The 141,991-nt window shown below is 51.8% G+C and overlaps 2 protein-coding genes and 1 long non-coding RNA gene across 28 annotated transcripts; 1 reads left to right on the top strand and 2 right to left on the bottom strand.

Annotated features, from left to right (window-relative positions):
• The first annotated feature begins 7,414 nt into the window (after nucleotides 1-7,414).
• Nucleotides 7,415-12,117, top strand: LOC122160885. 2 transcript variants are annotated; one of them, XR_006168977.1, is made up of 3 exons: nucleotides 7,415-7,626; nucleotides 10,098-10,194; nucleotides 11,436-12,117. It is a non-coding gene; the product is annotated as an uncharacterized LOC122160885 (long non-coding RNA). The 2 variants fall into 2 exon arrangements; XR_006168976.1 differs by having other exon boundaries at nucleotides 9,968-10,194.
• Nucleotides 12,118-13,903: 1,786 nt separating this feature from the next.
• On the bottom strand, nucleotides 13,904-38,775 carry ZNF648 (zinc finger protein 648). 23 transcript variants are annotated; one of them, XR_006168889.1, is made up of 12 exons: nucleotides 38,713-38,775; nucleotides 37,228-37,303; nucleotides 35,684-37,097; nucleotides 32,492-33,718; nucleotides 29,042-31,473; nucleotides 28,541-28,697; nucleotides 27,043-27,156; nucleotides 25,970-26,117; nucleotides 18,774-18,915; nucleotides 16,764-16,968; nucleotides 16,163-16,285; nucleotides 13,904-14,934 (listed from the first exon to the last, which is right to left on the bottom strand). XR_006168889.1 is itself a non-coding variant. In XM_042819332.1 (5 exons), the coding sequence occupies exons 4-5, from the start codon at nucleotides 33,603-33,605 to the stop codon at nucleotides 32,445-32,447; spliced, it is 1,041 nt and encodes a 346-aa protein (XP_042675266.1). In that variant the 5' UTR covers nucleotides 33,606-33,718; nucleotides 35,684-37,097; nucleotides 37,228-37,303; nucleotides 38,713-38,775; the 3' UTR covers nucleotides 31,865-32,444. The 23 variants fall into 23 exon arrangements, 6 of the variants coding, with proteins under 6 accessions (XP_042675266.1, XP_042675261.1, XP_042675260.1 ...); XR_006168891.1 differs by having other exon boundaries at nucleotides 29,058-31,473; XR_006168892.1 differs by having other exon boundaries at nucleotides 28,541-29,219; nucleotides 29,588-31,473.
• Nucleotides 38,776-60,129: 21,354 nt separating this feature from the next.
• On the bottom strand, nucleotides 60,130-126,100 carry CACNA1E (calcium voltage-gated channel subunit alpha1 E). Of its 3 annotated transcripts, XM_042819737.1 has the most exons (48): nucleotides 125,835-126,100; nucleotides 120,305-120,410; nucleotides 119,833-119,972; nucleotides 113,695-113,798; nucleotides 112,959-113,111; nucleotides 112,566-112,747; nucleotides 104,671-104,774; nucleotides 95,693-95,808; nucleotides 95,104-95,157; nucleotides 94,702-94,791; nucleotides 94,265-94,468; nucleotides 93,150-93,262; nucleotides 92,823-92,935; nucleotides 92,576-92,707; nucleotides 92,169-92,241; nucleotides 91,713-91,830; nucleotides 91,319-91,386; nucleotides 90,338-90,435; nucleotides 87,639-87,695; nucleotides 85,657-86,303; nucleotides 85,350-85,568; nucleotides 84,971-85,130; nucleotides 84,558-84,687; nucleotides 84,373-84,432; nucleotides 83,991-84,097; nucleotides 82,737-82,748; nucleotides 82,056-82,152; nucleotides 80,876-81,036; nucleotides 80,348-80,485; nucleotides 79,579-79,780; nucleotides 79,269-79,433; nucleotides 78,667-78,777; nucleotides 78,174-78,257; nucleotides 77,957-78,082; nucleotides 77,746-77,811; nucleotides 76,382-76,473; nucleotides 76,127-76,292; nucleotides 75,703-75,830; nucleotides 69,194-69,290; nucleotides 67,557-67,662; nucleotides 66,377-66,484; nucleotides 65,712-65,812; nucleotides 65,267-65,373; nucleotides 64,949-65,057; nucleotides 63,941-64,069; nucleotides 62,061-62,241; nucleotides 61,765-61,958; nucleotides 60,130-60,759 (listed from the first exon to the last, which is right to left on the bottom strand). In XM_042819737.1, the coding sequence occupies exons 1-48, from the start codon at nucleotides 126,098-126,100 to the stop codon at nucleotides 60,223-60,225; spliced, it is 6,831 nt and encodes a 2,276-aa protein (XP_042675671.1). In that variant the 3' UTR covers nucleotides 60,130-60,222. The 3 variants fall into 3 exon arrangements, with proteins under 3 accessions (XP_042675671.1, XP_042675672.1, XP_042675673.1); XM_042819738.1 differs by lacking the exon at nucleotides 63,941-64,069; XM_042819739.1 differs by lacking the exons at nucleotides 63,941-64,069; nucleotides 87,639-87,695.
• Nucleotides 126,101-141,991: the final 15,891 nt, after the last annotated feature.

Below are 141,991 nucleotides of genomic sequence, written 5' to 3'. Positions count from 1 at the left end.
TTATGGTGCAAAGACTCAAGGGATCTCAGCTCTACTCCCCACAAACATTCTGAGCAACCAGAATCTTTTCTTAAGGAACAGATGGGTATTTCAGGAGCAACAACAGAGCTGATTTAATTACAGCTGAACTCTGTTCCTGAGATCTTCATGATCAATCAAAGCTTCAGCAAAGCAATTAAGTTTGATTATGCCCATGTTAAAAATCCTCCTTGTGTAGTAGGCAGCATCTTCCCTAAGTGCTTGTTCCTTGACGAGCCATGCATTTAGCAGAGCATGGGCTTCAGCAACTCAGCAAACCCAATTAATTCTCCCATCATGAAGAGCTCCCCAAAGCTACATTCCTACTCTCTGCTTGTGCATGGCCATGCGTGCTCACGGACTCCATCCTAGAGAGGAGCATGTCATTCCAACACCATCATTCATTTATCTTCAGGTCAGATCTGCTGTTCAAGAAGAGGACTGATATACTCCAGAGAAAGCTACCTTTGTGTTTCCTCAAGACTTGCTGTGCCCAAAGGCTTTCTGTGCATCCTCATATATCTGAAGAGGTATACAGAGCAGTGGAACCCAGCTCACCTCTCAGGAGACGCATGCTGAGAGGATCGTTTCCCTCAGATCTTAACTAGCCACAGACCTGGATATTAGGCTGTCTGTACTCTAATTTGGGGAGCATAAAGGAGTTTGATGCTTTTAGTCCATTTGTCTTGTATCCACCAATTGCAGTATTTCTATGTGTCCTTCAGTGCAAGGTTCTCAGCAAACAGACTATTCTGGCACTTACCTGGCAACAGCCACATGCATCAGACACAAGACAAACTGGATTTGGAGGCAGATAGCTCCTTAGGAAGGCAGCAGCAGGAGAGCTGCTGTAAGACATGACCTAGTGCCATATTGGATAGGAGCAGTTTCCCACCATTTCCCTGTTTCTTCACCTCATTTACAGGCTATGCACTACAAGGTTTGTGCAAAAGTCCTTGAGTTGGGAGTCTCTCTCTTGGCAGGAGCCTGAAAGCATAGAGCAAACAGGAGTCAGACTGCTTGCAAGCAGCTTTCTTTTCTTAAGGAATCATTGGAATACGAGTAGGATCCTTATCACACTAGATTCATCCAAAGGACAAGGCCGTATTAATTGCAGAACTCCAGCAAATAAACAGCATTGCTCCTGATTCCTTTTTGCCTGCCACTGTCACCGCAATGGTCAAACCAAGCAGGAGCTTGGTGACAGCCTTTGGTAAGGAGTGGACCATACCCAGCACCCCAGGTGGTACGGGCAGGCACAATGGAAACTTCTGCCTGTAGCCTCTAAATCACATACGTGGGAAGAAAACAATCCATTTTAAGGATATAAAGGCAGAGGAGAGTCAAGGAGAGCAGAGATTTTCCCTTGAAACCACTTACAGTGCTCTGAAGTAAGGTGGGGGAAATCAGAAGATGGTAATGCAAGACTAAGGAAATACAGTGATGGTGTAATGCGATGGAAAGCACAGCAACAATGACAGAGTAGCAAGGCATGCAAGTAAGAATTCACTCAAATACAACAGCTGTAGGCACAGAAACAATGAAAAGAAAAGCTACTTACCTTCAGAAGGCCACAGATGGACAGGAATCTCCAGCATGACATACCCTCACTTCAACTACCAACCCTTAAATGAGGGCTGGGAAGGGGTGGATCCTGGCTTCAGCCCTTCCATCACTCAGATTCACTGCATACACCTGAGCTACCCAGGGTTGGCCCTGCCTTCCCACCAGGTGCTCAATCACTGCTTCAGGCTGTGACTCAGTATTTCCACTACAGATGGCAATAAGGTATGAGTGCAGGGCTTGGCTCCCTTCCCAAGGGATGGTCAGCCTGGAGAACTGAAGTGTGAGAGACCAAAAGCCACCAAGCCCTCCTGTGCCCCAAAATAAAAGCAAGGTGACATGAGGAATTGCTGGTGTCCTCCTGACCTCTTCGCTGCCTGTTGAGAGCCCTCTGTGATCTCCTAAAAAGGAGAGAGAAAATTGCAAGCACCATTCTTTGTCTCCCTGTAGACTAAATATCCCCCCAAAATACATTATTCCAACTGGAGCGCTTTGCCCAGCCATTGTGGATCCCTGGAGAGTTGTCTGGGTGGTTTCTGCGCTCATGGACTCGCAGGGCTCTGCCTGGGGCTGGGGAGGGAAGGGTGCTTGCTGGGCACAGCGCGTGGCAAAAGCTCGTGTTGACGCTGGCCACAATGCTGGCTAACCAGAAGGGCTCATGTCTGCAACATTTCAATCTCGGGCTAAATTTAAACACTGAAAGAAGCCCAGAAAACAGCCCAACCCTCATCTGCTGTGGCCGCTTCTCGCCAGCCCTCCCTTTGGCAAGGAAGGAGCTTTTGTTTCGCCTGCTCTCGGGGCCAGCTCGGAATAATACCACCAGCGAGACCCTCCCTGTCCCATACAATGCAAAAGCGTGCTCAATTCCCAGCTGTGTGCCATGAGGAAGTGCCCGGCGTGCTGCTGCCCTTCCAGATGCGCGGCCATGTGGAGCTCTGGCTCTGAGGCAGAGCTGGAACAGGAGCACAAGGTGTGGGACCTGCAGTGGGATGGGGTCCCTGCGGTGCTGGGAAGTGCAAGCTCTCTCTGCTCTGGAGGTCCATGGGGTCCATTTTTGGGCATCCAGGCATGACAGGAACGTGTTGCCCAGATGCACCTCATGACGCTTCTCATGCTTCCCATCACCCACCACCTTTGCTTCCTGCCCACTCCTGGAAAAGGCCTGCAGATCAGCAGGATCCTCCTGCTGTTATTTTTACGCAGTTTGCTGAGGACACAGAGATAGTGGGTGCTGACAGGAACCTGGCTGCAGGCTGGGACTGCGCCGAGCTTTCATGTGTGTTTATAAGTAAAGGGAGGTGGGAGGGGACAAGAGCACACAGATGTGATGGGAGACCTCGTGCTAAAAGTGAGCATGGGGAGAACTCGCATTCTGGCACTCTGTTGACTCCCCCCCAGCCATCACTGTGCTGGGCAGCCCAGGGCAGTGGTGGGGTCACCATCCATGGAGTTGCTACAGAACTGTGGAGATGTGGTACTGAGGGACATAGGCAGTAGTAGGGATGGGCTGGGGTTGGACTTGGTGATCTTGTAGGTCTTTCCCAATCTTACGATGCTCTGACGTACAGAGCACAGACCTGCTGTCTGGATCTGTCAGAGCTGCTCAGGGCTTACTCTGACTCACATCCCTTATTCATTCCAGGGCAGGGCTGCCCCAGCAGTGTGGGCTGTGCTCCCACAGCTTCCTCTCCTGTGGCTTTTCTGTCAGTGTCACTCCTTCTGCTTTAAATTAAAAGTCAGGGCTAAGAGAAGACATGGGCAAAAAAAAGATAATAATTAGGAGATGGGGGCAGCCCTGTGCTGGAAGCAGGCAGCAGGAGGAGGAGGAGGGTGGGAGGGACTGAGGTCAGCCACGGTCACGTGCAGGCTTTGGTTTCGGCACAGCCGGCGTGTTTGTATGGCAGGAGGGTGCGACATGGTCTCCCGCTTCCAGGAATCCTCCGAGCACAGGATACGTGTGGGGAGAGGGTAAACATGATACAATAGCTGGCCTGTAACTTGATCAGCTCCCTGCATTAGCTGCTCCCTGCGCTGGGACCTCGGTGCCTTCTCATGGCGGCAGGGCATGAGGTGGCACGTCCCTCGTATGCATACAGCAATGAGAGCATCAATAGTTACGTTCATTAGTTCAATCTCCAGCTATATTCTTCAGTTCACACTCCGGAAAAATACGGTCTGGTTGATTTTATGAGCTTGATTGCTTTGCTGCAGGAGCAGCAGGAAGTTGCTGGACAGACTCTATGGGGAGCAGGGTGGGTTTCTCCCCTGCCCGCTTTGTTTGTATTTTTAGAGTGCGCCGCAGGCATGAAGTCCCTGTGGCAAGTGGAATTCCAGCCTGCAGCCCTGCTCCATGCGTCCATCCTGCTCCTCCAACAGCCAACAGCTGAGCCGGGGCTCAAGTGTCCCAGATGCCAGGGTTTGGGGCTGAGCGATGGCAACGGCAATGGGCTGTGAGTGAGTCCCATAGTGCGCAATGAGCTCTCAGCGTCAGCGGGGTGTGATGCAAGAAGGATGCTTCACCGTGGAGTGACATCACCAACTGGCTGCAGACATCACTCTTACTGACATGTCCCACAGGGGCAGTGAGTCAGGCAGGCACCCATCCCACTGCCTGAATCAGCGCTGAGAGCATCCCAGAGCTGGCAGCTCTGCCTGGTGTTCTTCCTGCTTGGGGTCATAAATAGGGCTGCTGCATGCATGCGCATGCATACCTATATACACACACAGAGCTTGCTTGGGGCTTCTTGAACAAGAGGCACCAGTCAGCAGTTCAGCTCTGCAGCACCCAAAACTCCTTCAAAGCAGGCTGTTTCCCCTAATAGCAAGTGCAAGCCTCAGCTGCTGAAGGCTCAGTTGCTTTGCCTCCTGCACAACTTTCCACTTGTGCTTTCATTGGGCCTCTCCCTGGAGCAGGAGCACACAGGAGGTGGCTGCCCTCCTGTGTCCAAAGTCCCCTGCACGGAGAGGCAAAGAGAGCACTGACCTCATGGAGCAAATATTTTCCATCCAATCTCCTTCCTAGGTCTCCTTGCAGTCTACAGTGCAGTCTACTACGATGCAGTGCTGCATTTGCAGCTGGCGGTGTTGCAGAGGGCCACAGGGCTGCCTCCATGCACTGTCCTTGCAGGTTAACACCCTGCAAGCTTCCGAGACCCCTCAACACCCCTCCAAAGGAATGTATTACAAAGCATGTACAGGACAGAGGGTGTTTGGAATGGGAGCACAAGAGGACAGCAAAGTGGGGAACATGGTGGCTCAGTCCCCTTGGTGGTCACCCAGTGGAATGATGAAGATCAGATCCATACCATCCCCATCTCATGGAGCAAGGTGAAAACGGTGCACTGCCAACAGCAGTGACAAGCATGTGGCACATGCCAGGAGGTGTCAAAAGATGTAGGCTTCACCTGAAGCCCCGTGCCTCTGCACTAGCTGTGCAAGGGAAATCACTTGAGCAGTTTGCATTTCTCATTTCTGCACAGGAGAGGTACTGTGCTTACCTACACGGGAGAGGTTTGCACTGAGCTACATGGATAGATTTTGCCTTTCCTGTAGGCAAGGGTCTTCCCTGGGGCTGCTGTTCTCTCTTTGTGTATTTCTGGGGTGAGGAAGCTGTGTCTAACCTTACCACAAGCACAGATTTGCTGAACGGCGCTGCTTTTATTTTTTTTGGGGGGGTTGCTTTTTGTTTTGTGCTCAATTGGAACAATAAAACATCTGTTCCCGAGTCTGGCAGCTGGACCGAGCTGAAATGACGTTAGCATCAATTATCCTCTGGGATGGGGAGGATGACAGAGAATGGAGCAGATTTCCTTCGCGCTGAATGACAAATGGGAACAACAGCTTGGCGAGGTGTTCCCGGACAGGGGCCAAATATCAGCCCTCGTGTTGGGATGCCCAAAGTTGTACACTGCTTCCCTGCATGCCCAAATCATCATTTGGCTGCCAAAGGGGAGAATAAGTGAAGATTGAAGGATAATGCTCATTTTGGTGGAAGCCAAATGCAGAGGGTTTATATGGCAGCTGCAGAGATTCTTCTGAGTGCACCAACCCAAAATACCCCAAAGTTGGCTCTGCTGCCAATCTCAGGGCTCGGATCAGGCTGTGCATGCACCCAGCAGAGCTGGATCCTGCAGCAGGATGGGGTGATGCAGGATCACGTTCCTTGGGTGCAGAAAGGGGCTATTAAGGGCATGCACGGGGGGGGGTGACCCAGCACAAAGGCTGCAATTTGTTGGCACTGGCTGTCAGCCGTGGTGATGCTGGGGCGCGTGATGCAGCCGCCTGACCCTGACATAGGGCAGAAGGGCATGGAGCCATCCTCTGTGCAGGTGTGCAGGAAGCTGGGGTTGTTCCTTTGGTTGTTCCCAAGGCAAACCCATTTGTCCCAGTGGCCAGACACCGACATCTCCTCTTGCAGGGCTTTCTGCCCAAAGTTGGGTGCACACAATGCTGTGGGTGAGGAGACACCATGAGCGTAACACACACACACACATCCCCCCCGTCCCATCCTGCACAGGAAGAAAATCATTTCCCCTCATCCCAGCAGCACAGGGAAGAAATGGAAATGTGGGAAAACTCAGCAAAATGATAATCACTAAGCAGCGTTTCCAAGCGAGCTGCTCCGTACCTGCATGGCCAGATGCCTGCATAGCTTAATGCCAGCTGCCGGAAATAATGTGGGCTGATGCAAGCTCCAAAATAGCTCTCCTGCTCCCTGGGGAGCTGTGCATTTTCAGCCTGACAGCTCTTAGTGCCCAAGGGGTGGGTACAGCTGGAAAACCCAGCAGCATCGACCACCCCTTGCATCTGACTGCTAGGGACTCAGGTGGCGCTGGGGCAGAGGGTTTGGGTGCTGTCGGCTCTGTCTGCTTCACCTGGCTGTTTCCCTGCCTGTGCTGTGGCTCTCTGATCCCCCATTGCCTCCTGGTTGACAGCGTCAGAGTGTCATCAGATTGTCCTTGGTGTCACCCTGATGTGCGTCACCTCTGCTCTGCCTGGGAGCTCCTGCACTGCTTTCATCCACCAGAAAATGGAGTCAAAGTGGGACAGTTCCCCAAATCCTCCCCCTGGAGAGGCCCAGCAGAATCAGGAGCTGGCAGCCCAGCAGCTGGGCTGAAACAAAAGCTAGGTGGTTCCCCAGAGATAGGCCCACAGTCTCTCCTTTTCTCCTTTTGACCCATTTTGCCAGCTTTTCCCTACTTGCTCAGTAATCCTAAGAGGAGGCAGTAGTCTGGACATCCTTTGAAGACCTTAATCCCCACCTATGGTGATCCAGCTCCTGGTGCTGTCACGTCGGGGCCAGCAGAGCTTCCTATGCGTGGCACCGGGTGCTCTGCAAAACATGCTCTGCAGAGCATGGGTGCTAGGAACAGGCACTGGGATCACCATCTTCTATGGCACGGCATATCAATGGTCGCCCTGAGAAAGAGCAGAAGACAGGGGTGGAAGCTGCAGGTGGAGCACAAGGCACACAGGGCTGCCTGCACACCAGCCCAGGCTCTGCATCACAGCACAGTGCCCCCGCTCCCCATCACCCTTTCGTTTCAACACACCCCTCCACTCCTGGTTGTTTGCACAGCATGAAATATTCTAGCCTTTATCAGTGTTTGCACTTTTGCCTCTGTTTGTGCTAGTTGCATTTTAAAGGCAATAAAGTCCAGCTCTGTTTACTCGTAAGGAATCCATATTTTTCCTCCAGTGCACACACCAGCACTCCAAGCGCCCATGCTGTGCATCACCTCACAGCTCAGCTCCCCCACCATGAGCCCCCCAGGAGCTCCAAGCCCCAGAGCTGGTCCCCTGGTGCAGTGGATCCCGCAGCCTCAGCCTCATATCTGTCTGTCCCTGCATGACCCCACAAAGCTGCTTCACCCCAGCTGAGGGAGCCAGGTGCTGATGCCAGTGGACATGCACATCCCACCATCCATGGGTGTCCCCTCGTGGTGACAACGCCTCCGAGTGACACCATGCTTGTACCAGCACCAGTGTGCCATCCTGCCTGGCGGGGTTAAACATTAACAGGGACTGCTGCCAGGGCAAGGCCAGGTGAGTCTCAGGAGGGGTAAGGATATTGTTTTGGGAGAAAGCATTGCTCAGAAAGTGCTCAGCTCTCTGGTTGTTCTGGTCATCTCCTCCCACCCAGCTCCTCCTCAGTTTCCTTCAGGGCCAGGCTTGATGGGGCCCTGGGCAGCCCTGAGCTGGTGGGGAGCAGCCAGCCCATGGCAGGAGTTGGAGCTCTATGGTTATTAACTTCCCTTCCAACCTAAGCTATTCTGTGGCTCCATCCTTCCCAGCTGCTGCCTCCACTTCTGCTGGCCAAGCTTGGCACTTCACCCTGTGGGGAGGGGATTTCTGACATCTGCTAACATGCCTTTGGCTAGGGGATAGCTGCTGGAGGTGCTCTAAGCTGGGGATACACCAGTCCTGTTTCTGCCCCTGCTGCCCCCAGTGCTTGGTATGGCTGCAGCACCCTCACCCACTGCAATGTGTTCACAGCTGTTAACATCAGCTGTGTTCTCCAGGGCACATGGTGCCTCTCAACAGAGGATGGCTCAGCACCAGGAACACGGTGTGAGTGGGGACAGCCTGGGGATAGCAAAGGAACAAGCTGTGCTGCTGCAAGGCCCTGCAAGCGGGGTTTCAGCTCCCAAAGCAAGGAGGAAAAGGGCATCTCAGATTGACCTTGGCTGGAAATCACGGCTCCTGAAATGCTGGTTGTCCTGAGTGCTCACGGCCAGCCCTGCCCTCTCCTGGACACAGCTTGCTGGGAAGCATCCCAGATTATGAGAAGTGCAGCATTGGCTGTTTGAGGGGCTCAGCTCACGTGAGTCCATTCATGGAACCTGAGTGCTGATTTACCGCGTGAGCCACGCTCCTTGGAAAACAGGCTCACGGGGCAGGGAAATGCACATTGCTCTGCGTCCCGGCACCTTCTTGGCAAGCAGGCACTGGCTATAAATAGTGCCCAGCAGCCTGGGATGTGTCCATCCCTGCAGCATGGGTAGAGCTGTGCAGGTGGGCTGCAGCTCTGCTCCTCTGTAAAAGCCCACATTGGGATCCTCTCCCCAGCTGCTCCCGGCAAAGCATGGGCAGAGCAGAGCTGGCACGGATGGAGCAGCACATCTATCAAAATGAAGGCAGCTCCTTGGGCACAGCCATACCTCATCCCAGCGTCCAGGGCTGCTTATGAAATTATTGGGACCATACAAATGGCAAGTTTTGTTTCAGCAGACACAGTGTCCTGCGGGAGATAAATCTCTGACCCAGTAATTGTATTTCTCCCTCCTTGGCTTCGCTTAAATGGGTTTGAAGCTCAGTGGTGTGGTGGGGATGGCTGGGAAGGAAGAATTGGGTGAGGGATGTAAAGGGCTCCACAGCCCACGGAGAGAGGTGGGTAGAGGTGCCCCCACGTTTCTCCAGGTATTTTGTGTGAAGAGATGCATCTGGTAGTGCTTTCCCATAGCACTCAATGGTCATGAGCTTTAGGCCAATGGTGCAAGCCCACCCCTTCCTGAGCGTGCCAAAAATTATTGAAATTCTTCTCATCAAAAAGCCAGATAGTGAGTGGTCTTGTGCTCTGTATTCTGTGGAGCAGATGCAGCTCTGGCAGGCAGCCAGAAAAAGTCTATGTGAGCATTTATATGTGTATTTCTATATAAATGAGGAGGGTTTCTTCCTGCTTTTCGCATCCACGCTGCTCCTCCATGCTTGCAAGGGCATGGCACAATCCCTTTCCTTTTGGTTTTACTGCTTCAGCTACAGCAAGGTGATGGATGGGGGCAGAAGCAAAAGTAAAGTCTGCCCCTGGGGCTGCGTAAATAATGGGACAGAATGGGGTGCAGTTGCTCCTCTGTCCCTGTGGGCTTTGATAAGTACCCAGCCATTGAGGTTCCTGCACAATGAGGTAGATACAGGTCTGTGCTGTGATGTCAGCATCCTCACTGATGTCCTCAGTTGCCTCCCCATTGCTGTCCCACCAGGATGGTGCTCGGAGCTCAAAACACACTGTCTGTGAGTGCAGCCAACTTCCTCATCTCCAGGAAATTTATAGTCTGGGCCCAGCCTTGCTGACCCGCTCTCTATCCATTGGGTTTCCCAGCCAGGGCCTTGAGGAACTCAAGCAGTGCAGCCAAGGTCAGCTCACAGGTCAGGGCAGAGCAGGCGGAGCCTCCAGCTGTGATTTATGTCCCACCTGCTGCTTCCTCATTTTCAGCACCTCATTACATCCTTGGATCCCTGCATGCAGTGTTGCTGGGGGATGCCTGGCCATCCCCAGGTGCTGAGGCTTTGGTGAGAAGGGAGATGATGACCAGCACTTTGCCTATACCATAGCACATCTTGAGCATTCAGGCAATTCATTTTTGCCTCTGGGTGGGTTTCTTTGCAGAGGCACATATATGGGACGGGTTGCCCAGCACTGAGACATTCCTGGCTTCACACCCAACTCTGCTCCGAGCACAGCTCCTCCAGAGGCTTGCATGGAATCGCTATTTATTTTAGCTCATCTCAACCTGCAGTGTGGCTGCATGGCCGAAATCAGCTGTAGCAGCCGAGATCCTGGAAGAGGTGCTACATTTCAGAATGCTCTTCTATATCCAGCATCATTAACCCAAGGTAATGAGGACCTTTGTGCATATACACTCTGGACCTAACAAAGTTGTCCTAATGGTGATCCCAGCTTTTGAGCAAGGTAAAGCTTGGCTGCCCTGGGACAAAGTGCTGTGCTTGCAATGGGGCTGGAGCATGCATGGGACAATGCTGCTGGTGCAAAGCTTGCCCATAAGCCAGGGACTGAGGAGGCTGAGTTTCCTGGGCTGGTGGGATCTGCCAGGTGTCCCTGGCTTACTTTCAGTGTAAAACACCCTCGCTGCTGCAGAAGGGTCACACTGATGATGCTGGAGGGCTGGGTGTTTGCTTTCAGTGCAACAAATGTGGGTGTGAGGTGTTCGCAGCCAGCAGCAAGGCAGCACTGGTGCAGAACAGCATGGGTGGTGCTGGTGGCACAGCTACACTCCCAGATCAGTGACAGCATCACACATCAGCCCATGCCACCTCCTGAAGGCTGCTTTCTTCCTGATGTGGCTCAGCACCGCCCAGCGTTGACATTGCCCAATATTGCCATTGCTGGATGCAGACTGGGCTGTGACAAACAGCATCCCCGGCTCCCTGCTGCTGCAAGGCTCCGGCTCCAAAGGCAGCAGAGATGCAAGAAGTTGCTTTAAGGATTTTTTCCCCCAGTTCCTATGCTGGTGGGAGCGATGGCTGTGAGAACTGCCCCCTCTTCAGGCAGAAGGGCTGAAGGGTCCCCAGCTCGCTTCCCAGATCAGCAGTTAGCCCCAGTTAGCACACACCTATCCGACGCAATTCGGGTTTTCTGTAAGCAGTGCCAAAACACTGCCCATCACTGAGGAGCTGCTCTACAGCTCTGCTGCCCTGGAGATGCAATTGGATGCTGCTGCCATATAAACATATGCAAAACTGTAACAGTCTGGGTCCTAGCAAGGTTCAAGGGGAATTTGTTTTTCATCTCGTTGTGCACTGAGTCAGGTCCCACGTGGGCAGAGCCCCAGTGCTGCAAAGCAGGATTTGCAATCAGATGGCACAAGAAAGATACAAAGGGGGTCTGAATGTTTGGCATTTTGGGGGCTTCCCTTGGGAGTGTGAGAGTGGGCATGTGTCCACGAGGCTTGGAGCAGGCTGTCATGTGTGCAAGAGATCTGGGTGCATAGGGTGCCTGGGATGAATGGGGCTCTAGGGCTTTGCCATACCCAACTGTGTGCACAGTGTAGAGCTGCAGAGCACAGACAATCCTTGGCTGCAACACAAACCGTGCTTTCCCTTTTTTACTACTGCAGGAAATGTCATTGGAAAGAGACTTCGGATAGCACAGTACACAGGGATGAGGGTGGTGGGGAGAAGCAGCAGCTCAAAGGGAAGCCTCACCCCATGCACAGCAGCATAAGGGCTGTGGAGACACTGCCATTCGCCAGTCATCTCTGCAGCCCTGGAAAGAAGCACAGGATCCTGGAAGTGCTGTGGAAGAATCTGCACTGTAAATTTTAAATGGAAGGCAGCCCTGAAGTGGCAATATATGTGTTTGCATGCACAGCCCCATGCCAGCATTCTCACCTTTGCATTTTGGCATCTAGAAATTGTATTTGAATTCTGGGTGTGGAAGGTGTGTCCATTTGCCCATTCGTCCACCATCTGGTCCCAGGGCCATCCTGTGGGTCCATTGCGGTCCCCTCCATGGGATGGAAATGAAGAGCTGGTGCAAGAAAGCTCTAGCAGATGAATGTGTGAGTTTCTTCGTCCCAGCAGTGCTGCTCCTCACCCTACACTGTGGGTTTGAAAGGGTTTGTAAGCTCCTGGCACCACCTCTGAAGAAAAACAAAGACCCAGCCCCGGAACGGAGCTGTGGGTAGAAAAGCAGATGCTTCATCACTCCTCTTTGCTGGAGGATGGCTGGGAAGAGGAGGCCCAGCAAATGAGAGTATATTTCATGTTGACTTTGCTATTTGGTGCAAAGCCAGAAAGCCAGAGTATTCAGAGGGGTAGGGGGGGGAGGAGGAGGGGAGGGGAGAGGAAGATTAGCTTTGCTGCAAAAGAAAACCAGTCATTCTGCCAGGGAAATCTCCTCTGAGGTCTGAAAAGCAGTGGGAAGGTCACTTCTGTTGCTCTGGGTGTCCTCTGGGCTGAGCTCAATCTCTTCTTTACTTTAGACTTGAGCAAAACCAACACATTTCCTCACACTGCAGCCACATCCTGTATGCAGTTCAGCTCTTAGCTGCTGGTTTGCCTGATGTTTCCTACAGTTAGTTGTAGACTGTGCCTATATCCTATATTGTCACTGGATGTGCTCAAGAACCATGGAGATCTGGCACTGAGGGTCATGGTAAGTGGGCATGGTGGGGAAGAGCTGATGGTTGAACTAGGTGATCTTAGTTGTCTTTCCCACTTTAATGATTCTGTGATTCTACACCATCCAATAGAATACCCCGTACTCCATGCCTTTGTATTATTTCCCAGCGAAGCCTGAGTGAGCCAGTGCTGAGGCTTTCCCTATTAACACCATAGTCAGCCCTGTGGTACCCAGCAACTGTACCTATGGGCAAGTGGAGCAGTGGCCTTGCTGCATGCATCTTTATTCCACCTATGTTCAAGTCAATCTCAAGACTGTGTCTCCTTCTGGATCCATGCTGCAGGTGTGCAGAGCTAGGAAGTGATGGGCTGTACTGGTTATCCACACACCACATGTGCTCTGTAGCTTCTACGTGTCCTGATATGACTGTAGGCCCAAGGAAAGGGGATGAGAAACAGAGAGAAGATTACAGGAGCAAAAAAAGCTACAGGAACTAAGGACCCAGCACAGCAAGCTGTTCAATGCCCTGGGCCATGGCTCTCCTCACCCTGCACAAACAGTTTATGCAAGCAGCCTGGGTGCAGCCTCTCCCTGGGTGGAGCACAGCAGCGCACACAGGGACATCGTGCCCTCACCAGGCTCTTGCAGCCATCACCCAAAGCTTGGCACAGCCCTGAGCAAACAATTTGTTCCCTGCAGTTTCCTTCACCCAACAGATAACCCAGGCTTTGGCAGGATGCATCCCTGCAGCTGAATACAGAGCTCCTATAGTGGTGTGCAAGCTGGCATCCTGCACCCATCAGACATTGCTGCATCAAGATAAAGCTGTGCATAGAAGCAGGCAGCAAGGAGAAGTTATCCCACGAGGCTAGAGGGTCCCAGAGCCAAACACCCTGCCCTTATAGCAGACACAGGCTCTGGGATTGTAATCTAATGCTCACTACCCCAACACCTCAGCACTCCGTGTACATCTCACACTTTAGCCACCAACAATTCTCTGTGGCAAGCCCATCTACAGGCAAGCCCCAACAGTGTTTCATTACTATTTGACACCCTGCAATCGACAGCTGGGTCTGAGGGACCTGCGGAAAGACACAGGGGTGGGCTGTGGTGGGAGCATGGGGATGGGCTGGAGCCTCTCTCCCCACACTAACACCGGCTGTTCCCAGGCAGTCTGGAAGGGCAGCGGGCTGGAGCAGAGCCGGCAGCCACCATAAACCATCCCGCAGTGATTTACAGCCGCCCAGCCTCCCGCAAGCACAGCAGCTGCTGTGAGCTAGGAGCTGGAGAGGAGGAAAAACAGCAAAGCCGACAGGAGGGGGAGAAAAGCAATGAGGAACGGGCAAGAATACTGGTCTAGTTGGATGTGGGGAGGATGAAAGCCTGCTTTCCTTGCTCTCCTTCCCTCCTTTATTCCACCCCCCAAAAAATCTCTTATCTGCCTGCAGTGAAAAACAAGGCTTCCTTTGAACCTTTTTTATTATTATTATTATCATTTTTTTATGGGGAAAGGACACGTGTGCTAAAGCGGGGGCAGCCCATGAGCTCAGCCCAGCACCTCCCCTCCATCCCCGAAGAAAAACAAGCGGCTCGGAAGGAAGAAAGGGAGAAGGAAAACATGCCGTTCCCTGCACCGCCGCCTTGGCAGCGCGCAGATTGGCCGAAGCCTGGGAAAGGGAGCCTGCTTCGGTGTTACCGGGCAGATTTGGAGATTTTGGGGGGATGGAGGCAGGGAGGGGGGAGCAGGACACCCGCGCGCCTGCGTCGTGAATGGAGCATGCACAGGGCTGGTTTTGTGATGCTGGATTCCAGTTCGCCTCCGCCGGCGCACTGGGACACGGCCTCAGCCGCTTTGTTTCTTGCACTGCTATTTGGGGGAGGCAATGAGGGGTCAGGGGGGGTCCCATGCTCTTGCCTGGTTTGTTCCTCGCTGCGCGGTGCCCGGCTGAATGTGCTCATTGTGCCAGGAGCTGCCATCGGCACACGGCCAGGGCTCCCTGGGCAGGGGCCCGGTCCCAGGGGGCTCAGAGGGAGGGAGGGGAAATAGGAGGGGAAAAGAAAGGAATAAGAAATCGAGAGCAGGGTTTGGAAATGGGAAATGTCACCGTGCAGAAAGGGGTTTGAAAGGGAGGGGGAAATTGTGGCCAGCATCTTTGTCTGCTGTATTTGGCATCCAAAATGCCATTTTTCTAAGGGAACAGTAAAATAAGTCCCCCCATCACCGTCCTAAAATGTTGATTTCATCTCCAAAAAGGGCTTGTGGAGAGATCTGCCTTGATGCCCACATGGGATGCCTCTGCTGCTCTCCTGCACGCCACATCCCGCACATGGGGAATGGTCCTGGCTCTGAGGGATGGGCTCATGCTGTGCCATGTAGCAATCCATCCCAAATCCATCCACCAAGCTCTCAGTTTGCCTTGATGCCATCTCCTTCACCAGCATGGGCTGAGGATCTCCCGTGGTGCTCAGACTGTACAGCGCAAAATCACAGCCTAAGGCAAGAGAGAAGCATTTAAACAGCAGCAGAAAAGGATATATTTTTGTTTTTAAACTTGTAAAAGACCATTGATTTCTCTAGGCCGGAGACCAAATGAAAAGTAAAACCCTTTCCCATGCCACAATGGCACAAGGGACATAGCTTAGAGGGCATGGTGGGTATGGGTTGGAGTTGGACTAGATGGTCTCAGTAGTCCTTTCCAACCTTAGTGATAATATGATTAATCTTTCTTACTCATTGGCATGCAAACCAGAAAATCCATCATTTTGTCCTGAGCAGAGGGAACAGAAAAAGGTCCAGAGAGCTGGCTACCACGTAAACAAACAGGATGACACGGAGACCCTCCCTGCTTCCTGGGGCTTATTTGGTGATTCTTCCATGAATTTCCTTGGCTTTCCCCAGCAGAGCAAACTGTAGCATCTGTAGATACAGCAGTTGGGGAACCACACATATTACAGGTCTACCAGGTCATCTTTCTGCTGGCCATGGGAGATGGGGAAGGTGACAGCAGTCACCCTGTCAGGAGACAGGGCCCCAGGCACCTCTACAAGCCCAGCAAAGCCCATAACAAAAGCATTTTAAGAGTGACACTCATTAGGGATAATGGTGAGGTGTTTTCATTTGTGTGTGATGTGAACTCCTATTCATGGTTCCTCATTAAGACACAAAGGACCTGTGGACCTGTCCCAACTTTGGGTTGGCAGCATCCTATGTGATTGTGACCATCCCTTGGACAGGTCACCCAAGGGCAAAGAGAAAAAAAAAAAAAGCAATTAAAAACCAGGCCCTGCCTTGTGCTCAGCCCCAGCTCAGGGATGCTCTGCTGAGGTGACCCAAGACATGACCTTGGTCTTCTGCCCTCCTCCTGTTCACTCTATAGTCCAGTCAAGGCCAACACCAAAGGATTTTAATTAAAACCTTTTTCCAGCCACAGTGGTGGGCATTTTGTCTCTTAATTGCCGAACAGACAGGCTCTCAGAGGAACGAATGGTTGTCCAGTTGGCTGGCATACCCTGCCCAAGCCAAGGGCTGGGAACACTAGCACCAAGCACAAGAAGGGTCTTTCAGCATTAAGGACACACAGTGTGCACAGTAATGCAAGAGGAGCACTGTCATCATCATTAGGAGGCAAAAAGGAGAAGAACACTTTCTTCTGCCTGGCAGGGGTGGAAACTGAGCTCAGCGCCTGCCGCTGCCAAGCTGGAAAACTGAGGGACAATCACCTCCAGTCCTCATGCCTCCTTCACCTTCATTTGCAACGTGCTTGCCCCCAGCTGACATTTTCTGGAATAAGGATGGTCAGATCTGCACCCTCTGATCCAGCAGACATCTTGGTGGCTCCTGACCTGGAGGTTTTAATGTCAACGGAGAGACACTGCCATGAGAATCGCCAAGAAATACATAGATGTGGCACTGAAAGCCGTGGTGGTGATGGGTTGGCAGCTGGACTTGATTTTAGTGGCCCTTTCCAACCTTAATAACCCTGATATTCTAAACATGCACCTGCCTTTTGAATGACAGCATTCAGGTGGCGACTTTCTCTGCCACCTCCAGACATCAAAGTCCTACTTTAACATATGCTATTGCTCCTCTGGCCCAAGGACCTTGTGTTCTATATCAATGAGCTTTGTATCACTACTGTCGCTCCCATCTCTCAGCTCACAGAATTCTCTCTCTAAAACCACCACAGATCATGCAGCACTCCCCGAAGGATTACTCAATATTAAACACTGCTAGCACCACTCACTTGGTAGATGCAGGAAAACCCCAGCTATTGCCTGAGTGCCCTGTAAGGGCGATAGTTTGGATGTTGCACAATCTCACCTGTTAGCTCTTTGGTTTGCTTGCTTGCAGTTAAAACCTGATTTTGCCTACAGGGAGTAGCACAGAAAACCAACATGTTCTTCAGTTACACCACAACGATTTCTTCTTGTAGATGAGAAGATCCCTCCTTTCCATTTATGAGCATAGCATAAGCTTCAGGATGCACTTAGCCTTTTTTTGCCCTGGAATCCTTGCCAGCTTTCACCTGGAAAACAACACGAGCATACTTGTGATTGAAGAATGTTGACCCAAGGGTGAAAACACGTTGGTAAGGAAACAATTTTCACTTTCAAACACTATGGCTTCGCTATTTGGAAACTCTCTATTTCATGTTCCCGTTCCCAGCCAATTCACATTTTTGCTTTCAATCTTTGCAGCCTCAGCCAGGCTCTGCTATGCGGGCTTGTTGTTAGTGTGTCATGGAGAGCAACACATACCTAAGGGAAGGAGTCAATGCATGTTGAAGATGGGCCTGGCCAAGTTCCCTTTCCCTCTCCCGCTCCAAATGTCCCCCAGCTTCGGAAAAGTTTGCCTCCAACTCTGAACTCGCTTGGCCCCACCGCTATAAATAGATGGAACAAAACCTCCCAAGCCAAATGCCCTGAGTGTTTAGAAAGCTTTGATCCCGCGCTGCTTTTGAGTGCTTGATCCCTTCCTGCTAATGCAGCTTGTGACCATATTGCAGCTCAAAGTGGGGTGAAGAAGGGGGAGGGGGAAGGTCTGTGCCATGAGACCCCTGGTGTTGTCCCGTACGGTGCCAAGACACATCCCTGGGGCTTTGCATCCTGGTGGTCACCGTGTCACTCCCCATGTCTGGACAGAACAGACCATGGGTTAAGCCTCCTTGGTGCCAGCTATGGGTTTTCCCTTCTGTTTCCCTTTTCCTGTGGGTTAAGGGCACTTGCTCTCCCCCCCACAAACCCTGCTGGGTGTGCCTGCCTCTTATGTCTTGGCATTGCTTGCCTTGGCCAGGGATGGAAATGGAAAGAGACAAACATCAGGAGAATAAAAACAAAAATAACAAAAAAAGGGCTGCTCTTGCAGTATTTCCAACCCATCAAGCCCAGGGTGGGAATCTCACAAGAAAGCTGGCTCTCACCAAACCCCAGGCTGAGAGGGTTGGGTAGCGGCCCCAAGACTTGACAAGTCCTGCTGAGATCCCAATGGGTACAGAGGAGATCAGCACTGTGGCTGTGCCACTCCTCAGCCCCCCATATCCCTCCCCTACTCCAAGCCAGTGCAGCCAGAGCCCTGTGCGCACCCCAGCACTCACACGGCTCCATGGACAACCAGGACAGACAACACAGGACAGATGTGCAGCATCAAAACAACCTTCCCACCATGCTGCTTTAACATTTCCCAGCAGCTTTGTGGCAGCCCTACAGCAAACCAAGCTGCATCAAGCTAGATACAGGCTTCTTTGCAAATCCCATTTGAAAGGAAACTCTCTAGTGTTTCAAACTTCCTGCCTTCTCACCTTGCCCTGCGCAAGGCTGCAGTGCTGCAGTCACAGTTCTGTGGAAATGCAGGAAAGCTGGTATGAGCTGGGGCTGGCATGGGACCAGCCCCACAGCTGCGTCCCTGGAGAGCTGGATTAGCTAATACCACATTGGGAAAGGGCTGAGGTCAGCCCCATCACCCTCTGTCACTGACAGGGACAAGAGAGCTTGGATATTGCTCCAGAGGGAAACTGCAACTAAAGAAGAACAGTTTTTTGAGTAAAATGATACAGAGCTCATTGCGGAGAAGAGCAGTGCTCACCTCTCCTCGCTCCCTGTACCTCATGGTACCTATGATAGGGCTCAGCACTGCTGGGACACGTACAACCCTCACAGGGAACACTCAATCTGATCAGCATCTGCACAGCCCCCAGCCTGGGCTCACCATAGGAACACCCATCCTCAGCTCACCAAGGATGCAGGGCTGGGCTGTTGATCCCCATCCATCCATACTTGCTGGGGTGCTTTGCCCCATTTGTCCTGCTCACTCCTCACCAGGAACAACACTCACCTACCCAGGAAAATAGCATCCAAAAATCACCCTGGAGAGGCTCAAAGTGGCCCCATCACCTCCACGCATCCCACGGTGGCTGGCAGGAGGCTACTTTGGAGGCGGGCGCTGGCGTGGGGCTTTGTTTTTTGTCCTGTTTACCCTGCAGAGAGGAACAGAGGAGTTCAGTGTGCAGGAATCTCGTGCCCTCGCCCTGCTCCCCCGCCACACGAAAGCTGCTGAGCAAACAGGAGGATGCAGAGCCCCGCTGGCACCCGCTGCCTTTCAGTGGAGGCAGCCCCACTGCCAGCTCTTGCATAAGTGGCTGTCTCAGCTCGGTGCTGTTCTCGAGGCTTTTTTCTTCTTTCGTCCCACGGGAGGCATGGCCTTGGGCTTGGGACCACAAGAGCATTGAGCATTCCCTCCTGCTTGTTGGATGCATGGTCCATGTCCCATGGTTGCCTCCTGCAAGTCTCCAAAGCCAAACACAAGAGCATCTTTGCAAGGGCATCTCGATGCCATTACCTTCAAGGAGCATTCATCATCCTCCACGTTGCATAAGGGTTCTTGCATCCTATTTTTTATTTCTTTAAGTCCTATGTAACAATTCCTGATTAGAAGCAATAAAAATAATAATCCAAATGCCAGTCTCATGGATTTCATTATTATAGAAACCTGTGTGCCAACAGCCCTGCTTACCTGCACACTTCTGCAGTGGGGATCTCCTCACCTCACAGCACAGGGATTAGATCAAATTAACTCACGCTTGGAGCTGTGGCAGGATCAGGCAAATCCTGGCTTGGCTAGCTCTCTTTAAACTACATCTTGCAAACAGAAGGCCTGGAAACAGTTTTGCTTTAATTGCTTTTTAAAATGCAGCCAGCAGATGGTTTGGTAACCCGAATTCATGACTCTTTCCACAGCTCCAGGCTGCTGGCTTTGAAACCAAACCCAAGCACAACCCAGGTAGCGAGGGCCCCATCCTGCCTGCTTCACCAAAGCACCCACTTGTTGCACGGCACAGGAAAGCACAAACATAAGTTACACGACACTGGGGCAGCCCAGATGGGCAGGGATGTTCAAGCATACCTGCTTCTGGTCCCAAGTGTTATTTTTGGTTGAAGGCAATGGTCTGGCTGCTCCTGAAGAGCACTTACTGAGTGTAGAACGGCCAGAAATGAGGGGCAATTTGCACAGGTACCACAGTCTGTGGCCAGGGCCACTGTGTTCAGAAATGCTTCAACGAGCCTGGAAAGCCTGTGTGTTCATAACATAGTCTGCACCACAGGGAACGTCCCTGGCCACACATCCTTTCAACACCTGGTCCTTGGGGCTGCTCCTGTGCACCCATACCCAAGGGCATCCCAGCTGCTCCCAAAAGGCTACGGGTTAGGGAAGCAGGATCCTCTGCTCACCCTCACATGCAATGTGATTGCCAGCAGTCCCTTCACCTCTCCCGTTAGCCACATTGATGGGCCAGTGTACGGTGTGTCCCCACACCCATCAAGCTGGGAATGGGGACCAACAGGGCTGCAGCTTGACCTTCATGCTGCAGCAAAGTTTTAATAGGTTCCATACGTCTCTGCTGACCTAAGTGTTGTCCTCACCTCACTAGAACACCTCCGTACTCAACATCCCACACCCAGATGCACAGCCGTGCCCCAAAACCAGCCACATCCCAGTGCAGATGAATTAAGGCTGTCCCGAGAACCTCGCACGCGTCTGGTGAAGCAGACTTGTTTTTCTGTTACAAAGTAATTTGAAATTCTTGGAAGGCAATCAGGAAAGTACAAAGTATTCCAGCTCAGGACAGCCTGGGACTCATTCCTTAGAGGCACAATGGTTGTTTACTCAATCCCTCATACATTAATATCTAAAAATTCATGAGTTCAATTGTAAACAAGAAGCACTGACTTCAGTGGGTTGTCTACTTAACAACAGTTGTCCTAGCCTGAATGCTGATTTTGTTATCTTTCTTCTAATCTTACTATCAGAGGGTCAAGATTTCGCAAAAAAAAATTATGGGAAATATTTCAAGCCCATTTATTTCTGGTTTTGAAACGCATCCCTCTGAAACCCAAGGCCAAAGAAAGACTATTTCGAATCAACATCGAGGAGTGCAGGCAGGGAGAAGAGCTGTTTGTGCCAGCACTGTCCTCTGGCTCAAGAACAAATGAGCAAGAAGCCGGCCACAGATGCGCTTGTGCTGAAAGTCAGAAGATTCCTAACCACCACAAGGGACTGTCCCAAGGCAGGGGACAAATGGACACTAAATAATCCAAACTCAAACTGCTGCCAAGACAAAGCACAACTGCTTGCTGGAAGCAAAACAGCAGGCTGCCTGCGGTGAGCAGAGGTCTCACCTGCATTTATCAGACTCAAGGAACAACACGAGAGGAGGAGGGAGCTTCCTGAGCAGGATGTTCATGTATCTTTATCTCTGCTGCTGTCAAAGGGCAATATAGCTGAGATTGCAGGCTGTCAGAAAGCCTCCCTGCAGGCTATCTCCTGAGGACATCAACAAGCCCGGACAATCACCTTCACTCTCTTGATAAAGGTTTCCAAGCAAGTGAACGCCCAGGGAGCTGTCACCTTCACAAGTTATAAATCATAGAGCCACAGAATCACAGAATGGTTGGTTTGGAAGGGACTTCAAAGCCCATCCAGTCCCATCCCCTGCCATGGGCTGGCTGCCCCCCACCAGATCAGACTGTCCAGGGCCCATTTGTGGCCTTGGGCATCCCCAGGGATGGGCAATCCACAGCTTCTTTGGGCATCAGCTTGCCTGGGGCTGGCTCAAGCCCCAGGTACAGCCTGAAGATGAAAAGCCTGCAGCCCCTGTTGGAGTTAATTACATTTTAGCTGTAACCTACTGTCCCAGCCTGCAGAAACAAGGCAGACAAGTAGGGGTGACGGGACAGTTACACACTTACTGCCAAATCACTGTCCAAAGACAAGAGCACTTGGGCAAGTCCAAGTTTCATCCAACAAAGAAAACACCCCTCATTTCAATCTCTGTCCCTTCCTGCCCTATGGAAGCCAGTAGAACATGCCATCAAGAGCACTCACCAGTCTTCAATCTCTACTTCTTTGATCTCCACTTTGGAAAAGCCACTGCACAACAACGCTGGCAGTGCCACAGCAATGCAAGAGGCACCATTCAACTCGCTGTTCGTTTTGGCGAGCAGTTGCTTCTATGAGCACCATGTCCCTGCAGGACATTTAGGTCTAAGTTTGCATCCATACAAACATTCCACTGGAACAGAACAAAGCCAGGCTGTGTTTGGAGTCAGCCTCCCTGAGGACACACAGAACCATTGGGGGTTGGAGCTCAGTGATCTTTAAGGTCCCCTCCAACTTGAGCCATTCTACGCTTCTGCACTGATGCTACTCAGGCTGATAAACTCATTCTGAGGAAAGAATCCAGCAGATCACTTCAGGCGGTGGTGAAAAGGGATCCTTCTCCCTATCATGAGCTGGGATATCTCCTCCCTGACCGTCTGCAGGGATGGTAGTGAGGCAGAATGCCTGCCCATCCTGCCCGCCAGCTGGGCTGCCCCGCAAAGCAGTTCCATGTTTGTCTTGGACGACCTCCTGCTGGACCAGTGCTTTCCACTGCGTGGCTCTCCTGCGCTGTCAGAGAGCGGATTTCCTGCTGTTTGATCTATTTTTGCTGCTCGTTGTGCCGAGTGCCTCCTCGTTTCCTCCATCAGGACCAATCTTTCTGCCGCCTCAGTCTGGGTCTTGCTGTGGGAAGAGGGCTAGAGGTCAGGGAGCTGCTCCATCCCTCAATGACCCTGGAGAGGCCACATCCTAGCCCACAGGGATGGCACGTGGACACAGAGTGCCCTCTGCTGCTGCAGCGTCCGATGAAGACGTGGGACAAAGCAACATGCAGCTTTGTAAACCTCAGGACAGGCTGCCAAGTGAGCCTGCTGGCACACTGCTGCTAACCACAGCTCCTGGGGAGCGGGCTGGCAGGGGAAGCCCTAGTGGACATGTCACACCTGGAGGGACACCTCCGTGGTCCCTTAGCAGCCCACACCACAGGAAGGAGCACAGAGCATGGCAGAAATGGGCTGTTTTTCCTGAAACAGTGCAGGGAAGCAGCTGCACAGGGAGGCCTGGTTGCAGGCCAGTATTCCTCACAAGCAGATGGGGTGCAAAATGGACGCCTCGCCCTTCCCAGGCCACGAGCCAGCAGCTGTTCTTGCTGCAGAGGGCCCACTAGGAGCACAGAGACAGACATTAGTTAACTAAAGGCACAAACAGGTTCTGCACAACACTTTGCAGGCTTGGATGCAGCCTCTAGAGGTTGGTGGGTGCTCATCTTGCTCCCAGAGCACTGCCTGCTCGGTTTTCCTCACAAACCCTCCCATTTCATTTAGGCATAAAGAACCTCAAGGCAGGTTTCAACAGCACACCACAGGCGTCAAAGTTCATTCCCTGCTAACGAGACTCTCTCTTTCAGAGATAAGGCCTATTGACACCAGAGACCAATGGGGATTTATAGCATTAGCAGCACTCCGTCCCCCAGCAGGGTTACGTGGCACAGGCAACGTCCAGGAGATAGTCATCACCTGCTGTGAGCTGACACTGGCCTCTTCCTGGCTGCACAGCCTGCACGTTCCCTACCTCTGCTACAAGGGAAGGGCTCTGCCAGCCTGAAGTCCAGCTCCTGGCTTCACAAGGGACCACCCAAAATTCAGACTGTATGTCTGAGAGCACTGTCCAGGTGTTTCTTTGCCATACTTTTATCTCTAGATCTCTCAGCAGGCCCCCACCATTCCCAGTGACCACATCCCTCAGTGTCACATCTCCACGGTTCTGTAACACCTCCAGAGATGGTGACTCCTCCACCACCCTGGGCAGCCTGTGCCAATGCCTCACCACTCTTTCTGAGGAGAAATTTTTCCTCCTCCACCCAAATTTCCCCCTTGAGAGAGACCCCTTTCCAACTTCTCAGACATTCCTGCTGCAAAGCCTTCCCTGCTGGGACGTTCCCCCTGGGTGCAAAGCACAGCATTTGGGGCTGGACCCCTTCCCACCTCCATGACCCACACATCCTTTTGCTGACCCTACTTCTATCCCCAGCGTGCTGAGAGTGCACAGCCACTATCTCTGTGTTGTGCTGATCAGGAGATGCCTGGCCAAGAGGAGTGCCCCACTGTGTCTTGTAGTTATCTCACTGTGCTATAAAGTGCTGGCAACTGAAACGCTGAATCAGGAGTGCACAGCTGGAAGAAACACCTTTGGGTTTCAGCACCAGCGTGGACTTGTGCCAATTTGAAGCCTTTGATCAAGGGAGCAGAGGACAACCCAGGTAAACGTGACTCAGTGTCCATCTCCTCAGGAATACCTTGACCCCAAACATGCTGCAGTCAGCCAATGGGGAGGCCAAGGGGACCAGCAGCACAGCAGCCAGCAACCCAAAAATAATTTTCTAACACTACCTGGCTTCTTCATCACAATGCCCATGGTGAGATATAGCAGCCAACAGCACTGGCACCCAAAATCTCCCACACTACCGATGTTGTTGTTATCCTAAGGAGTCAGCAGAACTCCTCAGGAGCCTGCCCCAACCACAAGCAGCTCCTGTTTCCCTGAGCTCAGCAGCCCTGCCTGATAAAAGATGCAGTAGAGCAGCTTGGAGAGAAGGAGGAAAAGCAGCTCCAGCATTGGCTCACATCCCATCAGATAGGGCACACAGCCGCACAAAGTCCTGGGGTACAGCCCATGGTGCCCTGTGGCCCCTCTGGGGGACGTGAGGTGGGGACAGCAGCTTCATGGTTCCCATTCCCAGGCACATTCCCTGTTTCAGTTTCCCCAGCTGTCCCTATCCACCTGACAGGATGGATTTTTGGGGCATGGCAGGTGAGATGCTGGCAGAAACAGGGTACTCCTGCTCACCCCCACACTCACCGTGCCGGCTGCAAGAAGGAGCCAGAGCCACGGAACATCCCTACAGGCCAGCATCCAGCACTGCCTGAGGCTCTGTGCCGCCTACCGAGGGGGTGACATTGACCCTGTCCCCAGCACTACCAGCAGCACTCGCTAGGCGACAATGCCACCTGCTGCCCGCTGCCGGCCAGGACACCCCGCCACGCAGCCCCGCAGGGGACTGTCTCCATCCCGCATCAGACTCTGTCCCATCCAATCCCCTTCAAGCTGATTTTGAGCCAAATCGATGCCCTGAACTGCCTTAGGGCAAGCCCGTGGCAATCCCAGTGATTCACCCACCGAGTGCCACCAGCCACCTCCAAATCCCTGCCTGGATTTAATCATCTGGAAACACAACGATGCTATTTTTTTTTTAACTAGGAGCCATACCATGAGACACTGACGTATTTTAACCTTTCAAGCACTTACACATTGTTTCTACAGCTTAAGATAAAAGATGTTACCAAAGGGAGAAGAACAGCGATAATTATCTGCAGTTCATAAGTTTAACCTTTAGAGAAGGAATTGGGTTTCCAGCCCTGTTTGTTAAATGCTTTTAAGCTGCACTTTTCTAAGTGGCTGTACACATAATTATAAGCATATTATACTGATAGCTGGCATCCACAAGCACAGCCTGAGGCTGATGGTACCCCCAAAACTCAGGAGTAACAATACCACAGAAGGTCACATGGGAACAGATTGATGAGGTCCCTACAGCCAGACACCAGAGGGATGTGGGTTCTTATTCCCAGCTGCTTTCCTGGGGGCAGAGACCATTCCCAAAGTCAGGCCGAAAGTCAGGGTGACAGGCTTCTGCATGGATCTAGATGGCTTCTTTCCCATCCTGGTAGACTATTTCTGAAGGAAACAGCATGGTGATGTTACATCTAGCATTAATTGCTGGAGAATGGTGGGGAGAATGAGTACCAGCCTGATGATGCAAGAGGGGAAGGTGCACAGCAGGAAAGGAAGAACCCCACCATTCAGGGTCATTCAGGGACCACATAAAGAGCAGCCATCACAAAGAACCAAATGTCTTATCCACGTGCTGCAGGGATGAGGATTTCAGCCCACATTCAGTTCCCTTCGAAGCTCCCTGGGGCTCTGTGTCCTGGCTGCTTGCCCTATTCCCTGCCTTACAGCAGAGCATTGCCTCTTCGTCACACTGACAGGCAAAGTCAGTCTCGTTGGCTGTCTGTAATACATCAGGCTGCTGCACCCTGAAGGCATCGCTAGGTGCTGATCCTCCCCTGACAGCCATTCAAATTCGTATTTACCCATACGGAGTTGCCACTTGGCATCACAGCCTCCTGAACTGATGAATACGGGTGGGGAGAAGGGGGGGAAGCATCTGATGTGCTGGTTCTGGATGTGATTCTTTTTGTGTTAATTTCAGAAAATACTGTAGTTTGCAGCCAGCAATACCTGCAAGGGAAGCATATTTTAAGTGAGCATTGCAGGAGAGCCATGCAAAACAGATTTCAGCTTCACCCTTGCACACAACTGAGTTAGGTTCCCTTGGGGAGAGAACAGAAAAATGCTGCGAGGCCATGCATCGCCTTCACCACCCCACAAACCACAAGCTGGCAAGAGCAACCCAGTCCACAACTGGGACTGGGATTGACCTCAGGACAGCTGCAATTGGTCAAGAAAAAGGAAGAGGCATAGAAGCAAAAAAAACCAAACAACCCAGCATTGTCGCACCAGCAGAACAACAGCCATGCACAGAGATACCTGGCTGGTATTCTATAGATTATGTCAGATGGTTTTGCTGCAAGGTTGTAAACTGTAAGATACAGCCCTGAGATTTTGTGGCATCTTCTTAAATCACTGTTTTCTTGCCCAGGATGCAGGGCTTTGAGGTTGTTTTTTGTTGTTTATAATGTAGATGGCACATTACAAGGCTTTTTTTTCCCTTGGCTGCATCTTCAGCATAGATCTCTGCTGCAGTTAGAAATCACTCCACAGCATGTTGTTCACAGATCCGAGCAGGGAGGGCAGGTTGCTGCATTTTTCCTTAATTACAAGTTTATCCCTTATTTCAAAGGCACTAAAGGGAAGGAACCCTCATAAAAATTACCTTTTACAATGCCTAGAGCTCTCCCCAGCCTGACACCCTTCCCGGTGCTGGCAGGACCCAGCTCCCAGCTGGGTGACAGCACTGCCAGGGGACACATTTTGAGGTCCCCTGCCTCGATGGCACCAACTACAGCCTGGAGATGGCAAAGGAGATGGGCTCCAATCCAGCCCTACATGGGACTTTCTGATGCGCATGGAGAGGGCCAACCGCTGTCCATAGAGATGAAAAAGGGAAAAGCAGTGTTGCTGCACACTGAGAAGTGGTGCTCACCTGCCCTCCTCCCACATCTCCTGCCTTGCAGCAGCGTAGGAGCTTTCCTCCAGCACGAGCTCCCAGAGCTGCTTCACATGGCGCAGGGCAGAGCCTGCGGAGCTGCTGGCAAAGCTGCAAAGAGAATGAGTGAAAATATAAGCAAAGCATCAGTCCTGATTCGTTCTGCTGGTGGCACGCTGGGCACTTTCCTGCTGAGCCTGTGGGGCAACTTTCCCACCAGTGCTGTCACAGCTCCCACAAGTCCTCGCTGCTTTCTCATCCTCCTGCTATTTTTATTTCTCTGGAAATGCTCTGGGCAGCCAGGTGACCTTTATTAAGATTGGGGCTTTTTATACTGCATGATTCTGCAATAATACAAAGCTTTTTTTCCTTTGCTAAGCCATCCTGGAGAGGCTTCTGCTGCTCACCTGGCATTGCAACATGTGAGTCAAGATGAGAAACAACCACTGGACCTGAAACCCGGCAGAGCATCAGGGCCTCTGGAATTAACGACAGTGGCTCTTGCCACCATGTGCTTTGCATGGGGCGGGGAGAACCCTGACTACTAGGTTTAAATCCCACACTGGAATAGGTGTGGAAAACCACACTGAAACCTCCTCTCTCTCTGCTGCCACTGAGCAGTGCTTTGAACAGCTCTCTCACCTACAGCACACCAGGTCCAGTAATTACAAGCAAAATATTTGCACTCTTCACTCTCCTCCTGGGACAGCCCCTTCCCAAAGCACTGAGTGTTTTCACATCAATAAGCTCCTCTCTCAGGCCAAGAACAGGGAGCAGAGGGTTGGAGAAAATGGCTTTTCTCAAGTACCTGGTAGCTGAGGCAATTAAAAGAAAATTAAACTGACATTTCTAACTTGCAGCATAAAAGAGATGTGCAATGGTGAAATAATTAAAAGTTACTGCTGGGAACATCCTGTTCTCACCAGCTTGCTGAGAAGAACAAAAGGGCAAGAAGCAATTTTGGTGCTTCTTCTTTTGATTTATTTATTCCTTCTGTTTTGATAATTAATTATTAGTTATTGCTGTCTCCTCAAAAGCTGGAACCCAAGGGTTTTCCACAGGATAGCAAAGAGACATACTGGTCAATATCTGGTTTACCCAGTTTCACTAGTGACAAAAGCAGCTTTTTGCCAGCTAGGTCCCCTGCCCACAAAGGGCTTCAGAGCCCCATTTTCAGGTTTGCAGCACCTGCCTGCAAGATCTTTCCAGCAACCTGGGAGCAGATCCACAATGGAACTGCAGCCCATCCCATGCTGTCTCTCACCATCCAGCATCACTTACTTCCCAAGTCAGCTGCACCTGGGTATCTTGGGCACAGAAAGAGAACCTCTGGTTGGAAACCAGCTTTGGAGCATCCATACTTGCTCCTCCACAGAGCTCAGCTGGCCACATACAACAGCGTAAGAAAATTCTTGATGTTTTTCAAGCCAGAACATCCCAGGATTTTAGTCTCATGCACTTCCAAGACTGACTATACCCAGGGTTTAACACTGACCTTCTGGAAGTAAAGTATTCACTGTGGTTTTAGGATGAGCATCTCCTTGCCCTACACATAAGCAAGATGAAGATACTTCTGCAGTGTCTGCATGACTCTGCTTCAGCCTGTCCAACCCCCTGCATACAACTGCTTCTGGGAGGAACCTGGGAACAGTCTGGAAGAATAAGGAAAGCAAATGCTCAAATCACTGCTGGGGGTTGTGGTCATGTTTTATACGTCTGTACCCACTCATCCAGCAACAACACATGACAGAGAAGACACTATAAACTCTTCCTCAGTGGTGTTTTGTGGTGAGAGAAGCAAAAATGCAATTATAGCAATCTGTGTATTTAAAAGAAAGTCAGGTGAAAAGACAGGCGAGCGCACAATGCACCCCAAATTTGCTTCTCCTTCTCTAAGTGTGAGCAAAACAAATCAGGGCAGGCTTCTCCTTGATCAGAGCTGGCTGACTTCTGTCTCAACAGGGGCAAGAAAGCACATCAGTTTGTGGAGGCATACCCAAAGTGAGAGATACCCTTGTTTCCAGTTTGCTTTCACTTGATGTAGCAGGTTGGGCCTCAACAACATTGCTGCCAGCATCACGCACCCTCTGAGGCCACATCCCAGATTTTTTGCTCTTCTTTGGAGTGGTAAGAAAACCTGCTGCAGAGGTTAGCCGTGGTCCCACCTGGCTGTGCTACAACATTGCAGACACATAAATATATCTGTAAACAACATACAAATGTGCTTGTATTGTGATATTATCATAGCTGCTAAGGACTGGCCAGGCAGGGGGAAGCCTAGCTTTATTTTTCACTCTTGCAGTAATTACTGTGCAACCATTACAAAGTGGATGCCGTGTAACACTTGCAGAACTGAGAAGAAAATGATGTACTTAAAATTGAGGATATTATTTGTGTTTACACAGACTCCTCAATCCCCGAGCTATTTTAAAACTGTTGTTGTATCTCAAGTGAATACACTGGGAATAAATACTCTGTCTACAGACCTACTCATGTATGCCATGAGCAGTTTAAAAGAAAGTCTCTTGTGCTTTTAACTCACATGCACTGCAGTGGTGTTGAGCAAGCATTTGTACAGACACACAGCATACAACAGGTGTGCACCTGCATGCATCCAGAAGTGAGAAGGACCTGAGGTCTTGCATCTGTGCTGGCAGCTTGAACAGAAGCAGGCCTGCTTGGGAAGAATCACAATAAAAACAGTTCTCCAGCGTGTCATGCTCCACTCTGTATTTCTACATTCCACTGCTCACCAACACCATCAGGTGATGAGAAGAGCCTGCAATTCACACTGAGAGAGGGTCAGATGACTTCCAAACCCTTGTATTAAAGCTTGGAAGAAATGATGATCTCCAGGCTGAATTAAGTTGCAATGGATTTCCTGCAGCTTGTGCAGGAGTTTATGGAAGTTTCTTTGCAGAGGGTTCAACAGGTTTTTCCCAGAAATCATCACGCATTTTAATTACTCCCTTCACACATCCGAGCACTCGATATCCAAGTCAACCTTCCAGGCAAGTATCTTTTTAATAAGCTTTCAGTTAAGCCTAGCAGTTTCCATTTCACCAGCCATTTACTTTCCCCATTAAAAGGGCCTTTGTTCAAAACACTTTCACCATTATGCTTTTACAGGTACAAATTGCACCGGCTGCTAACCCCAACGAGCAGAATAACTGGATGTTCCTAATTACCACAACTGCCTAAGCAGAACAGTCAAACAGCATAAAGCTGTGCATACTGGTGCAGTTTAATTAGATACCAAACCCCCCTACAGCAAGAGCACAGCATACCAAGGGAAAGCAAGATGCTGAAAAAGGGGAGACTGTGGCTGACAACTCAATATGGGTTTAGAGGAGGGTGTATACTTAATGTGTGACAGCTCCCAGGATGGCTTTGCTCCTTGCTGTCCTCCCCCTCTCTGGGTCACTTCAGACTACAACGCAGTCCCTACACAACAGCACCTCTCTCAGCAGGTTATTTACCCACCGTTTCCTTCTAGCCAGAACTCTTTCCATTTGAAGATCTTTCCTTACAGAGATGAAGCAGCCCTCAGATGAGGCCTGTCTCTGAAAAGCCTTTCAGTATTGGCACTCCCTGCAGGGGTAGAAGTCTCATTCACCGCTTTAGTAAATGTACATGGTATGGAGGGCCTTGGCACAGGTATCTGCATTACATCATTTCAGAGACAGCACAACACATTCCTAAGAACAGGAATGCAGATCTGATCCCTGATCCAGAAACTCCTTTGATGAATCAAATCAAAGCAATCCACTAGTGAGACTGAGAGAATTAGTCTCTTTTCTGCAGTCAAGCTGAAGTGCTGCTGAGGACAGTGGTTCAGCTTGATCTGAGCCAAGGACCTCACATCAAACGCTGTACCAAGCATGAGTGCAGCACGCCTGCTGAGCAGCCATCACCCCAGGAACAGCATCACATTCAGCCCAAGCTCTTACACACAGAGTCTCAGGACTTCACATCTGCACAGAAACACAGGAGAATACAAGCTATTTTTACCTGCAAAAGAAGCAGGCAAATGGCACAACCACTACTTTACATTAAATAGTCTGGTAGTAAATGCAAAGGTACATTACCCTGAAGTTTTACTTTCACTCTGCTGCACAGCCTCCTGCTGAAAAGGCAGAATGCATTAGACAGAAACTAGTGAAATCACAGCAGCTGGCAGGGAAAGGAAGCAAAGCTTTCTGACAGAAAGGAAATCTGAGCTGGCACTTAAGGGCAAACTGGATGCTTCTACCACAGTAGTTAACAAGAGGCTATTGTAAGCATCATGATTATGCTTCAAAGTTAAAACCCCATTACCATAACAGTGGCAATACATACCTCTTCCAAAGTCACACTCCCGTAGAATTTGGCAACATCTACCTGAACCTGCAGTCACAGTAGATATTTTTCTTCACTGACCATCTGCACCTAGATGAAAGTGAAGAGTCTAGCAGCCACTCTGAGTAGCACACAGACATGTCACAGAGCGAAAAACTTGGTTTAGTTTGGAGAAGCTTCCTTAATTCCCAAAAGGTTTAAATGAAGGAGGCTCCCATGCAACAAGCAGCAAAGGTGGCTTAAGCTGGGTGTTTCTCCTGCCCTCTGCATTTTGTATTCTCCAACATTTGCTACCGCAGTACTCAGTTGGACAGATTTTGAGTGCACGGTTCCATCATAAACATGAATGTATTTAAATGCCTCACCTCAGGAATGTGCAACCTCATAGCAAAAACAAAGCTCTTACTAACAGTCCATTAACAAATAACATAATGATGTGTAAGGAACTGGTGCTCCTTTAAATAGAAACATTTATGCAATACAGCTGACAACTGTTGCGTTTATTAAGGAATTGTTTTGTGGGTGGGTTGTTTTTTGTTTTGTTTTTAAATAACAAACGTGATACTTCTCTTCCAAATAAAAATGCATAATGGAACGAAAACCTCAGCAGAATGTAAGAACAGATACACGGATGACTATGGACTGTTCTGACTTAAAGACCTGCAACAACAGATCTCCAAAGCCACTGCCAACCAGTCATCACACTCCAGAGGGCAGAGCCAATTTGTCCAGTGACCAGGACTGCAGAGAAAATTCCCACAGCCCATGCATCCCTGCAAAAAGCTCAAGCAGATGCACCTCCCATTCACACTAGTGACACAATGCTAACACATGTGAGCTATTTCAGTCTTCACAAGTCTCACATTTCATTACTCAGTGGTAATTCAGTAAATTATTCACACAAAGGCAGTTTAAAACCAGCAAAGTGCAAGCTCTACCAGCACAAGTTCCTGTGCTTCCCGCTGCTGGGATGTGAATCTGGACTGGCTGTAGTGCATGCAGTGGAGTGCTTTTCTCAAGCTTCTTCAGGTAAGAACCTGAGAGCCTACAATCACAAAGAGTTAAGATTTGTCCAACTTGTGTGTGCGCTCGTGCCTCCGTAGGGTACCTGACTCGGTGAAGGAATGCCCACAGTAATCACAAGAGTAGGGCTTCTCTCCGGTGTGGATGCGCTGGTGGCGCTGGAGCGAGGCCAGCCTTGTGAACGTCCCTCCACACTCCTCACAATAGAAGGGACGCACCCCAGAGTGAGTCTGCTGGTGTCTTTTCAGCCTGAGCAGCTGGACAAACGCCATGCCACATTCCTGACACTTATAGGGCTTCTCCTGCCGGTGGATCACTTTGTGTTTGGAAAGCAGGTTTGGCTTATCGAAACCTTTGCCACACGTTGGGCAGGCGTAAGGCTTACAGTCTTCTTCCTCAGCCTTGTGGTTGTCTGCACAAGGCTGATCGGTGTACTCAACAGTGTGCTGGTTACGGTGCACTATCGACCACGGGTTCCTAGCCATGCCGTTGCCTAAGATCACCATGGAGCGCTCTATCTTGTGCACATTGCGGAGGTGCCTCCAGACATCAGCCGTGCGAATGAAACCCTTGTCACACTCTGGACACTTGTGTGGCCTGTCACTGTTATGAATGAGCTTGTGCATGCGTAAGTTTGCTGCACGGAAGAACTCTTTGGCACAGACAGGACAGCGGTACGAGTTTTCCACGAGGTGAGTCCTCTTATGCTGCTGCAGCTCACTCGGCCCCTGGAAAGAGGCACCGCACTTCTTGCACCGACAGGACAAGGCCTTCCCAGATGCAGGCTCTGCATCAAACACACCACCAAGAAGGGCATTTTCATTATCACCACGTGCTCTTCTCCGTGATCTCTTGGAGTGCTCAGAGGAACCACGCTGCGAGGTTTTATCTTCGTGCCGCAGGTCCAAGTTGGTACTGGAGGGGACAAATATGCCAGCTGTACTCTCACCTTGTTTCTGGTAATAGGTCTGATAGATTTCTTTGTCTTCACGCTGCAACTCTGTAGAAAGTTCCTGTTTATCTGATGGTCCTGCAGAGTTGCGACAAGGACTGAGCGTCTGTGAGTAATTCATGCCCACCTCCTCCTGGAGGCAAGACTTGTAGCCCACCTCCTTAGTGCTCTTTCTGGAATCATTTGACAGCTCCTCACCTGTATCACAAGTGCTATTTTCAGAGTCCCAGTCCACCTCCGCATCCATCCTCTGATGTGTGTGCTGTGTTTATCTGCAGCTCACTGATGATGTAGATACCGAGAGCGCCAAGACTTTTGTGGTAAACCCATCTCATCCTCAGCTCACTTTACAAGCCCTTCCTACAAAATAAAACACATATTTCATCAGTGATTTTCTGATATTTACAGAAGATAAAATTAACACAGTGAAGTTGTTTTAATTATTATTAAAATAAAGGGACAGGCCATTATTCATGCAGAAGGAGAAAAAAAATCATCTACGTCGTAGATGCAGATTATATATTCAACATTTAGAATACACACAAACTATGTTGAAAAAGGTTAAATCTTCTGTCATAATTCAGCCTCCTAACTGTAAACTGTTTAATAACATACACTTTAAACTCACTTAAAGACAAGAAACCTTCAGAGCTCCAAGGTGCAAACAAACACGTTAGACAACATCCTGCATGTATCTCCCCACAAGTCTTCATCCAAAGACTCACAATCATTTTTACCTTGCTAAATCAGAACCAGTTACAAGGTACTGCCTTTCAGTAAGTGGTTAAGAAATGCAACAAGATCAAGGGATGGTGTCAAACTGCCAAACTTGGCAGCAATAGAAGGAAGTACTGAAGGCCTATGGAAGGAACACAGCTGTGCGAAAGGTGGGTTTGGGAAGTTCTGGAACACTTTTGGTCTACCATCCTATCACAGCATTCTCACAATCATCCTGAGGATGTCTGGGATACTATCAGCTGGTATCATGCAGAAAAGACAGCATATGAAGCAGCAGCACAGAGAGAAAGGCCTAACAGAGCTGTCCAGAAAGCTTCCTAATCATCTTCCTGGCCTTCAGAGCATAAGAATCCTCCAGAACTGCAATCTGCAGCAGCTTCAAATTCTCTGGGTAAACAGCCCTTGCTGGTAGAAAACACGAGCAATGGTAACTGGACTGAAACACTTGTTTGAGTCACAGATTTTCTTCTGAGGAAGCTGCTTTCATTTATGCCATACCAAGGTGTGGATTTGCAAAGGATTTCTAGGTTTGTCCCAGTGGCCTCTGCTGACAGCTCCACAGGGAGCTTTCAATCACCTTGTTTAAAAACACACTGAATTGCTAATCTAACCTCAGAAAGCACATTTTCCCCCATCTCTTGTGTGCTCCTCATACCCCTACTTTCTCCTTAACATCCATTTTTCATATTCCCTTTACTCCCCCTGTTTCTTCAGCTCCTCACGGCTGCTTTTGTCTGGGTAAGACTTCTCTGAATATAAGCACATGTATATCCACTCAAATGCATGTAAGCATGTAAATACAGAATTATTTATGCGCATACATGTAAATATAATGCTCATCTATTTGGTTTATGTTTAAGTAGTTATAAAGGCAGTATAGCTACACGCTCTAAATGAAAGGCCCCATTCACATCTCTGAAAGGCCGGTTTCATTTGAAACACAAACTGTGCTTTCTTCTGCTACAAACACAGAAAACAAGCCTGAATTGATCTTTAATCACTGCCTGGAACAGAATGGCTCATGTCACCCATCAGCATCAACTGTTCTTGCTAGCTTAGTAATGCCTGCATGAAAACAAGACTTACTCCTCACCTCCTGCAAGGCATGAGCACCACCAGCAGCACACCTGCAGCAAATCTGAAATCAGGAGTGAGTGGGGCATTTCACAAGAGCACTATTTCCATCACTGTAATGGCACCCCTTTGGTACATTGTAAAATTCCATTTGTCTTCTTAAAAACCACAGGAGGATAGCAGTCTGCAGGCATTTCCAGGCTCCTTTCCTCCATCCCTTACAGCCCATTCACAAGCCACCAATGTGAAGCAAGAACTTTCACCACTTGCCTATCATCATGTTTTAATTTTTTGGAGGCTCTGCAGCCCTCCCTCCTGTCTGTATTCCATGTCAGCACATTTTACTCCCAATGGCCCATTCTTACGATCAGCATCATTACTATCCAACACGAGGAATCCAAACTCCAGACCCCACGAAGCCCCGCCACAAACCTCCCAAAAGCTTCTCTTCCACAGCCAGCAGCAGCTCCTGACCCAGCTCCCCTAGCTATTATGCATTCATCCCCTACTTACTGTACTGACCAGCACCGTGCTCCCTGCAGTCATAATCACTCTCCAGCATCACCAGGTAATCTTGCAGAGATCACTGCTGCTTTCAATGTTATTCTGCACTCTGGTCAGCCATCTCGGTGTATTTTCTTAACTGAGCTCACACGTTTCCAAAATGGGTATATACAATTAACAACAGATACAGAACTCAAATTAAAAACAACCAAGAATGTACATTACATGCCATATTTGCATGCTAGTAAGTTTTGCCATCTAGAAAAATCTCATGAAACCAGAAACTATTCTTCTAGGATGCAGAGCCAAGGAAAAGAAATCTAACCACTTCCCTCACAAAAAAGTCATCTACTTTTGTACACGCAAGTGACAGTTTTATTTCTTTAGGCTAGGCACTTAAAAAAAAAAAAAAAAATAGGCAACTTCCCCTTAATAATGGTTCTTGAATCTATGACAAACTCACATGCTGCATAACATGGAGAACCTTGCAGAGAAACTGCTGCCATTCCAACTCCTGCAACTAGGAAGACACTCGTTTTTTCTGAATTTGAAGTCTTAAATATTTCTTACTGTAATGCAGTAGTTGGGCAGCAAAGGCTTTCTTCTACCTAGGCCCAGGAACACAAACTCCCACACCTCCTCCCCATCTCCAAGACAAGCACACAACCCTCCTCTCTGCTCATCAGCGCTCATTTCAACTGGACAAAGGACTTCCCAACTGACATTCATGAGGTTTCTCTAGTCAGTGGATCGTCTTGTGTTGGGAAAACAGGTTAATAGGCTTACAAAAACCTTTGCCACATGTTGGACAGATGTATGGCTTACACCTTTTTTAGGTTTATGGTCATCTCAGCACTGCTGATAAACGTTGTTCTCACTGTACTGTGTGCTTGAGACTATGGATTCCTAGCCTAAAATCTTTAACACTCTACCTTGTGCATATTTCACAAGTGCCTCCAGGTATCAGCCGTGTAAATGAAACCCATGTAACACTCTGGATGGCTGCATGGCCTGACACTAGAATTAATTCACAGATTTGCCACATGAAAGAACTCTTTGACTCAGGCAAGACATCAACGTGGGTTTTCCACAAGGTGAGTTTGCTTGTGTTTCTGCAAACGACTTGCATCCTGCAAACAGACATCACACCTATTGGTTCTGTAAGTCAAAGCATCTCCACCTTCCAGGCCCTACTACAAAGAAGTAGAATGCTTTGATTAAGAAGAATGACCACCCTCGCTTACCCCTCCTTGAGGTTCTTCAGAGTAACAGCACTCCAAATGTTCATATTCACAACGCAGGTTTGAAGGTGACAAAAACCCCAGCAGTGGTTGAATCACACTTCCAGTTGCAGGTTTCTAAGGTCAACTCCATCAGTTCTATGAGAATTTCTTCTCAATCTGAAGGTGCAGCAGGAAAGCACCTAGGAGCAGATAGCAGTCCATAATCTCTGATATTTGTTTGGAATTATTCAAGTATTCCTCACCTGTCTGAGAACTGTCATTAATAGAAACCAAGTCCATCTCCAACTTATGGTATCATGTAGCACTTACTTGTTAGTAATTGTGGAAACAGGCAGTACGAATTCTCCTCAGATCCTTCATAGTTGGTTTCTTTCACATCAGCTTCCTTAGAAAAGAAACAAGAATTCCATTAAGATGCTAATTTAATTAAAAATACTTTTGAAGTGTTACGACCTAGGTATTACTACTAATCATAACGAATAGGTTAGGCTGAAGACCCAGAATAACACTATAAAGTAGACTCTTTTTCCTGCTATTAGTCCGAGATAAGACAGAAGAGAACTTCTGTGTCAGGTAATACAACCAGCACATACACACCTCAACACTTACACCCACAGAAATATCAATATGCTCAAACAATTTATGAGCACAATCTTCATACTAGCCTCTTGTTTTCAGTAATGAAGAACAGGCCTATCTGCTAATGTTTCCCTTTAAATCTAAAGCAAAAAGAACAACATGAAAAATGAAATTCAGAGGTCTTATCACATGCATACTGGTCTTCAGACTAATATGCTTGGCTCTACCAAGTTCTTATTTTTATATTTTACTCCTAATAATGAGGTATTTTAAAACACAGCTTGCCTCCTACTTCATATGCGCTATTTATGAGCACACAATTTCATTAAATTCTACATTCCAAGCATTTTCCATCAGCCTTGATATTATTCCAGCACAAATAAATAAGCCCTAATCAAGGGGAAGGAGGCAGATCTCCTACCAAAGCTGATTATAACACATGCAACACGCTCCAACCACAGAAAGGGACAGAGGGCAGTACAAAGTTCTGCAGCACAGTTCAAAGAAGGCTCATGAGGTGATGCTGTCCTCTCTCAAATCCCAGGCACCACTCCACTACCTAAAGCCTGCTATTACAAGATGCTTTTCCACAAAGCCCTCTCTTTAGGATCTTCCAGGTCTTTGGGTCCCACTCAGATGGCATCTCACAAACAAGACATCCAGATGAGAAGAGCACACGGAGAAAACAAGCCCTAAGCACAGCCAGTGTGAGGTACTGTTATCAGACCATAGAACAGCTTAGGTTGGAAGGACCTTAATGATCCCCCCACGGGCTGGGGACCAGCTCAGGCTGCCCAGGGCCAACCCACGGCCTGGGGCACCTCCAGGGATGTAACTCTCGCATTATTAGGGCGACTCAGGAACGCCTTTGATAACAGACTCAGACCTACACTGAGCACGAAGGCTCTTCTCTGCGCAGTCCCATAAACCACACGCAGGACGCTTCGAGCCGTGCCCAAGGAAAGTACGCACTCTGCAACTTTGGTGGGTTTGTCGGTCTATTTTTAATATACATACATATTTTGCTTTAAAAGAGACCTGCAGGCGCATCCCTGCCCTCAGCTGCTCCACCCGAGCCCAGCTCCCAGGCAGCCCGCAGCCCTTTGTTCCCCGCTGCCCGCCCTCTCCCCCGGCCAGCATGGCCAAGCACAGCCGGAGTGCTCTCCCCGCCCTCTGCTCGGCTCGCACACCCCTCCGCCCTCAGCATCCCCTCACCGTGCGCGGACGGCCGGGCCGGGCGCTGTCCCCGGCGGCCTCGGCCCCGCGGGCGGAACGAGGGTAGCGGCACTCAATGTCCGGCCCGGCCGGCGGCCGCCATGTTCTGCCGGGACCATCGGCGGCGAGTGGGCAACGGCCCGCCGTCGCTGGGTGAGCGCCGATGTCCCGCCCTTTTTCTGACGGACCAATCGCCGGGCGCAGATCGCTTGACTGGCAGCGATAGCCACCAATCGCTGCGTAAAGGGGTGGGGGCCGGTCGCTCCTCTTACCACTGTGACTGACACAGCGCTATCACGCCTCCGGAGTGACTGATACTGCCAAAAACAGCCCCCTCACACCTCCTGCGTTACCGACACAACCACAGACCGCCCCGTGACACCCTCATGGGACGGGCACTGACAGGGACCAGCCTCTGTCCCAACCCCAGTGTGAATGACACAGTCACAGACCAGCCCGTCATCTCCAAAGCGTGACTGAAATCCTGAGATCGATCTCTGTTATTCCCCCAGAGCCGCTGATACAGCCCCAACGTGACGGACACTGGAGGGACCGCCCCTCAGTGTGATTGATCCAGGCATGGACCACCCCCATCACACCCTTCAGTGTGACTGACACAGGCAGAGACCACCCCCAGTGTCACTGAGGCAGGCAGGACCCACCCCATCACCCCCAGTGTGACAGACACAGGCAGAGCCCACCCCCATCACACCCCCAGTGTGACAGACACAGGCAGAGCCCACCCCCATCAAACCCCAGTGTGACTGACACAGGCGGGGACCAGCCTTGTTCCTCTCTGAGCATCACTGAGCCCTTTAGACAGGTGCCCATCACACACACCTGCCAGGTGCAACAGCCAGAGACCAGCCTCTGCTCCAGTCCGCAGCGTGACTGACACAGCGACCACCCTTGCGCCCAGACCCATCTCACTGCCATGTATCTGACAGAGACGAGCCCTGTACAACCCCTCCAGGCTCACTGACAGTGCTCCTTATCACTCCTGCAAGGCCAGAGAGACCAGCTCTGCATGCAGCCCTTCAGAGCGAATGACACGCAGCTGCAGCTAGACTGCCACCCAGGACAACCATCCCACTGGCACACCAGCCCAAACCTGATGGCAGAAGTACCCCACCTCTGCCCAACAGGGATCAGGCAACTGTCACAGCCTTTTATAGCCACAATGTCCCCTTCTGAAACAGTTGGTGGCACAGTTGCTCGGTCAGCCCATGGCCCTCATCACAGCCAAGAAAGCTAGAGAACAGCTGGGGTCACACCAGGCAGAAAGAGCAGAGTGTTCTTTAACACACATGTAATAACCCAGGATGGCTGGATGCACCATGGACACTCACCACCAGCAACCCCAGAAGCAGTTTTCCCCAGCAGGGTCAGCCACGTGCCACGATTTGTGCACAACCACCTGCACTACCCACAGAACGGAGAAATGACGCTGTGAGAGCACTGTGTGTATATGAGCAATCCCTTAAATATACTGGCTGAATGGGAGAAGCCTCCAGATCCAGGACTTTTTGCTAAATCAAATCAGGGGTATGATGCCTGTGCTATGCAGATGAGCTGTCATATTGTCTCCCACACAAGACCGTCTCCAAAGGAACCTACACCTACTGCAAATATCCTGCAGCATATGGACATTTATAGGTCAACCTGGAAAAAGTGAGAATAATGGCTGTCCAAAAAAAGCAGGAGCCCAAATAATTTTCCAGTGTTATTTTGGAAAATGCAGACGAGGAACAGGGTGAATTATGCATACCTGAGAGCCATTAGAAAATGTCAGATTGCCTCTAAAACACATTAGAAGGAAAAATGACTCCAGCTTTCTTGTGTAATAAAGGAATGCAGTAAGTAAATAAGATTCCCTAAGAAAAATCAGTACTGGAGTGGCTGTGAAAATATACTTTAACCGTCTGTTGTGGTGCGGATGGAGTCTGAGGCCTCACCCTAGAAGCCAGGAGCACCACAGGGCTGAAACTCAGACACCTTCACTGCAGGAACAACCATGATGTATAACCCAGGATCTCCTTTCATAACAATTTCCGAGCAAACCCAGAATGTTTGTTACCCTTCTCTATATGGAGCTAGAAAAAAAGAATAACTTCTGGTGCCAACTCTGTGAAAACAACACATGTGTCTTGACAGCATAGTGTTAGATGATTTAAAAATGAAGACTGATCAACAATGCAATATTCTGGGATATTCTGCAATATTGTGGGAGAAAGGGAGCTGGCAGCCCCCCCAGGTCTGTTTGCATTTCCAAATTCCCCTCTAGTGCATACCTGCTACACGCCCCAGTTGTATGCACCATCCTCAGCCTATTTTTCCCCAGCTTCAGCCTCTGAAAAGAGCTGAACTTCCCGTTGACTAATGTGTCTGCTGGAAAGCCGAGATTTCTATAATTAGCAGCAGAGAGAATTCGGGGAGGAAGGTGGATTTTCTGGGGGGGTAAATTTGGATGTCGCACATTTAAAAACAAAACGCTTTACTTAAACATCAGCACATCGGTTCATAATTGCGGAGCAGGGAAGAAGAGCACGTCAGCAGTTGGAGAAACATTGAATTTGCGGGGAAGCAACTGAAGCGTTTGCACAGAAGGGGGCAAATGGAGATAAGACAGGCTGTCTTCTGCTTGCATTCCGCTGTCAGGAAATTTGCACAGCAGAGATTTATCCTTTTTAAAGGAGCATGGAGGAGAAAAGGAAAGCTGTAGAAACACCTGCTTTCCCTTCTCTCCTGTCTGTAGGATCACAGGTTCATTGGGCCTGATGGTTTACACCAGGATAATCCCACTGGAATCTGCACATCCACTTGCAGGAGTGTGCTGAGATCCATTCTTACAAAGGTTGCAGTGTTCAAGGGGGAGAATCCCTCTGCCTTACGCTGTGAGGATGACCAAGGTGCCCATGTTTGCAAATTTTTATGAATGTCCTTCCCTAGAACAGTAGAATCATTAAGGCTGGAAAGACTGAAATCATCTAGTCCAACCACCAGCTCGCCACCTTGCCACTAAATCATGTCACTCGATGTGACACCTACTATTCTATGAACACCTCCAGCAGTGGTGACTACACCACCACCCTGTGCAGCCTGTTCCAATGCCTCACCAAAAGTGAGTCAAGACATACCAACTCCTCGGCCAGCTGTTGAGCCAAAAGTGGATGTTTTTTAAATTCCTGCTGTCTGCCATCTTCCATATAAGAGAAATTTGAAGTTGTAAGGGTCTAGGCACACTTGGGGCAGTAGAGAATCTTCTTCACAATACATTGCCTCCACTGAGCGAGAGGTGAATCTGTGCTGTCTCGTGTACAGGATGGGCATGGAAGTACTGGCAAGCTTTGTGCAGCATCACAGCTTTCCAGGCTGGATTGCTCCAGCGTAATGCCCTCATACTGCCCACAGCATGCTATCAACAGGACAAAGAGGACACCCAGCTATGTGTGAAATGCACAAGTGCCACAGCAAAACCCTTCTTACCCGTGAGGGGCTGAAGGTCTGGTTTGGTTTGTACTTGGCTGCCATCCCAACTTCAGGTAGAACAAACTCAGCACATCTCCTTATACCTGGGAGACAGCACAAAACACCCGAAATAAAGGCATCAATTCTCCATGTGGTGGGGAAGCAAGCCTAGCTTTTAAAACTGTCTGCAAGATGGGAGCAAATGAAGTCCTGAATGAGTGCACAAGGGAACAGAACATAATAAAAACGAGACAGGTAATCGCTGACAGATTATCTGGAGACACAGCCTAATACAAAACAAACCAGGAGAGATTGCTTAAAAATATCTGATAAGTGAAGCACTGCTCTGGTGCTGAGTGCAACAGTGTTCTTGACATCTTCATATTTGCTAACTGGAAACTTGCAATTATTCAGATTAAAAAAGCATCACTTACATGAATCCAAGTAGCATTCTTTGCATTATTTTATGCATCTGTCCTATACAGATGCCTCTGTGACTTTGCATGGAAAGAAAACCTTACTTGATGTAAAATAATCCACTTGCTGAGTAAAATTCAAGTTATCCAACATACTTTAGAGCTTTTTTCCATTTCAGGGAACTGAAACACAAGGTAATGAATCAGAAAACATCTAGAAAAGAGGTCAAAATGGTCAATCTTGCTCAGATGAAGAATCCACTGGTTATCTGCCCTAGATTTAATTAGTGAAAACCACAAGGACTGCCTAGCTCAGCGCAAAGTTTCTGACCTGAGCCAATTTCGTATTTGACAGGATGAAATACCACTTACTTAGAAGAACAAGCTACATAACATCTACTAAGCATTCATGAGCCATCGGAGGTGCAATGGCTGTGCAAAATCAGCCCCATTTGGACGAAATATATTTGAGAGATCCGACCAGCAGGGCACAGCCTGCAGGCACATTGCTTTCAGATACCAGGGCTTCCCCAGAGCACAGTTCTGCCTGCTGCGTCCTTTGGGGTGACTTCGAAACCAAAGGATCACGGGTAACGCAAAGCAGCCAACATAATCAAAGCCACTGTCATATGTAATAAGTTCCAGATTCCCAAACTGCTTATAAATACATGGTAGCCACATAAAAATTAATGACCCATTGATTGCAAACAGCAAACTACAAGGCAGAAACAGCTTTGTTGATGTATCTATTTGCCATTCTCTGCCCATCTTCACACTAAAAATGTTTCTGGTTACGGTTACTGTTAATTGCTTTTTATCTCAGCAGCAGAGCTAAGAGGTTTCAGCTGAGATGGAGTTTCACTCTCTTAGGCAATTACACAACCATCCAGATGCACAGAAAATCCCTGCTTTGTAATCCTGGCAAGGCAGAGTGCAGCAAGGTGTCTCAGGCCTGAAGAGAGGCTTCTGATGTAGAAAAAACACATCTGGTTGACCAAGGAAGCATCCGGGGAGGAAAAAACTGAATTACTCCTCCTCATGCTTCATCTGCCACAGCTCGCGGGTTAAGAACCCAGCCACGGTTGCCTGAATTTTAGCTCATCAACAGCAAGACACATGGTATTTTCAGACACACCACGTCTTCCAAAGACATTCCTCCTAAGGAGGGCTTCCTCGTGTGGTGTCATTATCTCCGACAGATTTGCTTTGGAAATTTCCTCTCGAGGCTCCTCCAAGCTGACAAGTGAATTCTCTGCATCGGAAATATTTGTTCAGAGGCTGCCAGGCTCATCAGTCACTTCCCGGAGGAGGAGGCGGTCCGGGGGGGATTCTGCTCTTCCCGCTCCTATTGCCCCTGTAAAATGGCTTCGTTGAGTCAACCATGTGCCTGGGCCACTTGTCTCCCCTGCCAGCAGCCACCCACTGACACAAGGAAGGTTATTTTAGTCCTATTTGGGCAGAAGGGAAGAACAAAGGACCTCCCAGCATAGGACAGCTCGACACACACCTTTGGCCTGATGGTAATTCTTCATGAACTGTAGACGTGATTTATGACATCTCCGTAGAGCATCACAGGTGGACAAGGAGAGGATGACCCAATCTCAGGAGGGTGGGTGGCCAAAGGCCTCTGACAGCTCCTGATCTACTTAACGAAAAGCTCCTTCTTACAGTTCTGATTGCTTCTTCATCAGTCATTGTTAACGAAGCACTCAGGTACCTTATCTCTGAATGGCAAGATTCCTCGTGTACCCATAAATCAGCCTCTCTCCAGCAAGAAAGCTCCATTTTCACCTCGCTAGCTCTTTCTGAAAGCAAAGGCTCCTCCACATGAAAGAAAAAAAACCCTTCCCATTTTCCTTCTCAGACATGCCATGCTACTCTCTTCCCTTTCATATGTTATTTGTTATTTTTCATACTGCGTTCGCCAATTATTGAAGTGATTTTGCTTAGACAGAGACAAGCAGAGCACAGTGTAGCTTCTTCCTCTTGCTTTTTCATCTCTTGTGATTTTGTCATACGAGTGGAAATTTCATTTGTTCTCTTTGAAAGATGGCTGAGGACCCATTTGTCATGATTATTCCACTTTTAAGCTTGTGCTGCTCTGCTACACAGCTGAAACCAGGCAAACCAGTGGTGAACATAACAGGTTATGAGAAAAACTGTTGTCAGCTCTTCCTGCTACCAAAGGTACCGTGCTGGATTTTCAGCCTTTCCACTGCTGCTGCGTCTATGGTTTCTAAAGCCAAAAAGATGAAGATTCATTAATTAACAAAAGAAGCTGGCAGATAATTTCATGATTAAGGCACTGGAGTGGGACCTGGGAAAAGTGGGTTGATTTCCCAGTCCTGGGTTGGTTGCTATGTGATCTTATTCAAGTCAGCGCGTGGAGATAAATGCTCAACGTTGGCATTGCCTGCTCCCCATCGGCTCCAAGTGCTGTGGGTAGGGGCTGCTGCACATGATTTTTCTCATTATTAACAGCTGAAGTCTCTCCGTTCCGCTGGGAGGCAAAGGGAGATAACCCCCAAACTCTCCTTGCATTTCTTGTTACTCAACCGGCCTTCCTTCGAGGTTGTCATTTTTTCCAGAATCTCCCGTGATTGACTAAATAACTGCTTTTAATGTGTTGGGTTTTTTTTTTTTCTTTTTTTCCCCTTTCTTCTGTTTCCTAGTGAATGCCTTTACCTTCTGTCTGTTGCAAATGTGAACGGTTTTAATTAGGTGCTGTTGAAATGTCTTTTGCAGCTTGGCATCCTGTTCAATTTCGCTCCTCTCGTTCTCTTTGCAGTTCTGTTCCTTCCCACATTGCTTATGTTTTCTTGTTTGTGGACTCTTCTTTATATGCATAACTCAATCGTGCTGCACTTCAATTTCATCTCTAATAAGCATAAATAGGGAAGAGGACAGATAAAGCCAATCTCTCCAGATGCTCCTCAAATATTCCTCTTTTCCTATGGCATATCCTTCTAATGTTTGAGGGCTTCCAGCGGGACTCAAGCACAAAACACCTCAGCCACTCAGCTCAATGGATTTGTTGTGCTTTCAATTATCTTCTTAAATGACATCATTTTTTTTTCCCTACAACTTCACAGAACGTACTAAGCCTTTGAGTAAGGTCCTTAAAAACAGGGAATTTCTCAACTAACTTGTCAAAGAACCATTAAAGCCATTCCTTCATCCCTTCCCATTGCTGTTCTGGAGTTGATGAGCCCTGGAATTCTGGTTTTGCCAACCCTTAAATGAGGTCTGGGAGGGTGGATCCTGGCTCCATACCTTCTGGTCACTCAGATGCATTGCACACACCTGAGCTCCCCACGTTGGCCCTGCCTTCCCACCAGGTGCTCAATCACTGCTTCAGGCCATGAGTGTTTCTGCTACATCTACTTACATTCAGATTGTCTGGGGAAGTCAGTAATTTCTACTAAGCTGTACTCTGCATTCACTTCCAGGTTTATAAGAGCAGACAGAGTTTCACTTTTTTACTTCCTGACCTCCAGCAGCAATACTGCAAAAAACATAAGAAGCAGGGATGGAGTGAAGTGTGACAGTCTGGCAGCTCACCTCTCCAGCACTAGGACACAGTCAACTCCACGCCAACCCACCCCAGATGGAGGTGCTCCACACAAAAAACTTTTGGAGCCTCTCACACAAGCTGTTCTAGCATGTATGCTAAACCTTTCGTGACCACGTTTCCTTTCCTCACCCCATTGTGTTCCTACTGCATATGCTCTGCTATCATGCAAGCCTACAGCATCTTCTCCCACCCAAAGCATGTGCAGCGGATGTGAATTTAAAAGCATGCAGTCTGCTACCAGATCTCCCTGCTTACAGTCTTTTATTCTCCTCTATGATTGCTGGCTTCAGCCAATCCTTTTAGCAGAGAAGCAGCAGGAAACATGCCCTCTGAGCAGCCTATGTTGGGGCTGAAGTCAGCTCCCCCAAGAAAAAGACATCTGAAGAGCCAGGATTAGCATGCTCCGGACTGTAAGAAAGGGCATGGTAAGATGAATTTTATGATAAGTGATAAACACAGAGCCAATCTTGAACACACTTTGTCCTAATGTTGGCACTGGTCAAAAGACAAAGAACACTGCTTGGCTTTAGAGTGTCCACACCACCCTTGGAGGTGCTCTGAGGAGGGTTTATCCTGTCCTTGGGAAGCACGCATATCTTCATGGAAGCCCCAGCATAGCTGGTCAGTGAGAGCTTCTGTTCTAATGCTTCCCAGCACAGGCGAGTCTGTCTTTTCTACTTTGTCTCATCAAAGGAAATGAGGACACACAGCATCCCCAGTGAACAGCACCTCATTCCTCCAGTGCTCCCAGCTCCCTCCCCAGGGGATGCCTGTTGGATTTCATTCCCTTCAGCTCTTAAGCACTTTTTGGAAAAGCAGCAGCCAAGCACTGCAAGCTTAGAGATCCATCCTAGGCTGACTGTAAAAAGGAAATGGGGTAACAAGTGATATTTTAGCTGCAGCAATGAAATCCATGTCCTAAAATTCAATTCTTTTGGCTGTATTTCTTAGGAGGATAAGAAAGCCTTAATCTGACCTGTGGCTTGGGTCCTTATTTCACATGTCCTTTCTGCTGCAGGTGCCAAGACACCAGATGTGGCTCGGGGGATGTGGTAGTTGAGGCAGGAGCAGAAGGCTTTGTGAAACACCTCTCTGCACAGCTTCCTGCTCAACTTTTCAAGCACAGCGTTGAGGTGACTTCCAGCATCACCAGGCACATTGTTTACCTGGAGCCACCTCTGACACACTGCAGGTTGCTCATGCTTAAATGAAATAAGAGAAGCCCTGGATAACTTGGTTCTGACAGGTGCCATGACATTTTCTTTCTACTAGAGGAAACCTCAAAGACATTCATGCTTGATGAGGTCTGACTGTTTCCATGGTTCACGTTTACAAAGGAAATAGGTAAAAATACCCACAACTGGAGGGGAAGAAAAGGAAGCCTTTGTTCTGCAAGTAGTGAAAACCCTTGCTTTAAGAATTAAGGCAGTTAGAATTAGTGGTTGCTTTTCCGAGTCCTGGCCAAACAGCTGCTGTTTGACGTTTGTGAGCAAAGTCACCGTACAAAGAGGATGTGTTTGGAAGCAGAGTAGAGCTGCATGCAGGAGGAGAAAACACATGGCTCCTTCCAGCCTGGATTGTGTCACGTACTGCATGTCTGGGTGGTAGAGCTGAAAGCATCACATCTGACATGCTCGCTGGCTGTGGGAAGGCAGCTGGGGCAAGGCAGGTCATAGAGTCAGAATAAGGTTGAACGAGATCACTGAGATCATCAAGTCCAACCATCAGCCCATCCCCACCACACCTACCTAGCATGCCTCTCAGCGCCTCAACCACACAGTTCTTAAACACCTCCAGGGATGGTGTTGCAGAGAGCTGCCAGAAAAATTGGTTGTGTTAATGCCAGTGGCAGGCTCAGCCTGAGCAATTTTGTGGTCAACTCCTGCAAAGGAAAGCTCGAAAGAGGATGCTGGGCAATGTGCACTTAGTTTTCCCTGATCCTAGGTCAAATCAAAAGCTTGTGGTAGATCTGCACAGCATCACTGTTCCGTTTGCATCAGTGGAGATGCAAAGAGCAAGTTCTAATCTGTTGAAATGACAGGCTGCCTAGAGAAGTTGTGGGTGCCCCATCTCTGGATGTATTCAAGGCCAGGTCAGATGGTGCTCTGGACAGTGTCATCTGGTGGGTGATCTAGTGGGTGGCAACCCTGTCCAACACAGGAGGTTGGAACTGGGTGATCTTTGAGGTCCCTTCCAACCCAAGCTGTTCTATGATTCTAAGGAAGTCAGCCCCAACAGGAGAAGGCAGTTAGCTGTGCCAACATAATGGCAAGGAATCCTTATGGGTGAAGATGACTTGGAGAGATGAATCCAGGGTGGTGCTGGAGATTAAGTGCATGCCACTCAGCTAATGAAAGCTCAGCCTGTGTTTCCAGAGGGGCTTTCAGCAGCATCAGCAATCAGTGCCCCTGCTAAGATGGTGAGAATAATGGGGCAGCTGGAAAATAAGATGCCAGCAAGCAAGAAATGCTCAGCAATGAAGACAGATGACTGCAGGAGAGTCTTAAAATAACGTTGACATGCTGGAGAAGAAAGAGATGGAGACGAAGGCAGAAAACCAACCCGTTGGATCAGGTCCCTTCCCCATCACAGGGTAATGCCCCAAGTTGTCTAGCTACAATGAAATGAGCTTGATAGCAGCTTAATTAGAGTAAAAAGTTGGGAAAAATAAATAAAAGATGTAACTTTTTATGCAAATGGAGAGCAAGTAGGTCCTCAAAAATCTTCCCTGGTGAGCAAACAGTGCCTGCTGATCCAGCAAGAAGGAAAGCAAGGAGGAAGGAGTGCCAGGAGCTCCCAGCACAACACAGGTTGGACTCCTCTTGGACCACCCACAGTCCATGCATGGTAGCCTCACGCTCCTTCCCCACGCAGCATGCCCAGCTGGCAGTGAGGAACCAGACACCGCCAGCTCCTCGGCTTCATCAATATTTCAATGGATATTGGTTTTTACTGTAAGAGACATCACTTCTTGTTAATTTGAGTGCTAGAATGGCACTGGCAGGCAGAATACTTTGGCTCCAAACAAACCCCGAGGGAAAAAGGGAAATATATTCCTAAGAACAACAATTGGAAAGAATCTAATTCAATAATAGATTTGGTTTGGTATCGTTCTGGCACCAGCAGTCGTCTTCCTGTTATTTTTAGGTTCTGATGACGACAACAGGTTTGATTTTTTAATTTTTTTAAAAATTGTTGCTGTTAAGCAAAAAAAAAATAAAAAAAAATTCCATAGTTTAATCACATTGAATGAAACTGTAATTATTTTTAGAATTTAAGGCTTTGTACATCTAGATCTTCAGCAAAACATGCAGAGGTTTGCCTGAGCCCAGAGAGGATAAGGCTGCTTCTTTGGCTTTTGGAGACGAGGACAGAAAACAAATATGTTTTTCTAGCAAGAGACTAACAGGGTTTTAGATGAAGCATATTACACAGCCCAAGAGGCAGAATTTATGTTTATAAACACAAAACAAACATCAAAATCATCTCTTTTCATGTGACAGCTCCTTTCATTGTGTTTTATCCTTCCAAGGAATTAGTCACAGAGGTATTTATTTGGGATATTAGCTGCAATAGCTACACAAATAGGCACCAAACATTACGAATGCTTGGCCCCATGTTGTTTGTGACTTCCACTAGGTCGTGAAATACTTGATCTGTGAAAAAAAAAAAAGCCTGTTCTGAAGAGAGTTTCCCCATGACTTCCTTTGCTTTGTGCATCACGAAGGCATTGTTTGTGCACTGTGCAGCAGAGCAGGGGCTGCAAATCCAAACTAAGTCAGGAGGGCTCCCAGGAGAGACAGGGTAAGGGAAGTACATCAGCATCAGCCCCACTCTTGGAGTGCAGCAGTGGAGAAGAGCTGTTCCTCTTGTACCCCAAACCAACCTCAAGCGCAGCCAATAGATGAGGCCTGATGAAGGGTTGCTCACCAAAGGGATACTCACCTCGCTCCAGGTCCAACCCAGCTGAATGTCTACGGTTCCCAGAAAGAGGACAGAGATTTCTTATTCATCAATGGAAATGCCTTCTCTTGTGTTCCGTTTCACTCCTGTTTTGGGAAAGGGATGGGAACAATCCCATTATTGGTCTTAATGATAAACTTGAGAGGAAGATCGACCGAAAAAACAATGCCAAAATAGAGTGAAGAGCAAACGAGCAAAAGAGCAAAGGGAGGGATCTCTTTGAATGCACCCATCTCTCCCAGGATATGTTGGCCAAGGGAAGAACAGGGAAGAAACAAACCCATCAACTCCTGGGAGCTCCGTGCCCTCATTCAGTGATGACAGCCTCCAGACCAAAAAAGGACTATCATCCAGAGCCACCCAAATTGACAGTGAAACTCTCCCAAAAACCATTTGTGTTGCTGTAGGCTTGGCCATACCCATCATCCTGCGCAGGCTCATGGATACAACGACAGAGGCACACCAAACCCCCACAAATAAAGTAATTTGTACTTTGGGTCAGCACGCTCTGAATCTGCTTGTGGGATTTACTGCCAGGCTTGAGGCATTTTCTGTTCTCGCTCGAGCACTTGGTATGAAGAGACATTGGTTACAAATCTGCTTGCCTATGAGGAATGAGATGCAAACCATAAACTCCTGTTTTGAAGAGTTTGTTCAGCTAAGATGTCACTTCTAGGCTCTGAGTTATACAAGATCTCATTTTTCAAAGGTTAAAAAGAAAGGACTCCTGAACTCTTTCCAGTTTCTGCTTTTTTCCCCCTGTTTTTCTCTCTTTAAAAACAAAAAAAATTACAATTACAAAAGGTATTTGCAAAACATTTTTTTTTTTCCGGATAGCTTCTGGCTGCTTTCATGCTGAAATTTGGCAGTCAGCATGCATTTCTTATTCAAGAACAGACATAGATTCTGCACTTTAAAACTTGAGGTGGGTACAGACCCAAGAGATTTTTCTCCCTTTTCAAACCTGCATTAAAAATTGTGCACAACCCTTTTTTTTTTTTTCCCTCCTCGTTGTTGTTTTTAAAGAAAAAGCTACAAGGACGTGTATTAGCAACAGCCAATTAGCCCCACATTGCCTGGGCAGCTCCTGCAGAAAGTGTTTTTTAATCAATAATAAAATCCTGGGAGATGATGAATTTCTACAGCGGGACATTTTAATAGCGAGGAATGAAATGGCTTCAGATGTAGGATGGGCTTTGTACATCTGTTGGGCACCTGATCAAGGACAGCCCTATCTGGGGCTGCACTGTGTGCTTAGGGGCTGGTGATGGTGCTGTAGGGTGAAGGACCTGGGAGAGGGAACAGAGAGCTCCTGGTCTGATCCTGCTTTCACATCTATCCATCACCTTTCTCCCTGGAGCTACAGGGAGGCACACGCATCTAATTTTACACTTGAAGTGGTAGAAATGGTGGCTGCTCTTTCCGCTTCCCCACAACAAACACCTCTGCAGATTGTAAATCCTACACCCCCCAGTAGCTGGTTTGATATGCACAGCTTCTTCGTGCTTGCTCGGACCAGTGCCTTTGGGTAGCTTTGAAAAATATGAGAAATTAACATTTGAAAAGGTATTCCCACACGCTCTTTGAGCAGGAAACGTGGCTTCCTTCTCCACCCACTTTATCGCTAAGCAGCTTGGAGATGCATAATGGAGACTTTCACGGCTGCTGTGGTTTAAAACCATCAGCCAGGCTGCGATAATCTCTTGAGCGTGTCTTTGCTGAGGGAGAAAACTGGATGGGGAACAGCACCTAGATACCCATGGATTGTCTCTGCCACTGCTGAGGGCTTTCTATAGACCTGTGCTTCACACATCCTCGAGTCCATGCGTGTAACCAAGCTATGGGCAGCTTGAAGCTGCCTCCTGAACAGGCCAGTTTGCTTTCCATTGCTTCCCCTTAGGGCATTATCACATGAACATGCCTGGTTTGGGTCTAGAACCCATGTTAACCCTCCTCCTTGTGCTGACAGGCAGCTTGATTGGAGCTAAGCTGGGGTAGCACAGGGAAGGAACCAGCGAGATCTTGAGACAAAAAGTCCAGGAAAGGGCTGTTATAGAATCATAGGAACGTTAAGGTTGGAAAAGATCACTAAAATCATTACATACAACCATCAATCCATCACCATCAAAGCTTTATGGGCAAAAAGCCAGCAAGTGTTTTAGATGTTCTACCACGCTGAACACAGATGCAAAATTTCAACTATTAGAGCACAAAATCTGTGAGCCAAACCTCTACTGAAGGACACATTTCAATGCAGATATAACCTGGTACCTTCCTGGGAGAAAAAAAAAACAAGAAAAACAGCCCCAGTTTGCCATCCAGGCCTCAGTGTTTCCTTGCCCATTTTCTCATGTGCACCAATCTGCCAAGCCAGATGTACAAATGTTTTGTGTGGGCAAACAGGCACTTGTATGGGCAAACATTGCCCTGATGCGTGCGTTCTCATGGGCATGAAATCAGGCAGTGCACAGAGGCAACAAGCAGCAATGGGGCTGGGGGGGACACGTCACAACCTTGTGTTCCCAGCAAGTTGAACCTTGCTGGCATTGCCACACAGTTGATTAGGAGAAATGCCTTCTCTGAAAGAGCAGAGGTGCACTGGCACAGGCTGCCCAGGGAGGTGATGGGGTCACTATCCCTGGAGGTGTTACATGGGGATGTGGCACTGAGGGATGTTGTTACTGGGCACGGTGGGGGTGGGTTGGGGTAGGACTTGAGGATCCGAGATGTCCTCTCCAACCTTAGTCATTCTATGCTCTCCATAAAAGCCATGCATCGCATCCATGTGGCCTGCTGGTGGAAAAGATGCTCTGCTCATCTAGGTCATGAATTCCTGCCCTCCCCAGCCTATGGAAGGGCACAGCCAAGCACCAAAGTGCTATAGCACCCTAATATGACACACATAACGGCTTATCTTCCACCATCTATGAATAACCTTGTACAAGCCATTAAAAGCAGGTGTGAAGTAATGCATTTGCTATGCTTTCACAAGCTAATTGGGAGTATTACAACAAATGACTAGGTAATTAACCAGTGTTTCAACTCCAGTAATCACATATTGTAATTCTAGCAGAGCCACAAAGGCTCTAATATCAACTTGGTTTGGGAAGAAAGCAACATTAAGTTACATTCTGAATGCCTGTTCTTAAGACAAATACCATTGCCCCAGGAAGAGCAGCGGGAAGGAAGTGCTTTCCACGCTTGGAAGGACCTAGCAATCCCCACATTTCAGCCCTGCCACCTACACTGGAGCAGCCCAAGTGTGAGCAGCGTTCAGCTTGGGCTCATCTCAGCCTCCTTTCCCACCAGTAGGGCAGGACTGAGGGATGCCAGCACAGGGATACCTCTGCCAAGGCAGCTGAAGCAGCTCCCCGTGCCCAATCCAAATCTCATCCATCCTTCACTGATCTCTGTTCTCTCCTTCCTTCCCAAGCAGCGAAGCAAAAGGGAAAACAGGGGCTCGGCTACAAGCAGCACCTGTTTCCATAGAGATTTGCTTAGAAAACATGCGAGGCAGAGATGGAGGTTAGAGAGGAAAGCACCATGGCTTGTCCTTGTGTATCACAGACTCTCGCTCGCTGGCTATCCCGCTGCTCCAGTGTCTAAAGATGGAGATAAAGAGTTTCCTTGGCCCTGCAGAAAGCAGGGTTTTCTGATTCTCCCGGCAAACCTCGGTGCCTCTGGAGGAGATAAAAGCATGGATGCAATTAGAGTCTCTCCCATTTGCCTTTAATCAGCTCTCCAAAGAAACAGAGGTTTCTTAGAAAATCATTGCAAACTCTTGATTGCTTCCACAGCCTTCCAGAAGAAGGAAAGAATAACCAAGACAAGCAGGGCAGAAAGAAGAGATGGTGGGAAAGGGCAGAGGATGCTGGCCTGGTTTCCATCACCAGTGTGCCACACTGGCTTGAAGTAACCATCCTCAGGGGAGTACATCAGGAGGTGCCGTCAAGACACAAAACAGAAAAGAGGGTTTGTTAAACTATGGGATGGCACCTTGAGAGAAGACAAGGCAGGTCAGGCTGGGAGCTCCTGGACATGAGCAAAATGGCCACATTGCCACTGACACCACATCTGGGGAGAGAAGTGTCACCCGGGAACCATGGCCATTGGGCTCCTTGTTTGATGGAGCTATTCCTGCCTCTGTGAAATAGGATTTGCTTTCCCCACGCCAAGCTGACTTGCTTTGAGAAACAATTGCCCAGCTGCCCCCCGACAGCCGTGTATTTGCAGTCTGGTTGCAGGCTGCTTGGTGCGAAGGAGCAGCTGCCAGGCAGTCATTCCCTCTGACTTTCTCTAGGAGCTGCTCAGCCTTGCTCCCCATTTCTTAGGACAATCTGCACAGGCATTTGCAGCCCCGCTGCTCTCCCCACTCCATGAATTTAACGCAAGGTGAAATCTAAGCCTGCAACGCAGCCTATTGAACCAAAGAAACCAAGCCAGGCTGAGCTTCAAATTAATGGAACAAAACCCACTACAAAAATGCAGCCAGCTGGTCCAGCCCCCAGCTCCCCAAGCCACTGGTTGGAGCCAGGACAGCTATCATGCTGCCAACCAACAGATTGCCCCAGTGGGTCGGCGGCTCACGGCCATTTAGCGCATCCACTGCTGAGCACACTGCAAGGCATGAGTTCCTGCCAGAGCCCTGGAAATGCAAATTAAAGCATGGCACTTCCAGGGAGGTTTCACCATTCCCTGGCTATGGTCCGAGCTGTTTCTCACATCTGTCCCCATGCACTGCAGGAGCGTGGTCAAAGGGTTCTTGTGATCAACAGAGGCAAAAGCACAGAGAAACAGGAGCTTGTGGAAAAACACAAACGCCAAACAAGCTCCCCAAACCCCTGCTTTATATTCAGGCTTTATATATATCCAGCCATCCATTTGTCAGGAATGAAGGGTGCAGCGTTCTCTATCTGCAACGTCTCCTTATGGCAGCACTGGCAAAAATCAAACGCTCGTTCTGTTCACAGCTGTGCACATCAACCTGAGAAGTCTGTCCAGCCCTCCCTGCCTCTCATTTCCCAGGTGAAGTCAGACTGTGCTGCTAAGAGAAGGGCCAGAGCCCCCTGATCACTCCTGCTTGCAGGGTGGCCTCCTCCCAACCACAGCACTCACTGTGCCTCTGCCCTCATTGCAGTTAAGAGGAATGATTGCAGACCATCACTTCTCCGCTTCCTTCCCAGGCTGAAACCTGACCCACTCCTACAGCCAGTAATAACATCTCAAAGTTAATTCACTGGAGTTGTACTCATTTGCAGCCAAAAATAGTGCTTAATACTCTTCCCTCAGCACAGAGGCTGGTCAGAGTGGTCAGCCCCACAGGCACAGCACCAACAGCCAGCTAAGCAAGGCAGTGAATTGCTTTGTGCAAGGGAAAGCATTAGGGAGCACAGCAACAGCTGACACACCACCCACCCACCCCCAGGAAATGCAGCTTCATTCCCATAACCCCCATGCCTCAGTTTTCCCACCTGTGAGCAGGAACAGCAATGCCACACATCCATCCAGACAAAGAAACAACCCCATACCTACTCCTTCTCCAGGAAAAAACAGGGAGAGCTGCTCAGGGCTGTTTAAGAGGCTCATGCCACACACCTGCAGTGCACTTATCCTGTGCAGCTGGGAGCAGGCCCCAAGCTGGGGGCCAGCACTGAGAACCTCTGTATGGGTGGCAGCTCCTTCTCCAGCACAAAAAGGAGACAAAATGCAGAAAGCCTGAGAGCAGCATGCTGTTTTCTCCTGGAAATGCTCTTCTTCTGCAATATCAACGCTTTGCAACCCAACCAGCTCCAGGTCTGTGCCCTTTGCATGGCACCCCATTGCACCCCTCTGCTCTCACTCCTGCTGTGAGGTGCAAGACGCTGCTCCCCAAGGGTGAAGAAGGGGGGATTGCTGATTGGCATTGCCTCTGCACAGCTCCTGCTGACTTCCAGACGTGCTGCAAGCTGTGAAAGGAGGTGAGATGTGCTGCTGGGGTGTAACATCACATGCCAGAGGAGCTCAAGCTGGGACAGGCTCTCCAAAAATTACATCTGTGTCCATGAAACTCATCCTCTGAAAAAGTATTTTAAACAGTGTGATGGCGCTGTGTTTTAAGCTTCTTTTATACCTGAAGTAAATTATCAGGCCGTGTGCAAGGCCACTCTGATACTTCTGCAGCCCAGGCACCAGGCTCTGCCTGCAGCGCTGAGCAGAGGGCTGAACTCCACCAGGAGGTAAAGCCCTTGGATTATTTCCTTCCTCTACTCCTCCCATTTTGGAAAGGCAAAAAAAACACATCATTCACTATGCTCGTGAAGCAGATCTGTGAAAATCAATCTGCAAATCGCATCATCTATGGCAGATTGCTCCATAAATTGACTGACTGGGTCCCGGGGGGGGGGAGGAAGAAACGTGGGAGGGAGCGCTCATACAAAGCATCTGGATCAGGTCTGGCTCCAGCAAATTGCTGCACATCCACCACTCTTCTGCTATCCCAGTGGTACCAGTACCTCTGCTGGCAGCATTGTGTCCAAGCCCTCAGTGCAGCTCAGCCAGGAGGATGCCAGCTGGGAAGGGGAGCAATTAATGTGTTATGCATTCATTTATAAGGATTTTGTCACTTCACTGAGGCAATGCAAGCCCATAGGAGAGGTGGCTCCCATCCTCCCTCTCTCCCACTGCCACCTATAACGCCCAAGCTGACCCAAAAAGGGGCTCCCAAAGTGTTTCCTGCAGGCACTGTGTACCAGAGACCAATTCCCAGGTAGCCTGTCGTATTTTGCCTGCTCACGTGGGATCTGGCATAAATACATCAAATGAATGAAAAAAGAGAGGCGCTGAACCAGGTTGGGCAATTCAAAGGAGGAGCAGCAGTTGCATGTGCTCGTTGTGGAGGATGCTAACACCTGGGTGGGACGCTCACCCACGGAGGGGGGTGCCTGCCCATGAAGGGGGATGCTCACCCACGGAAGAATGCTCACCCAAGGAGCAACCAGCACTGCCATCCTGCTATGCCACGTGGCTCTCAGCATGAGTAAGCGCAGCCCCACTTCAAATCCCACACACATCCTCAACACCCGAAGAGCACACTTGTAAGTGCCATCGGAGGAACAAAAAGGGAAGGGGGGGACGAGAACCACCCCCGGCATCTCCCCTCCAAGCTGCTTGGGAAAAGCTCGCTGCAGCTCACAAAGCACCAGCAACCAGGGCAGTCAGGGACAGGCATGCCATGATTCTGAGACATCCCTGCCAGCAGGACAGGGTTTTGGTGCACTGAGAGATGCACCCTGCTCTTTCCTTTGGCTTTGCAGGGTGGAGGACAGCACCCAGAGGTCACATTTCATTTCCAGTAGTGTCTGTGTCCCCACATCCCTGCAAGCAGGAGCACCCCCCAGTTCCCCCACCAGTTCCCAATTTATCCCGTCTCCTGAAGCTATTCTCAGCAGGTACAATCTGCATTGCCATTGTTATTCAGATGATGTACAGATAATTTTAACCTTTCTGTTCCATTTGTCAAGGTTTTTTTTTAGCCTCCATGCCTGCCAGGCAGAGCATTGCCTCCCTAGCAGCAGAGGCTCCTGCTTTGCAGCACCAGGTTCCCTTGCTAGGGCTGAGCTCCTCTTCCCCTCATTGCTTTGGTTGGGGTAGGCTCACGTTGAGGTGGCCCAGGTGAGCACAGCAGTTGCCCCAATCCTTCCCTGAGCCCTTCTTGGTGCAGCACCCACAATAAAACAAGAGCCCTGCTGCAAAGCCACGCAGCACAGCCATCACCCACAACTAGCCTGCAGCCTGCCGCAGGCTGCTGGCAGCCTGGAAACTTGCTGCGCTCCCAACAGCTCTGTGCAGGAGAAGCACAAGCCCTGACTTCAGCTTCTTCCCTTGACAACTCACCCGGAGGCTTTGGACCAGGCAACAGCACCTGCACGAGAAAGAGCCAAAGCAGGGGGGGTTCTTTACAACAAGGTTTTATTTTTCTTTCTTTTTGACAAAAAACATGGAAGTTGTACACGGCCGCCCGTCGGCTCGGCTCCACGGTGGGTCTGAGCGAGCACACTGCAGTACAGCATCCCGCCCCCTCCCCCTGCCTCAGCCTGCCCAACACCTTTTTGGGGGGAACCTCCTGTCTCCCCTCCTATGCTCACAACAAACGCTGATGGCAGATCTTGAGTCTTGGAGGAGAAAGGAACGTCCAAAAAGCCAGGGAAGAGAGATATTGTGCAGCAGCAACATGAGTCCAGTGACTTCAGAAGAGGGATGCTGCAGTGGTGCATGGGGGCTGTTCCTCACCCCCTTGGTGCAGTCCTTCCCGCAGCCCTGCCAGAGTTGGTTTTGATTTCGCAGCCTCTATGGCCCTGCAGTCCCTGTCTGCTGTGGGAGCTGCTATGGGAAAGGCCAGATAGGAGCACTTTTGTGCTGCCCCCTAAAAAAGAAAACCAGGCTGCTTTGCTCATACAAATGTATCCCACGTGTCAGTAAAACAGGGGTCCTAGGCAGCAAAGCTTGAGTTCAGACCATCAACGTCTCAGCACCCATTGGTGTGATGCCATGTCCTCGTCCTCTTCTTCTTGGCTCTGCCACCAGCAGTCACAGCAGCACGCACCCCCACCCCCGACCCCAAAAGCTCTGGGTTGCAAAAGCCTGCCTTGTTTAACATGGTTTGCTAGGAAACTCTGCAAAGCATCACTATGCATCGACCCCATTCTGGGTCCGAGAAATGCAAATGCCCAAATCCCCAAATCCATCCTTTCACCCAATGAAGACACAAGGAGCTGCCAACTCCCCAGCCCTGGGGCTGCTCCGTGGGACACCCTGCTGCATGTGGGAGGAGACAATGCCGGCGCCTAAATTTAGAGGACATACAGCAGCTGCAGCTGTCTGCTCAGAAGGCAAGAAGCTTGCATGGGGCCAGCAGGACTGGTTGGAGGTTTGGTTCCATCAGTGGAACCTATTTCTAGGGGCAAGCATTAGCCATTAGAAAAAGGGTTTTGGTTCACAATAGAGCCTGACCTTTTGGAACTGGCAGGATTTGCTCTGGGGGAGCTCTATGAGCAGTCGGGCAGGGGCTGATCTGCACATGCAGGAGCGGGGCTGCGTGTGCCCAAAGCATCTGTCAGTGGGGAGCAGTAGGTTACCGGGTTGCCAGGCCACCACTAAGGCAGAAAATGCGATTCCCACTGCTGTGAATGCCTTGGGGGCATGGGGACGTCCCTGCTTCTCTATTGCATCCAGTGAACCCCGCCGGGGCTTGGTCAGATGACTAAAACAAATCCATGTATGTGTATATCTTTATATATACAGCATATAAATATATATACACACACATACCGTATATACACACACAGGCACACCTAGAGTTCTCCTTATAGAAATACAGCTATATCAATGCGAGGTGGGGTACATTGGCAGCACTGAGCCCCCCCTTCCCCCGCTGCTTCCACCCACCCCAGTACAAACCAGTTGGCTTTGGCTTGGCCCCCTGGGAAGGCAGAGCTGCTGCTATCTGCGCTGTGCCCCCAGACCCCACACCTCACCCCTTCCCTGGGCCAGCATGAGACCCTTACAGAGGGAAACTCAAAGCCAGGGCAGCACAAACCCAAGCACAGAACCCCCGTGCTGGGATGCTCTGGCCATGGGGAGCACAAAAGCAGCATCAAGAGCGCTGCCAGGTCCTGCTCGGGCATCCCCGAGTGCCTCTCACTGCAGCTGGGTGCTCTCATTGCCCCCAGCCAGGCCTCTCCACCTCTGGCCAAATACTTCTCTGTGCAGAAAAAAAAAGTGATCGTAATAAATGAAAGTCGACAGGTTTTAATTTTTTTTTTTTTTTTTTTTTTTTTTTTTTTTTTTCACAAAGACTTTTTTGTTGTTGTTTCCCCATTCTGGTCAGTTGGGTTTTCTTCTTCTTCTTCTTCTTCTTTTTTTTTTTTGTCGTGTTTTTTGTGTTCATGGTTTTTTGTTTGTTTGTTTGTTTCGTTTTTGTTGTGTTTGTTTTTTTTTTTTTTAACTTCCCCCTTTGCGTTTGGTTTTGGTTTCATTTCATTCCCAGGCGTGGCGAAGAGCATGCATTGGAGAGGGCAGGGCGGCGGGGCGGCAGCGATGGGGACACAGCCTCTAGCACTTGTCATCTTCCTCGGTGTCGCTGAGCACATCTATGCTGGCCCCGCACATCACACCCTGCCCAGCCCCTCGCCTCCGCCTCCGGTAGTGCCCGTTGGGCATCTGCCAGCTGTGCCGCAGCGGTGGGGCTGAGCCAATGGTGTTGGAACGACCCAGGCTGGTGGCCACGGCCGCCTCGAAGGTGAGCGTCTCCTCCTCGCCGCAGTCCGAGGCGTGCGAGTCGTCGTGCAGGGCCAGGTAGGGCTCCGAGATGTAACGCTGCGGGGTGGATGGCCGGCTCGGCTTCCCCGCTGGGGAGCTGGAAGACTCGGTCAGGCCGGCGGCGTTGGGCTCCTTGGAGAGGAGCGGGGACCCCCCTTCGGTCTCGTCGGGAGGTGGTGAGGCGTCTCCGGCGGCGTGCCGCAGCATGGAGGCGTAGGAGAGGAGGGGACGTGGTTTTGGGGGCACCGGTGGGAGCTGGCGGCGGCCTCGCCGGGGTGTGCTGGTGTCCGAGATGGAGGGGATGGAGCTTTCACTCAGGGAGCCCGTTCCCTGCAAAGAGACACGGGGTCTGAGCTCTGCTTGTGGTGGCAACACGCAGAAAGCTTTTTGTGTAACGTGACCAACCAGAGCAGGGCATTGCAAGCTTGCAGTGGGAAGAGCTAAGTGCTCTTTAGCTGCCGTTCTCTTCGCTGGTAGCATATCTTTGAGCTACCAGCAACTTTGAGCATCTCCAGCTTGTGCAGCTGAGACTCCTCAGCTTTGGCAGAGAGCAGGTGCCAGTGAAACCAGCTCCAGAGGCACCAGAACCTACGTGGTGACATCCCCTCTCTCCAAAGACACTGTGAGGCACACCAGGCACCATCAAGCCAACAATACTATTCTCATTCTCACAGGGGACAAGAAGAGATGCCACCTGTATGGGAACTATGAGTCAGGGCCTGAACCTCTGATTGATCACCTGAGGCAAGCACTGAGTCATCCGTGGGAGCAAAGGTGAAGGCAATTCAGCTGTGTGACTGGAAGGAGTGAAGCCTGGCTCCATCTCTCCTAGACCCCATTTAAGGGCTGACTGCCACTTGGGAAGGATCTCTTTCTGAAGATCGTTCCTTTTGGAATTTTCTACTGCAAGCCTAGGACATGGGTGAGCATTTCCTTTATCTTTGATTATCGCTTTCCACCACAATAATCTTTCTAATTAAACAACCTGTAAAATACCATCTTAACCACGCCACTCTGCTAACTGCACATTTGTTGACTGTACGCACCACTGGGAGAAGAGCCATTACAAAGCCCCCAGCACGGAATCATGGAACCATTATGGTTGGAAAAGACCTCTAAGATCCAACCCCAGCCCACCACCACCAGTGACCACGTCCCTCAGTGCCACATCTCCACGGTTCTGTAACACCTCCAGGGACAGTGATTCCACCATCAGTGCCCTGCTGGTCTCTCTGAAAATAACCTTTTCTTCGTATTCGACTTGAACCTCCCCTGGCACAACTTGAGGCCATTACCAAGCATCCCTTTGCACTTAAGAAAGATTTTTCCACCCACCTGCCTGTTGGGCGTTTGTGACCTGCCCTCGCTGGGGGACCGGGACTCGCGCCGCCGCTCTGGAGACTCATCGTGTGCCTGGGGACTCCTCTCCTCTGAGTTGCAGCGGGAGATGTCAGGGGACAGCAAGTGCTTGCGCTCTTTGGATCGGCCCCGCTCCCTGCCACCCGAGCGGTGCCCCTCGGACCTGTGGCCTGCAGCAAAGCCCATTGGTCCCTTGCTCCACGTCCCCGTGGTGGCGACAAGGAAGGACAACACCGAGTTGATTTTTAGAGACGGAAGGGGTTCTCATTCACCTGAGTCAGCGTTGAGGCGACGGGCAGAGAGCTGGAGCGAGGAGTGGTAGCTGCGCCGGCGGGACTTGTAGGTGTTGTCGCTGCTGCGCTCCATGGAGAACTCATCCAGCCAGGAGGTGTTGGTGCGTTTGTCCCGGATGGTGGAAAACGACCGCCGCATCGAGCTGGTGTCCGTCACCACCTGCAACGACCCAGCCAGATGATGATGGGATGCTCTGGCCACAGCCCCACCGCTGCTCCCGCCATGAGCTCCTTAGCACCTTGAGGTTTAGCAGTGCTCAACCTGGGCACTCCCCCCTAAATGATCTTGCCACAAATCAGGGGCAGAAAGAAAGTGAGTCTGGCTGAAGAGCGCTGCCAGCAAAGTGCCCGAGCGTAGCTCAAAGCTCTGGGAGCCAGAGGGGGAGCAGCTGCATCCTGCCCATGGTACGGTGATAGTGTGGATACCGAACCATGGCCCCAAAGCTGCCACAGCATCCCTCCCACCTTGGGAACAAGACCAGCAGAGCAAATGGGGGCACTGCAGGAAAAATCATGATGAGAGAGCAGTCTCATCCATCTCTCCAGTACTCCTCACTCAGTGGTTATTTTCTCAGCACTTTCAGACCCCTCGCCTGTCCTCTTTTATCCTCATGTCCCCTTTTCCCTGCACTCAGTCCCTCTCTCCCTGCTCACAATGCCATTTTATCACTCGTCTTCCTCACTCCTCCTTCCTACCTTCTCCATTCCTTCCAGCTTGTGATCTCAAACGCTTTTTGGAAAACATCATCCCCTTGATAGAATCACTGAATGGTTGGGTTGGAAGGGACCTTAAAGCCCTGCCAGCTCCCCCCTGCCATGGGCTGGCTTCCCCCAGCTCAGGTTGCCCAGGGCCCATCCATGGCCTGGGGAACCTCCAGGGATGGGGCACCCACAGCTCTGGGCGCCAGTGCTGGCACCTCCCCACTCTGAGTGAAGAATTTCCTCCTAACATCCCACCTAAATCTCCCCTCTTTTAGTTTAAAGCAATTCCCCCTTATCCTATCACTATCAGACCATGTAGGAACTCAGTCCCCTTCTGCTTATAAGCTTCCTTCAAGTACTGGAAGGCCACAATGAGGTCTCCCTGGAGCCTTATCATCTCCAGGCTGAACAAGCCCAGCTCCCTCAGCTTAGGAGAGGTGCTCCAGACCTCTGACCATCTTATGAATTTCCTTCCACTTTGCTTTAGCAGCTTTTTGCTTCTCCAGCTTCAGGTCCTTCTCCCGTCTCCTCCCCTCCTTTATTCCCAACCATCTCCCAGACAGTTGAATTCCATGAGGCAAAGCTTCCCTGTGCCAAGCTGTACCAACATCCCTTTGAAGAACCAGACCTGGAGATTTCACAGGGATGCATTGTGAAATCAAACCCCAGAAAACCTTGTGTGTCTCAGTTGAGGCTGAATACAAGACAGAACAACAGAGAAACCAGCCAGACAAACGAGGTGAAATGTGGCCTGTGCTCACCCAGACAGACTGTCCGCAGACACATGCAGACAAGCACGTGTGATGGGACAAGGGGACACAAGGAGAAGGCGTTTCATTCTCTGGGACACATCACTTCGCATCCGAGCAGGGACTCTTTACATCTCAGCCAGTGTCTGAGATGGAGGAAAAGACGTTGTCCCATCATATCGGTTCCCTGCGGTGTCCCAGCATGATCCTGCTCCAAGAGCAAGTGAGCAATTCCTTTGGCTGCTCTGCACTGCTGGTTCCCACCACACATGGGACAGCAGCTCTCCTCCTTGTGGAGCACCCCAATGGTGCTCTGGGGAGCTGTGGGGCTCAGAAGGTTTTATCACCAGCGTTACCTGGTAGGCTTTGCTTGGACCCGGCACCCATGGGAGCTTTGCTTGGTTTTACCTGGGGATCCACAGTGAGACGAGGCATGGAGGAGGCCCTCCCAGAGACAACATGGTCCTGAGTGTCCACGGGAAGGTAGCTGCCACGGTTAGAGGGCTGCACTCTTTGAAACTCCCTAACCTCTGGCTCCTGGAAACAAACACACAGCCACGCTCTTGGGATGGGGTCAGGGCACAGTTGGGCACTACTCCTCATAGAGGACAGGCAGCCTGAGGTGGGTTTTAAGAGGGCCAACAGGGAAGTCTGGGAGAGATCACAGCCTTGTAGCCACTCAAATTGACGTCCATTTTCCAAACCAGGTGAGCTCAGGTATGGGACTTCAGGCTCACCTCATGTCCAAGTCCACCTCACACCTCGTTCCTTCAGTGCTGGCAGTGCAAACATTGCTTGGATCAGCCCAGCCACCTAGGCTTGACTTCCTTTCCCAATTCCTGATTTAGGGGAACAGGGCACAGGACCCCTAAATGTCGGATTTAGGGGGGGGTTGCAGAAGGGACAGGGACTGCACATGTGCGTGGTACACAGCTCACGGAGTGTGACAGAGCACGGGGACACAGACCGGGCTGGAGATGCACAGTGGTACCCAACAGGCACTGTGGCAGTGCGTGGCTGCACACACACAGACACGGAGAAAGAAATACGTGTATAGATGCACACACACACATGGACACTACTGCTGGCATGTGTGCAAGGCTGAAGGGGTGTACCCTGTGGTGATGGTTTGGGTCGGGGACACCAGCACTGACAATAAAATGGACATGAATCCAAAAACATCAGATACCATCGCTCAGCACGGGGTAACCCACTGAAATGAGCGCTCGGGGAAAAAAAAGAGCAGCCTGCAAAAAGAAGGATGTTTTACTGCAGAGCATCGGACCGTGCTCGCAGTCCTGTCTGCAAGAGCTGAGGGGCCGGATTCAAACACAACGATGGTCCCACACCTCCCCACACCCACCAGCATCCTTCTGGGAGCACAGGCAGTGCCCAGCAGGCAGCGTGTGGCTTTACCAGAGACTGGTGCTCCTGGAACTGCCCCTGGGCTGGATCCATGCACGCCAGCTGGAAGATCTCCTGTGGTGAGAGTGGGCTCAGCGAGGGGAACCCGCTCCGGCTGCTCCTGCAACAACGGTCTGGCTTCAGGGTGGGTGGGCACAAATCAGGTGTTGCTGTCACTTGCAACATCCATGGGTCCCCATGCTCAGCCCCGATACAGAGATCCCCAATACAACCACCATGCTCCTTGGAGAGCTAAGGCAGTGCCCATTCCCCCTTCCAGAAACAGAGAAGCTGCAGGAAAACCTCACCCCTTGTCGAGGCAATACTCACAGCCCTGTGAGAGTGTCCTGCTGGAGGTAAGGCAGAGCCTTTGCATTGGAGATGATTTCCTGTGGCAAAGAGGATGGCTCCATGCGCTGGAACATGGGTGCGTTTTTCTGAGGGGAACAAATGAAGAAGCTGAGGCTGTATGAAACACAGTCCAGCTCTTTAACTAGAAAGCATGGGAAGGTGAGGGTGCGCTCGTATTCACTGTCAGAGGCTGAGGATGCACGTCTGTAGCCAACAAAACCCAATATGCACCAAGGGATGGGCAGCACCTGTTGAAAGCCAGCGCCTCACGAGCCAAGAGCCCCTTGGACACCCTCATTTTGGCTCCCCAGCCAGCTGGGGGCTGGACAGGTGTCAGGTCAGGGTGTGATATGAAGCACGCTGTCTCTGTGAGGTGCTCCAAAAAAACCCATCCTGAGCACCACATGCCCTCCCTGACCCTCACCTGCTCCTCCAGCTGCTGCCTCTGTTTCTTCGCCTTGCTCTGCTTGTAGTAATCCATAATCATCATGGCTGCATATATTTTGCCAACAGTCAGGTCAGAGGCTGAGGGCATGAGAAGAGAAGGAAGAAGGGATGCTTTTGTGTCAATAGAAATAGCAGATCTGAAGGCATCAGCACTGATCTCAGGAAGAGCCCAGCTGTGGGATGCCCTGATCACCCACAAACTTCTCACCACTGAGGCAGTGAAAGAGTTGAACATTTAGGTACATGAGAGGAGATGAAATGGATGGAGGTGGCAGGAACCATAACAAACCACAAAAATGCATATCCTCACCACATCAACAGACTAATCGTGCCTGAGAGCAATGAGTTTGGACCATGTGACCTCCAGAGGTCCTTTCCAACCTCAACCGTTCTGTGATTCTGTGATTCACAATGCTCAGCTTGCCGCTCCTGTGTGCTCCAGAATGACTTACAGGAGACCTCCTCTGTGAACTGGGTGTTTCCCCAAAGGGCTCCCATGAGCAAGCCTTATAGCAGCACAAATTCTCTTTCCAGCTCTTCCCCATCTGGGGTATTCTGACTGGTCCCCATCTCCCAGCAGGAAGACACTGCTGTAGGTGCAATGAGAATTTGGCAGTGGTCATGATCCATACAGAGACTCACTTTTTGGCATGGGTACCAACAGGTCGAGCATCTTCTGGGACAGGTGAGGCCAAATGGTCAGGATCTCCTTTTGAAGCTCAGAGTCTAACTGCTGCCAATCTGCACCACCTTGAACAGCAAGGAAAAAAGCAGCCTATGTACATCAAGACTTGGCATCCATCTAAAGGCACCACGTCAGTGAGGTTCACTCACAGAGATGAGCAGCACCCAGCTCTTGGGGCTGGGAGAGCCACGTTCCATCGTGCAGCCTGCTCTCCTGCTCTTGCAGGGAAACTTTCCCACCATTCCCTCCATATGTGCCACCATCTCCCATCCCCTGCCCTCCCACTCAAAGCTGCCATCTTCGAGCTCGCCTTGGGTCCGTCTCTGCCGCTCCAATCCTACTCCAGCCCACACACACCTGCTGCTGCCCCACTTTCTTTTTGCTGGGGAGCAGATCATGTGCTGGTGAAAGAGCATCTCTGCTTGGCTGAAGTCCTTAAAGCAGAGCAGAGCTCTTTGGCCAGCAGCGAAGGAATCCACTGAGCTGTGGAAGAGCCAGACTCAAAGTCAGCCATTAACACACACCAAACAGAGTCTTGGGTGCCTCTGGGCAAGGGAATTTGGCCAGCTTCAAATTTCTGCTTTATCCAGAAAGGGCTCAAACCTGATGTTTCATGATGCAGGCAGTGCCGGGCTCCTGCTGATCTTGCCTGGGTTGGGCTTTCTGAACTCTTCCCAGGGGACAATTTGAAAGTGGCATGTTTCCGCAGAAAGCTTTTGATCTGATGAATCAGAGTGTTTCCAGCAACAACAACAACAACAAAAAAACGTTTTTTCTGCTCTGAACATGTTGTGCTCACTGCGAGATAGATTTCTGCTCCTCAGTCTTTGGAGCCAGGCACACGTGATGTGTCTCCCTCCTTGGTTTGTCTTTCTACTTGAGGAGAAACGGGAATTCTCCTTCTCCTCTTTCACACAGCGGATGTCAAGCAGGCTTTGCTCTAGGAGCAGCATCTAGTGGAAAACTGGCCACCTCTTCCCTACATAAATGCAATCCTGCTCCTTACGAGCGGCAGAAATTTGCTTGCTTGGATCAATCACTTCCATCCACATGCCAGACTCAACCCCAGTTTGGCCATGACGGCAACAGGACTGCTCCAAAACCTGCTCTGCCCATTCCCAACCCCAGTGCCATTACCTTTGGCAATTTTGATGTCCAGGGCGGTGCGTATCAACGCCATCAGGGTGGAGGTGAAATGGACGGTCATGTCCTCAGCCACGGGCATGTTCATCAGCACCAGTCTCTGCGCAAGAGAGAGAAGAAAACAGCGGACGGAAAACAATATCGAAAAACACATCGACCAGGCTGGAGGAAAATAAATTAAATGTTAAATAAAAGGAAAAAAAAAAAATTAAATTAAATTAAAATGAAATAATATAAAAAGCAACAAAGAGTGTCAAAACAGCACAGCCAAAAAAGAAGGGCAAGGATCACCCCCGCCCCCCCCCCCCCCCCGCTCCTTCCACCCCAGGACACCGGCTCACTGCCTTCCAGGGCTCCTCCTGCACCCTAGGAACGGCCCCTGGGCCCCCTCCCCAAAAAAGAGTCTGACAATGGGCCACCTCCCAGCACTTTGTGAAAGTCTGACCCGTCAAGGGAACAGCAGGTGCTGGGGAGGGGGAGAGGGGGCTCAAGTCTCCGTTCCTGGGTGGTTTGACTTTCCAGCTCTCAACCCTTCCCACCTGGGGCAGGGGAGAGGAGGGTCCCTAACCTTCAGGGACTTCGGATTGGCTCAATTCCTCTAGCATGCTACATCCTGGCGCCCCTTTTTGCGTCTTTCAGAGATGAAGTTTGCCAGCACATGCACAGGGTCCGAATTATCCAAGGGTGGGGAAGGGAAGGAAGGGGAGAAAAAAGTGCAGAAGGAAAGAGAGGAGGGCAACCAAGGCAGGTTAGACACGCCATGCTCCTTCCCCACCCTGGGCAGGCGGGGTGCAAACCAAAGTGACCAGATCCACTTTCCAGAGAGTATATTTTGCTTTGCAAACTCCTGGGCTCATCCCTTCCCTGCCAGTCTCTTCCCCCCCAGCTTCTCATGTCTTCTCCCTGCCTTCAACCCTATGGTGAGCATATGCATGTGAAAGCACATAACAAGCGCTGCAGTGTGCTTGCAAGCACACAGATCCCCTCCTTATTTCTGCCAGTACTGCTGAAAGGACAGCAACCGGCTACCGAGGGAAGGCCCAGCTCTCTCCATTCTGGGCAGTGCATTGCTCCAGGTCTCATCCTAGCTGTTCCCAACCCACATCCTTCAGGGCTCCCTGGGCATCCTGTAAAGCTCACAGCTGCCTATTGGAGGCACCTGGGTATCCCCATAGCACGAGATGTCCCTGCAATGTCTCAAGCCAATGTGCTGCAGAGATGCTCCTGCAAGATGCACCCTTGCTGCCCACCTGCTTCCCATCTCTGTGAGGTTTAGTTGGCTAGGACAAGGGTGGCTGCAAGCCCAGGGGTTAAACTCCTGGGCTAGATGTCTTAGAGACATGCCACCCTCCTGAAAGTGCTATAGACCCACTCCTCACCTTGTCGCCAGCCCTCCCACCTCCACACTTGCCCTACCGCTGCCCCTCTCCTTGCTTTCCCTCAGGGGTCTTCCACCCCAGAGCTCTCCAAGTTTGCAAGTGACAAGGCCAGCAGAGACCTGCCAGTGTGGCTAGCACCCTTTTGGGCACACCATGGGTTGGAAGCCTCCAGCAAACCCCAGGTCCCCCAGCCCCACCACCCACCAGCTCCTGCTCGGCTCTAAGCCCCCAGAGAAGGAAGGGTTGATCTACCTTATAGGCCACTTTGGAAGGACATCTCTTGCCGAGGCCTAGCGGTGGTGACATAAGAGTCAGCATTTCATACATCTCAGTGTAATGGATTCGGCCACTGCTCATGGAGGGGGAAGGGAAGGGAGGGAGATGCAGAGAGAGAGGAGGCATTCCCAGAGAGCGGAAAAAACGTACAAACAAAATAGTACAGGAAACAGGAGAGAAAAAACAAACGGACAAACAGGAAAAGAACAGGAAACCCGTTAATCAAGGCAAATCATACACGAGAGACTGTCCTGATGTGGATTTATAGCACTGCTCACACAGACCCAGGAATGCTGGCAGAAAAGCGACTCACCCCGCTCTGCTGCTGGCCTCAAATGCCCACCTCGCCAGCAGCCCGGGAGTCCTCCTCCTGCCTCACCCCCGTCCCTACGGCCCTCCAGGAGCCCCCGCCTTGTCCCACAAGGTTCCAGGGCTGTGTGCGAGTGGTATAAATCAGATACACGGCACTCAAGCCATGGGTTATTAGAGGTCGGGTGGTTTGCACCACAGCGACTCAATGTACTCAGTGGCCTGCGTCGTGTTCTTCCCTCCCGGGGGCCTGGGGGTTGCTTTGTGTGGCCACCTAACCCATAGCCAGAAGGCTGTGTATCCCCATCTCATAAGGTCTATGCAATTGGGAGGCAGCGTCTTGCATAGAAGGCAGTGGGCCAGGGTCACTTGTCAAAGGAAGATGCCCAGTTGCTTCCGTCTGGCTCTGCGGATGGACCGCCTTCCCACCATGCACCAGTGCAAAAGGCATGCTGAATCGGCTGAAAAAATAAAATCAGGAGGAAAAAGTTGTGCATGCCATGCTCCCGCCCTGGCTCTCTCCCGCATGCGGCTGCAAGTTCCACCAGGTTGGAGTTTAAAGAGTCTCAGCAGAGGCAGCTGTTTGGGCCTTCCAACATTGGGGTTCGTTTGGGTTTCCCATGGGGGGCAGCTAGGACAGGCCCCACCTCTCGCTTCTCCTCTTTACCAGGGCCAGTCTAGGGTCACTGTCACCAGAAATTCCCTGTGCCAGGCTCTGCACACCCAGGAGGATGTCTACGTGCATTTCCCAGGGATGATGGGCTTGGCCACCTCTTCTTCCCCTCATGCCAAGCTGTTGACCTGCTCCACTGGGGGGTGGCTGATGGAGAAGGGCAACAGTAGCATGGGGGCCATCACGGCAAGGACAGGAGGAGGATGGAGAGGAACGCAGCTCAGACAGGTGGCTGGGGAGAGAAGGATGCCACTGGGATGCTGGCTGTTTCCCAACCCCAATGGTGAGAGGAAAAGTGAGGAGGTATCTCCTCTTCTCAAGGGCATCAGCCACTGTGGAAACAGCCCCAGGCCAAAGAGGTCCCTGCTAGGTTAGTTCTGATGTTTCTGATATGACCACCTGCAGTGGGCGGCCAGTGGGACAAGCTGTCCTTTTGCGGGACGGACGTATCTAAAAGGCCAGGAGAGAGGATGATAATAATGCAGGGATGAGATGGGCAAGCGAAAATACCCAGATCCAGCAGTCCATAAGCAGTGCCATGGCAGAGCTGGCTGTACACTGACTTGAGGTGTCTGAAGGTGAGATGTCGACTTCAGAATTCACATGCTCAAAAGCTTTGTGCAACAAGGAAGCAAGATAGTGACCTTGAACCCATCCTTCCTGGCAGAGTGGATTTTAGCACTCCCAGCATATGTCACACTTCACCTTTTGTACTGAGAGGAATGGACTCCCATGAAAGCAAGAGTTTGCATCAAAAGCCAGCAGATATTGCACAAGAACTGTGCTGCTCTTACAGACAGGCTGCATACATTGCATCTGCTCAGAGCAGAGATCTTATATCATTTTGCTCAGCACAACTGTGCCCAGAAGCATATCCCCATGAAGCCGAGCACAGGAAGGCATGTAAAATGCTATCCATCTGGACAGGATGGCTCCCAGAGCTGTTTCCAGCATGGGTTGCCAGAAGTAGAAGGGGATGAAGAAAGTTATAGAGAGAGCCCTAGGGAGCAAAGCTGACTGTCAGAGTGCATTCCCAGTGAGGTGCAGTTACAAGACCCGCTCTCCCCAGCACAAGGACAGAGCTTGCTGGATTTCCACGGGAAGGCTTTTTGCATCTTGTGAGCTCACCTGCAGATGGCCCAGCAGATAAGCTTCCCTACCATACCATGCTGCACCCCTACACAGCATCTTGAAGTTGCTGGACCACCGCGTCCATAGCATCCTGTCTCCCACTCCATAAACTTCTTTGCCATGTTTCTGCAAGTATTTGTTGTCAAATGGCCTGGTGACGAAAGGCTGCAGGCTTGCTCTCATACATCACCTTTGAAAATGATGGCTCTGGATGCCTCCAGGAAGGCGAACCTGTGCACTGTGATGTGTCGGGCAGAATCCCCAAGCTGCAAGATGGTTGACATTTGGAGATCTGGACCATGGTAGCAAAACACAATGACCACATGGAGTTTCTTTCTTTACCAGTTGTCTTCTTGGAACTGTTTCAGGCCAGGAGGAATCTCAGGAAATCTCTCATGTCCTTGAAATGCCCCATACACAGGGAGGAGACGATGGTGCACAATGAAGAGAAGGCCAGAAGGATCTCTACCCACCACCCCCACTGCTCTGTGCATCCCGCAGAGCCAGCAGAAAGCCCGACAGCTACAAATCTCCCTCCTACAAGGGGTCATCACATGCAAGCACCAGGTGCTCTGGCTTAGGAGAGCAGAATTTCCCAGGGAAGCCCTGTAGCCAACTGAGAAAGGCCAGAATTTCATCTGCAGGTGCCTTTTGTTTGCAGGACCAAAGCATTTTGCCAGGAATGCTACAGAGAAGTGTGCAAAGACTGTGGACTGTCTCTTTGAAGGGATGAGCTGTCTGAGATTCTTGCAAGAAAACCCTCAACCACATCTTCATAAACGAGCTGAGTGCCTGAGGCTTGTCTAGCTTCCTCTGCTTTGCTTCTGGTCTTAGCCTTCCAGATGTGTGCATCATCCCTATGGGCATCTGCAGAGGGTGACAAAACCACTTCAGGGATGCTGGAGGAAACACAGCAGAGAGGATGCGGAGGAATCTCTTCCCTTGCAGGATAAAGCCTGGGGAGTGCACCTCAGATGCTGTGAGGGATGAAGAGGAAAGACAGAGCTCTGTGATTCGTCCTCTTCTGCCACAGACACAGACATGGGTGTTGTGGCACTTCGGAGAAGGCAGCGGTGTGAGGATATGCTCAGTTGCCATTCAGAATCAACCTAAAAGAAGGTGCACAGGTGCACAAGGAAGTCATATTGCTCCTTTGGGCTTACAGCTGAGAAGCTGCCTGGAGCAGAGGGATGGCTGAGCTGCAGGAACCAGGAATGAGCACGGGTGGCTGCTGTCCTTGTGGGCACAGCAGGCTGGGGTGGCCACCACAGAGCCAGCCTGGCCCCAGAAGATCCCTGATGCCACCTCCTTCTGGCAGCTCCAGCAAACAAAGGGCAAGATGAGCAAGAGCACAGCTCCCCCGATCACTGAGATCTGAACTGCATCCTCTGAACATCACGCTTAGAGCACGGTGTGTCATGCTCAGCACCATGTCCCCAGGTGTCCTACAGGGAGCGAGGTCACTCTGGTCTCCCAGTCCTCCCTCTCCAAAGCAACTGAGCCCCTGACACCCTTCTGCCTTCACCCATCTCTCCAACCCCAGCAGTAAACCACACCTGAGCCCCCAACAGGGGAGAGAAAAAGCCCTGCTCCCACGGATGCTACCTGGAGGAGCCAAGTGGGGGACGGTGGCACATGTCCACCGAGCTGAGGCTCTGAGCTGATGGGGCAAGGGGGATTGGCACAATTTGTCAAAACCCACCCCGGGAGGCTCTGGGCTCCCCGGAGGGGACAGCTGCTGGCTCTGGGAGGCCATGGACCTCTTTAAACTCAAAGGAAAGCAACGTGAGGGTTCCCTCGGGAGGCGCGGTGGTGGCGGAGCGGGGGGAAGGAGGGTGGATGGTGCGTCCCGTGGCCAGGTTGTGGCGGAGGACTGGGAGGCAAACCTTGCACGCCACCCTGTAGGGGCAGTTCTCTCCTAGGCCCAGAGGAGGCGAGATCACCCGTACTAATTTGTACATATCCTTATACGAGATCCTGCCGCTGCAAAGGAAGCACAGGTGGGTTAATAGGACACTGAAAGAGTGGAGAGCTTCACCAGGGGGCTAGGACCAGCTGTGGGGTAAGACCCCCAGGGGTGCATGGCTCTTCTCCTTCTGGCTCTGTCAGACCCAGAGAGGGGGAGCTGTGAGCTCCAGCTGCTGCCCTCTCCATCGTGAGTCAGCTCACACCTCCTCACCCTGACCCACACTGACCCTGGAGAAACACGGTGTAGGCAGTGGGCACCACCCCATCACCCTTCCTCATTGGCATCCTGGCTATCTATACATGGTGGGAGAGAGCTGGGGTTTTAGAAGGGAGATATTGATTGGGTTCTAGCAACCACAAGCCCTTCTGGTGGAGCTGCATCTCCCACATCAGAACCCTCTGGTCCTTTCCAGAGAGGTTGGCAGCTGAGTCAATTGCATCTCCAGTATCTGGGGAACATGAGACAGGGAGAGATAATGTGACCAGCTGGTGGCCGGTGGCTCTGGCACTGGCACCTAGGTCTCTGGTGGTATGTTCCTGTGCTCTGATCACCAGACCACGCTCTGCCAAGGGTACACATTATTAGAAGCAAACCCTCCCACACACACCCCCCCTTCTTCCCTAAACACAGACCCAGCAGTAGCAGTGGCAGGATACAGCCCATATCCCTCCATCACTGCTGAAATAAGGAAGCAGTCGAGGTGGGGATCTGGCAGGACCGAGCGCAGGGATGCTGAGCTCTTCAGCCCACTTCAGCTCAGAGCCCTTTGGGAAGCAGGACTGTGGGGTGGACGTGCTGAGGTGCAGCGTGCTGCAGCCTCCTGGGCATCCTTAGACAAGCTTGGAGGGAAACCATACAGGGAGGCAAAGAGCAGCATTACCACCTTACCCTGTGCCTTTGCCTCAGGTTTCTCCTTCTCTTGTCCCCATCACTGGCCAGAGCTAAGCCAACCATGTGGGCAAAACCAGTCCCTGAGCCTCCCTAGTGTAAGACTTGTACAGTCTCCCCTGAGACCCTTCCTGAAACATCCCCAGTGTCAGGGTGCAGAGCTGTGCCCCACGCAGGTGGTGGGACCCACTGGGATGTACTCACCTGTTCTTCACCCCACAGTGAGGGTCAGGGCTGCCCCAGTGGGCCCAACACCACCATCTGCTCACAGCCCCTACCCGCCAGCTACATGTCATGACAAAGAGCCTGCTTTGCTCAGAAATCAGAGAGTGGTTTCTGCAGCAACTGCCCTTGGAACCCAAACACCGACATGGGGGTGAGAGTGGCTGGCGTGAAGAAATCCTTTCCCATATCCACAGGCAAGGAACACCACAACAACCAGAGGATGTTTCATCTCATATCTCCTCTGCGTATCTACCCATGCTCACCTTCCCAAAGGCACAGCCACCTGCTCACAAGCCAACTCACCTGCCTATGCAATAGCACTGGGCACTGGTGAGAGGCCACGTGGGAGGAACCTGTCCAGCTCTGAACTGAATGGAGCTGGAGACAAATGGTGCAGGAAACTGTGCCAGGAGGTGATATTAGGCTTATAAAACCTCCTGGATTCCCAAGAGGCAGATTAGCAGAAGAGGTGATGCTTCCTTAAGGAGCACGTGAATCAGCCAAGGGTCCTGATTTAAGAGCACCCAGGCACAGTGTTGGGACATGGCTCCAAAAAGGCTGAGGGAAGAAGGGGCCACACAACACACCTTCATAGTGTTCTCCGCTCTGCTGAGGGCTGCACGCAGCTCTTGAGATGCTCCACACCATCATGGGAGGAGCAGCACAGAGCTGCTCCAAAGCCAAAGCCTGACCAACTAGTGTGACTCATCTCATTGCCGAGAACAGGGTGCTGCCTACAAACAGGAGCCTTGCTCACTGGGGTTCTCATCAGCAAAGCTGTAAGTGCAGGAAACAAAGTGCATCCATCTCCTGTAGGGTGGGTGCATAAGAGTGAGCCTGTCCCAGCCTACACAACTCCCTGGTGACCTAGCAGGACCCCAGAAGACATTCAGCATCTCTCCAGGCTGGGGACAAGCCACCCTCCACTCCAACTTGATGGGAGCTGTGGGTGCCGGGGACCAGGCTCTAGAGCCCGACTTGTTCAGAGACCAGGAAGGATGCAGAGAGGGACCTGCCTGTGGCATGATAGAGGAGGAGAGGGACAGCAGGAACCATGGGTAAACACCATGGCCAACCATGAACATCTTCAGGATATCCCCTAAGGTGCCTGTGCCACCAGGCACCATAGGAACCAGCTGCTGCCCACGTAATTGTCTGTGAATGAGAGCAGTCCTGCCAGGACCACCCCAGGCATCCCAGCCAGGTGGTTTCCAACAGCAGAAAGCAGAGACACCTACTTAAAACCAGATTGGAGAGAGCTGCTTGGGAGAGTAGGAGCTGGCTACATACCACGCTGCTCTGTCATACTCTGCCCAGATCCGGACAAATTCATCTAGATGGTGAGGTCCCAGGATGGAGGAATCTCGTGTCAGGTACTCAAAATTGTCCATGATGACTGCCACAAACAGGTTGAGCATCTAAGTGAAAAGGAGAAAAGCAGAGAGAAAGGGAAGTGGGGTAAAGGGAGCACAAAAGGAAGTCATGTGAAGATGGAATTAAAGAAGGAATTGAGACAAACAGCAGGTGCTGTTTTAGAGAAGCAGGTGCTCCAGGATTGAAGCTATCTTGGTTATAATGGGATGCAGGGCACAGTGCGCTCTACGTGCTAACCCCAAAGCCTCAGGGAAGGTGCTGGGTGGCTGCGGGGCTGCACCCCAGGGAAGGTGGGATGAAGGCATCCAGGGTGACCCTGTGTCCAGGTGAAGGAACTCACCAGGAACGAGCAGAAGAAGATGAAGGAGACAAAATAGACGTAGGCCAAGTCGGTGCCACAGCGCTCGTTCTCATTCTGCCCGGATGTCGCCGTCGTGTCTGGCTCACAGCCCTTGCCTTCCAGGCAGGAGAGCATGATCTCCTGCCATGCCTCACCGGTGGCACTCCTGCACCAACACAGCCACGCTCAGCAGCAGGGAAGGATGCAGCGGGGAAGGATGTAGAGCCCTGAACCCCCGAACCTGTAGCTTCTTACCTGAAGAGGAGCATGAGGGAGCCCAGGAAGCTGCGGAAGTTGTTGTGCCGGTTGATGTGGCTTTCCTCATCTAGTTTGATGTTGCCAAAAACCTACAGGGGGGAAAAAGGGTTCAGGCAACACCAGTCCTGCCCCAGACCAGAAAGTCTCCAGGGCCATGAGAGGTGACAAAGCCCCGAATCCAGGCAACATCCTACTAACAACCCACCTCCAAGGCCACGATAGGACACGGCGAACGTTTGCAAAGTGCCTTAAATTGGAAAAATGTGCTGTTATTACTGTTAAATATTTATTCCACTTTTCCTGAGCCTAAAAATACTCTAACTGCAAGAGTATTTCTTCCCCTGTACGGGTTTTTTGGAATGCGTAATTGTGGAATATTTTCTGCCTCCAGCTATTTTGCTCAAATAACGCCCACAGACTTTACTGCTTGGGGATTTGTTCACAATGATGTTTAAAAAAAAAATAATAATAATAAATCCAATACTACCACACGGCAGGGAGGGGGCTGACTCAGATGGCAGTTGCTTAGCATGGAGAACACCTGGAGCCGGTGCTGAGATGTGTGGGATGGAAAGGCCAAAACCAGCCTAGAAAATCTTGGGGAAGGATGAGACCATACAGCAGTGCTGCCAAGCAGCGAGCGATGCGCTACCTGCTCTGAAATTCTGCTTCACCCCCCTCCCTAACAGCAAGCAGCAGGAGATTGCTTTTGTTATCACAGAGGCTTGCTCATCGGGCAAGCTGAAGATCCTGAGTGCTAATAGAGATGCTTTGTGAGATCCTCAGCACGGGTGTTAGTCACCGTGCTGCTGAGCCAGTGCTGCGAGCACGTGTTGGAGTGAGAGCTGTGCTCATGTGCCTGTGCTGGAGCCTGGGAAGCCCACGTCTCCCCATGCTGTGCAGAACCTCTGCTCTGCAAAAGGCTGCAGGTCCCTGAGCTCGAGATCCCAACCAGTGTGGCCACCACTGTGTGCAAGAATGGGCTGCAGGGGACCGTGTGGCGATGCATCTGTTGGGATGGGAAGCAATGCTCACCACATCCTTCCTACCAGGGAGACAGGGATTGGGTATGATTTTGAAAACCCATGGAATGAAGAGGGAGTGATTGGGAAGCAGCTGCTGCACAGGCTGCCCAGCTGAGTCCCCACATCCCCACACGGGTACAAGTAGGGAGGAAGCAGGGAGCTCAGGGCATGCAGTGATGTGACTCCTAACCAAGCTTTGCTGCCCTTGGGACCTTCCTGGGCACCCAGAGCGATGAAGCAGTGACAGGCTGGCTGCTGTGCAAGATTGTAACACTGAGGATGTGTCTCTCCAGCTTCTCTGTGCCCAAGGAAGCATGCTGATCTGTCTGTGCTCACCTGCATCCCAATGATGGCATAGATGAAGAAAAGCATCGCGATTAGGAGGCAGACATAGGGCAGAGCCTGCAAGAGAAGCACGAGTCATCTCCTTACACAGCTTCATCTCAGGGAGTATACACCTCTCCAGGCCCATCCACCTCTCCTACGAGCCAAGGAGCAGCATGCCAACACTGAGGCCCAAGAGGAGCCTTGTGTGTGTAGTCCTCACCTTGAAGGACTGCACAAATGTCCACAGCAGGATGCGGATGGTGTAACCCTGGCGCAGCAGCTTGATGAGCCGAGCCGCCCGGAAGAGCTTCAGGAAACTCATGTTGAAGCTGCTGGTGTTCACCAGCTGAGAGGAAAAAGAGGTGAGGGTCAGGGGGGAGGCAGCAGCACCCCGGCTCCCACACCAGGGGCACATGGCACCCAATCTGCCCAGTCACCTTGGTGTCCGTCAGGATGATCTCTGTGATGCTGCCAATGACAGTGATGAAATCAAAGATATTCCAGGTGTCCCGGAAATAATTCTGTGGGAGGAAGGAGAGTGTTTGAGGCTGGGACAGCGAGCCTTGATTGGTGCTGGGATACACATAGACCCCTCCAGGCTGGCCTGGCACCAAGAAGCCCAGCCTGACCATGGTCCAGGGTGCTAAGCTTTGACTGCAAGCTGGACTGATCTCTATGGACACACACTCCATGTCCAACAGCAGTGCTGGCAGCTGGCTTGGGAAGCTCAGAAGGTCTCTCTTGACCTTCCAGACAAGATCCAAAGGAGCAATTCCAACCACCAGCTTGCAAGCAGCTCTCAGGATGGGACCCAGAATAGATAGCATTGATCTCACATTATTAACACCTTCCCTCTCTGAATCAGAGAGCTGAAACGTGCTGTCAAAGTCCAAATTAACACCTTTGCTGAGAATGGGATCAGATACTTACCAGAAAGCCAAAAGCAATGATCTTAAGGACGCACTCCAAAGAGAACACCATGGTGAAAGCGATGTTCAGGTACTTCAGGGCCAGCTCATAGGTGTATGGAGCAGAGTAGTACTAATGGAGACAGAGAGACATTGCCCTTGGCTGATGTCTGTCCCTGGGAGGACCTGTGATGGCCATGATCCTTGCCCCCGATGCCTCAAGATCACCTCATAGAATCACAGAATGGCTTAGGTTGGAGGGGATCTTAAAGATCTTCTAGTTCCAACCCCCCTGCCATAGGCAGGGTTACCAGACACCACACCTGTCTACCCAGGACCCCATCCAACCTATCCTTGAATGCCTCCAGAGACAGGGCACCCACAACCTCTGTGGGCAAACTCTTCCAGCGCCTCACCACCCTTTGAGTAAAAAACTTCTGCCTAATATCTAATCTAACACCTCCTTATTCCCTTTCTTCCCCTCTCCACCCCTCTCCCAGGACAGCAGGTCCTGCTTCTGAGGAAGAAGCATCTCACAGAAATAACCCAAATACCCTCTGGTCTCATCCCAACTGATGCTTCTATTCCTCACCACCCTAACCAAGCCCACCCTGACGTGCTCACCTTCATCATCAGCACCACAGTGTTCAAAGCAATCATGGCCATGATGGTATACTCAAAGGATGGGGAGACCACAAAGTGCCAGACCCGGTACTGGAAGGTGTGCCGGTTCTGGGGCATGTAGCGTGTGAGGGGCTTGGCACTGATGGCAAAGTCAATACAGGCCCTCTGGAAGACAAAAAAGTTACCTGGCTGATGGTAACATAGGGACAGTGGCCAGACTTCTTAACATCTGGGGAGCTCCAGGCTCCCGAACTCCATCTGGTAATGTAGCAATCCCATAGAAACATCCTTCTTCCTCCCTAGACTGTACCTCATTCTTCTCCAGACTGCACTCCTCCATCATTTTGTCTCCTTGCTCTTGGAATGTGATGATGATGAGAGCCACAAAAATGTTGACGAAGAAGAAAGGGAAGACCACAAAATAGACAACGTAAAAAATGGACATCTCCATGCGGTTACTGCGGCTGGGCCCACGGTCCTCCTCCGTCACGTCCACCGAATGCTGCAGCACCCTGTGGGCAGATAGGTGGAGGAAAGCAACGGGAAGTGTGTCCATCAGGACTGCCACCACCCAGCACTTCTCATGGGACCTCCCTTGCACGTCCATCTCCATCCATCCACACTCAATAAGATAAAACTGCTTTAACCAGCTTCACAAGGACAACCCTTCCAAGTGGCTTCAGCTTGTTTCACAGTGCTTTGCCCATGTCCTTGATGGAAAATGGATTTTTCAGAGCTTCACACAGAGAAAAAGGTTTCCCAGTCTCTCATGAGCATGGAGAGAGCGCTAGCCCTGTAGTCATTTCTAAAAATGACCTAAAATGAATGTACCTCCATGAGGGAGCAGGGATAATCCATCATTCAATTTCGGATGAAGAAGTTAACCACAGCCATGTCCCCAGTCTCATCTAGGGAATAAAGCTCTTTTGTCCTGACCTAATTTCTCAGCCTTCCTCTCCTTCCCACTGTGCAGCAGTTTCTCTCTCCTTCCAGCTGGGATATAGCCAGTTATTAACCCAACTAAGGCAATGGGGTCATGCCCAACCCATCCAAGGGAAGAGGATGAAGCAAATACTCACTGGGGCCAGCCCTCGCCAGTGGAGACTGTGAACAAGGTGAGCAACGCCCAGATTATATTGTCATAGTGAAACTCATGTCGTTTCCACTCCCGGCACTTCACCTCCATCTTGTTCTTCTCATGGTCCACATAGTTCCCTCTGCAAGGTTGGAAGAGAGCAGTACCTTTGCTAGTGTCAGGCTACAGGAGGGTTGTTCTATACCTGGGGGAGTGCATGTGCTGGGGGGGGGGGGGGCACCTCTACTCCTGTGGGGCTGAAGAAATGGGGAGAGGCTCGATGACAGATAGGGGGAGCAGAGACACGGAGAGAGGAGAAAAGAAAGAGTAAGAAGAAAATACTGGGCTCTACATCATTGCACGGGCTGATACAAAGCAATGAGATAGGACTCAGCCCAAGCTGTCCATCCTCAGAAACTACATCCAAGAGCAAGTCATGACCAAGGGCTGTACTGGGAACCCAAAGGCAACATTGCCCAGCACCCTGCCTTTCCCAGAGCTGTCAGCAACACTGGACCCACGGGGCACATACATGCAGTCCTTCTCTGTGTCCTTAGAGCTGTCCGTGCAGTAGAAAAACTTCCCCTTGAAGAGCTGGACAGCAATGACAGCAAAGATGAACATGAAGAGCTTGTAGACAATGAGGATGTTGAAAACGTTCTTGAGGGATGTCACAACGCAGTCGAAGACAGCCTGCAGGAGAGGGCATAGCTCACCATGGGGAACAACAGGGCAGAACCAGAACCTCCTCAACACTACCGTGTGGATGCTTCCCACTCCTGGTAGGGAAATGAGGAAAGAGCTTATCTCTGTCCCAAGCAAAGGGACGTCTGGTAAATGACACCCAATGTACCCACAGTGATGGATATTTATATCCTCCAATACTTTCTGCAACCAGAGCAGCAGACAGGGACTGTCCCAAAGAAGCCATTAGCGCTCAAGACTAATTAGTCAATACTCCTTTTTCAGCATCATCCCAGACAATGAGGCAGACTGAATACCCCTGTCTGCAATAGCAGCAGTTTCCGAAGCCTCAGAAGCTGTGCTCACAGGCCTGTGCTTTGTGGCACAGGGTGTCCAGAAATGAACTAAAGTAAGCCAGTGTCCAACCACTGGTCAGGAGAAAAGGATGAGATGAGAACCTCTGTATCTGGGGTGCCATCCTGAGCTTTATCCATAAGTCAAATACCTCCTTGTGAGGATGGCTCGGGGCTTCCTTGGTCTCTTAGTCCTTTCCAGTTCCATAACCCATAGGCTCAAGCAGGGGAATGCATGATTCTACCTCCACTATACAAATAATCCCTCTATTCAACTGGGAAATCCCCTTCTGCTGTAACACGAGGACAGTACAACACACAAAAATGGAGTTGTTTGCAAGCTGCTCTGGTGGGAAAGATAATGAACTTTGGATAGAGATCTGAGCTCTCCCAAAGCCAGGGCCATGTACTTTATCAGGAGAGCTGGGCTTTGCAGCCTGGTTCCACACCAGCCCCAGTATCCCTAGCAGAGGAATCAGCTCAGATCTATCCACAGCTGGGCTTGCTTTGAATAACTCTGCACACCCCAATGTGCAGCAGTCTGAAAGGAGCCGTGTTTGAAAACAGGGCTCCTAAAATGCAGCAAGTGCTTGGAAAGCGACTTGTTTATCGCTTGGGAGCAAATTGATGCTAATGCTGGAGGAGGCAGACGTCAAGCCCATGTAGTGCAGTTACCTTGAGCTTCGGCAGCCGCTTGATGGTTTTCAGGGGCCTCAAGACCCGCAGCACACGGAGAGACTTGATGGTCTTGATATCCCGACCCTTGTTGGTCCTGCCACGTGGGAGGGAGGCACAGGCACCCAAAGATGAAACAGAGAGACAATAACGTTCCAGCTCCAGGGCTGGATGTTATACCCCCAGCATGGGGAGGAGAACATGGGGCAATGCTCTGTGGTGAGGGCCAGCTCTGTGACTCTAATTTATTGAATGTGGTGATCAGTCCCACCCACAACGTGTTTTTTTTTTCTCGTCTTCTAACCAAAGCCCATGGGCTGGAGCGCAAGGTAGAGCAGAACAATCCTGGTGAAGGTGGCACAGCTTAAAAACCATCAAAGAAACATCTTACAACAACAGATACCCTGAACCACACAGCTCTTCTGCAAGGGTTAATGCTACAGGGAGCACATTAATGCGCTTAATCATTAAAAGATGTAAACAAAGCCACTAATTAATACTCAAGAAAGTGACTGTAGTAACAGCCCTAGGACTTCCACTTTTAACACGCAGAGCAGCGAGCTCAGATCCCAGGAACTGTGGTTGGGAACACAGCTAAGGGTCAGCACAGATGTCAGACAGACAGACAGACACCTGCCCTCCTCCCATTCCCCCCCGTGGACACTCAGACAGCATAGTTACCCCAAAGCATTCCTGTTGGTAATCCAGCCCAAGCCACCGAACAGCGTGAATAGAACGGAAAAGAGAGGAGAGAGAAAGAAAGGAAAGCATTTTGGGAGCTGTGCGTGATGGCAACAGCTTCCAGCAGCACAGCCAGGGTAGGGACCTGAGGCAGGAGGACATCCATCACGTCCACCCATAGGCATGGCTTCTGTCCAGTGGTGCAAGGAAAAGCACAGAGGAGGAGGCAGCTCTGCAGGGTGCTTCTGCCCTTGTACACCAGGTGAGACAGACAGGGCCATGCTCTGAGCACCACTCAACCTTCCCTCCCATTGCAAACCCACAAGCCGGGTCTTACCACAGCTCTCAGAGCTGCAAGCTAATGCCTCCTCTGAAGGTGCCACAGGAGGCAAAAGCGAGCAGGGTCTTTAGTTATGGTGCTGGATATTCCAGCTAATTTAATTACAGCTCTTTGGAGATTTACAGTGGTATGTCAGGCTTTTTATTTAAGCTGCATTCAAGGTGATGTATTAGCTTTCCAAGCTGAGAGCTGCGGACTAGAGGCAGGCATAGGCGGCCTCTTACTTGGAAAGTGGGTGCAGTGAGTGGGCAGCAGACAAACAGCAACATCACCCGGAGATGTGGCTTTACAGGCAGACACGTGGGCATTGTTTTTTACTGTGGGATGGCACTGATGCCTGTAGGGTGAGAGGGCACCACAGACCAGCTCAGAGAGCTCCTGCCATGCCTGTGGGGAAACCCAAACCTCCATGGGGGTGCAAAAGAGAATTCAGTGGCCCCATGTCAAAGGGGATCTCTCTGTCCCCCGAGAGGTTGGGGGCAGGGAAAAGCCACAATGCTGACAATGCAGAGAATATGGGCACAACCCCTGCTGACCACATCCCTGTCCCCGCAGGGCTATGGGGTGATGTCCACCCTCAGAGCAGAGGGAAAGCCACCAGCTGGAGAGCACAACTTCCAGCACAGATGCATTCAGAGAGCAGCTCCACCACACAGAGTGCTGCCTTTGCTGGTTTAGTGCACCCTGGAGTGCATTGCACACGTACAACTCCAGCTCTGACACTCTTTGTTCTCATCTATCTAACAAGTCCCTGAAGCTGCACAGCTTTTGGCCATCAGAGCGGTAAGAAGCTATTCTCAGAGCACAAAATCACAGAGAACTTCCCCCTAGATTGTGGTCTTGCAGCTATAACACACGGTCACATCCTCCCCCCTCCCAGCCAAGCAGAGCCCACAAGGACGACAGCCACTCACGCCAAGGCGAAGGCCACCAGAGCTCCCACCACCACGATGAAATCTAAGATGTTCCAGAGATCTCGGAAGTAGGAGCCATCCTGCAGGATCAAGCCCTGATCGATCATCTGGGGGGACAAAAACAGGCAGGAGGGCAGCAGCTCGGCCACACAGCTAAAGCTGTCCAGCTACCCAGCCGGGGTAGGGTTGAGATCCAGAAGCATTGCATTTCAAGGGGGTCTGGATGCTGATGTAAGCAGTACTGAGTTCTCTCATCCTACTGCTAAGAACCAGCCTTTCAATTTTCCATCATCAAATTCAGGACCAGAGTGGAAAACCTGAGCTATTTCCCACGCAAGATGCTCGCTCCCCTCACCACCACCAGCACAGCCAGCTGTCTTACCTTGATAACCATCTCGAAGGTGAACACACCAGTGAAAACATAGTCAAAATACCTCAGCACCTGCAGAGAGAGGACACGGGTGCTTTGCAGCAGCTTCCCAGAAAAGAGGCTCACTGAGGCTCCTCCAGAGCAGCCACAAGACAAGCCCCATTTTGGAGGTATACAGAAAGGGGATTTGCAATCACTTTGTTACGGTCGGAGTTGGTGAGGACGGGATCCTCAGCCGCGAGGGCGATGCTGCTGGCGGCGATGACCAGCAGGATGCACATCTCGAAGTAGCGCAGGTTCACGATGTAGTGGCAGGCTCTGCGCACCCTATGGCAAGATAATCCCCATCTGTTACAGCCACCCCATGTGCCCCACGTGTGCAAAGGCCATGAACTGTTCCAGGCTTTCAGGCCTGGGCCATCCAGGTTGGGTATTAGAAAAAAGTTCTTCTCAGAAACAGTGGTGTGCATTGGCACTGTCTGCCCAGGGAGGTGGTGGGGCCACTGTCCCTGGAGGTATTACAGAACCATGGAGATGTGGCACTGAGGGATGTGGGCAGTGGACACGGTAGAGGTGGGCTGTACGAAAGCCAAAAACAAGAAAATCTCACGGGTTTGTGGTGCTGAAGATGAACATGGAGCTGTGTGGCACCATCGCTTTGCCTGTCTCACTCTTCTCCTTCTTTCGCTTCTTCTTCTCCATCTCCTCCTCATCCTCTTTGCTCTCAGCCTCCTTCAAGGGGCTGGCTTCTCCATCGGTCTTGTTGCTAACTGCAGAGAAATGAGAGCCTTTGCCTGCAGCCAAGTGAGGTGAGGGGCAGCTTCTGCCCCAGACCTGCCCCACTCCCTGCTGTGGGGACACCGGGAGGGATGACATGGGATGATGGGATGGACACCCCCACCCACCCCATGGATATGGATGGGGAAAGCCACATGAGCAGCCTTCAGCTCCCCCCTGCGTGTGCTCAGGAAAGAGAGAGTGGTCCTCACTCTGTACCACAGTGGAGTCTTGGACATCAATCATGATGGTGGTGCTCTCAGTGGCCTTTTCGGTGTTGGCGGTGACGGAGGACAGGTCAGGCTCGCTGTGGCTGACAGTGCGGCTGGCCCCCAGTGCTGCCCCCCCAAGCAGGGCCTGCTCACTGGTGTCTGGGCTGCTGCAGTCCTGCTCGCCCAGGCTGCCCTCCATCCCCCGAGGGGGCTCAGGGGCTGATGCTGGGAGGCTTCCCTCCTCGTTTGGAGCCCCATTGGTCCTTTGGGGCAAAAAAAAGAGAAAATAAGTGGAAGGCAATGACACAAGGAGTCACAAGGACTGCAAAATGTCCCCCAGCGACCAACCTGGTGGGGTCCCCAGTCGCATCCGGCTCGCCCTGAATCAGGTCCAGTGCTGCGGCAGCATCCCCACGCCGCTCCCCATCCTGCATCCCCTCTGCGGGGCAGGGCTCCTCCAGCCCCATCTCCTGGCTACCTGCTCGGCTCTCCAGGGCTCCAGTCGGCTCCTTCCCCTCCATCCTGGCTTTTCGATGCCGGCTGCGCCGCTGGCTTTGCCTCATCCGCGCCCTCTCCTCAATGCCACCTCCTGCCCCTTCCTCACCCGGCTCGCAGTTCCCATGGCACGTTTTGTGTTGCCACATCTCCTTGTCCCTCCTGGCACGGGGCGATGGGCTCCTCCTGTCCTCCCCACCTCCTGGGTTGGTTCCCGGGGCCGGCTGCTCGGGACCCTCAGCTGGCGGCCGCTCTCCCTTGCCACCTTGCTCCTCATCGCACTTCTCCAAGGCAACGCCGTCCCCTGGTTTCTTGCGGCGGAAGATGCTGGCATGTGGGTTGATGAGGGGTGGCTCATCCTTATTGATGCCCTCCTGGCTAGACATCTGCATGTGCCGGCGCAACTGGCTGGTGCGCTGCTCCCACACCGACATGTGGTGCCTCCGGCGCCGCTCCCGCCTGCAGCGGGGACAATCATGTCACCTATGTCCCCGCCAGTGCTGGCATGTCACCCCATCCCATCCCTGCTGCATGCACCCACAGCCCCCGTGACAAGACATGGGGGTGCACACAAGTCACCAGACACGGAGTTTGGGGATACAAACACCTGCCCAGCCCCCAAGACTTAGTTCCCAGCCTTTGGGCATCCTTCTGGTGCAGGCAGGGGCTGGCAATTTGGCTGAGCCTGACCACCTGCTCCTTCAAAAGACTACAGGACTGCAGGATGATGGACCCACACCTGCCCCATGCCAACTAGGTGGTGACCAACCACAATCGTCTTGCTTGCCTGACAACACCACTTTCAACCATAGAACCATAGAATGGTCTGGGTCAGAAAGGACCTTAAAGCCCATTTATTTCTACCCCTCTCTCCCAGGAGAAAGGGACACCACCCAGCAGCTCAGGCTGCCCAGGGCCCATCCATTGCGTGCAGCACATCCAGGGATGAGGCACTCACAGCTCTGGGCAGCAATGCCAGCACCTCCCCACTCTGAGTGAACAATTTCCTCCTAACATCTCATCTAAGTCTCCCCTCTTTTAGTTTAAAGGCATTCCCTCTCATTCTATCACTGTCACCATGTAAAAAGTGAGTCTCCATCCCTTTTTTATAATTTCTCTTTAAGCATTGAAAGGTTACAATGAGGTCTCTTCAAAGAAACAGGGACAAAGTCCTATTGCTGCAGCACTGGGAGTGCCCTTGCTTCTCCAGCTCCTTAGAGCCAGGCTCCTTCTGGAAGCAATACTGCCCTAATGATGATCATGCTTGTGTGGCCATGCTCATAGGATGGAGATGGAGAGCAAAAAGGGATAAGATGTCAGGTCCAAGAGCAGCCTTTCTCTACGAGAGATGGCCCTTGCTGCTGAGACGTGCGATGGAGCACATCACCGGGTACAGGAACCCTTCCCTGCCTGCACAGCTGGGCTGACACATGCCATGGGAGGACTACATGGAGGATTTGAGGCTGCAGCTGTTGGCTTCCTGCATAACCAGAGCTCCTCTGTATTCTGCCTTCTAGGATCCCTGACACCTCCCTAAACACAAACACCCTGCGGAGGACAAACGTTCCCCTTCCCGACACACCGAGGCACACAGAAACACACACGTGCACGCGCGTACGCCGCTCTCCCCCGGAGCACACGCTGCACACACCCACGGGTACACCGACACACAGATGCACAGAGCCACGAACGCACGCAGGGACACGGGTGCAGGGGAGCACCCCAAGCACCCCACACACGGGCAGGAGCTGCCCCAACAGCACAGGAGCCATAGACGACACGCGACCCACGTACAGGTGGCTGCTGCGTGGCTCCCACATCGACATGTGGTGTCTCCTGCGCCTGTCTCTTCTGGGGAGGAAAAACAAACCCGTTCAATCCCCACCAGCCCTCCTCCATCACTGCAGGCTGTGCACAGAGGTGCCCCAGGGCGCATGGACACTGGAGCAAGGAACTACCAGCAAACTGCTGCCTGTCCGTGCTTGCACACCAGCAACAAGGTCGGTATATGCTCACACACCTGTGCCCCATTTGGACATCCCACCAGGACACATGGACTGCTCGCCAAGGGGATACACGCTGCAGTGCCTGTGCTAGGGCTGCAGAGCTGGGCTGGGGAGAAAGGAAGATGTGACCAAACAAGCTGCCTCGAAGTCCTGGTCCTTGGATACTCCAAGCGGAAAGAGCTATTCACTTCTAGTAACACGCAGCATTTTTACAGAGGAGGTGATGTGTCGGGCTGGCCCTGTGATGCTCAGAGCATCACCATGTGTTAACGCAGCCATGTGTGCTACCGTGTGACCACAGAGTGGGACACGCAGCTGATATATGCAAATACGCATACACTGATTTACATTTTTTGCTTTTTGCAAATGCCGTATATGTGTAAGAACGCACAACCAAACTCACCCTCAGGTGCATGCAGAGCTCATGTATGTAAGGTTCTGTGCATCACAGAATTATAGAAAGCAAAGGAAGATCATCTGTACTGCGGGCAAGGTTGCCAACTGCTAGATCAAGCACTAGATCAGGCTGCCCAGAGCCCCATCAAAGCTGGCCTTGGGCATTTCCAGAGACAGGTCATCCACAGCTCTCTGGGCAGCTGCTTTCACCAGGGGCACTGACACCTTCAGCCCCCAATACAGTCCCATTGCCATGCCAGGGCCACATCACAGCCCCACACACATGAACAGCCCAGTTCCACGCTCAGGGCACACGGCTCAGCTACGGCTGTCGTTCCCTCAGCAAGTGGCCGCGCAGCGCTCTGGGCACCTGCACATTGCAGCACCCGCATGCGTCTGTCCATCAGGCCTCCCACTCACCGAGCAGCCCGAGCCATCTGCACCGCGGGCGCCCGTGTGCACACACACAGTGCTCCAATCTGCACCGCAGCCACCCACACCAGCATGGCCACGTGGGAGCACTCCTCCCAACCACAGTCGGACCTCGCTGCCGGCATCAATGCGCGCAACCCAACCTGCCCGCACCGCGTACCCACGTAGGAATTGAGCCATCTGTGTCTGCGCACGCCCGAACGCCGAGAGCACTTCTGCTGCACTGTTGTGGCCCTTTGGCACCAGCTCTGCTCTTGCATGCCCCTTCCTGCTACTTCCCCACCATGTCCCCCCGCCGGCTGCTGGCATCAGTGGGACATCCAAATTGACCCTGGAAAATGTCACGCTTGCACCACTGCAACCCTTGAAACTATCCATCCCAGGCGGGGGGAGGAACAGGGAAAAAGACCTGCAAATATCCATATCTCCCATTTAAATGCCAGTGGAACAACAACATTAAAGTTAAGAAAATCTGCTTTCCTAACCAGCTATATTTGGCAACAGCTGTAAGACTAGCAAGGATGTGCAGAGGGGACAAATCCTTTGGTGTCCCCACACATTCCATCTCTCACCTCTTCCTCTCCATTCTCCATCTCTCTCCATCCTCCATTTTTCTCCATTCTCCAGCCCAAATTTCTGTCTTCTCTCACTTTAGCATTCAGGTGGGCAGCTAAAGCTCATCACAACACACAAGCTCTGCCATCTTGCCCATAAATCCCCAAATCCTGCTTGTATGGATTTCTCTATTACGATGAATATCCCTTCATCCTCAGGCATATCTTACAGGTACATGACCTCAAAACCAGCAGGCACGCTTTCAGGACAGGGAATCATCACATCCCACTGCTGCAAATCCAAGGAGCCAGGGATCTTGGACAGATCCCAAATGTCTAAGATGAATCTTGCCACTTCCTCCAACACTGTGCATTGGAGCTTGCCTAGATTTCTCTCAGCAGATTTGCTGGAGACTCTGCCGTGTGCGAACCTGGCTTGTTTTCAAAGCATGATGAAACCTAAAATTCCCTGGGAAGGGATTCTATAAAAAAAAAATAAAATTAAAAAATGAATCCCTTCAGCCTTACTGAAATGTACTGTTTTGGGAAACAAATCAAAACGCCTCGTTCCAATGTTGACTTTGAAAGTTTTATATGATTTAGACCATATGACACGGCAAAATAAAGGGAAAAAAAAGGCGTCTAGGAAGGAAAAACAACTTTCATCTGCTGAAATGCAGAGGCAGGGCTCTTTAACATTGTGTTGGGAGCTTTATGCGGTTTTGGGCTTTTTCCTTCCCAAATGACATTTCTGCACAATGAAACGTGATTTTGCAAACCTGCTCCATCTCATGTAACTGCATTACAGCCAGGAAAGGAGCCCAGGGAGGTTTGGATCTGCTCTGCGGGAGTGATCACCACCAATCTCCTCCTCTCTGACTTCATTTCTTACCCTTAGCTGCAACTTCAAGTATCCAGGCTTTATGTTTTGGGGCAGAAAGCCACTCTGGGGAGATTTCTGCCATGTGAGGCTCTGCCTGGGGGCAGCCCAGGGCCTCTTGGTGATCTGGTCTCTGCTTCATGGGGAGCACATATCCATCTCCATCCATCCCAAGGGATGGGCTTGGGAAGCAAAGGGAGGCTCAGGGTGAATGGGGTCACTCACTCAATAGCAGGCATATTGGGGGCAGACATGGGGCTGACTTCCTTGGCTTTCTGAAGGGCATGCTTCTGGTTAAAGGCCTCCTCTTCCTCCTGCTCATCCTACAAAGGAAACAGAGGGGTTGCTCAGTGCGAGGCCAACAGTTCAAGGGAATGCGCACCCATCACAGGGGCCAAGAGAAAGGGGGACCATGCAGAAATGTCTTGTCTCATATTATGGGGACACAGCTTTGCCACCACACCAGTTCTTGGTGATAGTCCAAGCTGCCATCATCATCTGCTCCCATGGGAGGACAGGGACAATGGGACAGTGTGAGCCTACATAAGCTGAGGAATAGGCATGAGCTCTGCAAAAGCAGGCAGCATGGGGTAGCTGGTCACGTTTGAAGAGCAGCAATGACCCCCGCAGCTCTCGCTTCCTTGCCTTTGCCCAAAAGGTGCCCCAACATTTAGCCTTTCTCAAATATTTCCCAGCATGGTCTTAAAAGCAGTCAAGCCCAATAAGTTTCTCAAGAGCCATCCTAAATTGCATTCTAAATCACTCCATTGCCCTGCAGGCAGATGTGGAGTAAATAGTGACATCGCTGGAAAGCACTTCGCTGCCACATCTCCAGCAAATAACAACCCACACCAGATAGATGAGAGTTATCTCAGTGTGACTGCGAGCAAACAAAGCTGGGGAACTTATGTGGAGAAATGGTTAGGCCACACTTGATGTGAAGTGTGAGTGTTCAGGAGAGCCACAAGAGCAGCAGGTTCCCAACCAAGGTCCCCAAACCAAGGTCCAGTGATAGGGTTTGGTATCTCACAGGGAACTCTCCTGTGAGCTCTCCTAGAGGGAGAAACCCACGTCCACTTTGAGACGACCTCTTTGCAAGTTGAGCTGAGCTAAGGGGCAAAGTGGTCACAGGTACTGCTCCTGGTGCCATCCCCTCTCACCCACCCTTTCCACCAGTAAGAAGAAAAATAAGCAACTGGAATTTACCTTGGTGAGCTCCTGAGCATTAGCCAGGTTGTCCACTGCAATGGCCAAGAAGACATTCAGCAGAGTATCTGTGAGCAGCTAAGGATGCATAAGCCACGTGTTAAGGACATGGGCATCTGCAGCCACCGAGGGAGGTTGGCCCTGATGGCTCCTCACAGCTTAGTGAGGAGCAACCACAAGGACAAACGCCTCACCCATCCCATTTGAACCACCCACAGTGCATCTCCAGACAGCTCCTTATCAATGTTTGGGACATCCGAGAATGCCCCACGTGTGATGGGTCTCCCCCTCAATGGGTAAAAGAGGAAGGAACAGTGGTGGGGAGAGTGGATGCCCCAAAGAGGGAGATGAGATGGGTTTATTTCTGCAAAAAGCGCAGTGGCCAGGTGGATACAGTTCCCAAACAAGGTGAGGACGATGAAATAGATGGAGGACCACATGCCCGAGCGAACGCCTCCCTGGGAGCGGATGCCGTTGTACATCACCTCGTTCCAATCTTCACCCGTCAAGATCTGCAGAAAGAAAGCCAGCAGATCTGTCACCAGCCACCTTCTCACCACCTGGACAGTCCCATCAACCCATTCCAGACAGGGCAAGAGCTGAGTATGAAGACCTGTTCTACAGGCACAGTCTTGAGGGAGTGAATATCAGACTGCTGAGGGACTAGGTCTCCTGAGAAGTGTTTTGAAACTCTTCCATCGTGTATAATGACAAAGAGAGACATCTGCAAGTTATGTCCTAGCAGACGATGGAGGGAGACCTGCTTGGTTTAGAAGCCAATCAATCAGGGTGCAGTGAGCAGATGGCCCCAAACCCATCCGGCTTTTTCCCCTTGCAGCCCAGCTCCTACCTGGAACACCGTCATGATGGCCGCAGGGAAAGTGTCAAAGTTGGCTGATGGTGTCCCATCGATGAAATTAAACCTGGAAGTGGAACCAGAAGGATATGAGCAAGCTCAAGTAAAGAGGCCATCAAAACATAGGCTGCTTATTCATACTTAGAAGGACTTTCACCCACTCTAGGGAAGATCTGCTGGTCACGTATTGCCAAAACACAGAATAAATATATCATGTCCAGAAGGCTTCCCATAGCCCTAAGGCACTTCACAAGCAGGGACTTTTGTGTGGGAAACTTGCCACTGGTAGCAACAGGCTGAGGAGCACGGCTGCAGAATTCCTGGCACCCACAAGGGTATAATCTCTTAGCTTCTAAATCACCCAGCAAAGCTCAGTTTCCCCAAGACCCGCAACAACCTACCCCCCTCCAAACAGCTGCATTCCCAGCAGGGCAAAGACTACAATAAAGAGGAAGAGCAAGAAGAGCAGGCTGATGATAGACTTCATGGAGCTCATCAGTGAGACCACCAAATTCCTCAAGGATGCCCAGTACCTAGAAAACAGAGACAGCGCTGAGCACCTGCAGCAATGCCAGCAGGAGTGACTGGACTTGGGCTGCAGCCACAGCCCAAGGTGGAGAGTGACAGGCACAAATGGTTGGTACACACTTGGTTATTTTAAATATTCGCAGGAGACGAAGGGCTCGTAGGACACTGATCCCAAAAGAGGTCCCCGGTCGGAAGATGGCCCAAACCACTTCAAAGATGCTTCCCACTGTGACCTGAGAAACAGACATGGCCCAGATGAGCTCAGGACAGGCTGCTGCAGGAAGCTTTGCCATTCTTGAGAGCAAAGCACCCACCTCCCTGCCCCAAAACCTGGTGTTCCAGTTTGGTTGTCCTGGCCCCTTCAAGGACCATGTCCTCATCGGTCCCTTGCTCTGTAGACAACCCTAAATATATTCCCTGGCCTGCAGCATCCCTGGAGCCACCTACCCCACAGTCAAAGCAGTTGAATGAAGAATGGAAGTACAGGCGTGGCCCCATCCCATACATCTTCAAGGACATCTCCAGGAGAAAGAGCCCAAGAAACAGGAACTCTGCATAGTCTGAAAGCAAAAACCCAGATGTGCTACCCTCGGGGCACAAAGCAGCGTGCATGCACCCACCAGAGGCCCACATAGCAACATCACAGAGGTGGGACGAGTCAAGGAGCACGCTGCCTCCCCAAGGTATGGAATTCAGAAGCAAGTATGCAAGGAGCTAAACGTAAATAACAGAGCACCAGTCCCACAGTGTTAATTTTTCAGGGCAGATGCATTGGTGCCCCAGGGGGCACTGAGGACAAGTGAGGGCTATCATGGAGCAAAGCAGTTCCTTGACATCATATGACAATTGTTGGAGCATCCTCCAAGATGTTAACCACACTGCCCTGTAGGGGAATATTAGCAGTTTGGATCTAAATCATTGCACAACTGGAACTTGGCCAGGGTAACTAAGCCAAATAGCCACAAGCCAATAAAAAGCTTCTCAAGCTATTTCACAAACATTAGCAGGCAACGGTCTGGCTTTTCACCTTGTCCAAAAGATGCTTCTCACCACGACCAGCTGCCACACCACACTGTGTCGTGCTGGGATCCCAGCAAGCCTGAGCATGCTAATGCAGACTGGGCAGGCCTGGGGCTTGCTGGGGACGTTTTCAAGGTGAATAAGAGTAACATGGATGAGAAAGCAGCACTGTCCCTTCTGCAACAGCTTGGAAGTAACACATGACTTTCGTGGGGTTGACCACACTGCTCTGCTGGTTGCACCATGCCAGAATGGGCATACATGTACTGCCACTGAGACCCTTTGTACCACAGCCCACAGCAGACTGGGGGATGCCCCAGTCACTGTCATTGGGATCCCCAATGTCATTGGGATCTGAACCAAAACTTCAGCTGGAAAGTTCTTTCATGACCATTGTTCAGCCTCATCCACACACACTCACACCTTCCCAGCTCAGACCCTGCAACTGTAGGCATTCAAAAAGAGCTCCAGTCAGATTCCCATTCACCATTGCTCACAATTTCAGGATAAACACAACCCCTGCACCAAACCCAGGGACTCACAGAGGAAGTGTGTGAGCCAGGCCGGCTGGTTATGATGGACGATGGCCACACAGGCAGTGTTAAGAGCCACCAGGCTCAAGACAATCCAGTAGAAGACCTGGGATTTCACCATGTGGCGAACGGAGATACGCAGGAGCCGCTCCTTGTGCCGTAAATAAGAGGCTCCATCCACTCCTTTGAGACCAGAGCGACTCAGAGGGTTACCTGAGGGAAAAGAAGGGCTGCCAAGGTGCGAAGAGGAGCTGGGATCTCCAGCCTTCATTGCAACATGGAGGTGAGTCAACTGGCTCCCAACACAACGGCAAAAGGATGTCCGACCGTGCTGTATGCAACCACCACAACTCAGTGTGCTGTCAGATGTTTGGGGGAGGAAAGCTTCGAACTGCACTGACCCAAGGTGGGATGAAGAGGCCTCCTCTGTGCCAGCCTCCGCTCGCCCACGGAGGAGATATCGACGCAGTGCTCATCGCTGGAGTCACGGTTCATGGCATCTGTCCGGTTCCTCTTGATGGTGGCTCGCCTGAGCACTGGAAAGAAGAACAGGGTTGGACCATGGTGGGCCAGCTCTGCCAGCAACCTGATCATAGGACCATGATCAGTACTTGGTGAATTCAGGTCTGGGCATGGGATGGAGATATGATCACACTCAATTGACCCCAGGCCAGAGATACTCCTCTGCAGGAGCAGCCATCTCCTGGCCTCAGGAGCCATCCATCTCCCCCCATCCCTCCACTGGGCTGTAAACCCCAATGGAGCATCTGTAGGCCCTTCTCCACTCACAGAGGAGGGTTTAAGGCACAAGGAAGGGCAGTAGGTGCTTTTGCAGAATGTTCTCTTACCTTCTAAGGCTGAGGTCCCAGCGTTTTTGTTCTCTTCAGCCAGCATGACTTCCTCTATGCAAAACACACAGCTCAGCATCAGGAGACAAGCCACCATTGGCTGAGCACATCAGACTTAAGCACTTTGCCTGGCCTGGAAGTGGTTGCTAGAGGGTGCAAACTCTCATCAGCTAAAGAGTAAGCATCCAAAAGCAAATTCTCAGGGGTGACAAGGAGCAGCTGCCACATTTCACATCAGAATGAGAAATGACTTCTGATCGACCCTACTAAACAATAACTAAATAATAACTAAATAAGCTGAATACTGTAGATAGAAAATCTTGTTTCTGAGTCATGCTTTCAGAATAAAACCCTCCACGTATCCCTGTGAGATTTCTGAAGGGCTCCTTGCCCTCTGCTAACTCCTTTTGCTGATCACAACATCTCTTCTCCGTTCACTCACAAGTTCAACTTGCCATCATGTCTGCCGGGGCTGAGCTCACCCACATGCCCATTGTGAGCACCAGGACCACCTTGGGGCTGCAAGGAGAGCACTCTCCATCCCAACCACCCTGCATTCCCACCGCCCCCTGGGATCCCAGCCCTTTACCCGCTTTGTCTATCCAGGCCCGGTAGCCGTTGAGCTCCCGCTCGATCTGCTGCTGTCGCCGCAGCTTCATGAAGGCCCGGCGGTTCTCCACGCGCTCACGTTCTTTGGCAAACTCCCTGCAATAGCACAGAGTGGTGATGAGAGCACACACAGGGGTCCCATGGACAACCCATCCACAGCACACACCCCTCACCTCGCTGCCTCCAGTCACAGCTGTTTCTGCTGTTGTCACCCAACCGATGGCCAAAGCCAGCATGCCAAGAGTTGGGTTGGCTGAATCAGAAGGAACAGTCCTTGGATAGTGGATTCATTCTTGAGAAGCATTGGATGAGCAAAGAGGGCAGAGAAACAGCACTGGGAAGCTCTCAGCTCTTTGTGCACAGGAAGCACACAGTGCACGGGGAAGAAGGCGGGTGATGCTCCATCCAAGGTTCATCTGCTTCTCCAGCAACAGTTGCCAAACACTTCCTTTGCTCCAAGTTCCACACCAGTTGGCAAATTTGCTCTGGGTTCCCTCTCAATCTCCAGCAAGCCACAATGAAGTGGGATTCTTATAGAATCATAGAGTTGTTTGGGTTGGAAGGGACACTTAAAGGCCATCTAGTCCAATTCCCTGCAATGAACAGGGACACCTACAACTCCATCAGGTGCTCAGAGTCCCATCCAGCCTGACCTTGAATGTCTCTAAGGATGGGACATCCATCACCTCTCTGGGCTCTCTCCTGCAATACCATTCACTAGGGTACATGCTTTTAGGCTCTGACTGGGGATCTTCCTTTCTCTCTCCAGCCTCTCCTTGGAGGTTCTTCCCACGATTTGAGATACTCCTGTTGTCATCCTAAGGACCTCAGAGCTAACATCATGCCCACTGCTCACACAGCTTCTAATGTGCATGGATATGGCAGCATCCATGTGCTTACATCCACTCCTAAACACATCCAAACGTTCTAGATACCATACCCATCGTTGACACACACCAAGCACCTGGGGCATATCCATTCACACGTTACAACTCTAGCAAGGAGCAGGTTGGCACACAGGGGGCACCCCCTGCCCCAGACATCCCCCAGCACACCCTTTCTCATCATCGGGATGGAATTTGCTGGCTGATGTTCCCAAGTCCTGCAGGACTTGGATTGCACACCAGGAGGAACACGATTGTGGAGAACAAGCTACAAGACAAACATCTCTCTCCCTGGAGCCCAGCAGCAATCTCCAATCTTAGAATATTCCAAATAACTGAAAGAATTGGTCTGTCTGCTGCAGGGGGAGTTCAAGTGCATCACCCCAGCTGAGCTATTACACCCTTAATGCTGTGTGGGCTTTTGCATGTGTGTGAGCATGTGTTTGTGTGAAAAGCCCTGAAATGTTCCCTGCATCTCTTGTTTAAGATCCGCAGACAATTCAAGCATTTTTAATTCCACCCCAGGAAGGTGAAGTTTCCTGCCGCTCCGGCATTGAGCATCAAATGACTCTCTCCTTCCAGCTCCAGCTTTCAGCCCAAAATGAGACTTTCTTCCTGGGGCAGGGAAGGGGGAGAGAACAAAAGGAAAGGAAGAGAAAAGCAGCCTAAGTGGAGGGAAGGAGGGCGGGGAGCACCTCCCACAGCCGGCGGGGAAAGGCACTCGCTTTGGGCACGGCATGTGGAACAGCTCCTTGCCTTGCGCGGGGGAAAGGCAGGATGGTGCTGGCTGCGCTTCATCCCCCACGCCAGCTTCTGTGCACTGCTAACATGGAGATGCCAAGGAGAGAGAAGATGCCATCGGCAGCCAGAGCCAGTGGGGACCGTGCCTTTACCCCACTGATGCTGTGCCCTGGTGTGACCCGTGTCTTTGTATCATCTTCTCCAGCAATCTCATTGAGCCTGGCTCGGCTGGGCATGGTTTGCACAGGAAAGCCCCCAGCCCCCTGCAGCCAAGAGAAATGAAAGCCAAAGCGCCATCTCCCCATGGCCAAGCATTGCCTTGCAGAACCCTGACTGCAAGAAGCTGGTGCCACACGCACACACACCCAGGGACACAACGGTCCTTTCTGCTGTGGCAGCAGCTCCGAGGGAGATGCTTCCCACACTCCTGCTCCCTAATGGAGCCTAATTGCTTTTGTCCATTAGGAGGAGGAAGGGGGGGAGGGGAGGAGGGAAAAGTTAAACTCAACTTAATGAATTATTACATTTCAGTGAGATACGTTACCGAGCAGGGCAGCAGCGGGGGCTGGTGACATCTGAGAGTGGGTAGGCGATGCTGACAGATCAAGGATTGCTCAGAGCCAATTTGCAGCAGCGGGTAGAGATAGCGCTGTGCAGTGAGCGCAGGGCTGGCCGTGCTGACTGACAGCCGCCTGGGAACGCTCCAAGCACGGAGCTGGCTGCCATGAAGGATGCTGCTCCCTATGGTGTTAGGTTGTGCCCCGTGAAACAGCACTGTTTGGCTTTGCAAAGAGATCCGGCATCACTCCCCAGTCCTATGGAAGGTCCGCAGATCTGCACAGGCACATTCAAGCCTCCAGCATGGAAAAATTCCCTTGCCATAGTGAAACCCACCTTGTGCCAAATGTGGGGCTGTGTAGGACCCAGTGTCACCACTTGCCTTGGGAATACCCATGGCAGGCACTGAGAGATGGATGGAAGGGCTAGAAATTGTGGTGGGAGCTCAGTGCCATCTGTTCTCACACCAGTGAGGCAGCATCCATACCCCATGCCCAGCCTGCCAAGGCCATAGGAGCAGATGGTTTGCTCTTCCCATGCCTGCAAATCGTTCTTCGTTCCCACTCCTGTGCCCAGCAGGAGATCTTGGGGCAGCCTTCCTTCTCTAGGCTGCTGCTGCAGCTGTGCATTCATAGAACCATAGAACTGCTTGGGTTGGAAGGATCCTTAAAGACCATCCGCTTCCACCCTCATACTATGAGCAGGGTTGCCAACCACTAGATTCCTCTTCTTCATTGGTGTTTTTGGCTCAAAGCACTGCAGGGCCAAGGTCAAGTTTTAATAGGAGAAGAAACCATGTGAAAGCATCCTCAGAGCAGCCTCATTTGGGGAAAAAAAAAATAAAAATAAGGCTAAGAGAAAAACTATCACAGATGCTGCAACCCACTTGTATTACACCAGGAACATCTTGGAGTCCAGAGGGGATATATAGAATCATTGAGGTTGGAAAAAAACACTAAGATCATCACGTCCAACACCACCCCCATCCCATGCCCACTGCCCACATCCCTCAGTGCTACATCTCCATGGTTCTGTAACACCTCCAGGGATGGTGACCCCACCACCTCCCTGGGCAGCCTGTGCCAGTACTTCACTAGCCTTATCTATAGCACAGGTCGCACCAACGCTGTGGTTTCCATGCTTTCAAAGAAGCCAACCACCTCCACAGAATCACCTTTCACCACCAGTAAGCACACTGCCAGCAAACCAGCTACCAAAATGGTCATAAAATGACACGCAGCAGCAGATGGGGTGGGAAGAGGCTCACATGCTGAAGCTGAGGCAGCAGTAGCGTGCTGCTGTAAGAAAGCCAGTTGTAGTGGGCCGTGTAGCAAGAGATGCCATCTGTAAGGCACCAGGTAATGCTTCTGCTTTGCTCAGCATGAGGGAGGCTCACGGCTCCTGTTTTGAGCATCACAGCTTGAGGAAAAACACTTTCACCTCCAGAAAGGTTGAGGGACAGAGCTGGCACCTAGAGATTTGGAGAGGATAGATGAGACAGGTGCAGAACAGGAGGATCAGCTGGTATCTACCTAAGAGGAGTAAAGGAACTAAAACAAGAGCAGCAAGTGCTCCCTGTAAGCTGGTGCTAGAGCTTAAACAGAAGGTACAAGCAAGTAGCAGGGCTGGCACTGCCAGCCAGAGGGTCTAGGCGCTGTGCTGCTGAGGTCGTGCCTTACATCAGCGATCCATTTAGCAGAGGCAGATGCTGATGATTACCCTCTATCTTGGGAGAAGCTTGTGATTTAAAAGAGGTTTTCTAATGGGTACCACTGGAAGCCCTCTGCCAGGTCCTACAGGGGCTTGTGTTAGACAGGGCTGACAGCGAGCAGCATGAATGATTCACACAGAGCACGTCACACTGATTTGCATTGACACCATGCGCCAAGAGGAGAAGGGTTTTCTGTGAACAAAAACAGAGGCAGAAGGGGAAAGCAATGCCCACGTGAAAGCACAGGGAAAAGGCAGTGCAAACAGGCAACTGTCCCCAACAGTGAACAGGGAATTGAGTGGCTCCAGTGAGGAACCACCAAAGTTCCCATCCCCAGAGGTTCTTTCATAAGCTGGTTCCTCCAAGAGATGCAGATGTGCGGCCCCATGTAGGGCCCAAAGGCAGTGGAGACAGGGCTACCAGTGGCCAGCTATTTCATAGGACACTGTGCTCCTCCCAATGAGTGACACTCTGGGATCTGAGGAGAAACGCACACACGGAGGTTTGCTGCATGTTCGGCTCAGCCCTGCTGTTCCGTGCACTGCTACCTTTAAATGCAGCTGAGTTTCCCAGGACACAGGCTGGGCTCAGAGCAGCCACGAGCCGGCAGAGCTTATTGTTTTGAAGTAGAGAAAAACAAAGGTCAAAGAGGGTAAATATCAGATGTTAAGCCGCTGACATCCAGCTGCAGAGCCTCAGCTTCAACATGTGTCTCAATGTGACAAGGTGGGGTTTGCATCTGTGCTTCCACTGTTCCAAGGACATGCCGCTCCTCCCATCCTCTCCTGGGCTCTGCATTTCATCCTCTGTAAACAAGGCAGGTTTTGTCCCTCTTTGCAAGCAACAGCAGTCTGCAGATGGGAGGTGTGGGGCTAGTACTGATGCAGCATGAAAAATCACCATTTTTCAGTATTTCATCACGTTATCATCCCAGCAACTTTCAAGCTCTCTAATTGATGGCTTCAAAACGCAAATACAATGGATTCAGAACCAACCATCAAGTGCAAAACCCACAACAACTGCTAGATATGTCATTGCCACTGCAAAACAAACAAACAGCCGCCTACAGCGTACAGAGGACTGATAATGTGCAGTGATTCATTTGGGAGATCCTGCCCAACCCACCCAGCAAAGGTGTAAAGCACCTCTTTCAGAGAATCACAGTATGACTGAGTTGGAAGGGGCCTCAAAACCCCCCAGCTCCCTCTGCTGTGGGCTCGCTGTTCCCAAAGCTCAGGCTGCCCAGGGCCCATCCGTGGCCTGGGGAACCTCCAGGGATGGGGCACCCACAGCTCTGGGCAGCAGTGCCAGCACTTCACCACTCTGAGTGAAGAATTTCCTCCTCACATCTAACCTACATTTTCCTAAATTAACCTCTCCTTATCATGGCCACTACAAGGAGCTGGGCATTGCCGAAGCTGTAGAATCACCTGTGTTGGAGAAGACCTTCAGCCCAGTCATCAGGCTGATCCATCTACCCAGTCAAGGAGTTCATGGATGCTATTGCTAACTGAAATAGGGAAGAACTGGAACAAACAGCTCCAAAAACAATCTCCAAAAGAAAGAGCTCGCTGCCGAGTGCTTTCTGAAGAGCATCAAAGTGAGCCCCTCACCTGCAGCCTGCAGACCACAGGGAGTCCGCAGAGCACATCTGCGAGAAAAACAGCGAACACGGAGCGGCTGAGCTGTGCCAGCAAATAATTCCCAAGGAGAAATCAAAGGGGAGAACCTTGCACTGCCTCGTGGCTGTGGGTTTTTCTCTCTGGTCCCGCTGGCTGCAGGAGAAGGCGACGCTCCCAGTGACATGGGGGACGTGGCAGTCCTGACATGCTCCTCTTGTCAGGCAGCGTGTTCACATGGGGCCTGGGGCCTCGGGGACAGGTGGCACAAGCAGGCGAGGCGGAGAGGTGCTCAATGAATATGGATGCCCACCTGGCTGCTGAATATAGATGAGCATCGCTCCTTTGCATCAGCCACAGAAGGTGCTCAAGCGCTATGTTGGGGAGATGAGAGCTTCTCCAGAGCACAGCAACAAGTGCAGCCCAAATCTACATCCCCATTACAGCTCAGAAGAGCAAATTCCCAAATACACAGTGGGCAAAGACATCCTGCCCTCCTCTAAACCACTCCTCAAGATGCCACTAGTGCCAAAGAAAACACAATGTAAGCTTCCAGCGCAATATTTCCTGGGCACATTTGTTGGCATCTTGCTGTCATTCATGACGTCCCCACAAGACTTCTCCACAAGCACCTCCAAGGCATTAATCATAGAACCATTTGATTTGGAGGGGACCTTTAAAGGCCATCTGGTCCCACTGCCCTGCCCTGAGCAGGGACACCTACAGCTCCATCAGTGCTCAGAGCCCCTCCAGCCTGACATGTCTGTCTGTAGGGATGGGGCACCCACCCCACATCCACCTCTGGCTTCAAACCACCTGATCCAGCTCAAACGTGGGCCAGCAGAAACCCCTGCTTCCATTGACAACGTGCACTTGTGCCTTTGTGCCTTTGACGCCCCGATCATTAATTGTTAAAACTTAATCTTATTCATCATTTGTTATGCCTCAAAATTGGGTAGGAAAAAAAAATCCAAATGAAGCGAAGTGAAAAGATTTCAGAGATGGTACAGAAGGCTCCTGGAGGAGCTGAAGAATACTCTCAGGAGACTGGGAACGCAGTGCTAACCCAACCTGAAAGAAAGAAGATCTTAAGACAAAGAAATCTTGCCAAATTGATCCTTTAATTATAACATTAGTCGTTTCTTTCAAAGGCTTAGTGCAAGAGCTGAAGGTGGGGGGCAGAAAAGACTCAAAGGGAGAAAAGACTTAACATCACCAGGATGAGTGGAAGCAATTAGGAGGATTTAAATTACTCTCTTGTTTGGTACAAGGCAGATAGATTTCATTTCTCTTGCCATCACTGCTCAACTTCTTGCTTTGGCATCGCCCTGGGTTACACCAGCCCTAGGACACACGACGCATCGAGTCGTGCTCCTGAGCTCCCCACCCCACAGCACTGCAGTGGCTGCTCCTTCCCTGCTCTCTCTGATGCTCCTGCCAGGGTTATTTCAGGAGCTTGTGGAGCTTTAAAAGCTGAGCAGTCACATCTCCTTGGGCTTTATACCTGCGAAATGTGCACAAAGAGGAACGGGGCCAATTTTTTTTTTTTCCCTTTCCTGCTTTCAGTTGGAATTAATTGATCTGTAATTGCACCCATAGAGGGGAAAAAGTTAATAGACGCAGTAATAAATGCCAAAGCCCCAGAAGATCTGGCTCTCCAAGCCCCTGCCTGGAGCTACTCCATCTCTGCTAATAGCGGTGCATGCAATTCCAGCGCATGTGTGTGTGTCAGTATTTAGAGAGCAAACCGAGAGGCCTCGGCATGATGGAAATCATTGCTTTTTCTCTCCCACATACTTAGTGCTCAGGAGCAGATGGATCCAGGCTGTTTACATCACGGAGGTCATGGCTCAGCCTAACAGTTGGGGAACTGACTGTTGGGAGAGATGCGCATCGCAACCAGAAGATTGCTAAATCTGGGCTCAGGCAAACTTCTAATGGTGGCATATGAAACAAATGTCCTCCTGCAGCCTCTTGGCATTCATGACCTGCCTTGGGTGGCTGGTTGGCTCCCCACTGAGAACAGCTGCTGAGCTGTAGCCGGGAAGGCAGGAGGCCAGACCACATCCCAGTGCAACCACCCCCTCCCTGCTCAGCCCAGCGCAGGGGGATGCGGAGTAGAAAAGCCAGCCTTTGCCTCCCAGAGCAGAGCCCAGTGCTCTCTTTCAGCACAACAGAATGGTGAGAAATGTTAAAACCAACAAAACCTTTGCAAGCAAAGTAAGGAAGGCAGCCTTTGCGTGCCTCCACTCTGAGGACACCGCATTTCACAGTCCTCCAACAGCCTCATCACGAGGACAGCCAGCCTCAACCAGGTCCTGCACCCAGGGAGGCTGTGGCCTCACTGGTGGCCATGCACAGCCCATCTGGCTGCCTCCATCATCTTGCCCACCCCTCCAGGAGCTGAGCAGTCAAGCTTTTCCTTAGGTAGCTGGCACACCACAAGAGCATCTCCATTGCCAATTAGGCCACCCACCCACTTGCATCCTTCCCCAGTACAAACCCTATCAGCAATAAACAAACATTGGAAATGCCAGCCAGCGCCTGGGAAAAGCCTGAGGTGCCTGCATCCAATTCAGCGGATGCAGGAAGGGTTGCCCCACACAGTCCTGCTGTAGACAGACATCAAGAGAGGAACATGCCACTGCCATCACACCTGAACTCATGGGGACGTTTAAGACAGTGATGGAGATGGTCAGCTTCCACTTTAATCCCCGCATTCTGACATCACACAACACTCAAAACAAGGACCAAGGAATCATATGATGTACATGCAAAGAAGTCTTTTTTTTTTCCTCACTGTAGGCTGTCTCTGGCCACACAGCCATCCTGTGCCCAAAAAAAGCATCTTGGAACACCCTCAAGGTACTCCATGGGGTTGCTGATTACACCCCAGCAGGAACACCCCACCCACCATGCCCCACTGCCCTCACTCTGCACAGCCTACCACCAGCCGCCCTCCCCACATGCCAACCTCTGCCAGTGCTGGGGATGCGCTAATGCAGCCGCAGTTCATTGTCATGGAAACAAGAAGCCTTTTTCTCTCCAAGGCCAGCCTGACGGCTTGGAGGAAAATCTCTGTTCCACATGGAAGATCAGGAATAAGACAATCATCTTTCCCCTGTGTCCCCCTCCATGTGCAAGTGATGCTGGGGATCCCCAGCCAACAGCTCCCAAACCCATCCCATGCCCACCACGCTCCATCAGCTGTCGAATGTGCACCTGGCTACAGACACAACCCAAACTCATAGGCATTTCTATATCTCTTCCTCTCCCTCTTCCCTCCCAGTCACAGTCAACAACTTCTTGCACATCAAAACACCAAAATCTTCAGCCCCTTGTTGTGAGACAGGCATGGAGGGGAGTAGCAAGGTTTTGGGACATGGCAGCACCAGGGCCAGGCACAGGGCTCAGGCACATGCCAGGAGGATGGTGACTTGCTTACCCTGACAGCACTCCCAGGACAAGGTTGAGGACAAAGAAGGATCCAATGATGATGAGGGGGATGAAGTATAGCCAGTTCCAGGTGGCTCCTAAGGCATCATTGGTCTGGAGGGGAAAGAAATCACAGGGGTGACGTTATGCACAGCACAAGCAGAAGGTACATTAATTCAGGTGCAGGAAGATTCTCCTTCTGTACTGACCACACCAAGCTCCTTGGGGTGACCAGCTCTTCGCCAACCCTGACAATAGGCTTCTGCCATCATCCCGCCGTACTGTTCCATTCTGGCTGCATGAAGCAGTTTGCAGCTCCAGACAGTTATTCACCAAACAAAGCTTTTAATAAAAGCCATGCCCCCTCACCCCTCGCAGCCACTCCCTGGCCCCATTTGTCCCCTAGTGTAAGGCACTGTGCACATGATGCCAGGCTGGAGGGTGATGCGGCAGAACGTGACTGTCTGGGGGAGGTGGCATCAATCTTGTTGCAATGAAAGGCTCTTTCTCTTTTCTCTTTCTTCCTCCTCTCCCCGTGCTAATTAAGCCCTCATCTCTGTCTGAGTCATTGGCACCACGTCTCCCCATCGGCCAGCACAGGAACCTGCAAGTGGGCAGGTAGCCACCTCTGGTGACCACCACACAGGTACTGGGGCCACCAGTACATCTGGCTGTGGGCACCAACCAGCACACAGAAGGATGCTGCTGGGAGAGACACCAGTGCTGCATGCCAACCCCTACCCTGAGGTTGGTCTCCATTCCAGGAAATGCGAATGATGCACTGAAATCCCATACTCACCGTTGCTCTCCAGAGATACTTGGACTCACCCATGAGTCCCGGTGCCAGGCCACTGCTCTCCAACAGCAGCATTTCCCATGGCAATCAAGGCACTGTGAACCTCTTGGAACAAGCTCACACTGGACTCTACTCCGCTGTCCAGGTGCCACTGGGTATCTACCACCAGTGTTGGGGTCACTCCCCACCAAGACCAAGCCTGAGAGCCAAGGGCTTTCCCCCAAGCTCTCAGCACAGGGGCTCCATTCCTGCAGGTGAAGAAGGCATCTTTCCCCACACACTGTTGTGCCCTGAAAGCACAGCTAAATTTAGAGCAATGGGGACCAGCATCACCCTGCTCTAATTGCCAGCATTTTCTCTTCTGTTCCCTAAGAGCTCAGCATTTCTCACTGCTTCTCAAACCCATAGTAGACAGTGAGACTACCTCTCCACCTCAAAGCTGAGGAGTGCCTAACCCTGAAAAATGCACTGTTCCCACTGGAAATGGCAACCACTCTAATGGTTGTCCCTAAGTCTCAGCCTAAATTTATTTGTGGACAGTTGATATCCATTTGTAGTTTTGCCAACATTGACCTCTGGCTTACATAGCTCTTCTCTTCCCTGTTTCCCATCCTGAAGTATTTATAGATGGTGACTGTTGCCATTCCCAGGCTCTGCTCTGGTAGCTCAAGTAAGGTTCATTCAGTTTTCTCCCGCATGACTGCCTCTCCCTCTTCGTTCATCCAGCAGCCCCTCGTCTGCTCCGGTCCAGGCTCAGTTCATCATCCATGTACACAGGAGACCCAAGTGAGCAATGCTGACAGGTCCTGCTGCATCCGTGCATGATGCTGCTGAGACCTCACCATCCTGCCTGAAAGCTTCTCTTCTTTCCCCTCCATCTCCATCCTGGCACCTTCCAGTTACAAAGACCCAAGTTCTTGGGAGGTATATCCTCGTCATTCTCCAACACGCACACGACTCACCCTGAGAGCCCTAAACCAGCCCCACCTTGGTGCTGCTCCCTTCCCACTACCTCTGCTCCGCCAACCCTTCCCCTTAGGGAAAGCATTACTACGACAAGCGGCTCTGCATGTTTCCTGCACTTAGAAAACCAGTCCTTGGATGCCAGGTTAGCCCGGCATGACCTACCTTTGGCAAACCCATGATTCATTTTCCTCTTTCGCCTCCAAAATCTGTTCCGAAATGGCATGCAATTGAGGTCAGGCTCGCAGCCCTATTCCTGCCTGCCTTACTTTTCCCTTCCTCCCCCCGCTTTTAAATATAGGCACTGCATTCACTCTTCCCCAGTCAGCTGGTGCCTCCCCCAGCATGCCAGAGCTGTTATAAATACGCAGGACCAGACCTGCCATCTATGTGCCAGCTCCCCCTAAATGCAGTGGGGGTGATGCTCATCGTCAAGCTGGTGGGCACAATGGGCTGTGGCCGTGCCCGTGTTCTTGGTCACACTATGCATCCTTTTGTTGCCCTTGGGTTCACCAGAAGTTTGAGAAGTTTGGGTTCACCTGGTATGGGGGTCTGTGCCCAAACATCCCCTTATTCCAGGTTGGATATTAGGAAAAATTTCTTCACTGAAAGAGGGGTGAGGTGTGGAATGGGCTGCCCAAGGAAGTGGTGGAGTCACTGTCTCTGGAAGTGCTCAAGAAAAGGGTAGATGTCACCTTGAGTGATGTTTAGTGGGCATGGTGGGGATGGGCTGATGGTTGGACTTGGTGATCTCTTTGTTTTTTTCCAACATTAACGGTTCCGTGATTGACAGAGGTGAGAAACCACTTACTGCTCCTTTGAGCACTCTGCACGAGGTCCATGTTGCTTGAATTTTGGCACTTCCCAACTTCTCTGGCACAAGGAAATCACTTTCTTTAACAAGCAGCCCCTTTTCCTTTATATTTGGAGCACCATTCACTCCTAATACCCTTCCACAGACAGTAATTCACCACCTTGTGCATTCCCATAGATTCCCCACTTCCCACTTGCTCAGGACCCAGCAGGACATCTCATGAAGGGTCCAGGGAGGCCAGACCACAGGTAGTTCAATCCTCAGACCACACCAAAGCTGCAACTCCTTTAAATGAAGAAACTCCTTCCTGCCCCGGGCCTTGTGCTGAAGATGGGCCTGTTGCTCATACAAAGCCTTTGGGAAACTGAGGAGCCACCTGATGTCTGGTCCTTCTTCTTCACCTTTAAGGCAACAACCTTCTCATTACAGAATCACAGAGTCATTCAGGTTGGAAAGACCTTCAAGTTCACCAAGGCCATCCATCAAAGTGAATCACTGAGTCCCACCACTAACTCATGCCCATTAGTGCCACATCCACACATTTATTCAATACCTTGAGGGATGGAGACTCCACCACCTCCCTGAAAGCCCATTGTGAATCACTCCATCCTAAAATACCACCAGCCACACTCTTCCTTGGCTGCCTGACCACAAAATGTGTTCACTACCACCTCCAGGAACGCGTGAGACACTGACATATACAAAGCATACAAATGACCCAAGCCACCTCACCGGCTCGGGCCACCAGGGTGATAGTGCTAGCACCATACCCACCACCAAGGCCACCACATGGACTGGCCCTGTTACTTTGGCAGCTCCTATATTTCCAAAGGGCAGGAAAAGGCATAGGGAGCTGCAAAAGCAGGTCTCACTCAGGGGCCAGAAGTCTAAAGAAGTCTAAATATATACTGCCGTCGAACGCAAAGCACAGGCTCGCAGCCCACACATACCCTCCCTCAGCATGAGAAACTTCAGGATTTTTTTGCTGTGCTGGGAAAAAATAATAAAACAACCACAAACTCAGTTTTTCCTGCGTAAAATATTAGCAAAAAGCACCTTCTGCCTTTGCAGGGCACCTTTGGATTCCCAGTGGTTTGACAGAAAGTGCAAGGGAAGGAAGGGTGATGCTGGACGGACAAGCAGATAAGGTTTGCTATTGAGAGAAACAGTCTCAGCGATGGTCCCTGCTCTGAGCAGCAGCACAGCCATGTCCTCTGTCCAAATCCATCTGCATCAGGAGAGCCTCTGCGATATCTGCTCTAATCCAAACCCAAATGGCACGTAATTAGATTGGGGTAATATTCAGATATTACCATAATCCACTTGCTTAGGGAATAAACACAGCTTGGGAGCAAGGCCCACAGGCAGATGTAGCAGGACTGTGCACACCATCACCTCCCAGACCCCAGTACTGTGGGGTCTGAGGATCAGAGCCGGTACTGAGCCTCCCTGGCACAGATCAGTAGGAGCAGCATCACAGTCCAGCCAAAAGATAAAAAAAAAGAAATTAAAGAACTCTCCCAGCAGATTCCCTGACCTAACCAGCTCCCTCAAGACCTTGACACCCACTGCAGCTCCACAGCACAGTAACAGATCTCCTTCTTCCCTTTAATAGCTATAATTTGATATCCTGCGTGCAGGGCCATGCTTCACTCCCCGCCAGCTGTGCCTGGTATCTGTCAGCGACCCCAGTGCTGTACAAGATCTGAATGAAAATGCTTTTCTTCTCCAAATTAGGTTAATGAGGAAATTGCTGTATTTCCTTCACAGAGCAAAGGCTGGGCCGTATCCTATCCTGAGTGGGTGCCCAACGCTGTGCCCACAGCACTGTGCAGACCCCAGAGTACCAGGGCTCCCCACAATGGGATTCTTGGTGAGGGCTGAACTGTGCGGGCACGCATCCTGCTGGGTAGGAATGGGGAGACAGGGAAGAGTTCCTGTGTATTTCATTTTTCCTGTTTTCTAAATGAAACATTTCAATTTCAGACTAAGAAAACAACGCGTTGCTAAAAGCATTATGAAAAATTAAGTGTTTTGAAAGTGCTTGATACGGGTGTGGAGACTGACTTTGGTTCTGTTCTACTCTGATCTGCTGAGAAATCACACCCAGACCCCCCAGCACTGCATACCACGGGACGCCAATGAGACCCTCCATGGGTTGCCAGCAGGACCTTTCATGGGATGCCAACGGAATCACAGCCCCTGGGCTTAATAAAGAGGGGCTGAAACCCTCTGTCCTTGTAGGGCAGTTCCAGAGCATCAAGTTCTGCTCTGTTCCTCTGGCTCAGGACAGAGCCGTTCCCTTGGCAAGCAGGAGGAGGGTGTAAGCAGGCAGCTCTCAGCGGAGCAAGCCTTCGAAGCTGCAGATCCAGCAGACACAGTTTGTTTCTTGCTGTGTCATTTCAGTGCGCACACATTAAAAAAGAAATAAAGAGGAAAAAAAAAAAGGAACAGTTGGCAAGAAGGAGAGGGTCTGACTTTAAGTGCTAGCAAACAGCTGAGCCAAGAGAGAGCAAAAACCAGCACCCTGCCCATGGCTGCTCGGGATGCATGCAGCAGCATCACTGGGCTCACCTGGCAGGGCTCAATGACCAGGAGCCATTTAGGGGAAAAACAGCACACTTAGTTAAAAGTTTGGATGGTGTTAAGCCCTTGGGGTGGCACTTCCTCAGCTCCTCTACCCTAGAAAACCCAGCACTTGGCTCCCTCCACTTTCGCTCACCAACGTCTCTCCCTCCTTGGGAATGCACAGGGATAAAGGCATGAGTGATGCTCAGGACCTCAGAGCCAAAGGCACAGCACTGTGACCCCCTGTATTTATCACCCCCAACCCATCCATCATGTCAACAAGGCGGATTTTGGGTTTACAGCAAGCAGCTGTGGCCCGTCAGCTCCCTTGATGCCTTGCCATGCATTTTTAATTAGCAGCACGGATGCTGCTGTAATGCCTGGGAGGCAAAATGTTTTTACCCATCGCTGCTAACAGCCATGGCCCTGTGCACAAATCAGGGCTGTGCCAAGCCTCCTGCTTGCTCCCACCACCTTGATGCCATTGGGGCTGCCCGTTTCCCACCTCAGCATCAATCCCACAATGACACCAAGCAGCTTTCTGCATGACATCTGGTCCCCATGCCACACAGCCAATGTCCCTGGCACACAGTGTGAGGAGGCCCATGCTCTCTGAAAAGGAATCAAAGCCCTCCAGGGATGGGCAAAGGGAAGGACTCCAGTTTGAGATATTTTTTGCTGTTTTTTTTCCCCAATCACACTGTGATTTCTGCATAGCAAGGCGGCATCTCACGCAGGCAGGGTGAGGAAAACAAGGTGAGAGCTGAGCGCATCCACAGAATAACACACGTGGAGAGCACCACGGGGCTGATTAGCTTTTTCATGATGCTTTCTACATATTCGGAGAGATGTGCTTCTAGACTGGGTAAAATTGTGGGAAAATGGCTCTTAAAATCACGATACAGCCACACGGGGGAATATTATAGTAAGCAATTTCTTTGAGAGATTGCTGAAGCATTTTGCCTGCCATCTCCTCTCTTCTGCAGAGCTCCTTACTAACCCAAAAGGGCTCCATTTCTCACCACTGCACCCAATGGCCGAACCCCCAAACCTGCAGGCAGCGAGCATTTCCCAGAGGACCTCAGCCCATACACACGCTTGCTCACATGTCCTCATTTGTGGCATTTTTTCCCATAGGAAAAGAGTTCCAAACCCCATTTTGCAGCCTAGAGCCAGGCATCCCCATGAGACAATGGAAGGACAAGAGGCAGCTGAGGGAGAAGTGAATCAGCAGTGATTTGCCACCAAGCCCCAAACCCTCATTCAATTAGCAGCCAAGAATGTCCCTGATACTTCCATTAAAGGTAAGTAATAGCTGGAGCAGGAAAGGGAGGCAGTGGGCAGTCACAGCCATCAGGGATGTGATGACAGAGCACATCTGGACAGTGATGCCGGGAACACCACTCGAATCCCAGACCACCAGGCATCCCTGAATATCCATCTCAGCTATGGGTCGCACCCAGCTGCCATGGGGATGGGAGGGCTTGGAATGGGGTTGTGGGGATACTCAGGAAAGGAATGGGCTTGCCCTGGTTCCCAGCCATCCCAAAGGCAGTTGTGCAGGGGAAAATCCCTTTTCATGCTGTACACATTTATCCTGCCAATATGCACTATGGTTAAGTCTCTAAGCCCACTGATGTACCAGAAATGCTCTTGTATTTTGATTTCCTAAGTCGTTCAGTTCTGCCCAGTTCCCCAACAAAGCAGCAAGATGAAGACACCAATAGCTCCTTTAGGATGAGGAGGAACAGAACCTCTGGGCAAGAATTATCATAGAATGATAGAACCACTAAGGCTGGAAAAGACCACTAAGATCTCCAAGTCCAACCATCAACCCCTCCCCACCATGCCCACTGCCCACGTCCCTCAGTGCCACATCTCTATGGTTCCCAAACACCTCCAGGGATGGTGACCCCACCACCTCCCTGGGCAGCCTGTGCCAGTACATCACCACTTTTCAGAGAAGAAATGTTTCCTATCATCCAACCAGACCCTCCCCTGACATAGCTTGAAGTCATCACCCCTTGTAGGTGAAGCCCTGGCCAAGACCGCTCCCCCAGTCCAGGTTTTGGTGGTCCATCTGCCTCACGGATGCCAATCAGAACCCCCAACATCACCAAAACAAACAGGGTCCCTAACGCTGGCAGCGCACAGCCTTCATCCAGCTTACAAAACAGCCTTCCTGCTTACAGCAAAGCAAATATTGGAGAACGTTTCTCCATTGCGATCCATCCAATCTGCCTCCTGCAGAGCAATGCCACTCTGTAAATCTCCAGGCGTTATGGGAACCAGTGTATAAAAACATTCCTGGTGCAATGACGCCGGAGGCGATGCTGAAATTAGGCTGGGAACAGAACTGGCACGGCTGCTTCCAGTCCATGAACTGAAACCCATCGCCCACAAAGATGCAACCATGCACCTCTCTTCCTGCTTCATGTTCTGCTCAGTGTCACTGCCCAGAGCCGGGGATGGAATGACCCCTTGGACCAGTAGAACATGTAGCACATGTCCCTTTATTTCCCACTTCCTCCCCAAATGGGATGCGCCGATCCCATCTCATAGAATCACAAAATCACTTCAATTAGAAAGGACCCTTCAAGGTTACGTGGTCCAACTCCCCTGCAACGAACGGGGACATCTACAGCTATTTCAAGAGCTCAGTCTCCACCAGTCAGGATCTCAAAAAATTTCCAGTCCAAGTAAATGCCACCTCTAGAACCCCCATATCCCCACACCCAGCTGTACCAAAAAGCCCCTGACTTACATTGTACAGAACTGTGGTCCACCCTTCCATGGTGATGCACTGGAAGACGGTCAGCACAGCGAAGAGGATGTTGTCGAACTGCGTGATCCCATCATTGGGACCGATCCACTCTCGGCACTCATAGCCCGGCGGACAACCCTGCACCCCGCAGGGGTGGGGAGGGTCCAGCTCCTCCAGCTCACCTGCGAGCACACAACATACCCAATGGAATGGGAGTGAGAGATGGGGAGAACCTGGAGGCAGATGGGCAATAGGGGGACGCAACTGCACACAACTGAGGGATGCCCGCAGTGTATAATGCAAAATGCAGGTCACAGGCCCTGGTGGTCAAGGAATCAGCATACAGATGGCAGAGCATGGTGCCCAAGCCAGGATGCAGGGTGCCTCCCTCACCTGAATTGTTTGTGTAGCAGGCTCGGTGCAGTTTCCCACTGTAAAACTCCAGGCCGATGATGGCAAACATGAGAATAGCAAAAAAGAGCAGCAAGCCGATCTGGAGGAGAGGCACCATGGCCTTCATGATGGATTTCAGCACAATCTGAAGGCCTGGAAGAGAAAAGAGTGAGTTCAGCTCAGCAGCCCCTACCCAGGATACATGCACCCTGTAGGCAGTGGGACAGCTCCTGGTGCATCCATCACCTCCTAACACAATATCCCAAGAAAAGCACCCCAATTCCCATCATGCCAACAGCCAGTAGGGCAGGGGAAGCTCCCCAGCACCATACAGACATCTTCTGGACTAATCCCCACCATCCAGCATGCACGCACCATGCCTCTCATGCTGCCTGAGCTACAAATCCCATACACCACATGTTGGGTGCCCAGGGAGGGGAGGGAAGCTCAGCCACAGTAGCAGCCTGGTTTCTTTATTTATCTCCATTCCTGCAGAGGAAATCTTGACAAAAAAGAAAGAAATATCCCCTGGAAGGATCCACCCACTACCTTCTGGTCATGGAGCTGAGCCCTACAGCAGGATGCACCCTTTGCATTTGGGTTGAAGGAGAGGAAGCGCCACCAGGGAGCTTTTCCTCCCCTCTAATTTCCACAGCACGTCACCAAGGTGGCACGAGGTCTCCTTGCAACGTGAGGAAGATAGGAAGAAGAGGAGAACTGGGAGCACCCAACTTACTGGGAATGCCCGAGACGAGCTTCAGAGGCCTGAGCACACGCACAGCCCGCAGGGTGCGCAGGTCCACGTGCGTGTTGAAGTGTGTTCCAGCGGTGGCAAGGATGCTGCAGACAGACATGACGAGAGCATGGTTACAGCCCCATAGTGCAGGGCTGGGTGCTGAGAACCTGGTTTCCATCCAATGAAGCAGTCCCCACCAGCAGGGCCCGGTGTGGGTACTCTTGACACCTCCCCTAAGCCCACGTGCCATCAGGCTTCAGAAGACGGGGCCCATGGCCGAGTCTTGACCCTAAGCTCATGTGGAGCCATCAGCTGCATCAACTCCTTCAACATGTGGTGTTTCCTTAGGGAATGAGCCGAGAGCCTTGCACGCATTCAAAAAATATACAGTAATGAAAATTTGATGCCCTTGGAAAGCACAGGAAGGACTACAGTATTTGCTTTTAAAACACAAAGATTTCTCAAGCTGATCTCGGGAAAACAAACTGGGACAGAGGGGAGCCAGTACACTGCGAGTCTGGCAGTGCCCAAGGTGCCCATAGTGAGAGGGGAGTGGGGGAACTGGTGACACTGAGAGCACAGAGCGTGTCACCAGGTCTGCTGGCCTGTCCCACATGGGCTGAGTGAGGAAGAGGAGGACGAGGGCTGCATGGTGGAACCAGGGATAGGGAGGAGAGGGGGACAGAGGGTGGCAGCAACCTCAGGGATGTTTGCAGCAATCCAAAAAACTGAGGGAAATTGGGTCATTGTTCCACTAATTCATCTAATTGCAGGTCAGAGCGGCTCTCTGGCACACAGAGCAATTAGCACAAGTTCCCTGCCGTGCTCCCCGAGGTACGTAGGTCCCAGCCCCCCCAAAAGGTAGCTTGGTTTCCTAGGATACCCGGCACCACAATGTAAGCAGGTTGGTACCGCCCGCTTCCCAACCCTCCTCTTCCTCCTTGCTGGTTTACCAGGCTGCTTGCAGAAGGGATGGGCAGCAAACCTGTCCCAGCATCACTCTGACATCACCTACAGCCCCAGTGCACCAACCTGCTCATCCATGGTGCATCCCCATGGGGACCAGCTCTCACACCTTTGGTGGCATACAGCACCAAGCATCTCCCTGCTCCCAGCAGTGGTCAGACACCCCAGCTCTCTGGAAGCAGACCCAGTGAGGAGCCAAGCACCCAGGCTGCAAAGTCCTCTGCTAACCCAGATTCATCTGAAAGGCTCAGGAGCATTGGTGAGGAGCCTCCAGGCAAGGTTCACGCAATTTCAGGGCGAGCCTCCACCACGCTCCAAATTAGCTGCTAAGAATGGGACTCCTCTGTGGCAAGGTGACGTGCTCCTTGTCCTCATGGGGGGACAAGGGACATCATGAGCTGTGTCACGGAGAGGGTGGGTCAGAAAAATCACCAAGCACAGCAGTGCCACTGCTGATGCTTCTTTTGACCGAAGGTGTCTGTGCATCCTTCCTGCTCAGCATCCCAGGGCATCCACGCAGCCTAGAGCAGGGTCTCAGCAGCATGGGACTAAATTTAGATCATTTGAGGTGCTGGAAAAAGCAAGCAAGCGTGCAGGCACGCGAGCCTGGTTTCTGTCTGCTTTCTCCAAGCCCTTCAGTCTGTAATAAAAGACATCGCCTCTCCTTGATAGCTTCTCCTGTATACCCAAAACCTCCTGCTCTGGATGCCTCACTCAACATCTGTTAATTGCTCGTTAACCCTTACATGAGCCTTTTTGGTGGCATGACCCACATGGCACAGTGTGACCCACTTCTGCTCCACTTTGCTTTCACCACTTGCTGCTCACCTCCCCAGGCCAAATTGCTCAGACCTGGCTCTGAAACCACACAGGGAAGCCCGTGCCACGCTGGTTTTGCAGCCTTTCTTTCCCTTTTTAAAACTGCCACCAGAACTTTAAAAGCTTCATCACCTACAATAAACCGAAGTGAAATTGGAAGCAAGAGTTAGAAGCCAAAAGGCAAAAAAAGCAAGGGAGAAAACCACGGCATCACCAAGCCTGCCGGGGAGCATCACCCCAGGGTTGGGCAGCAGCAACAACAAGCACATTGGCACACACTGAAAACCCCCTTGAGGATGGGATGGAGTTCAGTGTTTGTGCAGGACTGCAGATCTGCTATCTGCAGAACAATTCAAGCCCTCTCCAACACTTACAATATCCACGTCTGATGTACTAATAATTATTCTTTATTTTTAGGCAAGGACCCAAACTAAAATTACATCTCACCATCCAAGTTATCTGAAAAAAGCTGCCAGATTGGGCTATAAAAATCCCAATGATCTCATGCTTTTCATCATATGTACCAGAGAAAAAAAGGAAAAAAAAAGTGAAGGCGTTTTTATAGGTCACCTAGGCAAAGGGGCGAGCTCTGCTTCTTCGGAATAAAAGGGAGAAGAGAGACTTCAGGTGGAGAAAGGAGCAGAGAGGATCTATTGGAAGAATGCAAATGAGAGAGGAGGCAGGGTGGGAAATATATGCTAATCCGCAAAGTATAATTGAATAGTGAGCAATCAGCAGCAGACAAAAACACACTTTGGAGAAAAAAAATATATATTAGAAAAGAAAATCCGATGCTTTGTGTTTGCAACCTGGGCAGTTATTTTGTTTTATTTATCTGCAGCCCCTGCAGCAAGAGATGAGACCCTGAGGCACTGTGCAGCAGTGGGGAAACCATCTCCAAGCTCAGTGGTGATCAATGTGATGTGCATTGGGTATGGCACAAGTCACGTCCCGTGGTCACACTCCCATAAAACCATTCTGATGCACCCGGCTCTGCATCATCACCCTAGCATGAACCTCAGCACTGGGGACCACCGGGCCATGCTTTCTAGCAGGGAGCCCAAGCAAATGCTGACCTCTCAAAATATTTGGATTCAGCATCCCCCAAAGGTCCCACGCAGGGGTGAGGTGGCAGAAAGCTGTCCCAGCAAGGGGATGAGGGAGCCACCGGTGCAGCCAGACAAATCCCAGCTCCGAATCTGGGCCAGGCAGGGTGCTGGCTGGCACACAAATTAATATTTATAATTAAGTGGAAAGGCCCCTCAAGGCCTGAACCGCCACCTGACTCTATGAGGGAGACGAGTGCATAATTAATAGACTGGTCAAACAGCTCACAGGAAGGGACCTGATGGATTTACCCCATTCTTCCCCTTTCTGGCTGGTGAACCAACCCCTCCTCTGCAGAGATTGCTGTGATTAGCACCGGTTACACCCAGACAGATGCACTCAGCAGCCCAGCCCTGGGGATGCTGTGCAACCTGAAAGCCTCTGTCCTTTTTTTCCACACTCTTTCTAGGTTTTGGGGCCACGACACAAGTGGATTGTGAGGCTGCAGAGCCGCAGGTCCCATCTCAGATGGCACCAAACAGTGCTTTGCTCCAGGAAACCCTGAGCTGAAAGCGATGGGAGCGTTAGGGTGAACACTAGGGTTCCTCAGCTGGCCCTGCAACAAAATGGGGGATGCCCGTGTTCCCAAACCCATAGCACAGCTCTGCCTACACAGGGCCCCCCCAAAGCCCTCCGGCTCTAACACATCCCTGATGCTTGCAGTCTGCCCTTTGTGCAAGGTGCCGGTGGAAGGCACGTCCTGTTGCCATGGCATATGGCCCATGAATCATTCACAGAGCTCAGGAATCAATTATTCATCCAAACGAAAGACCAAACACTTTACTAATTGTCCTGGAAGGGAAGAGCTGGGGACGGGAGATGGGGAATCACTGTGCTGGAGACTGGCTAAGACTAAAGGAAAAAGGGAAGATGACCAAGGCGAGCAGCCCGAAATCCCATTCCCTGTGCAGACAGATGACATCTAAGCCATTCTGCTAGCCCATTCTTGTGGCGTTAGGGCTCCTTCCAGTCTGTTCCAGGCTGCATTTTGATCATAGTTTTTTATTCCTTACACTAACAGCAGAACCAGTCCATGTGCAGGGAGGTGATGCTCCATCACCAGTTCATCTAGCTCCAACCTCTCCCTCCCAGGGCTGCATGTAAAGAACTGACCACGGTCCACTTCAGGACCAGGACACACTGCACCAAGCAGGTTCCAAGCCCAGCTTCAGAGCATACGAGGTGAGCATCCCCAGGGTAACACGTGCCATCTCTATCTCAGTTCTGCTCCACAATGCATGAAGGTACCTTATGCATGTTTTCTGAGAAAAATATATTTGGCTGGGGGAGAACGGGCTGTTTTTCAGGCAGCTATGATGATTTAGAAGCCATAGGTTACAAATGGAGTGGGTTTACAAATGTGCCTATTAGTTCCCCAGTGGAAGCTTTAGCATTAGGGAGTTTGGGGTGGGCGTTGATTTCCACAGAGATGAGAAATCTGGGTTTATTGACATAAGAAGCAAACACCAGTTGAACCTGCACTGGTGCCATCTGCTCCCTCATTGGTCCCAGGAGGCCACTCATGTTATCAGCCCCTCGTTAGGCTAATTTGTGCCTGCTGCCCACAGACACCCCAACACAGTGCCCGGGCCACAGTGCCACCTGCATAAAGCACCTCTCTGATTTACAAAGCTAAATTAATGCTAAAAGAAAGAGCACCCAATGTCATCTGCACAGGGACAGCGATGTTGGTCCACTGGGATGCACACCACTCCCACGGACGCCCTCTGTGTTGCATCACCATCCCAAATCACTCAGCGCATCCTGAGGACACTCACAACACCCCCTGCACCCCAGGCATCTCCGCGCATCCCAAAGACATCTGGCCAGACCTATCCATCAAGTTTTAGTCTGCAGAGGCGCTCACAAGGCCCGGTGCAGCACTCCAACGTTGCCACCCGCCCATCACAGCACGTGCCCCTCCCACGGTTGCCTGCGAGCCGCTTTGCAGCCCGGCATCGCTCGCTGCAGAAAGCCACCGATAACTCAGAACACCCAACGCACGCACTGGTTTATCTTGCAGGGAGGCAAGCTGTCACTGTCACACGCACACCTCTCCAAGCGAGAGCTGCACAGGCGATTCTGGGAGGGGTTTCCATCTGCCTGAGCAAAAAGCAGGACGTAAGAGGACAAAGTGGTGAAGCTGACTCTCCGTGCCCCATACGCCTGCTGGGGGACGGCACGTGTGGGCACAGCAGCAGCCTTGCACGGCCGTTTGGTCCATTGGCACTGGGCCCAGTGCAGGCAGGAGCTGGCGATGCCAGCGGGTGAGTAATTGCTGAGCGCTGACTCAGCACAGGCTGGGCTGCAGCCGGCTCACCCCAATCCGCCGGAGAGGCTCACAGTGGAGCTCCCAGCTCAAACATGGCATTTCCCCTTGGCTGAGCCCCAAAGAGTGCTCAGGCCAGCCGGCAGCCCATGGGCATTTCCAGCCAGCCTGGGCTCATTCCCCAGTCCCTGCATCACCCTAGAGATGCCACCAGGACAACCAATCCTTCCAACCAGGACATCTCCAACAAGCACACCCCTGACACATGCCATGCCATGCCACTGCGGGCACACAACGCCCATCACCACGTCCCAAGCACCAGGCTCAGTGTCCACCTTCCTCCAACAAACCGGTGCCACATCCCACGTGGTGCCACTGTGCAGGAGCTTGCATACCAGGAGATGGGACTGCAGCCAACAGCTCTCCAAGGACCCCAGATACCTGAGGTTCCCATGCCTCATTTTCCCTGAGCCGCTTCTGCTCAAGCCACCATCAGTGAGTGCAAACCCAACAAACAATATCTGCTCTTTTTTTTTTTTTTTTGTGTCACCAGCACAGCTCATCATATCTGAAGCAAGACTTGAATCTGGGCCACAATCCCAGCAGGTGACACAAGCAGTGACAACCAGCACCTGGCACAGTTCATACACTGCCACCCCCAGCACGGATCCCAAGTGCTGAGCCAGTGTCACCTGGAGCTACAGCCCCACCAGGACCCTGGGTCTAACTAACACCTGTCCAACACCCACCTCACTCCATGACCAGGCCACCAGCTGAGAAAAGCTGGACGCGATGCCTTCAGGCACAGGGAGTTTGACAGGGAACTACATCCCATTATGGGAATCCATCCTCCCTTCCCTCAATTTGGTAGAAAAACAGCACCACAAAATGGCAAAACATGGCTGCACCATGTCCTGGAGTTCGGTGTCGCCACCAGGACAAGCCCTGTGCCTGCGCTCCAATGCCCCCTGACTCACCCACTGAGGACCACGATGAAGTCCATGACGTTCCAGCCATTGCGCAGGTATGAGCCCTTGTGGAAAACAAAGCCCAGAGCCACGATCTTAATCCCAGCCTCAAAGCAGAAAATCCCAATGAAGTATGGCTCCGTTTTCTCCTGCAGAGAGCAATCAGGGGCACAGTGAGAGGGCACAGGGCACACATCACCAAGCATCTCGTAACAGAGCAGCTTCACCTTGCTGCTCTGCACCCCATTCCATGTCCCATCCCACCTTCCTCATCTAGGAGCTTCCCCAGCCCTTCCTCAGACATCATCAATTTGGAGGTCAGAAATGCAGAGCTGCAACTTACTTCAGTGCCACTTTTTAGGGCTTTTAAACCTTTCTGGACCCACCCATCACAAAGGCTGTTGGAGTTCCCTCCTGACCCACCACCCCAAAATGAGCAGAAATCATCTGTTGGGAAAGGGGCCCCGATAAGGATGCTCACCAGTCTCCGTGACATGGGTGTCTTGTCGTCCTCTGGGAGGTGCTGCTCCAGGGCCAGCACGATGCAGTTGGCAATGATGGTTGCCAGGATCATATACTCAAAGGGAGTGGGAGAAGTCAAGGAGAAGTAGAACGGAGCTGCCAGCCCCCCAAGCCTCCCCGTAGCTACCCCATTTTCCCCTATAGCTCTGTTGGGATGGTGCCTGCGGTGGGTGCCCAGGGGATGCACACGAGTGTGGAGGTGGGTAGCTGTGATCAGGCTGGGCTTCATCTGAGAGAGAATTTGTGGTTGTGCACTGTTGGAGTTGTGCACTGTAGAGCCAGGCATGACACCAAGCTGAGCACCTGCCATGGAAGCTCCCAGCTTGGCCACCCATCAGAAAGGAAGGGAAGGGCAGAATCACCGCAGGGAAGAACCCAGACCAAATCCTTGTGGTTTCCAGCAGTGATCATCCACCAACCACCAAACACCTCCAGCACCTTGCCAAAACCCTGTGGCCACATCACTACTGTCACGGCACTGTCCAGGAGAGCTGCCAGGGGCAGGCAGCCCGGCTCACCGGAGCTGGGATGTGTTTAGGGATACGAGCCAGAGTGGCTTCATCCAAAACATTTGAAAGGCCACTCAGGGAAATTAATGGTTGATAAGTTAAAAACACACCGGGAGAGATCTCTGCAGCATGCAGGTTCCACGCAGAAGATCCGGAGCATCTCCTCACATTCAGCCAGTGCTGGAAAACTTTCCCCTCAAGGCTTCCTACCAGCAAGGATTCTATTGCCTCCTTTCCCTGCTCCCTATCCACAAACTTCAGCTAACACAGAGGACACAGCACTCAACCACAAGCCGTCAGCCTATTTGGTGTCTGTTATTTCATTTTCCTGAAAGTGTGTGAGCAATTAGCACAGCTTCCAAGGAGCCAGCACACTGGAGGGGCAGCTGCACTGGGCACATGTCAAGATAAGAAGGCAGGCAACAGCGTGGTCAGACCTTAAGAGCACCCTGAGCTCCTCAACAAAGGCATTTAGCACTGCTGCCTCCTCCCTCCTGCAGTGTCCTCACCTATGGGGGAAACACCTCACATTTTCCCACCTCACAACACTATGGGGTCCACTCTAAAGATAAGGTCCACACTAACTGTGGGGTGTGAGGTGAGAAAAGCCTCCCCCCGGGGACTGCAGAAACATCTGCCCAAACGATGGGGATATTCATCCGCACACATCCACGTGTCCTCCCAGCTCAGGGCCAGGTGCTGCTCTCAGAGCCTTTCCTCTCTCATTAGGTGTCTAATTGCCAACCTCCCAGCCCCCCATATCGCAGCACAGTGCTCGCCTCCCTGAGAGGCTGGTAATAAAAACCCATCTCTCTCCAGCCTTCTCCTCCTCCTTCGTCTGGCTTCTCCGGGCAGATCATTAGGGAGCCGATAAAAATAGGTTTTCTTATTGATTTATCTCCTTTCCCCATGCCCTCGCCCCTGAGCAACTGACTGGTTTCCTTAGCAAGTCTGCTAATCCCCAGTCACACTTTGCAGCCCAATTCCCATCCAGGTTGGAGAAGGGTCCCTGAGGCTACAGTATCCCCAGACAACATCACCACAACCATCATCGTGAAGGCAGACGTGCAATGGTAATGGAGATGCCAAACTTGCCTCTCTTCCCCACCCAGGAGATATTGCTCATGAGGAGAGCAAGAAAATGGATTTGCAATGCTGGTAGCCCAGCAGTGCGACCTCACCAGGTGGTTGGACCTCACCAAGCGTAAGGATGAATCCATCCCTGGGCCTGAGTGAGGTGTGGGAGCTGCAGGGAACCCTCCTCACCCCCTGGCCCAGCAGCAGCCTAGTGCTCATGCCTCACCCAGCTTTCAGGTAGGAAGGTGTGGAAGGAGCAGAAGAAAAAGATGGAAGCCACCTGGGCATCTCCAAAGGGCAGGAGTGGTTCCACCTTGCTCAGCCCCAACATCTCCTACAGCCTCCATTCTCCACCCATCCCCACATCTCTCCTGGGACCTGCTGCACTGCAGGCATTTCCATGCTCCCTATGTGTGAATGTGATGGATCTTCACCTCCTACACCGCTGGGCTTTGCCTTGCTGCTCCCAAGCCACTGTCCACACACCAACACAGACCTTCTCCTGCCCCATGTGCCCATCTCTCAGCTCCACACCCAGCAGGAGGCACTCAAACAGAGCAAGCACCACAACTGCTCCTCATTCAGCACCGGGTTCCCTAGCCCTGCTGCCTTTGTCCCCAAGGACACAAGCCCCATCCAGAGCAGAGCTGCCCGCAGCGACGTGGGCGCAGGCACTGCCTACCACGTGCAAGCAGCGCCAGGGAGAAGTGCTCTCCTGAAAACTGGAAACCAAATCTCTCTCTTTTTTCTTTTTTTTTTTTTTCACCCCCTCCCTTTTTTTTTTTTTTTTTTTTTTTAAACAAAAAAGAACCGCATCATGTGATTCTCCTGCCTTAACATCAGTTTTTTAACTTTGGTTGCCACGGCAACAGGATGCAACTTGGCGTCACCATGACAACAGCTGCCTCTGTTTAAATTCACCATCTGACAGGCAGCCTCTCTTTCCCTGGCTGTCAGAAAGATGGACCTGCCATTACACCTACTCGCCCCTCCCCAAAGAAAACATTTTAAGAAATCCGATGAATGAAGGGCACAGAAAGCAGCCTCAGGTGATGGAGGGGAGATGCTCCTGGGTAGCACAGCGTGGTGATGCTCTTCCTGCAGGGTGCGAGCAAAGGGGACAAAGAGGCTGCGGTGTCCCCAGGTGACACTCACCGCCCAGCCGGGGACACCCACTCATCCCAAATCACTGCCATGTGGGGTGCACCAAAGCATGGATCCCTCGTGGGATGAGGCAGCAATGGGCACTGGGATGCGGTGACACAGCTGTCACCGGCTGCAGTGGAAAGCCATGGGCACAGGGAGGTCACCTGGGATGCAGGGGAGGCTTTGAGGACGGCGTGCTGGGGATGAGCCAGCAGCACCCCATGTCATCTGGTCCTTCTGGGGAGGGAGAAGGATCGTGTCAAATGCGATTAAGTGGATGAAGGACGGAGCAGATAGAGCAGAGCTGCAGCCCATCTTGTGCACTAACTGAATTGCAGCTTCCCAGGCAGTGAACAAATGAAATCAGGGCTCAAGACCTGGCCATCAGTGGGAGCAGCGGGGCTGTGTTTCAGGAGGAAAGGAGAAGCAAAGGGAAGAGGAGATGTTCCTGCAGCCGAGCCAGAGGCTGCCTTCTGTTTGGAGCACCAGCACCCAAAAAGAGCAGCTCCAGAAGAGGTAGCAAAGCTCTCAGCGAAGGCTCTCCCCGTGGAGCCAAATCCTGAGCCCTGTTCCTTGTGTTTCTCCTCCTTCCCCTCCATGCATCATCCCTATTTACACTGGGAAGCCAAACTGCAGAGGCTGCTGGTTATAATTATACAGTTACCCAGCAGATATCCAGGCCTGAATCACCCGTTATTTTTAGCCCTATTACCTAGTCAACTGGAGCTGGGTGAAGAAGAGCCTTCACCCTCCCCTGCCCCACCCCAGCCCCCTCCGACCCATGAGCCTAGCACTCTCAAGTGCAACACTGGGTTGCAGGCTACAGCCAGGTGCTCACATCCCATGGCCCTGATGCACCAGTTTCAAGAGGAGAGCAACTTTCTTGGCCAGTGACACTGACAACAGCATAACCACACTGCTTCCACCCAAGGAGACCTTGCTATAAGGTTAGCACAGCCCAAAGCTACACTGATGCTAGCATGACATTTGGGGCATTGTGGTGTAGTACAAGTTGAGGTGACACTGAGTCCTCTCCACCAAATGAAGCTCAGCCTCATGCAAGGCTTACAAGAGGTCATTCCACTTGACCCAGCATATACATCCAAAGGTCCCTCTTTTCCAGCCTATCGCTCAGTGGGCACAAACTCATCACCAAAAAGCTTTGCCTGTAGCCAAGCCCTCAAAAGCTCAATACACAACAAGCCCCGAGGTGGGAGAATTTCCTGGAAAGAGATGGCAGCCACGTATGGCACGGCAACCAAGAGGCAGCTCCCACTCCACACACTCGCCTAAGGATGTGTCCTTTCTTTTGGGGGAAAAAAATTAAAATAAATCAATGAACGAGCCCATCTGCTTCCTGCAGTGCAAGTCTTAGGGAGGAATAACACCGTGGGGATGCTGCAGCACGGTGGCCGTGCACCAGCTGGTGGGTGAGCATGGCATTGGCATGGGACCTCAGCCCATAGCCCCGCTCAGAGCAACAGCCAAGCAGCGGGAGGCCTCCCACATCATGCTGGGAAAGCACATGAATAATTTGGCATATTCTGGAAAACAAGACCCGGCGGCCCAGCGAGCGCCCTGCAGTGCTCTGAGTGCAGCTGCTGCCTCGCTGATGCTCTGCACCCAATGCTGGGCTGGGCATGGCACAGCAGGGATTCGGCAAAGCTGTCCCCATCCCACCATGCCTTGCACCCCTATGGCACAGCTGGACCCCCAACAGGCCCTGGGGGTGAACCCAGAGGTTGCAGTGCACCGATACACAGGGTTATACCCCCAGCAAGGCTTAGAGTGGGGTAGTAGACCCATGGGTGTCCCCAGGGCACCTGTTGCACTGAGTCACCCTATATCTGCCGGACACCTCCATCTCACACCCAAGGAGCCAGCAAGTTACCCAACAAGTTGCAAGGAGAGGAAGCAACGGCGAGAGCTGCACATAATCACCACTGCAGAGAGCACTACAGGGAGGGTCCTGGAGCCAAAGCATGGCCACGGGGAAGTTTGTGGGTTTGGGAGGGGAGTGGGGTGCTGAGCAGAGGTGTGATGGAGAGGGGCGTGCAGCAGGGCGAGGTACCAAGCACAGTTCCCAGGGCACCTGCAGGGAAGGTGGAAGGGGAGAGAAATGCATGGGGGTGCAAAAGGACGGGGGAGCAGGGGAAGAAGTGGGAGATTCATGCCCTCTGTCTGGTGTATTCCTGGGGTAATCCCTGGAGAGCTGCAGCAGGAGGCAGGCAAAGGGGGTCAGAACCTCTGTGCAGCACAGGGAGGGAGCATCCCACTTCCAGAGGGTGGGATGAAGCTGCAGGGTGATGGCAGCCATGCTCGTGCCCAGCATGCCAGGCTGCACAGGGATCTGTCCCCAGCAGGATGGGGGCTCTGGGTAGGGAAGTAGAACCCCCACCAGCCACACACGTCCTAAAGCCAAAATGGATCAGAGAGCCCCTGGACAGCACAGGGGTGATCCAAAGCCTCAAGAGGCTGGGGTCAGCTGGGGGGTGGGGGAGGGGGGGGGGCGGGTGGAAGGGCGGGAAGGGGGCCCTGCCCCCTCTGTGTGATGGAGTGAGGGGGGGGGGAGCAGCAACAGGGTGAGCAGAGCATCCCCAGGGACGGGGCCAGGGCACCCCTCTCCGCACGCCGAAGGAGAGCAGAAGGCAGGCGCTTACCTGCCAGCTGCTGCCACACACGTGTCCTGGGCAGCCACCAAGGCAAATCCGGGCACGGGGAGCAAGGGGGGGCTCGCAGGGGGTGCAGAAAGGATATGGCCAGTCGATGAGCTTCTTGGCGTATTTCCTGACTATGTTATCTTCCCCAAAGAGGAACAATGATCTGTTGACGGTGAAGCAGTTCTGCCGGACAGGGATGGGGTTGTACAGAGCCATAGTCCGGGCTCGCTGCGCTTTGGTTTGCTTGAAAGCTCCCGGAGACCCTCCTGCCGGAGCAGCAGCTCCTTGCCGGCTGCGGTTCTGCTCGGAGCCCCCATCCCCGGAGCCCAGCCTGCCAGCCACCGCCTCCCCGAAGCGAGCCATCCTGCAAGAAAGCACACAGGTGAGCCGAGTGGCACCGCCAAGGCAGCGGGAGGGGGAAACGGGGGGGGGCTGCGGGGCTCCTTCCTCCTCCTCTCCGGTGATGCTCATCCCCGTCGCTCCCGCATCCCTCCGGGAGAGCATCGTGGAGAGGGAGCGGCATAGCGGGGGGGATATCAGCCCCATCCTTTCTCCCCCTCCCCCCAAATCTAAACCTTTGGGACCCCCGAGCCCAACCCAGGGAGCTTGGAGCCCTTCCACCCGCCCCATCGCGACCCCACCACCGTTCGGTACAGCACCCAGCGCAGCGCAGGGGAGGCCGGCGAACAGGTTGCAGCGCGATCCAGCCTAGTTGAAGCCAAGTGGCCAACTTCCTCCCGCCGCCTCCATCTTCAGCAGCCCCCCCGGGAGCCCCCGGCCCCGCTGCAGGCCCGGCTGCCGCCGAGGGATGGACGTCGGCTTTCTGCAGGAACGGGGCCGCGGAACCCGAGGCTGCCGCGCCTCTGCAGCTCGGGGCTGGCTGTCTTTAATGAAGTCGGCTGCAACACACACGGGCGGGCGCGCACACACGCGCACGCACGCCCGGCTCGCTCGCTCGCTCCATCCAGTGCATTCTTTTGGCAAGCGACGAGCTGCTTGCTGCAAAGGGAAGGCAGCGGCGAGGGGAGGGTCTGCAGGGAACAAAGGCGACGCGGGAGCCCCCCCCCCCCCCCCCCCCCCGAGAACTCCCCGCCCGCAAAGGGGTTTTCGGCACACGGGGGCTCCCGGGTGAGTGGGGATGGAGGTAGGGGGACACCGGGGCTCTGCTTCCCCCACCCTTGTCTGTGGGATTGGTGCACAAGCACTGGGGCTGCCCCCCAGCTACCCCATCCCCTGGGGTCGAGGGGCGTCCCCATATCCACCTGAATTTGATAACCCCATATCCATTTGCCTCCAGCCTCACCGCTTACGACCGTGCATCCTCCAAGGAATGCGCACAACATCACAAGTGGGTCTGTGGCTTCTCCATGCCCTTGGACCCCCTGTGTCCACAGGATCAGCACCCACACTACAGCCCTGCAGTGCCCCACATCCCATCCACGCTTTTCCCCCAACACCACTGAGCAGCAGGCACCTGGTTCATGTCCTACAAGTTTGCCATGTGGCAACTTAGGGTAAGTCTTAATAAAACAAAATAAAATAAAACCCTTAATCAGGTAGGTCATTAACTCATCTGTGACAAGGGACGCTCCCCCTGTGCAGCCCCACAGCACCTCACCATAGGTATCCCCTCCTCCAAATATGGGGCTGGCTTTATGATCCAGGCTGCCACAGTGCATTGCTGGGGGGGAAGGATCAGACCCTCTCCAGCAGAATGAGAGGAGCATTTAGCACAAAGGCCACAGGATGGCTGCCCCAACCTCAGTCAGACACCAGGAGACCCATCTGCTGCACCCATCCTCAGCTCTCCTCCACAGGCCATGTAACAGGTTGGGGGTGCCTGTGGGGGTCAGCCAGCCCCCAGCAATGTCACCAGCACAGCACCCAGTGGGCACCCCCCCCTACCAACACACAGAGCTTTAATTCACCAACCACCCTAATTACAGTCCCAGGATGCACAAACTGGTGAGGATCTGCAAGTCGTTCCCAATTGCCATCTCCCCGCTGCCACTGGAGCGGTGCTGCTCATCCCACCTCTCAGCCACAGCTCATTAAGCTCAGGGTTAATCACTCCAACCTGGGTGACCCTGGGTTCCCAAGCATCCTCCCATCCCCATGAGGCATTCCCCAACACCCACCTCCAGCTGGCACCTAGGGGTGGGAGTGGGAATGGCCAGACACCAGCAGCACTGCCCAGCCCATATGCACCTCGCTGCTTTCCTCCTGGCCCCACAAGCAGCTGCACCCCTTACCTGGACACCCTGTATCCAGGCCTTGGTCTCCACTCTCCTCTGTATTTGCTGCAGCAGAACAGAGCACAGGAAAACCCAACTGGGAGACTCTCTCCTGTTCAGATGGTTCTAAAGGATGGGATATTTATGAGAAAGCAGCTCCTTAAGAGAAGATTGAAAGCAAAAAGTCCTGGCAGTGCCAAGAGCTGCAGGCTCCGCTTCCCAGGATGTTTATTGCCGCTCTCGGCTTGACCCTCACCCCAGCACGCTGGGATCTGTGAGTCAAGGAGAAGCAAGGCTGATGCCTACATGATTCAACACGGCACGGGGACTGGGAGCCAGCTCTGTGCTGGGCTGGCTTGAGTTGCAAACGAAAGAAAACCAACGCAGGGCAACGGGGTGATGGGGTTGGGAAGGAGCAGGGCTCGCAGCTGTAGGGCAACAGCGAAATGCAAGCCTCCTCCCTGCTTTCACCCTCACATCAGCATCAGGAGGTGCGGGCAGCCCATTCCCCAGGCAGAGGCCGGAGCCCCCCAGGCTGCAGCGTGCGGTGAGATCTCGAAGCTCCGCTCCGGCATTGCCATCTAGCGGCTGCTGGCCGCTCCCCGCCCGCAGAGCGATGCGATACGAGCATGCGGTGCTCCGCCCGGCGTCGGGCTGCGGGAGGAAAGTTGCGTGGAACCGTAGAATCGTTACGGATGGCAAAGACCTCCGAGATCCCCAAGTCCAACCCCAGTCCACCCCACCGCTGACCGTGCTGACCTCGTGCTGCTCCCAGCCCCGTCTGGGGGTCACATCCCTCTGCTTTGGCAGTTCTCCCATTAGAAAGAGACTCCAGGCATCGTGATTTCATTATATATCTTTTAAAATAAGGCTTTAACTGTGCACGGGGCGGGGGGGAAATAGGATCAAATGAGAAAGTCTCCATTGCTCTGGCCAAATTTCAAATTGGGAGTGGATAGCTCTGACTCAGAAGCATGTTTATAACCATGCAGGGATGGAAGTTTTTTCCAGGAACAGATTAATTACCTGCAGGATTAGGAAGAGACATCTCTCCCTTTGCCAGAGCCTGCCCAGCCTTGCAGCCCTACAGCTGGACACAGCCCCAGGGTCTGGGCTGGCATCTCCTGGAGGACACTACTCACCCCACACCCCTTCCCAGCACTCCATCACTGTGTGCCATCCTTACCACAAGCATTTCCTTAAGACCACCCAGCCCAGAGCATCCTCAGCCCTGTCTGTAAGAACATCTGACAGCTGATGTGCAACATGCAGCACGAACACATTGCACTGGTACAGCTTAGCACCAGTCCTGCTTGAGTTGCCCAGGCTGCATGAATGCCCCCAAAACAAGCTCTTATTTACCTCCTGAAGTCACCAAAGGGTACAAATACAACACTGAGCCTTAAGGACAACTGCTCCCCATATGCTGTGGTGGGACTGGAGCATCCCATCCATTAGATCCACCAACAGAGGATGCTGCCTGTCCAACTACAGGCCGAAAGAGTTAGAAGAGGTTTAAAGCTAACCAAAAAACCTCCGGTCCTGAGCATTTATGAGGATGCAGAAGCTGTGAGATGCTTCAGGGGTTTGGTCTCAGCCACCAGCAACATGCTGCCTTGGGTCACGAGGCTTCGCAGCTCAGCTGAAGAGCCCTGAAATAATTACTCATTAATAAATTGCCTGGAGTGTCCTGCTGCTTTATTTAGCCTGGCAAGTCGGGCTCTAATTGGCATTTATAGCTCTGGCTGCTCCAGGCAGGTGCACTGCAATCCCCACACCCAGAGAACCACTGCCCTTCCATCAGGTCTAAAGGAATTCCCAACCCATTTCCAGCCCCAAAATCCCCCTGTGTGACTCCTCCCCTTGGACAAGGGCAGCCTTCACCAGCCAGCACTCAGCCGGTGAGCTTTGCAGCTGAGCTCTTCCCAGCTGGGTCCTGTTTAGGGCATCACATTTCCAGAGAAGCTGACTGAGAGGGGATCAGAGGGAAAAGAATATTAAGGAGATTGGATATGTGGGAATGGCCATGCTGAGGGATGGGTGTGGGCAGCATGGGGAGGGGGAGCTGGGAGAAGGTGGGAGGGAAAGAACCTCCCCTTGCCCCCAAAAACATAGGTGTGCGCTGGGTTCCTCGTGCCCAGGGAACATCCTTGGATCCCATCAGGCAAACACGAGTAGGATGGCTATAAATCATGGAATCACAGGATATCCAAAGTTGGAAGGGATCATAGGGGTCACCGAGCCCAACTCCTAGCTACACACAGCACCACCCAGAAATCAGACCATCAACAGCCCAGCCACACATGAAACTGGGCCGGAAAACCCAGCTCCATCTCTAACACAACAAAGCCAAACAGGGTGGCTTTGATAAAACCCCATTGTCTGGATAGGAGCCAGGAGAAGGCGGAGCTGCTGGTATCCTCCAGCAGCAAACACCTCCTGCCCTGGGAAGGATGAGCTGAAGGACTGCGACCCATATGAGAGAGCTGAACATGGACAGAAAGCAGAATGGCATTCACAGCCACGTGGAAGTGCAATTCCATGCAGGAACAGGAGAGGCTTCGCAGAGCTGCCTGCATGCACTCCAACAGGGAATTCCTGCAGGGTGTGCCCAAAGCCAGGCTCTGAGCACTGCAGGAAGGATGCAGCAGCGTTGCCAGGACACAGGGTTCATCCCGGGTCAGAGAACAGCCCCCTGCCCTGCTGTGTGCCCACAGAGGCTGAGGGACACCCCTGGGAGGTATGCAGAGCTCATCTGCTGCTGGAGACCGAATTACCATAACGAGAGCCATATGGCATTGCCCCAGGCAATGAGACAGCGCATCCACAGCTCATTCTGCTGCCTGCACTGCTGCTCTTGCAGGGCAGAACAGGCAGGGACAGCCATCCTGAAGCCATCCCAATGCACCTCAAGTCATCCTATGGCAGGAATGCTGTTGGTGCCCCAGGTGTGCCCGCACCCATCCATCACCGCAGGCAACGAACCCCAGGTGGTGCCAAACAGCAGCAAAGGTCCCTTTGTCTCCTTCAGCACCAAGGAAGAAAAAAAAATGGGAGAAGTAGATTTCGTTGGTAATTTGGGATGCAGAGTGCGCATCTCAGATTGTCAAGATGTAAAGAGCCACTGAGAGCTGCTAGCAACATCCTGCGTGTTTTCACAGTTTATTCTGTTCTATTTGTCCCAGGGAAAATGCACAAACCCAGAGCTGCAGCACGGTGAACCCTTCAGAGGTTCCACATTTGCTTACTTGAGACAAAACAGAGGGAAGAAGGGCAGAGCACCAGGCTGGGGCTCTGGAAAATGGGATTTGGTGACTGCCTTGGGCTCATATCCCTCGTGATAGAGCAAAAGGGACAGGAGCACCGTAAAACATAGACTCGTAGCCTCACAGAATCATAGAACCATAGAATAGTAGGGTCAGAATGGACCCAAAGCCACCCAGCACCACCCACCCAGGGCCCATCCATGGCCTGGGGCAGCTCCAGGGATGGGGCACCCACAGCTCTGAGCAGCCATTTAAGCTTGGAAAGCACCACTAAGATCACCAAGTCCAACACCAATCCAACCCCATCACTGTCCCTCAGTGCCACGTCTCCACGGTTCTGTAACACCTCTGGGGACAGTGACCCCCCCCTCCCCCCCCGGTCCCTGGGCATCCTGTGCCACTGCATCACCACATTTTTAGACAATAAATTTTTCCTAATACCCAACCTGAGATGCTGAGCCAAATCTTGCAGATGACAGCCCCCAGAGCAACCCACTGCACACCCCACTGAAAATTAAATCTCAGGGAAAGGGCATCACTACAAACAGAATTACAGATAAGGAAGTTGATTTGATTTTCCTTCTCCCCTACGTGCCATACATCTAGTTTATCAGAGAGGAGCTGCAACAACTGGGCACATCCCCACGGTGGGGCCACGGATCCATGATCCCCAGAACCTTCTGCACGTTCCCATAGCACAAAACAAGGAGAGAACCCACCGGTGCGAGGGCAGCCCCAGTGCCGAAGGGCTCCGGGTTCCCCTCCCTACACAGTGATGGATCTGCAGCCATCCCCATCCAGGCGGTTAATTAGCGAGCAGCCGTTGCAGCAGCTCACGCCGCCAGCCGACAATTAACGAGGCCATCCCTCTGCTTCCTGCCTGCCCATGATTTATTCATCTGGCAGCTCCAGCAGGGCATGGGGGATAATGAGGCAGCGCTCTCACAGAGCCCATATGTCTGTGGGTCACCTCTGACACTGTCTGGACAAACAGTGCCAGTCCCAAGAGAGGGCACAGCTGGGTGTGAGCGGGGCAAAGTGCCATGCAGCAGCCACTCCTGTGGTTCTGCTGGGCAGACACAAATGAGGACCCCCTATGATTTCAGTGCAGCACCACATTACCTCTCCATCTCCAAGAAACCACCCTAGAAGCTGAGCCCGGCGACACCGACTGCTCTTTGGAGCGACACCGCCGTGACCACTTCTCCCACCCTGACAGCCCCATTCCCTACTTACTCCCACTCCTTCCTCCTTGCCTGCGGCGTGCTCTGCATCTTGTGTGCCTCGTGTGCCTTGATGATGTCCCTCTGCTCGATCAGCCCTCCCCGACGGCGCTTGATGACATCGGGGCTGATGGGGACGTAGGTGCCAAGCCCCAGGTCCAAGGCACTGCCGCTGTCACCGTTGGCATCTCGGGGTTGGTAGAGGGCATCAAAGCTGGCTGCACGTGAGACCAGCACCTCAGCCAGGCTCTGGGGCTCCAGCAGGTTGCAGGACTGGGTGCTGTGCATCAGGGCGAGTCGGTGCTCGTGCCACATCTCCTCTTCAGGCAGGGCCAGTGCGTAGTGGGGGGATGCGGCCGGCTCAGCCACCCTGCCCGGGGCGCTGACGGAGCACGTGCTGAGTCCGAGCATCCCGGGAGTGGGCACAGCTCATCACTCTGCAGGGCACAAAGACAACGGAGGCTTAGAAACATTCAACCCCACAATTCCCTCCTTTCCTCCCAGAGCATCCATGCAAGTCCCGTTTCTCCTGGGCAAAAACACAGCAGGGTCACCAAATCTGGGTTGGGACCCAACTCCTAACCAACTTCAGGATGGATAGTAGAGAACATTTCTTCTCCTGAAGAGTGGTGATGCAGTGGCACAGGCTGCCCAGGGAGGTGGTGGTGTCACCATCCCTGGAGGTGTCCAAGAACCATGGAGATGGGGCACTGAGAGACATGGTCAGTGGTAAGGGTGGGCTGGGGTTGTGTTTGGGGGATCCTAGAGGTCTTTTTCAGCCTTAATGATTCTATGATTCTCACACTGCTTTCCGCACTTATGCTCCTAGTCCAGCTGCTCTGGTTTATCACTACTGCTCCACATCCCCACTTCCATCCAGAGCATCTCTTTGGGTACTGGGAGGGCAGGTGGCTTTCTTGCACACAACAAAACAAGCCAGGGCTGCAGCACAGCCAGCCCTAAACGAGAGGGATACGAGCAGAGGCCCCATGCTTGCTTAATCCACGCACACAATGAGCTCAAGGGATGCGTTCTGTGCCCTGTCCGCTCCTGAGGCTTGGAGGCGAGTGAAAAAGATCAAGCAGAGCCATCAAATTAAACACCGAGGAAGTCGGAAGAAATAAATAGAAATAATTAGCTGCGCCTTCGCCTGGCAAACAGGGCTCACGCTGCCAGGGGAACGAATCCCGTTCCCTTCGGAGAAGTGACAAGCAGAGACGGGAGGATGCCAGAACATTTTGTTAAGGCGAGCTGACGAGGCTGCACGCTAACGAGGACACGGCGCCGAGCATCTGACAGCCGGCACTCGCGGGAAGGTGGTCCCTGCTCCAGCCTGCAGTTCCCCCGAAACAAACCCACTTTATTTTGACGCAGAATCATCTCATGGGAAAAGCAGTGTGCTTGTTCACACAGCTTCTACTGTGTCGTTGCAGCCCTGCCTCCCACCGACCCCAAGCCCACGGCAAGCCAACATGTGGCTGGCTCTGAAAAGGGGGAAATCCCCCAGCGACTTGCTATGGGTGGGTTAAAATGGGATGCAAACACCTGGGAGCCAAAGAGAGACCATCCCTAACCAAAGCACATAACAGGGGTCCCGCAGCAGGGGTGAACTAGCCGTGGTCCAAACAGCCCCAGGAGCAAATCAGTTAATGACTGTTAGTAATTAAAAAAGCCAAAGGAAACGGCGTGGGCAGAGAGATTATCAGCACTGCTTGGGGGAGCCATGTGTCAAGCTACTGCAATCAGTTCCCTGGGAGATTTGGGGAGAGGAAAGAAGAGAAATTAGAAGAGAAATTAACTGGCATTCCCAAAGATGAATGGCCCAGATCCTTTGTGCTCCCTCAATACCAGGCGCTCCTGCTGCCTAGCACGAGTCCTTATGTTCATGACATGTACCAATTACTAGAAAATCAAGATTAGAGCTAAGTTTGGGGGAAAGCAATGAGATTTAGAGGGTTTACTGCTTGCCATTAAAACAGAGGAGCCATCAAGGTAGAACCGTGGCCCTGGACACCCCGCTGAGTTACCTGCTGGCACCCAGCTGCGTGCCAGGGTCTTAGTGCATGGGGACACATGGGGACATGGATCAAGAGGAGAGGGCAGCAGGTCTGCACTGCACATGGAAAGCCAATGGAGATGCCAAACCCTCACGCAACTTGCTGCCATATGGCTTGACCCAATCATAGAATCATTAAGGTTCCCACTCAGACCCCAGTCCAACCCCACCATGCCCACCAACCACATCCCTCAATGCCACATCTCCACCATTCTTGAACACCACCAGGGACTGTGACCCACAGCACCTCCCCGGGCAGCGTGTGCCACTGCATCACTGCTCCTCATTCAAGGTTTCACCCCAAACTTCTCAGCCAGACTAAAGCAGCAGCAGGGCACACAGGCTCTGCAGGCTGTAAGCTCTCACACAACGCTTCACTTTTCGTGACCAGTTAATTACACAACAGCAACAAGTTCCTAGCAGTGCTGATGACCTCTACTGAGGACATTCCTTTCTGGGGTATCTCAGTGCAAATGTTTGCACTGCAGTGGCAGCGATCAAACCTTCAGCCAAATAACTGCCTCTTACCTTAATAACTGCACTCAGTGCACAAGGAGCTCCATGAGTCCTTTGCAACCTTTCCCCATACGTGTTTGTGTTTAAGCAGCAATGCTACTGTATCTCCCCTTTGAGAGACTTCCCATCCTGGGCAAGCAGAGGGAAGAGAGGACGACAGGAGGAACATGCAGCAGCACACAGCAGCCAGGAGACACCTCAGAACCCAGTGAGCCCAAAGTGGGGTGGTGGCAGCCATGGGTGCTCCACCCTACAGCACCACTCCCAGGGACGCCAGTCAAATCACAACATGGAATCATCTCATCCCTCCTTTGTGGGCAGCTGTTCCATAACCCTGCTATTATGGATACAAGCATGCGTCAAAGCGAGCAGCTCCTGCAGAGGGAGGGGACGAGGGGACAGCAAGGTGTCCCGGTGCACGGGAAAGAATTGCACAGCGATGAGCTACGGGGCACAGAGAGAAGAGCAGTGATCTGTGGGCAGCAGTGCTGGGTGCAGCGTGCACACAGCCAGAGAGCGTGCCCTGAAGGAGTTTGCTTCCCAAAGAAGGGCACAGATGGGATTCCTCAGGATAACTTCCAGCTGCACGCAGCGGGCCGGCATCCAGGAACACAAGAAGCAGAGAACGGGCTGCAGTCCCACCGCCCCCTAGCTCCTTTTGCAATGAGGTTGACCTGGTGACCTGAGACTGTTTGTTTCAAGGCAAAGAGCTCCGTGTGACACCAGGGTCCCCACCAGCCTCCTCCTAACACAGGCAAGGGAGAGAAGAGCAGGAGCTGCCAGCACGAGTCAGAGTGCGTTCAGAGTTGCTGCGCAACAGGAAGGGAAGGATTTGGAAAATAAACAGAGCGGTCTCCCAGGAGCACTGCTGGCAGGGCACCGTTCCCTGCAGCACCTGGAGCAGACGGGAACATGGGCACAGAGAGTGCTTAAAGTAAATGGAGGGGAGAGCAAGGAGGCGTGAAGCCTGCACTCTACAGCTCCCCCACTAAACTCTGGCTTACATAAAGCTATGCAATGGGGCTGGGTTGGATGGGTGCACAAACAAGGGGAGGAGAGGATCCCATGAGGAAGACCCCCCCCCACTGCCAACTAACCCAAAACAGAAGTAACAAACAAGTGTTCAACCTGGCAAAACCAAGGAGGAGAAGTTCTCGCTTCCTGCGGCGCCTTCACCAAGGTGACTCACGCGCCACAATGTGTGTCACTGCTTAGCAGAGCCACAAAGGCAATTAAACCATCATGCAAACATCACATTCACGGCACACGGAGTCACAGCACCCCTGAGAGGTTAAAACAATGGGATGTGTTAGAGGTGAGCAACGGGATGTTTTATTCTTTGGCTTTTAGCCTTCTTATCATCACTGAAAAGGTCTCATCATTCGTGCACAGGGCTCTTGCACCTATTCCATGGTGAGGAAGCAAAGGGGATGAAAGTGTGCCCAGCCCAGTGCCAGCACTGGTGGTTTGCTTCCATGGGAAGCAAGCAATGCTGATTCCAGCAGCCTCCCTCTCCCTTTGCCCGCTCACTCCTTCCTAAATAGTTTATAAGCATTGATTTTCCCATGATATTCACATGCTGGCTGCCTGCAGGGTTCAGCATGCTGCTTGTTTACAGCCAGGTGAGTAATTAGGCAACTCTTTCCCCAGTGCCTCGCTTAACCCTGCCCCAATAACCCTGTGGAAGGCTGCTGTTCCAAGTCCTGGACACACCAGCAGTGTCCCTGGGCACATTGCCTCACTCTCCTCTCCACAGGAGGCCAAGGGGACAAGGGACTGCTCCATGCCCTTAAGCCATAGAGGTTGAGAGCATAGAGAGATGGGTGCTTAACCCATCTGTACCTTGGCAGTGAGATGCTGAGGGGCCTCCAAGTCAAAAGTGCACAATCTCCAGCTGGGAATGCAAGCCTTGAGCCACCCCTACTTCACACAGGCTGTCGGGGCATCCATGCGCACCCACACCCTGCTGTCCTTTCTCACTTGCAGCTGATTTCCACAGTATTTTGCAGACCAAAATGAAAACCCAAAACACTCAGTTAGGAGCTCAGGGTGTGTACTCCACACCTGGGGAGTCTTCCCAGGGGAATAAAACAGGATGGCTCTGAAAAGCCCCACAATGAGGACCGCGGTGTCTGTGCTGCCTGCTTGAAGCGGCTAACGGAGCGCATCCATCTCCAGCCTGCTACTTCCATCTGCCAGCAAAAAAACATCCAACACCAGAGCAGCAGTGATAGATTTCTGAAGCTGCTGTAGCAAGAAATAAAAACCTGTAGTAGAAAAATCTTCGTGTCATCTCTCAAAAACTCCTCGCTCTGTGAATGCCAAATTATTAAATCAAAAGGAAGGAGGAGGAAAAAGACAAACACCCTTTCCATGGCAGATTGCTGCTGTGTTTCCTTTCAAAAGCACAACAGAATCTATGTTCCCAAAGAACAACACTGTATGTGTTCCCAAAGAACAACGTTCATGTTCTCAAAGAAGAGCACTGCGTGTGTTCATGGAATATCATGGAATATCGTGGAACGGCCTAGGTTGAAAAGGACCACAATGATCATCTAGTTTCAACCCCCCTGCCATGGGCAGAGTCACCAACCACCAGACCAGGCTGCCCAGAGCCACATCCAGCCTGGATGTTCCCAAAGAACACTACCCATGCTCCCAAAGTAGAGCACTATCCACATTCCCAAGGACCAACACTGTCCACTTTTCATGTGTCAGTGCTTCACATTTAGCACTCATTTAAGATCTGGAGGAACACCAGCGCTTTGGGTGCAGGATCATAGGAGATCCCATCAGGTCCTGCACCAGTGCCCATCCCTTCTGGAGTGATGCACCAACCAAAACAGAGCCTGCGGTCCTCGAGGGGAAGCTGGAAGAACCTCAGCCCCCACATCAGGGCCACTCCCTATCAAAACAATATGAGTCCCTTCCTTCCCACCTCATTCTCATTCATTGGTCCCAAAAAGTTTCAGAAAGCAGAGGCAGATCTGAACGCGTGGAGTGCTGACACTTTCCAGCTCCTTTAAAAAAAAATAAAAAAATTCCTATAAACTGGTGAGATGCTTCCATCTCTTTAGCTGGAAGAGAGGTGGCATGCTTGGCAAAGAGTTCTATCTTTCCTTTTAAAGGATTCCTCTGGGGCTGAGACAAAAAAAAAAAGATAGGGAGAAAAGGGGCCAAACCCCAGGCAAAGATACACACAAAGCAACATGACTATTAGCAAGATCACAGGAGGGGGCAGTGACCATCCCTGCAGAGCGGCACCTGCATTTTCCAAGAACTCAGCACCACCTGGAGCAGAGCCACCTGACCTCAGCACCCACCCTGCAGCTCCAGGAACTGCGTTTCCCTTATTCTGCTCTCCTCTAACCTCACAAAGACCCCAAACAGAGCTCAGTGCCATACCCACCCACCCCCCTTCAGCCCATAGAGGGGCAGGGATGTCACCCACAGCTCCAGCACCAGCCGAGCACTACAGCTGACAAGAGCAGCAGAAAAGAGATATTGCATGCAGGAGAGCTCCGAAATTAAAAACAGAGAGAGCAGCCTACGGGGAAGAAGCCTGGATAATGAAAGCATTAATTCAGAGCTGTTTCTCCTCGAGCCATGCAGAAGTCCAAAGGACAGGTAGATGGCTGCAGGTCCACACCATCGCTGGGAGCGCCGTGGTGACAGCCAGCTCTCAGCACACCTCAGTAACTGCAGGGTCTGGGTGACAGCACCAAAGGCAGCACTCCCTCCCACCCAGCACATGCTGGGCATGCAGGGCGGTGGTAGACAGCGCTGGAAAGGCAGGGAGAAGAGGGAGACAGCACGCAGAGCAGGTGGGAGCGCCTGATCCCAGCCGGCAGACACGCTCCGCTTCAGTTTTGCTTTTTATGTCACATCCACCAGAGAAAAAACATGCCTTGCAGCCCCAAATCCTTCACACGTTCAGCTCGCTCCTTCAAAACGGTATTGCTCCCCTCTCACCACACCGTGCAAAGCCCACACTGCTGTGCCCCAACAGACCTTTTTCCCTTGTGGATGCGGTGCCTGCAAACACTGTGCTGTACAGCTGCACCCCTCGGGGGGGGGGGTTCTCCTTCTTCTCTCAGTTCGGCACCCACAGCATCGCTCAGATATAGGATGCTGAACACCCAACAAGGAGAAAGGGAAGGATTTACAAATCCATGTAGAGATGGGGATCCACATGAGCACAGCCTGGCACCGAGCCCTGGGGAACCTGCAGACCTGGGCTCTATAAATACCCCCGGTGCCAGCAGCACGCTGTGCGCACAGCCCACAGCATCGAGCTCAGCATCAGCAGGGATGTGTTTTGCAAACAGATCTATTTCTTTTCTTTTTAATGTTGCTTCATAAGAAGCTGATCAATCCACAAATACAGCTGTCTGATATGGCAGAAATGAAGCTGGGGGGAACCCAACAAGAGGAAAAATCCCTGTGTTGGAGGGGGACACCTCAGTGCTGCTGCTTCCCTATGTTCCAGCTCCAAAAATCACACAGATGGAAAGAGGAGCCCCCCCGGGACCTCCTATGCTGCTGGGTTGATCCAGCACACGGAGCAGAAGAGTCACCCAAACTGTTGCTCAGTTAATGACAGTAATTAGCCGCAGTCTTGAGTGACTCCCATTCATTCCAGCACACTGTTCCCCGGCGCACGCGACTGCAATTAGAACTCGCTGCATGCTGAAACTGGACGTTGGCTGAGGACCACTGGGGTGCTCACTGCTTGTAGGGCACAGCTCAAAGCAGAGCTCCCAGGCCTGCCCCACAAGCTTTGTAGAGCAAAGAGTTGCACGGGAGCCCCACTGCAACATGGAGCTGGGGGTCAGGCTGGGAATGCAAGAACGAGGCTGCTGGTAGGAAGATGCTGCTCGTACCTCAGAGCTGGCTTGGTGCATACAGCAGGCATCAGCACTCAGAGAGTTGAGAATCCACATGGAATGCTTGAGATTTGGCTGGAAGGGGTGTGCTCCAGGACAGGGGGCAGGAGAACTGGTCCCTCATGAGCCAACACAGTAACACAGGACAAAGCTCAAAGGGTTTCCTTTGACCACAATGCGTTGCTCCTTGCCCAGCCAGATGCAGCACTCAGAAACTTCTCCCTGTTTTGACATCCCTGAGATACTCTGGCAGCAGGGAGCAGGAAGGAAGGAGAGGATGGCAGTGGGGAGCTGGCCCAGGAGAGAGGGAGGATCAGGAAGGGGGTTTGTGGGAGCACCAAGAAAAGCAGCACGCAAGGGATGCAGCACCAGGAAGCCTGTCGGGAAGCTTAATTAAAAAGCATCATCCCCAAGGTTCAAACAGCCGCCTCCGGTGCCGAGGGGCAGCATCCAGCAGGGCAGAAAAGAGCATTGAAGCCTCCACCCAGGGTCACCATCTGCTACCAGAAGCACCAGGAGAGGAGCAGCCCAGCAGGGCCAGACTTCTCCTTTCTGCCAGCTGTTGTACCCTAGCAGGATGGGAAGTGGGAAGAGAATGAAGATGGGTTTCCAGCCCTCAGCTACATGGGTTACAAGCAGAGTGCAGCTGACCCTGCATGCATTACCCCAATCCCATCCATAACCCTCAGAGGATGGCACTTCTGTGTGCTCAGGAATGCCTCCAGCCTCCAGCCTCTCACCTCAGGCTACAAGCATCCTCGCTGCCATCTGCACCCCAGCCTAAATGCAGTACACACAACACTCAGCCACTATCACCATGGTGCCCCTTGCTGAAGTTTTATGGGGTCATCGCATACAGTGGCATTGGTAGCAGTGCTGGGGCAGAGAAGGGATTGTTTTCTCCCTCCAGCTGTCACTAAAGCCATCAGCATGGTTGTGTGTGAGTGATTCACAGCCGTGTATGAACAGCCGGTGACTCAATGCTGGATGCAGTGGGTGGGAGCATTGACTCAACGCGTCGCGGAGGGGTCCTGGGGGGGGTCGGGCAGTGCCGGCCAGGAGCTCCCCCACGTGCTCAGACCTCGGCATCCCCAGCAGCACCACTGGGTGGAGGTTCTGTCTGCGCCTCGGCTCCAGCACACACAAAATAAGTGGAGCCAGATGGGCAACACTCAGCATCTCAACTGGAGGTGAGTTTACGCCACCCTGTGTGATGGCCTTGGTGCTCAATGTGCATCCCAAGGTGCAGGGAACAAACTTAGTGGGAGCTCCAGGGCTTGCAAGGAATGAGGAAGCTCAGCTAGGCAGATGCAGGGCTCAGTGCTATGGGACACCCCACGGCCAGTTCCTGCACCTCCTAAACCCTGAGACACACAGCCAACGATCCACAGACACCCAGAAAGCCACACTGCAGCAAGGCTCCCAAAACACCACATGAGGGACCCCAGCCCTTGGTTCCCCAGCAGCCCACAGCGTGCCACACACGCTCTTCAAAGAGAGGGAGCTGAACGGACCTTCTGCAAAAGACATTCCCATCAGGATGGCACTCAGTCTCCAAACACTCCATGGGGAGTGATGCTGCCCGGGCCCCGTCAAAGATGCCAGCAGCAGAGAAGGCTGCATGTGCACAGTTCACGCTGTTGCCAGCACCTTCCCTATCACCGTGCCTCATCTACCAAGTAGCATCAGGTAGGAGCATCACCGCATCCTACAGCATCGTGAGCCCAAAGCTCCCCATCCGTGGCACTGCCCGACAGCAGTCAGGATGAGATCTGCCACCAAAGGTCCAATGGGGGCATATAGAGATGGGAGGATGGGAGGTTAGATACAGCTGTGTTCCTCCCAGCCAGGCAGAGAGCCTCAGCATCCGAACTCATCCTGTGCGACTCAGAGCATCCAGAGCTCTAAAGGAGCACGGCAATGCAGCACCTCACTTTTGGGGACCGCTGCTCAGCACTGCCACCAGCACCTCCTGGGAGGGGGGGGCAATGAGAGACAGCAGGGCCTGCTGGGGAGATGAGCCCAGGGGCCACAGTGCAGGCTGCAGAGCCCACTTACAGGGAGGTACTGAGG

This window comes from Centrocercus urophasianus, unplaced genomic scaffold (assembly GCF_019232065.1).
Source record: "Centrocercus urophasianus isolate 14NV4802_14NV808 unplaced genomic scaffold, USGS_Curo_1.0 seq_18, whole genome shotgun sequence".
In the NCBI taxonomy this organism is placed as follows: domain Eukaryota; kingdom Metazoa; phylum Chordata; class Aves; order Galliformes; family Phasianidae; genus Centrocercus; species Centrocercus urophasianus.
This window is presented reverse-complemented; position numbering and strand designations above follow the sequence as displayed.

Bases quoted from the DNA above. Each gene is read 5' to 3' on its own strand.
- CACNA1E (XM_042819737.1), bottom strand. From the start codon at position 126,100: ATGGCTCGCTTCGGGGAGGCGGTGGCTGGCAGGCTGGGCTCCGGGGAT. The intron at 113,799-119,832 runs GTGAGTCAGGGG...GTCTGTCTGCAG, and splicing joins TTCATCGTGGTCCTCAGTGG to CATCCTTGCCACCGCTGGAA. The intron at 92,242-92,575 runs GTAGGTTGTTGC...TTCCACTTCCAG, and splicing joins ATGCAGCTGTTTGGAGGGGG to GTTTAATTTCATCGATGGGA.
- ZNF648 (XM_042819328.1), bottom strand. From the start codon at position 33,605: ATGGATGCGGAGGTGGACTGGGACTCTGAAAATAGCACTTGTGATACA.